A 142,488-nucleotide genomic window follows, 5' to 3' on the forward strand; every position below is an offset into this window, starting at 1 on the left:
AGGCCCTATTTGTATCCTGGGGTTGGGGATGAGGCCCTATTTGTATCCTGAGGTGGGGGATGAGGCCCTATTTGTAACCTGGGGTGGGGGATGAGGCCCTATTTGTATCCTGGGGTGGGGGGGGTGAGGCCCTATTTCGATCCTGGGGTGGAGGGTGAGGCCCTGTTTGTATCCTGGGGTGGGGGGTGAGGCCCTATTTCGATCCTGGGGTGGGGGGTCTCTATACAGCCACAGTACACAGCCATACATGGAGCAACATCAGCAGTACACCACCATACATGGAGCTACAGGAGCAGTACACAGCCATACATGGAGCTACAGGAGCAGTACACCGCCATACATGGAGCTACAGGAGCAGTACACTGCCATCCATAGAGCTACAGGAGCAGTACACCGCCATACATGGAGCTACAGGAGCAGTACACCGCCATACATGGAGCTACAGGAGCAGTACACTGCCATACATGGAGCTACAGGAGCAGTACACTGCCATACATAGAGCTACAGGAGCAGTACACCGCCATACATGGAGCTACAGGAGCAGTACACCGCCATACATGGAGCTACAGGAGCAGTACACTGCCATACATGGAGCTACAAGAGCAGTACAGCCATACATGGAGCTGCAGCCGCAGTACACAGCCATACACGGAGCTACAAGAGCAGTACACAGCCATACATGGGGCTACAGCCGCAGTACACAGCCATACATGGGGCTACAGCCGCAGTACACAGTCATACATGGAGCTACAGCCGCAGTACACAGCCATACATGGAGCTACTGCAGCAGTACACAGCCATACATGGAGCTACAGCAGCAGTACAAAGCCATACATGGAACTACAGGCACAGTACATTGTAATATAATAAGATGTTTTACCAGCGATGAATGGACACAGATAGGGTGCATTCACACTGCCGTTGTGGGGACCTCGATTCTGGCTCTGTATCTAATGTTTGATAGAACGTGATTTACACTTCAGTTAGGAGTAGTCTGGTAGTATTTCTTATTACATGAAGGGTTGGCCCCGGTGGCCCCCCCCCCAAAATTTTCTCTGGTGGGCCCAAGGTACACCAGTCCGACACTGGAGGCATCTATCCTCACGTGCAGAGAAAAACCCTACCCCCAGAGAGGAGGGCGTGAGTAGATTTCATTCCCATGGTTACCAAACACGGCCACGGGCCGCCGAACTATCAGGCGCGCTACTGAGAGCCCGGCGGTGCCGCAGACCACCATGGAAAGCAACGGTAGAGCGGGATTGTCGTACCAAAAGGTAAATAAAGGAGACAGACAGAGCTTACACACTACAAACAAAATAACCCGGTAAGTATAAAGGGCAGCACCTGACGGGATCTGTTCACGGTGCGGACCGGCTGGCTGCTGTGTTCTGCGTTGGTGGTACAGTTGCAACGTCTCAATCCCGGAGGGAGAGACCGTGCGCTGACAACCACTCTCCGCTGCTGCTGGAAACCTCCTCCTCCTATCAAGCTCCACCCCTTCAGCCACTGACGAGCAATTCCCAGCTTGTGAGCTGCCTGTCCTCTTCTGGGTCCGCCCAGGCTCCTTTGCGCCGGCGGACTTCTTCCTGCTGCTATCCGGAGGTGGCTTATACACGCTCCGGCTCTTCCTGCTCCTCTTCACCGAAGTTCCGGCACGGTCAGAAGCTCTTCCGCCGTGTGCGCACCACTCAATGTCCCAGCCGGCTCCTTGCAGTGTGCAGCTACCTGGCGCCGACCATCCAGGACTTCCTCTTTTTCCTCAGGGTCTGTCAGCTCCCCCGGTTCCAGCTCTCTTGCTGCCGCAGGTACCGCCGCTTGTAGGCAGCACCGCAGCCATTCCTCGCCGCCAGCTCCAGACGTCTTCTTCTGCATCAGGTCCCGAATCAGTATAAATGCGGGAAAGCTTGTAACACAGTTTTTACCTCATGAGGTAAATTCCACCCTTTCATTGCCAAACCAAGTAAAATATAATTAACCATTAAAACACACTTTACTGAGGGATTGTGCCACCATGTATCCCCTTCCCTAAACTTGAGGGGCTCCTTGTCAGTGTAAGACTCATTATCAACCCTCAATGCCAGACTTTGATAATTGCCCTTTTCTCTTCTGACTATTATTACCCGATTTAACCTTTGACTTTTGCCTCTTATACAATTAGATAAATGGAGTATTGTGTATTCTTTAGCAATAGATAAATCAGTATATTCTGATGTCTGATATTATAAAGTGGCAGTGCAATCTCAAGCACCTGCGCTACCACCATGTACAATATAGAGGGAGCCATAAATTCCAGGGTTTATGTCTCCACCCTGAATTTCAATTTTCACTTGACTTTTCTGTGGAGGCCATTTTCAAGCCTTTCAACATCGACCCAGGGAAAACCTTCATGAGCAGCTGCGCCTGTTCAGCAGCCGTGTGATTGATACGAGAATCCCCCTTATAGTGAATCAATAAATCAGGTGAAAATTAGATGAAGTGACTGTGAGGGGAAACCAGGAGGAAAAGGAAATGAATAACTAAAGGCAGAGAATAAATCACCTCAGCACAAATGTAAGGGAGTGCTGCAGTCATTTATAAATGTATCCAGAGAGCCTCCTGCTCTTAACCCCTTACAGACCCAAACAAGAACCGCATGTACCAATCCTAAAAAACACATTAATTAGACTCAAAATGTACTTATCTCAGTTCTGGATGAGAACCAAAAGAATAGCATCCAGAGCTTTTCCCAACCACAAATGTTAAAAAGATGCTAAGAGAACATTATGGCAATTTGGGTTACTCAAATAGGCGTGTACAATGTAAGGCCTTAAAAAAAGTATTTTTTTTTAGTATTGTCTTGGTCTCCATTTTTCATCTAGGATACTGGGTTTTTCCACATCCCCCAAAAAAGTGCATGGTTGGCAAAAAAAAGTTAGCAAAATACCTGGCTCCAGGGTCGGACTGGGGGACCAAGAGGACCTGCCGGGGGGCGTCGGGAGGGGCTACAGGCTATATACTAGGGGACATGGGCTGTAGGCTAAATACTGGGGGACAGGGGCTGTAGGTTATATATTAGGGGACATGGGCTGAGACTATATACTGGGGGGCAGGGGTTGTGGGCTATATACTGGGGAGCAGGGGCTTCAGGCCATATACTAGGAGGCCAGGGCTTCAGGCTATATATTGGGGGCAGGGACTGCAGGCTATATACTGGGTGGCAGAAGCTTGAGGCTATATACTGCCCCCCCCCCCCACCCTCTTATTGTGGGGCCCCTGGTATCTCCCTCCCTCATCTCCCTTTCTTTTTCTGACTCACTCTCAACTCCACCTCTAATTGTGGGCCCCCCATTTTGTGACCCCTCTCTTCTCCCTCTTTTTAATGTGGACCCTGTTATCTCCCCATCTTTTTGTTGGCCCCCTTCTATCACCCCATCTTTTTGTGGGCCCCCTTTTATCTACCCATCTTTATGTGGGCCCCGTCATGCCCACCCTCTTAGTGTGGACCCCTCTCCTCTTTTTTACATAGTTATAAAAACAAACACCACATCCCTCACTTTTCCAGGTTCCCCAGCAGCTCCTCATCTTCTCTGCTGCTGTGTACACAAGGCCGGCAGGAGATGACATCATCATATCTCGCCTGCCGACCTGCTGTACACAGCATCAGAGAGGCACAATGTTGATGCGGAGAGCCCCTAGCTCTCTGCATCACATTGCTTTAGATTCCATTGGGCACAGTTGAAGACCCGAACGGAAAAAAGGGGGCAGAGTCGGAGTGGTGAGGGGCTGAGTCGGTGCAACGAGGAGGCGGAGACAGCAGGTTCGGGGCCCCCCGGTGCTTTCCCCGGCACCCTGGTGGGTCAGTCCGACCCTACCTGGCTCCCCAGCAATATCTGAGAAGCAGCACAAGTTTCTATGGTTTGCAGTTGCCAAACTGTGGCCTGCATCCTGCTTCTTGACAGGAACCAATGAGCGCTTTCACAACTCATTGGTGCTGGAGGCCAGGTAATGTTGAGTACTCATCTCACCACTCCTGGGTCCTCTGTTCTGCTCTGTATCCTTATGCTGGTGGTATGCGCTGGGGTCAGAACCAAGAGGAGAGAAGTACCTGGAGAAGAAGAGGATGTTCAGGAGCAGTGAATACTCGTCAGAAGTACTGTCCACACTGCTTCATAGTCCTCTCTGATTGCAGTGCCTCTCTGCTTTGGGTCATGATGCCATCGCATAGAACCAGCTCTGGGAAACAGAGCAGTGCAGGGAAGACAAGAGGACTATATGCTCTGGTGCAGTGGTCAATTAAGTGTCCCATGGGCCCTGGGCTGTTCACATGACTAGGGTCCCCCAGCGTCCAAACCAACCTCGTGGCCCCGAGGCCTAATGCCCAACAATACCACCACAGCCTGTACTGACCTCCTTTTAATGAAATGTCCCGAGCAGTTGCCCCCTTTACAGAAAATGAACACAGCAGAAACCCACCCCTTTACAGAAATGTCGTCAGCAAAGCCCCCCTATAAAGAAATGTCCACAGTAGAGACTTCCTTTAATAAAATGGCCACTTCAGGGCCCCCCTTTAATGAAATGTTCTCTACAGAGTCTCACTATAATAAAATGTCCACAGCAGAGCCCCCCTTAAAATAAATATCGACAGTAGAGCCCTGCTTTAATGAAATGGCCACTTCAGGGCCCCCCTTTAATGAAATGTCTGCAACAAAAGGCCTCCTTTTAATGAAATGTCCACTGCAGAGCACCCCTTTAAATAAATATTGACAGTAGAGCCCTCCTTTAATGAAATGGCCACTTTAGGGCCCCCATTTAATGAAATTTCCACTACAGAGCCCCGCTATAATAAAATGTCCACAACAGAGCCCCCCTTTAATGAAATGGCCACATCAGAGGCCCCTTTAATGGAGTGGACACAGCAGAGCCCCACTTTAATCAAATGGCCACAGCAGAGCCCCTCTTTAATGAAATGGTGAAAACAGAAGACCTCCCTTTAATGAAATGTCCACTGCATAGCTCCCCTTTAAATAAATATCCACAGTAGAGCCCCCTTTAATGAAATGGCCACTGCAGAACCCCCATTTAATGAAATTTCTACTGCAGAACCCTTCTTTAATGAAATGTCAACGGCAGAGCCCCCCCTTTACAGAAATGGCAACAGCAGAGCCCCCTTTAATGAAATAACCATAGCAGACGGTCCCTTTAATAAAATAACCACAGCAGGGCCCCTCCCTTTACAGAAATGTTGACACTGGGCCCCCTTTAATACAATACTTACCTCTAGCTTCTTCTCCCTACTGCTCAGTCTTCTACTCTTCCGGCCAGCCCACAACACTATGTCACATGGCCAAAAGAAGCCGGAGGTGAGTATAGCATTCTTTATTAACCTGGCAATCTTCATATAGGGCACGGGAATAGGCAGGCATGGGCCCCTAGGAAGCAGAAGGCCCCGTCACCCACCCATAATAATAATAATTAATAATAATTATGATCTTTTCTGATATCTTTACATTTTTTATTGTTTGCTCTGGGTTCTCCAGTACTATGATTATTTGCTCTGGGTTTATCCATTATGATTAGAGATGAGCGAGCACTAAAATGCTCGGGTACTCGTTATTCGAGACGAACTTTTCCCGATGCTCGAGTGCTCGTTTCGAGTAACGAGCCCCATTGAAGTCAATGGGAGACTCGAGCATTTTTCAAGGGGACCAAGGCTCTGCACAGGGAAGCTTGGCCAAACACCTGGGAACCTCAGAAAAGGATGGAAACACCACGGAAATGGACAGGAAACAGCAGGGGCAGCATGCATGGATGCCTCTGAGGCTGCATAATCGCACCATTATGACAAAATTATGGGAAACAGCATGGCCATGACAGAGTGACAGAATGAAGCTAGATAGCATGTAAAACATCCAATAATTGACCCTGACACTATAGGGGACGGCATGCAGAGGCAGCGGCAGCAGCGGCAGGCTAGAGAGTGGCATGGCGACATACCCTAAATGGACTCAGGCTTCAAACCAATGGGTGGCAGAGAGGAACCAAAGGAGGTGAGCAAGAAGCGCTCAAATAATATCGGTACATGATAAAAGTTTGCCAGTATATTTTGTGGATTACACAGCAGGGTGGCGACAAAGTTAACATGGAAGCCATGAAATCAACCCAAAATTCTGCCTGACACAGCTCGTTTGATAAGGGGACCATGTATGGAGGCAGTGAACTAGTAGTAGATTAAAGGTGCTGCAGTTCAAACTATGTTAGTTGGATCTTGGAATGGAGCTGGCGCTCCGCTGCCAGGCGAGCTTTCGCCAATCCAAGCCCCTGTCTCTAGGCTACTCCCCAAACAGCACTTCTAAGAACCTTTTGTATAAGATCAAGTGTAGTAGCGTTCTTATAAGTTTGGGATATGGCGGGTGAGGGGAATGCAAACATCTGCGCAAGAAGCGCTGAAATAATATCCGTAAATGAAAAAAGTTTTCCAGTATATTTTGTGGCTTACACAGCACGGTGGCGACAAAGTTAACAAGTTTGATGTGGAATGCCCTGTAATAGCTCTTGGGCGGTGTGCCTTTTATCACCTAGGCTCAGCAGTTTGAGCACCGCCTGCTGTCGCTTAGCGACGGCACTGCTGCTGTGCCTAGAGCTACCGACTGATGGCGCCATGCCCACGGATGGTAATTCGGAGGAGGAGGAGGTGGAGGAGGGGTGGGAGGAGGAGGAGGCATAGTAGGCCTGAAACACCTGGACCGAGGTAGGCCCCGCAATCCTCTGCGTCGGCAGTATATGACCAGCCCCAGGGTCAGACTCGGTCCCAGCCTGCACCAAGTTAAGTGTAGTAGCGTTCTTATAAGTTTGGAATATGGCGGGTGAGGGGAATGTAAACAGATGCGCAAGAAGCGCTGAAATAATATCCGTAAATGGTAAAAGTTTGCCAGTATATTTTGAGGATTACACAGCAGGGTGGCGACAAAGTTAACAAGTTTGTTGTGGAAGCCATGAAAACAACACAAAATTCTGCCTGACACAGCACGTTTGATAAGGCGGCCATGTATGGAGGCAGTGAACTAGTAGTAGATTAAAGGTGCTGCAGTTAAAACTATGTTAGTTGGTTCTTGGCATGGAGCTGGCGCTCCGCTGCCAGGCGAGCTTTCGCCAATCCAAGCCCCTGTCTCTAGGCTACTCCCCAAACAGCACTTCTAAGAACCTTTTGTATAAGATCAAGTGTAGTAGCGTTCTTATAAGTTTAGGATATGGCGGGTGAGGGGAATGTAAACATCTGTGCAAGAAGCGCTGAAATAATATCCGTAAATGGTAAAAGTTTGCCAGTGTATTTTGTGGATAACACAGCAGGGTGGCGACAAAGTTAACAACTTTTATGTGGAATCCATGAAAACAACCCAAATTTCGGCCTGACAAACCTCGTTTGATAAAGGGATGATGTATGGAGGCAGCTATATGGACGACTTTTGGAGGTAGCAATGGAGACAACGTGTGGAGGCTGCTATGGAGACAATTCAATTTGGATAGTGCCTGTATGTGGCAGTCCAAAAAAGTTTTCAAACCAGAGGAGCAGGTAGGTGGCCCTCCATAAAAATGGAATAGATTGAGTGCCTGTATGTGGCAGTCCAAAAAAGTTTTCAAACCAGAGGAGCAGGTAGGTGGCCCTCCAGAAAAATGAAATAGATTGAGTGCCTGTATGTGGCAGTCCAAAAAAGTTTTCAAACCAGAGGAGCAGGTAGGTGGCCCTCCAGAAAAATTGAATAGATTGAGTGCCTGTATGTGGCACTCCCAAAAATTGTTTAAAACAGAGGACCGGGTCAGTGGCCCTCCAGAAAAATTAAATGCATAAAGTACTATAGCTAGAGCCAGTGGGCCCTGTCAAAAAATAGCCAGTTTCCTCTGCTTTACTGTACAAAGAGGAGGAGAAGGAGGAAAATGAGGAGGAGGAGGAGTGGATAAATTATTCAGGTTGAGCTTCCTTCACCTGGTGGAGATTGGAAATTAGGAGAAATCCAGGCTTTATTCATCTTGATAAGCGTCAGCCTGTCAGCGCTGTCAGTCGACAGGCGTGTACGCTTATCGGTGATGATGCCACCAGCTGCACTGAAAACCCGCTCGGACAAGACGCTAGCGGCAGGGCAGGCAAGAACCTCCAAGGCGTACAGCGCCAGTTCGTGCCACATGTCCAGCTTTGAAACCCAGTAGTTGTAGGGAGCTGTGTGATCATTTAGGACGATGGTATGGTCAGCTACGTACTCCCTCACCATCTTTCTGTAAAGATCAGCCCTACTCTGCCGAGACTGGGGACAGGTGACAGTGTCTTGCTGGGGTGACATAAAGCTGGCAAAAGCCTTGTAAAGCGTACCCTTGCCAGTGCTGGACAAGCTGCCTGCTCGCCTACTCTCCCTCGCTACTTGTCCCGCAGAACTACGCACTCTGCCGCTAGCGCTGTCAGAAGGGAAATACTGTTTCAGCTTGTGAACCAGGGCCTGCTGGTATTCATGCATTCTCACACTCCTTTCCTCTCCAGGGATGAGAGTGGAAAGATTTTGCTTGTACCGTGGGTCCAGGAGAGTGAACACCCAGTAATCGGTGCTGGAATAAATTCTTTGAACGCGAGGGTCACGGGATAGGCAGCCTAGCATGAAATCTGCCATATGCGCCAGAGTACCAACGCGTAAGAATTCACTCCCCTCACTGGCCTGACTGTCCATTTCCTCCTCCTCCAACTCCTCCAACTCCTCTTCTTCTGCCCATACACGCTCAACAGTGAAGGACTCAACAATGGTCCCCTCTTGTGTCTCGCCAACATTCTCCTCCTCTTCCTCCTCATCCTCCTCCACCTCCTCCGATATGCGCTGAGAAACAGACCTAAGGGTGCTTTGGCTATCAACAAGGGAATCTTCTTCCCCCGTCTCTTGTGAGGAGCGCAAAGCTTCCGACTTCATGCTGACCAGAGAGTTTTTCAACAGGCCAAGCAGCGGGATGGTGAGGCTGATGATGGCGGCATCACCACTGACCATCTGTGTTGACTCCTCAAAGTTACTCAGCACCTGACAGATATCAGACATCCACGTCCACTCCTCATTGTAGACTTGAGGAAGCTGACTGACCTGACTACCAGTTCTGGTGGAAGTTGACATCTGGCAGTCTACAATCGCTCGGCGCTGCTGGTAAACTCTGGATAACATGGTCAGTGTTGAATTCCACCTCGTGGGCACGTCGCACAACAGTCGGTGAGCGGGCAGTTGGAGGCGGCGCTGCGCTGCCCTGAGAGTGGCAGCATCTGTGCTGGACTTCCTGAAATGCGCACAGATGCGGCGCACCTTCGTGAGCAAATCAGACAGATTGGGGTATGTCTTGAGGAAACGCTGAACTATCAGATTTAACACATGGGCCAGGCATGGCACATGTGTCAGTCTGCCGAGTTGCAGAGCCGCCACCAGGCTACGGCCGTTGTCACACACAACCATGCCTGGCTTCAGGTTCAGCGGTGCCAGCCACAGATCAGTCTGCGCCGTGATGCCCTGTAATAGTTCTTGGGCGGTGTGCCTTTTATCGCCTAGGCTCAGCAGTTTCAGCACCGCCTGCTGTCGCTTAGCGACTGCACTGCTGCTGTGCCTAGAGCTACCGACTGATGGCGCCATGCCCACGGATGGTCGTTCGGAGGAGGAGGTGGAGGAGGGGTGGGAGGAGGAGGAGGCATAGTAGGCCTGAAACACCTGGACCGAGGTAGGCCCCGCAATCCTCGGCGTCGGCAGTATATGACCAGCCGCAGGGTCAGACTCGGTCCCAGCCTCCACCAAGTTAACCCAATGTGCCGTCAGCGATATATAGTGGCCCTGCCCGGCAGCACTCGTCCACGTGTCCGTGGTCAGGTGGACCTTGTCAGAAACGGCGTTGGTCAGGGCACGGATTATGTTGTCTGACACGTGCTGGTGCAGGGCTGGGACGGCACATCGGGAAAAGTAGTGGCGGCTGGGGACCGAATACCGAGGGGCGGCCGCCGCCGTGAGGCTGCGAGAGGCCTCGGTCTCTACTAGCCTATAGGGCAGCATCTCCAGGCTTAGCAATCTGGAGATGTGCACATTAAGGGCTTGGGCGTGCGGGTGGGTTGCACTATATTTGCGTTTCCGCTCCAGCGTCTGGGGTATGGAGAGCTGAACGCTGGTGGATGCTGTGGAGGATCGTGGAGGCGACGATGGGGTTTTTGTGGCAGGGTCCTGGGCAGGGGGCTGACTATCAGCTGACACAGGGGAAGGAGCAGTGGTGTGCACGGCCGGAGGTGAACGCGCTTGTTGCCACTGAGTGGGGTGTTTAGCACTTATATGCCTGCGCATACTGGTGGTAGTTAAGCTAGTAGTGGTGGAACCCCTGCTGATCCTGGTTTGGCAAATGTGGCACACCACAGTCCGTCGGTCATCCGGTGTTTCCTTAAAGAACCTCCAGACTTCTGAAAATCTAGCCCTCGCCGCAGGAGCCCTCGCCACGGGAGCTTCACTAGTTGACACATTTGGCGCTGATGCACCAGCTCTGGCCCTGCCTCTCCGTCTGGCCCCACCACTGCCTCTTCCAACCTGTTCTGGTCGAGGACTCTCCTCCGTCTCAGAAGCACTGTGTTCACCCGGCCTCTCAACCCAGCTTGGGTCTGTCACCTCATCATCCTCCGATCCCTCAGTCTGCTCCCCCCTCGGACTTCCTGCCCTGACAACAACTTCCCCACTGTCTGACAACCGTGTCTCCTCATCGTCGGACACCTCTTTACACACTTCTTCCACTACGTCAAGAAGGTCATCATCACCCACAGACTGCGACTGGTGGAAAACCTGGGCATCGGAAAATTGCTCATCAGCAACCGGACAAGTGGTTTGTGACTGTGGGAAGGGTCCAGAAAACAGTTCCTCAGAGTATGCCGTTTCAAATGGCAAATTTTGCTGGGAGGGGGCAGACTGGGGGGGAGGAGGCTGAGGTGCAGGAGCTGGAGGAGTGCCGATTTCGGTGACATGGGTGGACTGCGTGGAAGACTGACTGGTGGACAAATTGCTCGAAGCATTGTCGGCAATCCACGACATCACCTGTTCGCACTGTTCTGGCCTCAACAGTGCTCTACCACGAGTCCCAGTAACTTGAGACATGAACCTAGGGAGTGTAGCTCTGCGGCGTTCCCCTGCTCCCTCATCAGCAGGTGGTGTCTCACCCCGCCCAGGACCACGGCCTCTGACCCCTGCAGTAGTTGGACGCCCACGTCCCCGCCCTCGTCCTCTACCCCTAGCCCTCGGGTTAAACATTTTGAAAATGAGAGTTATAACTTTAATTTTTTTTTTACCTTTTTTTTTTTTTTTTTTTTTGTGTGTTTTTTAGTTTTTAAAACCAAACAATGCTATCCTATTGCTATGGCTATTTTCTAGCCAAGTATGAAAGCACACTGCTATGCCAGATGAGATGACGCTGAGTTATGAAAAAAATAAACGTAAAATAAAAAAGGAAATGGCAGACTGTGCCTAATTGAAATCCAACCCCGGGCCCTAATAAATTTTCCCACTTCGGTCTTTGCGATGGATATGTGCGTCACTAAGCGCAAAACACAGTGGTCGCAAGTCTCACTCCAAATTGCTCACAATTTGCTAGTAGATGCACTGCAACAACTACAGCCACCAGCAGATCAACCAGAAATCAAATATATATAACGCTACTGTAGGCGTAAGTAAGCCGTTTGGATTCTCCTATGGCTATTTTCTAGCCAAGTATTAAAGCACACTACTATGCCAGATGAGATGACGCTGAGTTATGAAAAAAATAAACGTAAAATAAAAAAGGAAATGGCAGACTGTGCCTAATTGAAATCCAACCCCGGGCCCTAATAAATTTTCCCACTTCGGTCTTTGCGATGGATATGTGCGTCACTAAGCGCAAAACACAGTGGTCGCAAGTCTCACTCCAAATTGCTCACAATTTGCTAGTAGATGCACTGCAACAACTACAGCCACCAGCAGATCAACCAGAAATCAAATATATATAACGCTACTGTAGGCGTAAGTAAGCCGTTTGGATTCTCCTATGGCTATTTTCTAGCCAAGTATTAAAGCACACTACTATGCCAGATGAGATGACGCTGAGTTATGAAAAAAATAAACGTAAAATAAAAAAGGAAATGGCAAACTGTGCCTAATTGAAATCCAACCCCGGGCCCTAATAAATTTTCCCACTTCGGTCTTTGCGATGGATATGTGCGTCACTAAGCGCAAAACACAGTGGTTGCAAGTCTCACTCCAAATTGCTCACAATTTGCTAGTAGATGCACTGCAACAACTACAGCCACCAGCAGATCAACCAGAAATCAAATATATATAACGCTACTGTAGGCGTAAGTAAGCCGTTTGGATTCTCCTATGGCTATTTTCTAGCCAAGTATTAAAGCACACTACTATGCCAGATGAGATGACGCTGAGTTATGAAAAAAATAAACGTAAAATAAAAAAGGAAATGGCAGACTGTGCCTAATTGAAATCCAACCCCGGGCCCTAATAAATTTTCCCACTTCGGTCTTTGCGATGGATATGTGCGTCACTAAGCGCAAAACACAGTGGTCGCAAGTCTCACTCCAAATTGCTCACAATTTGCTAGTAGATGCACTGCAACAACTACAGCCACCAGCAGATCAACCAGAAATCAAATATATATAACGCTACTGTAGGCGTAAGTAAGCCGTTTGGATTCTCCTATGGCTATTTTCTAGCCAAGTATTAAAGCACACTACTATGCCAGATGAGATGACGCTGAGTTATGAAAAAAATAAACGTAAAATAAAAAGAAACTGGCAGACTGTGCCTAATTGAAATCAAACCCCTAATAAATTTTCCCACTTTGGTGTTTGAGGTGGATATGTGTGTCACTAAGAGCTAAACACAACGGTAGGAAGTCTCCCTGCAAATTCCTCACAATATGGTACTACTACCACACTACTAGTGCCAGCAAGCCCAGCCACAAGCAAATAAAAAAAAAAGGATAACGTTATTGTAGCCCTAAGAAGGGCTGTTGTAGAATCACTCCTGCCTAACAGTAAGCTAATAGAACACCCTAACGCTTTCCCTGACCAGCAGCAGCTCTCTCCCTAGCGGCATCCAGACAGAGAATGATCCGAGCAGCGCGGGCAGCGGCTAGTCTATCCCAGGGTCACCTGATCTGGCCAGCCAACCACTGCTATCGACGTGTAAGGGTACCACGTCATGCTGGGTGGAGTGCAGAGTCTCCTGGCTTGTGATTGGCTCTGTTTCTGGCCGCCAAAAAGCAAAACGGCGGGAGCTGCCATTTTCTCGAGCGGGCGAAATACTCGTCCGAGCAACGAGCAGTTACGAATACGCTAATGCTCGAACGAGCATCAAGCTCGGACGAGTATGTTCGCTCATCTCTAATTATGATCATTGTCTGGTCTGGGATCTTGAGTATTATAACTGTCTGCTCTAGGGTCTCGAGTGTTTTATTACCTTCTGTGGGGTCTCTCTATTATCATTATTATTTTCTCTGGTTTTTCTCCATTAAAGGCAGTCCCCCGGTTACGTTAGGTTCTGTTTGCTTGTTCTTAAGTTGAATTTGTATGTAAGTCGGAACTGTATACTTTAGAATTGTAACCCCAGACAGAATTGGATTTTAAAAATGTTGGATTTTCATAAGAACCAAGATGAACAATAAAGCTTAATATCATATACCTTTATTGTCACATAGGGATAAAGTACAGTAAATTACTAACATCCAGAGGTCCGTTTGAAACTAAGGGTCTGTATGTTGGGTGTTCTTGAGTAGGGGTCCACCTGTATATGTATTTGAAATATGTCTGTTGATTGTGGACTTGTGGAATGGAAATTGAAATAATTTTTGAAATAATGAAACAATTTCATTCTGGTTTACATTGTTCTACATTTTCCCCCTGTTGTAGTATGTATGTTTTCTGCTGTGGTGTCCCCATTATTATTATCTGCTCCAGGTGATCTCCATTATTATTATTGTCCGCTCTGGGGTTTCCAGTAATGTATGCTCTTAGAGTCTCCATTAGTTTTATTTCTCTGCCCTGGTGCAGGGCTGGCTCTAGTGGGGCCGTGGGCAAAATTAAAAGTGGGGTCCCAGAAAAAAACTATTTTATGACCAGTCACAGTCAGTAATAGGCTCCCTTAGGTATGGTAAAACAAACTGTAATATGGGAGAATTTTATAGGAGATAAATGATAGGGAGATTGATGGGCAGCACGGTGGCTCCGAGGTTAGCACTACAGGCTTGCAGCGCTGATCAACATCGGCAAAAAGTTTCTATGTTCTCTCTGTGTTTGTGTGGGTTTCCTCTCACACTCCAAAACCATACTGGTAGGTGGATTAGATTGTAAGCCCCATGGGGACAGGGACTGATCTGGCAAACACAGTGCAGCGCTGCGTAATCTGTGTGCCCTATATAAATAAAGGAATTATTAATAATAATTATGAAGAAGATAAATATGAAATATGATAGCGTTTTCTAGATGCAGAACTAAAGTAGATAAATACAGTAGAAGAGAAATAGAAGATTTGAAAAATAGAGAAAAAGCGAGATACCTTATATACTCGAGTATAAGCCTAGTTTTTCAGCACAAAAAATGTGCTGAAAACCCAAACTCTGTACAGATAGGCTCTGGGTCAAATCTACAGCATACAATCAGTTAGCATGTACCTCTCAGATACGACATAGTTTGACTAGCAGTACGTCATCTACTCACTGACTCCTGCTGTGTAGGGCTCTGGTCATTGTATATGACCAACCCATATACACTTACAGGGGGACAGTAGCAATTGGTCCATCTACTCCTATACATGAATATCAGTGAGATGTCCATCTCAATCTATACAGTATTTTCCCTGTGAGGATTGAGGTCAGGTGAATACCTAGTTACCACACTGGAGACCAAGCTACCTAGTAGCAACCCCTTATGCTGGAAATCCAGCGGAGTCTCACACTCTGCCCATACGCTATAACTGTGCCCAGAAGACCTCAGTCTACATGCATGATACCAATGCGATACTTTAATAGGGAGTGAATACCCCTCGTTGACCCATTGAGCCCACTCTACTGTGCTTTTAAAATTCAACTCTCTAAAGCAATTTGTAGCAATGGTTCTACACACATTTTTTCTCCTTTTTAATTTGACATTTAATAAAAGTGACGTTTTACAATAAGACACACATTTCTTTGTCCGGATATGGGTATTTTCTCTGCCAATGGCAGCTTTATGTCCGAAAACCCAAACTCGGCTTATACTCGAGTCAAAAAAATAAATAAATCAAAACTCACCTTTCTGGCGGCACCTGTAGATCTTCTGTGCGATCCATCTGGTATTGTTGTGCTGCACGACGGGAAAGGGGGGGGGGGCTATATACACAGGGGCAGGGGCTGGCAGGCTATATACACTGGGGCAGGGGCTGGCAGGCTATATACACTGGGGCAGGGGCTGGCAGGCTATATACACTGGGGCAGGGGCTGGCAGGCTATATACACTGGGGCAGGGGCTGGCTGGCTATATACACTTGGGCAGGGGCTGGCTGGCTACATACTGGAGAGGCTGTGACCAATGCATTTCCCACCCTCGGCTTATACTCGAGTCAATAGGTTTTCCCAGATTTTTGTGGTAAAATTAGGGGCCTCGGCTTATACTCGGGTCGGCTTATACTCGAGTATATACGGTCAGATTATAGGAGATACATAACTAGACAGATAGCTATATAGACAGCAGATAGATGATAAGCATCTTCACCCAGGAATTCACCCAAGGGGTATTAACCCTTTTACTGCCCGGCATTTCTGTATATTTTGTCGCGTTATTGGCCAGAGCAATTTTTAGAATTTTGACGATTACAAATAAAATTTAAATTACAGCAAAAATAATTAAAATAAACTGCAGCAAATCATATATTTTCTGAAAGCTGACTTGCCACATTTTCAAAATTGCATTAAAGAGTTTATAGACATTTTATTAAAAAAATACTTAAAATTTGACTTTGATGACAAAAAATGTGCTCCAAACAGAAAATATTTACCTTCACATCTCCTAAATGTAATAGATGGACATGTATAGAGTTCACAAATGCCTCATATTGAAATGATCACATACACTCACCGGCCACTTTATTAGGTACACCATGCTAGTAACGGGTTGGACCCCCTTTTGCCTTCAGAACTGCCTCAAATCTTCGTGGCATAGATTCAACAAGGTGCTGGAAGCATTCCTCAGAGATTTTGGTCCATATTGACATGATGGCATCACACAGTTGCCGCAGATTTGTCGGCTGCACATCCATGATGCGAATCTCCCGTTCCACCACATCCCAAAGATGCTCTATTGGATTGAGATCTGGTGACTGTGGAGGCCATTTGAGTACAGTGAACTCATTGTCATGTTCAAGAAACCAGTCTGAGATGATTCCAGCTTTATGACATGGCGCATTATCCTGCTGAAAGTAGCCATCAGATGTTGGGTACATTGTGGTCATAAAGGGATGGACATGGTCAGCAACAATACTCAGGTAGGCTGTGGCGTTGCAACGATGCTCAATTGGTACCAAGGGGCCCAAAGAGTTCCAAGAAAATATTCCCCACACCACCACTACCAGCCTGAACCGTTGATACAAGGCAGGATGGATCCATGCTTTCATGTTGTTGACGCCAAATCTGACCCTACCATCCGAATGTCGTAGCAGAGATCGAGACTCATCAGACCAGGCAACGTTTTTCCAATCTTCTACTGTCCAATTTCGATGAGCTTGTGCAAATTGTAGCCTCATTTTCCTGTTCTTAGCTGAAAGGAGTGGCACCCGGTGTGGTCTTCTGCTGCTGTAGCCCATCTGCCTCAAAGTTCAGAGTGCATTCAGAGATGCTCTTCTGCCTACCTTGGTTGTAACGGGTGGCGATTTGAGTCACTGTTGCCTTTCTATCAGCTCGAACCAGTCTGCCCATTCTCCTCTGACCTCTGGCATCAACAAGACATTTCCGCCCACAGAACTGCCGCTCACTGGATGTTTTTTCTTTTTCGGACCATTCTCTGTAAACCCTAGAGATGGTTGTGTGTGAGTAGATCAGCAGTTTCTGAAATACTCAGACCTGCCCTTCTGGCACCAACAACCATGCCACGTTCAAAGGCACTCAAATCACCTTTCTTCCCCATACTGATGCTCGGTTTGAACTGCAGGAGATTGTCTTGACCATGTCTACATGTCTAAATGCACTGAGTTGCCGCCATGTGATTGGCTGATTAGAAATTAAGTGTTAACGAGCAGTTGGACAGGTGTACCTAATAAAGTGGCCGGTGAGTGTAAGTCATCATAATATCACTAAAACAGAAATAACTAAATATCTACTTTTCAGCTCGAAATTTTAAGACAGTCACAACCTGCAAAATATATCAATAAAACTGATTCAAAAATAAAGGCACCCTTAAATGGTATTGAAAATGCCTTGAGAACATACATTTTTACATTAAAACAAAGTGTAGGTTTAAGCAAAAAAAGGGATTTAAAAATAACACAAAGTCATCACATTACCACCTTCATTGCAGCAAACAGCCATAAAATGCCATAAAATTCTAAATTCTAAATTTCCTCTAAAATATGTACAAATCCAGAATACTTATATAAAGAAAACATACTTTCCTAAAACAGCAAGATGTGAGGAGATCATACACACCCCACATGTGTACTGAGCTTCACACAGATTGTATTCTCACACACACTGGGGCACATTTACTTACCCGGTCCCTGCGCGATCCCCGAGGTGCGTTGTCCAACGAGGATGAAGTCTGCTGCAATTCAACTAGATCATGCGCTCGAGATCCTGTATGTGTCGCTTCCCCGGTCAGGCCACCGGAGTTCACCTTCTTCTTCCCGGTGTATGTAAGTGCTTGGCTTGCAACAAAATTTGAATTTGAAATCCTGTGCTCAGTCCGAATCGGTTGGGTTGTCAGACGGTCACACCCCTGATTTGTGTTGCATGAAAGTCAAATTTATTGCGCCAAATCCGATCGTGTGCGCCAAAAACCCCTGTTAAATGCGTCGCAAAACGGAAATAGTCAGGAAACCCGACAGAAATGTGGTCCGTAGACCCTTAGTAAATCTGCCCCATTGTATAATCCCTTACACAATGGTCACCCAAATAAATAACTATATATCCATAAACCAAGCTAATGAGATAATAAAACTTTTAGATGTGCGCCAATGTATTAGGCGCACAATAACAGAACCCTTTCTGCTTCATAAGAATTTGAGTGAGAACGTCATAACTTAGGTTAATGGAGGATGGTGTGAAATAAAAACTTTATTCCAGAATATGTGTGTGTTTTCGGTGTTACATATAACTTTATGGACATGTTCTGGTTGCGGTGATGTAACCACATTAGGCGAAGAGGATCGAATGTTCATCGTATCAGTCAATTTTTGCAAAACGACCCATCATGAAATAAAAGGCAATAAGAGAAAAAGTGTGTTGTTAGATAGTTTTGGATAGGAGAGGGTTAAAAACATGAATATTAGTTGATATTATTCCTTATCAAGATGTAGTAACATATAAAGTGAATATTTCCATTATCTATGAGGTGCAGCAGTTCCTGTGTGCAGCAAATTCTCCCTGCAGCCTAAGAATCTTAAGGAGGGTATACACTTCAGAGGGCTGTATCTCTGGCTCTGTGACACATAGAACCTCACTTCTTTTTTTCCTATGAAAGATGAGAGTCTCCTATTTTATATGAATCTAAATTCTAGGTGTCAGGAAAACGGAGATATTAACTGTTAAAATGCCGTTGGGAGTAATTTTTATATATAAAAATTGCAACTTATATTCTCACTTTAAACTGAATATCTCTGGATCCCTGGCACCTAGAAACACAATTCTAGATTCATTTGAAAGAAGAGATTCTCCAAAATGACCACTTTGCCTACCCATAGCCTGCTGTGGTGTCTGGTTTGAGCACTGTATTAATTGTCTGGTCTGGTGTCTGTATTAGTTACAGTATGAATTAAGTTTTTAGTTTCTGGGGTGGTATTTACTACCAACTTCTAGAGTGTATGTTACTGGTACGGCCCTTGAAGTTGAGCAGTTAAACAATGTGACATTTTCACCTTTGATTGTTAATCAAATCTGCATCATACCCCAGTCTCTGAGGCAGATGTAAACCTATATTCACTTATTCTATGTCTCTTCCCATACAGAAATGGCTGCTAATGGGAACGTTGAGTCATAAAGTTCGTCATTATCAGAAGATAATTTGAGAAAAAGAAAGAATTCCCAAGATCTTAATACGTAAGACGTCACTTCTTTGCTTTACACACATTAAGTACGGTTGCAGAACCTAGGTTCTGGAAGTGTCCAAGAATATCCCATCTTACATCCATACAATTCCCAGGGTACACTCCTGAGGCGATGGGAGTCAATGAGGTATACAATCTAGAACTTGGCAGCGGTATTTTAAGTAAGGTTACAGTTACTTATAGGTCAGGATTCAGAAATAGAAATCACTAGAAGCCATTTATATCCAGAATTATAAAATATTTATTCATGTTTCCAATTATATACAACCTGGATCTAAAATAAACCGCTATTGCCAGTGATGCGCAATACCAGGGGGATGAAGACTGCGCAGGTGGAATTCATTCCGCTTTTCAGCACAATCCTAAAAGTCATCGCACATCTTTCACTTAAGCTTTATGACGGAGAAAATGTTATTGAAGTGCGCAGGGATCCTTTTAAGCTGAGTAGTAGTTTAAAAAAGAGATATACTTGATGGGGATGAGCCGGTGAAAACAAAATGTTCAGCAAACTTTCTAATAGTTTACTTCTAGATTCCTGCATAACATATAGAGTTTACATTAGTTCATTAGCATAGGAGACATATTTCTGTGATTAAAACCTTTACATTTTAAACCCAACAAACCAATGCCAATTCAACATACTAAAAGACAAGAATGACTTCTCTTTTAAATCTAGTTTCTAAATAATATTAAGGAGGAATAAATAGGGCCACAGAAAAGACAAAAAATAACTAAATAATCACAACCAGAACATAATGGGGGTCATTTACTAAGGGCCCGATTCGCGTTTTCCTGACGTGTTACCCGAATATTTCCGATTTGCGCCGATTTTCCCTGAATTGCCCCGGGATTTTGGCGCACGCGATCGGATTGTACTGATTATTTTGAATCAACTTACATCTTCTTGAGGATCATTTATACACACCACACTGGTTCACCTTGATATTGTCGCGATCGGATTGTGGCGCCTCGGCGCCGGCATTCACGCGATGGAAATCGGGGGGCGTGGCCAAATGAAAACCTGACAGATTCGGAAAAAGCACCGCATTTAAAAAAAAAATGTGTTGTGAAAATTGCACTTACCTTCACTCAGCCTGGCTCTGTGTATTCCAGTGCGTTCCGATGCTCTTCAGCGCAGCAGCGTCACCTGGTGGACGTCGGAGGAACAACCTTAATAAATCCCGGCCGGACCCGAATCCACCGCAGAGAACGCTCTGCTGGATCGCGAATGGGCCGGGTAAGTAAATCTGCCCCAATGTGGCTTAAAGGGTTGTCTCATTATTAACTGTCATATTGTAAGTGTAGGAGAGTAATATTGAGATGTATAGTTATCACTTTAGTCATACTGGTACATAGCAAGGAAAAGATATACAAAACAGTGTATGTTTGCAGCCGCTACTATAAGCCTTGAATGAGCTGCTTTATGATAGCAGAGGTAATCATAAAATAGTACATACCCTTTCCTGGCTCCATGTTACAGTGTCGCAGTAATCTTCAGTCCTTTCTCTCCTTCACTATGGTCACAGATTGGAACGAGGAGCCAGAGCAGATTAATTACACCTTTCTTTCTTAGACCAGACCCCTTCCCCTGTTGAGTCTACAATATCCCTTGGTTAGGCCAGGATGAGCTGCTCATAAGTGTAGTAGTACTGTTGTGTGCATATGCAACACCCTCGCCGATGCAATGGCGAGGGAGGGTTTGCGAATACGTCCCACCTGCATGTAATCACCTTACACTACATGGTCCTGAGAGGACATAGGGGATATTGCAGTGGTGAATCCTGCCTGGCAAGGCAGAGGTTAAGTATTTTGTATGATGCAAGATGCTGTCGTCCAATGATATGTGTTACATCCTGTGCTCTGTAAGCTGAGATGTGATTGGAGGAGCAGCCACCACCTGACCAAAGGGAGGTAGTAAAACCCCCTGGCCAGGACTTGTTCTGGGGGATTCCAGTATGTCATTCTAGAGAGAAGTCTCTCAGATCTTCAGAGAGATTCTAGTGTAGGAGAATCCTAGAGATCAGTGAGTGATAGAGAAATCTCTGTCTAGCCCATACCAGAGCAGGAAGAGCCTAGCCCCTGCCTCTGAAGAGTGGAGCACTAAGACTAGAGTTAGTGTAGTGAGGAAAAGGGGTATCATCTTACCTTTAAAGGTGATACCTGAAGCCCTACAGGACAAGCTGAAGCTTCCTACCAGGACACAGCTGCCTCCCAGCCTGCCCTCTACATCCAGGCTGGTGAACTATCTCCTGAGGCTCCCTCCAACTCACATCTCAGCACTCCATCTACCTGTTAAAGGCACGTTGCTGCGGTTCCTGCCGGTTCAAATAAAGAACTGTAAGTTGTTTTCTTCAACTTCTGTCTCCGTCTGGTCCCTGCTAATACGGCTGCCTTCATCACCGGCACCCTGTCCATCAACCAGAGACTCACACTCGGGACATTAAGGGGTTGCCCCAGGGAGATCCGCTATAGCAGCCTCTCCCTCATCATTTCTTGCCAACACCACCCTGCTGGAGACCTGCCAGGCTGTAGGACAGCCCTCCGGTTCCCCCGTACCAAGCACCGTGACAATAGCGTGCTTAGGCCGCAACCGCCAGCCACTCCGGTACCGCGGGCCCCGGCTGTCTCCAGGCCTCACCTCAAGGGCTAGGCCCCGGTGGGGGATGTTGCAAGTGGCGTCACGAACAGGATATATACTTCTGTGCCTTATCCTGGCACTAAAGACTGTACTTTATTAAGAAACTATTGTACTGCCTAACCCTGCTGCCATTCGGGTATAGGCCCAAGTGACTTTGTGTGTTTCACATTGAACTGTATTACTGCTGCCACGTGCTGTCGAGCACCGCTCCAGCACGCAAGAGGTTAATCCCTGCAAGAACTGTGTCAGCTCTGCTACATCCGGCGCTGCTGCGCCTGAAGCATTTACCTCAGAGGCGTGTGGCGCAGCAAGTATTTCAAGCCCGCCAAATCTTCACTGGCGGGAACTCCAGAGGCGTCATTAGGCTCCGCCCCCTGCGCGAGTGGCGCGAAGCACCGTGGAGGAGGAGCTGGAGCGTGTGCGGCCGGCAACGAAGAGGGTTAATCGGCCATCTTGAATTTCGGCGCAGGCCGCGCCTGAAGCCTGCCAGCAGCGTGCGCTTCATCCGGAGTTCCGGCGCACGTGTCCTGCGACTGGAGAACACCGCTGAGCATCACCGAGCCCTGCTGCCTGCCGGACATCGGGAACGGAGACCTTCGTGCACCGGAGCTGTCCTGTCACCGCGGCTGATCCTGAGTGAGTACCGCTGGGGAAGTTAAAGGGGGGTAGAGATTGTTTCCGACGCTAGGTTATTGGCTCACCTCCCAGGGAATAGTGACTGTGTCTTAAAGTGCCCACGTCCCATTCTAGCCATCGCCCATAGCAACGGACATTGTGTAACCCTACAGGCTTCCCTCAGCTAGGCCAGTCATGTCCGCCCAGGACGAAGATACGGGACTGTCGCAAGTCCCGTCCCCTGGTCCCTCCTCAGGGTACCGGAGCATGTTAAGTCCTCCAGAGAGTCCCTTCAGCCCTGCTACAGCTAGTGTCCCTGGGACTCCCACCATGATGCCTCTGACTATGCCCTACTATCTGGGGGCCCCCTGGTTACCCTACTACGAGGGAGAATCACATACTCTCCCTGAATTCAGGGACAAGTTGTTAGCCTCCTTCGCCTTGCTCCCATTCACGGAGGAACAGAAAGTGGGCATCCTCATCGGGCAGCTGAAAGGACCCGCTCTCCGGGAAGTCAAGTCTTGGCCCCGGGAACAGTGTCAGAACGTGGTCCAGATTCTTGATAGGCTACGTAACACCTTTGACAAGTGTACTGTTTCCGAGTTGAAGCAGAAATTCTTCGGGAAAAGACAGAAGCCCCAAGAGTCCCTCCGAGACTTTGCCCTCTCCCTACAGGAGACATGGAAGGCCATCACCTGCCTTGAGCCCAAAGACGCTGAAACCTCTGACCAAACCTTAAGGGAACAATTTATCAATGGACTTGTTGATAGAAATCAAAGGTGTCAACTAAAGATCATCTCTTCTCAACATGCCCAGGCCTCTTTCCTTGAGTTTAAGGAAATTGCCATTGACATATTAGGAGACCGATCACCTACTGGACCGCAGAAAGAGCCTGAATCCGTAGAAATGGAAGAATCTGCTCTCGCTTGCCATCCCACGCAGTCAGCATCACCTACTCCTGCGACTATGGAAGTTACTGGCATAACAGGACCGGTCCCTAATCTGGCGGACACCCTGCATCAAATCCTTGATCGGTTGACCCAGTTGGAAGTAACTGTCTCTGCTATGAGGAGGAAACCTCCAGAGAACCCGGTACGGTCAGCTACTCCTTGTGAATCTCCGACTAAACAGCGCCCAAAAGAAGCAAAGTCGTTAAGCACCTGGAGTCAGAAGAAACCCCGCCAGCGGTGCAGCTACTGCCATAAATATGGGCATGAAGAGAATGATTGTCGTCAGTTAAACGACAAACCCTTGGAGCTAAGGGACGACCTCCAAGGGAAGAACTTGTAAGTCCCCGAGATGCTAACTGGATGCCCAGGTTCGTGGGGACTCGCCCCATGGTTCATGTAACCATCAATGGAGTTACCCTACCGGCCTTAATTGATACCGGCTCTCAAGTGACCACCCTCCGGAGTGCTGCCGGAGGAGCATCCTTAGTCCAGCCTCCCAAGGCTTACTTGAACATTATTGCTACGAACGGAAAACCCGTTCCCATCCGCGGCTACTGGGAGCCCACACTAACCATTGGAGACACTGAGTTAACCAGACAGGGCGTAGTGGTGACACGAGTCCCCGAAAACGGTAACTTCTCCCTGGTACTGGGTACCAATGTCCTCCGCAACTGCTACCCTGAAGTGCTGAAGGCTCTCCACGACTCCCTGCCAACAGTGCCCAACGGTTCCCGGAAGGTAATTCAGGAGACTATGCAGGTTCTAGCGGCGCAACAGAAGTTTGCTGGCCCTAATGGAGAAATCTGCAGAGCCCGGATCAAGGATCCCCAACCTGTCCGCCTTCAACCTGGGACTGAGACGTTAGTATGGTGTCGAGCCTGCATGGGCGTTCAAGGTCAAGACTACCAGGCGATAGTAGAACCTCTACCAGCTGATGAAGACCTGCCCATTCTAGCCGCCAGTAGCCTAGTCACGGTATCCCGAGGACAAGTACCCATTCGACTACTAGATGTGGGAGACTCCCCAGTGGACCTGAGAAAATATCAAGCCGTAGCCACTCTCTTCAGTGTCCATCCTGAAGACTTGGTGGAAACCTCTCTGTCTGCCTCCCAACAGTTGGAAGTGAAGCAAGGTGCTGAAGATGAGCCTGCCGAGCAATCCTGGTGGCTTGAGCTCAATATTGGAGACGACGATTTTACTCCTGCAGACCAAGTACAAGGTGTCCTGGATGTCGTTATGAAGCACCACCGGGCCTTCAGCAAACACCCACTGGATTTTGGGCAGACTACTCTGATCCAACACACCATCCCTACTGGCTCTCATCCTCCTATCAAGGAACGATACCGGCCCATACCTCCAGCCCGCTACCAAGAGGTGAAGAAGCTGGTACAAGAGATGAAGACAGCCAACGTTATCCGGGAGAGTCACAGCCCATGGGCTGCCCCGCTGGTCCTTGTGAAGAAGAAGGATGGAACCCTTCGATTCTGTGTTGACTATAGGAAGATCAACAATATCACCCACAAGGACGCCTATCCTCTGCCTCGAATCGAGGAATCCCTCGCAGCCCTAGGGTCAGCTGCCTACTTCTCTACCCTGGACCTGACCAGTGGCTACTGGCAAGTGGCCATGGCACCAGAAGACAGAGAGAAGACGGCTTTCACCACCCCAATGGGCTTGTTCGAGTTCAACAACATGCCGTTTGGGCTATGCAACGCCCCAGGCACATTTCAACGGCTGATGGAGAGATGTTTGGGTCATCGCAACTTCGAGACCGTCCTGCTATATTTGGACGACATTATCATCTACTCCAAGACTTATGAAGACCACCTCCACCATCTGGCTGAAGTCTTCCAAATCCTGACCCAACATGGGTTGAAAGTCAAGCCATCCAAGTGCCACCTGCTACAACCTAGCGTCAAGTACCTGGGACATGTGGTGAGCGCTCATGGAATTGAGCCAGATCCAGAGAAGATTGCAGCTGTCTACGACTGGCCTACCCCATCCACCGTACGGGACATCAAAAGCTTCCTGGGATTTGCCAGTTATTACAGGCGTTTCATCCCGAAGTTTGCCCAGCTGGCGGCTCCCCTGCAAGAGCTTCTAAGGGGCCTGCCAAAAGAGAGCCAACGTTCCCGAGTATCCATTGAATGGACAGCCGAACGAGAAGCTGCCTTCCAGATGCTCAAGCAACGGCTGACTGAACCTCCGGTGTTGGGATATCCAGACTATAGTCTGCCTTTCACCCTATACACTGATGCCAGCAAGCAAGGTCTAGGGGCGGTATTATCCCAGCTCCAAAACGGAACTGAAAGGGTCATAGCCTACGCCAGCCGTTCCCTCAGAGAACCGGAGCAAAACGACCAGAACTATAGTTCCTTCAAGTTGGAGTTTCTGGCGTTAGTCTGGGCTGTGACCGAAAAGTTCAAGGACTATCTAGCTGCATCATCTTTCACTGTCTTCACAGACAATAATCCTTTGGCGCATCTGAACACCGCACGTCTTGGAGCACTGGAACAACGGTGGGCCTCCAGACTTGCCAATTTCAGCTTTACCATCAAGTACCGGGCTGGTAAGACCAATGACAACGCCGACGCTCTGTCCCGTCTCCCTGACCAGTGGGAGGGACCCTCCACGGATGCTCAGTGGGAAGATGTTGAGATGCCAGCATTCTATGCCCGGTTTGTGCGTCAAGATGCCCAGAGAGTTTACTCGCTACCGACAGAGGCAGCGCCAGCTACTCCTCAAGAAGAGTCAGAGCCCCCTGCGGAAAAGGACCTCTGGATGAGTCTTCAGGCTGATAGCCGTGCCATAGGAGAAGTAATGGACTATCTCTCTAGTGGGCGAGTGCCTGAAAGAATCCGGCGCAGAAGAGCTGATGGAGAACTGTCTCAATTGTGGCGCCAGAGAAAGACTCTGAGCATGCACCAGGGTCTGCTAAAGAGAAGAACTCTGGACCCTATCACTTATGACCGGCTATACCAGATTGTGATTCCCAGGAGGGACGCCAAGATAGTACTGGAAATGTACCATGACCAGTCCGGACACTTTGGCGCTCAGAAAACTGAAGCCACCCTCTGGAGGCGATTCTTCTGGGTCAACATGAAGTCCGACATTGAAGCCTGGTGTCGAGAATGCCCAGCCTGCGCCATTGCTCGAGGAGAGCGACACAATCAAAGGGCCCCTCTCCGTCCCATTGTGAGCCAACGGCCCTTGGAGATCCTGGCATTGGACCACGTGAAGTTGGAGCCCAGCAGATCCGGTCACAGTTATGCTCTTACGATCATCGACCACTATACCAAATTTGTGGTTGCAGTACCTGTCAGAGATCTATCTGCAAGGACCACCGCAGCGGCCCTGTGGAAGAGCTTCATCCTCCCCTATGGCTGTCCGGACCAGATCCTTACAGACCAAGGAACAGCATTTGAGTCCCAAGTCTTCCAGGAGCTGTGCACTCTATATGGCTGCAAGAAGATGAGGACCACAGCCTATCATCCCCAAGGCAACGGGCTTTGTGAAAAGATGAACCAGACTCTAATCAATATGCTGAGGACTCTGACCCCTGCAAAAAGGGCTGACTGGCCAAAACTGTTGCCCGAATTAGTGTACCTGTACAACAATACCACTCATTGCTCCACAGGATACACCCCGTATTATCTGATGTTCGGGAGACACGGCCATCTCCCTGCTGATATGACCTGGGACATGGAGTCCCCTGATTCCCAGTCTTTACTCCCCCAGACTGACTGGGTTCACGAACATCAGAGGCGCCTGGCGGATGCCAGAGAAGTTGTGGATCTGCGGTTGGAAGAGGCCCGAGAGAAACAAAAACGAGACTTTGATCGTAATGCCTGTGCTGAGCCCTTTTCCCCAGGAGATCGAGTGTGGCTGCGCAACAACCATCCCACCAGTAAGCTAGATGGGCGTTGGGAGCGTGAGCCATACCTAGTTAGGGACAGTCTCTCCCCTGAAGTCTACGAGATTTCAAGAGGAGACCGTCCACTACTCCGGGTACATAGGAACCGGCTGAAGAGATGTCTTCGTCCTTTTGCCCCTATGCCCACACCTCTCACCTCGACCCCCAACTTACAGACCTCCTTGTGTTCACCTACCCCCAGTTTCTTGGAACTTGTGACTGTGCCTCAATTCTGTTTTGTTTCCACTCCAGTCAGAGGTACCTCGGAGAGACCATCATCCCCACCGCAGTCTCCAATACTGCTGCCTGTGGAGGATGATCCGGCTCCAGTGTCTGCAACCCCTGAAGCATCAGAGGCAGCTGAGACTCCGACTCCAGCGCCTGACTCAGAGGAGGACGATGAGGAGGTTGTTATCTTCTCCAGGCCGGAACTTCGGAGGTCTCAAAGGGAGACAAAAGGTAAAGCTCCTGCGTACCTGCAGGAGTACCAGCTGGTGTCACGCAGAAGGAGGAGGCAGGTACGTTTTTCTGACACCGAAGTACTTACCACCGAAGAAGATGCTGAGTAACCCCTGAAGGGCTGTAGCCCACTTCAGGTACTGTACATATTGTGTATTTATCTCCATTTTCCCTAAAGAGCCAGAAACTGTCCTGAGACTCTCATCCCTATTTATTTCAGTCAAGAGACATACCTTGAACTGATTATTGTCCTGTGCTGTGATAGCAATCCTTCCTCTGCCACAGCAGAGAATTTCTTCAAAGGACTCTGTCCCTCTACACAAAGAGGAGACCCTTTGTTTCTTCAGTGCACTTTTCCCCACATCAAGGGCTGTACCCAGAAGATGGACTTTGTCACTAGAGACCTTCTGTGAGACTTTTGCCAGATACTACCAAGGAAAAGTTGCCACTTTATTTATTAGTATTTTGCACTTAATGCCTTCCTTTTTAAGTACGGACATTATGTATGCTTTATGATAGCAGAGGTAATCATAAAATAGTACATACCCTTTCCTGGCTCCATGTTACAGTGTCGCAGTAATCTTCAGTCCTTTCTCTCCTTCACTATGGTCACAGATTGGAACGAGGAGCCAGAGCAGATTAATTACACCTTTCTTTCTTAGACCAGACCCCTTCCCCTGTTGAGTCTACAATATCCCTTGGTTAGGCCAGGATGAGCTGCTCATAAGTGTAGTAGTACTGTTGTGTGCATATGCAACACCCTCGCCGATGCAATGGCGAGGGAGGGTTTGCGAATACGTCCCACCTGCATGTAATCACCTTACACTACATGGTCCTGAGAGGACATAGGGGATATTGCAGTGGTGAATCCTGCCTGGCAAGGCAGAGGTTAAGTATTTTGTATGATGCAAGATGCTGTCGTCCAATGATATGTGTTACATCCTGTGCTCTGTAAGCTGAGATGTGATTGGAGGAGCAGCCACCACCTGACCAAAGGGAGGTAGTAAAACCCCCTGGCCAGGACTTATTCTGGGGGATTCCAGTATGTCATTCTAGAGAGAAGTCTCTCAGATCTTCAGAGAGATTCTAGTGTAGGAGAATCCTAGAGATCAGTGAGTGATAGAGAAATCTCTGTCTAGCCCATACCAGAGCAGGAAGAGCCTAGCCCCTGCCTCTGAAGAGTGGAGCACTAAGACTAGAGTTAGTGTAGTGAGGAAAAGGGGTATCATCTTACCTTTAAAGGTGATACCTGAAGCCCTACAGGACAAGCTGAAGCTTCCTACCAGGACACAGCTGCCTCCCAGCCTGCCCTCTACATCCAGGCTGGTGAACTATCTCCTGAGGCTCCCTCCAACTCACATCTCAGCACTCCATCTACCTGTTAAAGGCACGTTGCTGCGGTTCCTGCCGGTTCAAATAAAGAACTGTAAGTTGTTTTCTTCAACTTCTGTCTCCGTCTGGTCCCTGCTAATACGGCTGCCTTCATCACCGGCACCCTGTCCATCACCCAGAGACTCACACTCGGGACATTAAGGGGTTGCCCCAGGGAGATCCGCTATAGCAGCCTCTCCCTCATCATTTCTTGCCAACACCACCCTGCTGGAGACCTGCCAGGCTGTAGGACAGCCCTCCGGTTCCCCCGTACCAAGCACCGTGACAATAGCGTGCTTAGGCCGCAACCGCCAGCCACTCCGGTACCGCGGGCCCCGGCTGTCTCCAGGCCTCACCTCAAGGGCTAGGCCCCGGTGGGGGATGTTGCACATATATATGCAGTATAGGAGTAGTAGTAGTAGTAGTGCTGAAATTAACAGGGTAGGTGTCAGCACCTTAACCAGCAACCGCGCAACCACATCCAGGCTTGGCGCTAGCTGTCAGACTAGGTAAGTGGTGGCGAACTCACCCTGCGACGTCCCTGCGGGCTAAGGCCCTGCCTAAAGCAGATAAACTGCCCTGGTAAGGGAGAACCCACTATCAGGAACCTAACTGACCGTCACTGAGCGACCCATCAAGATGACAAGGAAAACCTACTTCGTCTGGCAGCTGCTGGAAGGTGAAGCAGACAGGTAACAGGAATACAGGTATAAGAAACCGACACAAGACAGACAGGAAGGTGGGGTCACACTAGGAGATAAACGATACTGAGGGACAAACAACAGATACCGACAGACAAACGGAGTAAACAAACTGGGTCAAAACCTAGATGGCGGCAAAGGTACAGAATCGTATAGCAAACAGAATGGTCAGTAGGCAAAGCAGAAGTCAATACACAAAATAGCAAGAAACGCAATGGCAAGAGCACTAGATACACAAATAAGACTGCAATAACCAGCAGCCAATGAAGGGCTGGGCAGAATATAAGGCAGTAATGGACACTACCCCCAGCACTGACTGCCTCAGCCGTACATCACTCAAACTGCAATGCAGGCAAAACAACTACAGAGACACACCCAGCTTTCCCAGGATCACAAATGGAGCTGTCAATCACAGGCAGCACTGGGTGTGGTTTTCCAGCAAGAGAGTATTGCTAATGTTCAGAGCTGAATTGGTATTGGTACTGTGCCGAAATAAACAGGATAGTAATAGTAATGTACTGTGTGCAAAGATATATATCATAGCTTCTTGTGGCTCCATTGCAGTCTTGTCACTCTGTCTCCTTGTTTTGCCTCTCTCTCAGGCCTCTGCCTGACCTGCACCGGCTGTGTTCAATCTGCGTCATTCCAAAAGCTCCTCCACTCACCAAGTCTTAGGCTTAACTGACATCCTGGGATGCAAAGCACGTGCTATTCACACTATCCCAGACCTGTGCCTACTCATTTGCTTATCCTGCGCCAGATTTATCACTGTGTCTGATGCTGGATGATACATATGGCATTATTTAAGACTGTCAATTCATAATTTGCAAGTCAGGACAACTCTTACGGCAAGGCTAGGAGACTTGGCCAACAAGTTGTCTGGACTCTTATAATTATTGCTTGATTATATCACATGTTTCTATGTTTTAATACATTTATTTGACCTAAATCTACTGGGATAATCTTCTCTATTTTCACTTTAATTCATCCAGTGCTCGAAAGAAGAAAGCAGAACCTTGAACCCTTGTACACAGTGTGCAGGAGAAGACCATTCTGACTTCCAGAATACTTAATTTTAACTTGCTGCTGTGAATATAGGCATTCCAGCTGAAAAAAATTCTTTTGACTGTCAGGAGTTTTTTTGGTACTTTCTCCTAAAGCCTGATGCTCCAATAATTATACCTGCTAAACCTCTTTCTTTTTCTTTTGCTGTTTAATTTTTAGTGTATGCTTTCTCCTTCAAAGCAACAATCCACTTTTCTTATCTATATCGCTACATACAGGAAGATGTATACCTAGTTTATACCAGCATGGTCAACATCACTACATACATTAAGGTGCATAATGGATTCCAGCTGTGTGTATCTTGGCACTTGTACAAAGTAACAAATATCACATTGTAACATTTGTTTAAAGTGAAGCACCTGAGAATGTTGTGGATCTGGATAGTGTCACTCTGATGATAGGCTGACCCTTACTCAACCCATAAAATATGTGTATGCGTTGTGATATACATCCAACAATGATGTAACTATGAAACACATTGGCATAAAGTGCCCCCACGCACCACTGTAACCATTTACTTGACTAGTAACTTGTAAACCTCAAGAATGTAAAGGTAAGGGCTATTAATTTTATGTTGGCTAATTTACCTCCTAATTCAATGTACAACAATAAGAAATGTTTACACACAGACATGAATAGAAGTTGCTTTCTATAGACCCTAAATGGCCTAGAAATCAGCATTTTCATGCATCAAATTTATCATACTATCTTCCTTTTACAACAGTGGCCCAAATATATCAAAAGTGGTGCACACTGCCTTAGTGCAGTTTACCTTGATAATGTGCAGGTTGTGCCAGATAATAGTGGTCCACACCACTCATGTGCATGAGCCCTTTAATGTTTGGTGTATCTTCTCTAGTGTGATCATTGCTGATGTACCTGTATATCCAGGGACGTAACAACCAGAGTAGCAGCCAAAAATGCTGCCACGTGGCTCTAGAGAGGCTAGCACAACCTCCAGAGTACAAAACTTCATTGTTAGGCTTCTTCTCTAAGTAGATGGTGATCAGTACAATCCTCCTGCATTGTAATACTAGAAGACTGAACAGAAGCTGTCCTCCTCTTAGCTGTCCTCTTCTTAGCTGCCCTGAGTGATTACAGGGTGCACAGTCTCCACAGAGCACTTTGAGAAGCTCAGCCCCTGCTTCTTGCAGCTGTTGGGGCAGATAGAAGTTGTGAGTTATTTTGTGTGTCCCCCTACGCCTCTGAATGAAAAGTCCAAAGAAACACATGTTAGGATAGGCAAGAGTGTGTGTGCACATGTAAGTGTGCAATTTAATATGTGTCATTGGCATATGATAAATTCCCCCCACAATGTGAACGAAGCCTTATACTTACCTTGGCCTCTGCACCTGCACTTTCATTCAGTGAAGCTTTATTAAATTACAACACAGTTTCTGATCAGCAACTCAGAAGGTAACCTTCTAACAAATTTAGCAACAATACATCCCTACTGTCCCGGATCCAGTGGGACAGTTCTGGTTTTCAGTCTTGGTTTACAGGAGTTATGTGGCGTTATGATTTTATTGTGGGGCACAATAACAGGGGGGACTGATGGGGTGGGGGGGTCAAAATAAGAGGGTTAACTACGGGGTGGACAAAATAAGAGGGTGAGCTTCTCGGGGGCACTATAACAGGGGAAACTGCTGGGGGCACTATAATAGGGGAAACTGCAATAGGGGCACTATAAGAGGGGGAAATGCCGTGGGGCACTATAAGAGGTGGAGCTGCCAGGGAGAAAAATAAGAGAGGGAGCATCTGGGAGGGGCGAAATAAATAGGGGATCTGCTGGTCATCAGAGTCAGAGGGGGAGCTACTGGGGCTGTATAATAACAGGTGGAGCTACTGGGGGGCTCAATAAGATGGTGAAGATAGGAAGTTGAGCGGCTGCAGCATAAATCTGGCCAGGAACAAGACCTGCTCACTATTCTGCGCACCACACCATGACCAGGGGTAATAATCCTCTATAGGGGCCGTGATCTGGTTGTTAATTGTCATTCAAAAGTCTCTCCTGTCTTTCCTACTTACACCCCAGTGTGTATTTATGCATAATATGTCTTATACTGAAAACTGAGGTCAACTAAGCCGCTTTACTTAATCATGTCAGGTGTAGTCCTATGTCCTGAACAGATGACTGCATTTCCTAACAAAATAATATTTGATTTCTATTTAGAATGTGGTCCTTTAAAGTCACTTGCCACTAGGTGGCAGACTAGGTTAGTAAATGTAGAGAATCTATAGATCCATAACTAATACTATCTATATGAATTAATGTTCCCAACACATAAAATTAAAGTATACAAGAAGCTGGTTTTGCAACAAAATAGAGCAGTGTTTTGTCGCATGTGGTTCAACAGTGGTAGAACTAAAAATACCAGCATGCACTGACAACCACTGTGAAGGTAATGTGAATATAACACTATTGCTGCTAAGCAATGACTAGTTATTTTATCAGCAGTTCTTGGAAATTTAGGGGTACACAATATTTGGTTCTGCATGAGACTAACACAGATCAAGATACAACAACTTACAAAGTCTAACATCTGTTTCTGCTAAAAACTGCAGCCAACCCCCTCTAATAGCTGCCAGGCAATAATTGGTTACTGATGAGATTAACTCAGTGATATACAGTGTCCAACTAAATGCTGAAATACACATATAAACTCAAAGCCAGAATGACTTGTCACTGAGTAGCCGCAAGTTTATTGTGACAAATGATTCAATTTGAAGTTCAGGTAAACTGCAATATATGTCTTCTACCTTGTCACTACTTCTATAATGAAAGCTCAAATAATTCTGTTGCTAAGTACAAAAATATATTTACTATAACATTGGGGGCCATTTACTAAGGGCCCGAATCACTATTTTTCGTCGGGTTTCCTGAATATTACCGATTTGCGCCGTTTTTCCCTGAATTGCCCCGGGTTTTTGGCGCACGCGATCGGATTGTGCCGCATCGGCGCCGGCAGCAGCGACGCCTAGTGGACATCGGGCGCACTACCTTAGTGAATCGCCGGAAGACCCGAATCCTCGGCGGAGAATGCGCCGCTGGATCGCCACAGGATCAGGTAAGTAAATGTGCCCCATTGTCTTCTATGTTCAACCATATTACTATAATATTTATCATATTATAACATTGTCTTCTATTTCCAAGAATAAAACTACTATAATACCGCCACCATGTACACCAATACGGCGCTGAACCAATTAATCTGCTTATAATTGATTTTGACATTGTTTATCATGGCGGCTTAGATTACGGTCTGAACACCTTTTATTGGTAGTCAATGCATAAATTCAGGTGTCACCAACCAGTTCACTTATTTTTCCTTAGGTTGTATGTTCACATCTGCCATTAGGAGCAAATTCAGTTACAAGAATGGACAATAGGATACGCACAATATCCCATTTTACCTAAAAAAGAGTACATGTTTTTTTAGGTAAAATGACAAACCAAATCACCGAAACTTGGTGCACCCCAATTGTGTGGTCAGTAGGATAAAAAAAACAAGTGATTTGTTTTTTTTATTGTGTCTCTAACAGGGTTAAAGTTTAACTTTTGAAGTTAATCAGAAATAGGGATGTAACTACATGTGGCACTATTGAGGACGTAGTATGTGTGTGTGTGTGTGTAAATATATATGAAACCTAATACTCCTCTAGCTAATTGCTTTGCTGGTTTATAGGTTCAAAGTTAATTATGACAAACTATAGAGTGGTGAACTATGTGTGACGTACATTAGATAAATATAACTCAGTTTTTTTCACCTACAGCCATTGTGAAGAGATTGATTGTACGTAATTCTTCATATGAATGACCTGACAGACCAAGGTCACAATCTCTGGTGGCAGCAGCTACATTCTATATCATATATGCTACAGGGTATTTACTGCAGCATTAATGCTCCTTGCATTGCCACGGAGAGAATCCTCTTGCCTGCCATGCTCTAATTACTTCCCAGTAATTAGCTGAGACCCCTGATGTGCAGGAAAACAGCGGCCTGATTAATAAATGCCAGAGCTGGGATTAAGAGGCGGCTGATTGTGGAATAGAGGTGCATAGAGACACAAAGTGTCCCTCCATTCCTACACATCTATATGTATCCTTCACATAGAGAATCAATCTCTTTACAATATGTCAGATCAGGGAATGCCCGGGCATCACTAATGATGATATATGCCAAACAACTGGAGGAACGGAGAAATCAGCAGACTGTACATTGATTTCTGAGTTATGTTAGATACATCAAGGATAGCGGCTGATGGATGTCCTGTTACTGAGAACATACACCAACCAGAGCAAATGGAGACAAGCACAGAAATCATAATCATCATTCAAAGTCATCACAGTTGGCCTAGGTGTTGGCACATCCAATAGTGAATTCAATAAAAAGGGTGTGTAGAGGGAAGACATTAAAGGGGTTGTCCACTTTCAGCAAATATGTGATTTGTTTTGTGTAAGGAAACATTGTTTGCATGAGCCTTTATTATCACAGAGAGTAATCAGAGCCGTGTGATACCAACAGCTTGTGCACCTGCATCATCAAGACCTTGGACAGATTTGTATCCATTGGAAGTAAACATAGTAGCTTTCTATGAAATAAAGAAAAGTTACCATTCTCAAGTCACAGACTCAACAAATGTGTGTGGATTTCATGGTTTACATACCTTTAGTTACATGGATCACATATAACTACAAAACAACAAGGGTTGTATACACAGGACCAGATAAAGGTAGGTGGAGGCCCCTGGGTGCAAAATCTGGGGGGGGGGGGCATATGAGTAAAGTGGTGGGGGCCCTGGGGCGCATGCCACAGGAGCCCTCCCTATAATCTGGCCCTGTGTATACCCACTGAAGCACATGGGTTACATACCTACCAAAGCACTTATTTACACACATACAAAAATACAAGGGGCAGATATACCATGCCTTGTTCACCAGTTTTTACTATAGTCTTTCCTGCAAGCAATGAAGACTGTACATAAAATCTTCACCAGGTGAGATCTATTCTAAACTAGTCAGATCAGTCAGGGATTGCTTCTGGATCTATTAAGTGGCTGGAGCCTCTTAGTAGATCTGATCTGGGCTACAGAATATTAATAGAAAATAAATTACAGGCAGTCCCGGGTTACATACAAGATTGGGTCTGTAGGTTTGTTCTTAAGTTGAATTTGTATGTAAGTTGGAACTGTATATTTTATCATTTTAATCCCAGCCAGAACTTTTTTGGTCTCTGTGACAATTGGATTTTAAAAATGTTGGGTTGCCATAATAATCAGGATTAACAATAAAGCTTCATTAAAGACACCTGTGATAACTGTTACAGCTGATCATTGTAGCCTAGGACTAAAGTACAATAAATTACCAATATCCAGTGGTCCGTTTGTAACTAGGGGTCGTATGTAAGTCGAGTGTTCTTAAGTAGGGGACCGCGTGTAATTGATTTTCCCCTTAGTCCCCATTGAAGACAAATCTCCTTCACCATTTCTCCATTAACTTGCTTGCCTACAATTCAGTTCTTGAAAGGAAGAACCCCTTTAAACTTTTATCCCCTAATAGATACTGGGGAGACCCCCAGCTGTCTATCCAGCGACCCCAGAGCACCTGCACAGAATGTCCTCAGGGATTGTTATGGGGTCTATCAGATACTTGCATGTACAGAACTTTTCACCACCCAGATTTTTTAAATTCTATGCAAAACCACAATTATGATCATGATTAATCCTCATATAACTGAACGACGAGAGTCCAGAAATCATTCATAAAGGTTCTGACCCCAATTATAAGCCTTGTTTCATAAATTCATTAGAAAAGTCGGCCAAAACGCTGTTCATTAATCAGATGCAGTAATGACTTTTATTTATTATTGAAAGGTTTTGTCAATTATTCAGCACTTTCCCGCAGTTTCCTGCATGATCAGAGAATCCTCCATGTGTATGGAGGGTCTTACTGCTAGTATCTGTTTTCAATGTTGCGAAATACAATGGGCCTACAGTCCTTTCATATAATTTTTTATTTTGTTGCTAACAAAATAATGTCCTATGTCCTTAGGATTGGTCATATATATCTGACCATGAAGGATCAGACAGTGATTTCCTAAACCAGTCAGCTATTAAGTGCTACATACAGTGCCAGTTGTGAAATTTTGGCTTACTGCAGCTTTATACACTTGAATAGGGGCAGAACTACAGTTATCTGGCATGGCTTTCAGGTTGAAGGCGCTAAATGCCACTAGTACCAGATGTGGGTTTGCCCTGTGTCATTGCCCTGTCTTCCTCCTCTCTTTTGACATTAACATGGGATGCAGTAGATGTGGCACACAAATGATTTGACATTTCCTAAATAAGGGAGCTGTCAGGACTGGTCTATAACTTTCAATATTTTGTTAAACATGTTAGATGTGGAGTTACCTGCTCTTAGCCTATATGTTTTTGTGACTAAGCTGCTTGATAAATTGGAGGGATGTAGTCAGTGGTGTTACTAGAAGCTGATGGGCCCCAGTGCAAAGTCTGTGCCCGGCCCTCGACTATAATGTATGATTTATAGCAGTGATGGCAAACCTTTTAGACACCGAGTGCCCAAACTACAACCAAAACCGCAGCCTCTGCACCCCTTCAAATTACGCCCCTGGATGTAGTGTCTTGTTATGTCAAGTCAATATTTAGGTGATTTCTCATTTCCATTATATTAAATGGGAGGAGGTGGGTTATCATAATCTTATGATGTACATCAGATTTACATCAGATTTATCATAGTAGGCTATCGGATAAATCTGCCATATGAAGTGTTAAGGTCTGCAGTGGATTTCTTACCAAAATATTTTACAAGTGAGCAGATTTAGGTACAACTAGTTCTAAACTAGAACCATGTGGTTTTTGCAAAAAAATTAGCAATTTTTGAAGTCGCATGTCATGAGTTTGATGTGGATTTCCTTGATAAATTTTAGTGGGAAGAAGTGTAAAGTAGAGCAGGTCAGAAAAAGTCTCAAAAAAGGTGCAAATATGGTGCAAAGCAGCAGATGTGACAATTCTGCAAGAAACAACAGAAAACTGACATAATTGCAATAAGTATCTTCTGGGCAGGGTTGATCCCCCTTAATAATGGGATTAACAGGGGTGTGGGGGTTCTATAGCGATAAACTTTAAATCTGTATGGTAATGTATTCTCTTATAAATTCACTCTAAACAATTATATGCTACTTTTAGAAGAGTCCCCAATTTTGCGGCTGCTGCATCAAACAACTCCTATTGCTGTTCTCAAAGCCTCATCTGAAAAAGATTAAAACTAAGAATAAAAATAGGAAGAGGGGAGGGAGAGATAAGCAGCAAGCATGGATTTAGTCCCATAAATATTAGGAATTACAATGTCAGGGATTATGTTCTCCTCCTTTAGTTAGCTTAGGACAGTTTAATAAGTTTGAAGGTCACAATTTATGGGTAATTCTGCTGTCCAAATAATACAGCTCACAGGCCGCAAATCCCCTTTATTTATGTATCTCATCGCTAATGCCAAGAAAGAGGTTTAGGTGTTATCACTTGCTGTCACAGGGGTTTCACAAAAGTTTGCATTATCTTTGTTTAAGGGAAGCTTTGCTTCACAGTCAGTGGGGAGGCAAGTGCCGCACCCCGGAGTCTTCTCTGCCTGCATTATTAAACATTCCCCTGTCTCTTTGTTTACTCGTTTATTTGCTTCTTAATATCTCCCTGAGTCGTGCTCTGTAGTGTACCTCACAGAGGAGTTTACTGTGAGCCGGCCCCTAATCCCTCCGCTTCTGACATGACAATCTGTTGCAGGAAAAAATGACAGGGAGACACCGAGCGAGGATTACCTCTCAAGACGCGGATGAGAAAAAGCAAATTAATTCTGGAAAGCAAATATTCTGCTTCCACCCAAGTAAATATTCTGCCGGAGAAGATGGATGGAAGCACCAGCTCTCAGTGTTAACTCCTCAACAACCGAAATGTGGAAGAACATTTTAAAGGACTGAGATGATTTGGAGGGGTCCTACCTAGATACCCCCTTCTAATCATATCCAATAGCTACATCATATGGGGGGAGTCAAAGCTCAAGAGCCCTCAACCCTGTAGGAAAATCTGCCTCTTGTAAAAAAACATGTATAAGCCAATACATTGGGACCCACTTTGGTAGTCACAGTATTTGAAACATTTGACATTTTGGCATAAGTACAAGAATCCAGTTAAAATAATAGTTGAATATCTTAAATGTCAGTTCTAGTTGCTTAAAACAAGTCTGGTTTTTAAATCTCGTTTAATACTTCACCCATTAGGCCATTCCCCCAAACCAAGCAATGAGACGTTTCATATACCTACATACAAAATAATGCAAACAAGTTATGCCCATTTTTGAAGTGCATACAGTATAGATCTATGGTTGCTGGAGTTTGTCCAGATTGGTCCTGGTCCAAAAAGGCTTTGGCCCGCATTTATTAAAGTTTCTGTCTGACTTTGTACTGAAAAGACCGTGCAAACTTCTCACACAAGTATTTATAAAGCGTTTGTGCCAGTTTTCTGTCTGAATTGTACTGAAAAGAGCATGCAAACTTCTTGTACATGTATTTCCATGCACATTTGTGTCAGCTGCACTGTGTCCGACAAGACAGAAAAAATGTGCACCTAAAGGGGCGATTTACTGCTTAGTCCTAGTTTGCATCACATTTATTACTGACATGCGTCAGCAGCATGAACTCAGTGCACCAAAAGAAATGGTGCAGACTTTCCAAACAGTGCAAGGGGCGCTAGATTCATGAAGACCATGCGCCAGTTCTTTAATTTGGCTCACTCTGGACACTCCACAGGTAAACTGCACTGGTTTTGAGTATAAGTATGTTTGCCCAAAGTAAGAATGGCTGTGGCTGAATTTTCACATTGACACCACTGCTGAGAAATCTGCAGTCTTACTATTCTGCAATCTCTGGTTTCCCTATTGGGCAGAGAAATAGTTAGACTTTGCTTATAATGGAGAAGGGGTTCAGCTTGCTACCTAAGTAAGGTCTCCTGTTCAATGACTTTTTGGCACTCTCCTGGCATTCAACACATGGGACTTGGTGGTCACACATAACCTTGATTCATCCAGTGATCACTTCATAGGGCTCCACCGTCTGATTGCAGTAGTAAGAATTATCTATATGACAGATCTAGTACTGGGCCCAGAGGCCTGTAAACTGGTCTGTCAGAAGTCATTCTCCCCACAGATACACTTAGGTTTCTATTAATTTATAGCGAGTTAGAAAATCCATATAAGCAGTAATGTTATTTCTATTCTTGGTCATATAATTGAATTAATAATCTCCTGTCATGTAAACATGACAAATTAGTGTAAGGTGACAAATTATGAAGCAAATGGCACTTGATTTGCTGTAATTGACCAATGCAATCAAATGTCACCTACAATCATTTTAATGGTCGGCTATGAAACTACTTCTTGGATGGAGATCATATTATTCCCGATTTGTCCTTGTAATGAAGTGACAGATGATGGGTCCCTATAGCAGTCTATGAATCCAGGCTATTCTATTCTACACAATGCAACTCTTCTGGCTGAACCAAGTGACCTCCATCATGGCAGCTGCTCATATAGAGAATTTCAACAATTCCCAAGGTTACACTTCTATGGATGGGCACAATCTCCCATGACAGAACTGGAAATTACAGAAATCCAAAGAGATCAGTGAGCCGATTCCGTGTCACGTCTGTGATACTCATCTCCTCTTCTCCCTTCAGCTTCTGGCTTTGCAGAAAATTAGCAAAACACCATGTACAACAAATAACATACGTTTCTTTATGTGCTGAGGTGTGCGCTGAGTAATCGGGTCATTCTCTCTTAATTAAAAGGCTGAATGGTACACAACACAGCATTTCATAAGATGAAAGAGACAATGCATACAGTGTACAATATACAGGCAGTCCCCGGGTTACGTACAGGATAGGTTCCGTGTGTTTTGTTCTTAAGTTGAATTTGTATGTAAGTCGGAACTGTATATTTTATAATTGTAACTCCAGGAAAATTCCTTTTGGTCTTTTTTGACAATTGGATTTTAAAAATGTTGGGTTGTCATAAGAACCAGGATTAACAATAAAGCTTCATTACAGACACCTCTGATAACTGTTATAGCTGATTATTATAGACTAGGGCTAAATTACAGTAAATTACAATCATCTAAAGGTCCGTTCGTTTGTAACTAGGGGTCGTCTGTAAGTCAGGTTCTATCTGTTGCTGTCTGTTTTCTGCTTTTTATGTTGGAAAGAAGATGACTTTAGTACAGGTGAACAACATGCATTCCATTATATGGTGAAAGCCATTTTAGGGTTTTTTTATATAAATAAATGCAATCAATTGCTCTCTGTTATCACATATTGGTAGGCTGTACTTTTATGTTGGATTTAATTGCAATTTAAAATGTGTCAAACGCCTTGATGTCATAGATATAAAAGGGACATGACCAGTTTTGGTCTATTCTATAGTTTTGCCTCTTGGGGCAGCATCATTAGCTGGTGGCAGCTATCAGGACCCCTTTACTATTTCCCTTTATTCAATACCAGAAGCTTTATTTAGAGACAGAAGTGAAGATCCTAGGTCATAATGGAAAACCAGTACCAATTCCACCACCAAACGTGTCATTTGTGATACTAGTGTCATATGTGGTATGGGAAGGTTAGGGCCCACTCAGGCACCAGTACTTACATGGGACAACTACCCCTGCACTCCTTAAAGCCTACATGTCAAAACATCCTCATGATGTCTAAGGGTACACAAGATTTTTAAGGTTCTTATATATTCTATTTTGAAACACTGGATGACAATTGTCCTTGTGACCATTACAAATGCTCCTCCGTGTGACAGACCATGTGGTTGTCTCATATGACCTTTCTCAACCTTCCCAGGTAAGGATAAAAGTTCTCTCCTATCTGAGAGTCAGTAGAGTTCTCCCATAGGTCCAAGATAAGAGCCGACGCGGTTCGTTCAAACAATTTGACATGTATTTAAGACATGTATATAAAAACAATAAAAAGGACAAGCTACGTTTCAAACCCTTCCCAGGTACAAATATCACTTAGAAGAGAAAATGGCTCTGTGAAATACAATTACAGGCAAATGCTTAATAAGTCCATCTTTAACTTATTTCTTGATACAGCTGGTGATTACCTCATTTCAAGAGTTTCTGCAGCAGCCTGAGCTGGATGCAACTTGTGCATATTGATGAACATGATGAAAACCAGAGTAAATTCAGGAACCTTTAATAAGAAGTGATTGTGTCTTCAGCCTGGAAGAATTGGCTGCAGTATCTCAGCCTGCTAAGCCCCAAGGCGACTTTCTCTTTCATGTATTGCCATGTATGTAGATGGCAATGTATTATGGTCGGTGTTGAGCACAAGTGCTGAAATAGCTTGAGGAAGCGCAGGAATCGTGTCTGTCCTTCATTGAAAAACTATAGAACTGAACCATCAAGATACATTAAGGCTCCAGCAGACAATCCTGAAGACGAAGGAGACTGAGCTCCAGGATTAATGTATTAACGTAAGCGTGCCCGCGCGTGCAGAGAGTGGAAAATGGGCGATCTGATGTGAGCAGAGATTTTACTGACATTGATATTGTAACTAAAGAGTATGTGTACCTTAAATATCTAATGTGATAGGCATTATTCTTTAAAGAAACCCTTCTTTACTTTCCTCATAATTTTATCAGCCAGAATGTGGTAACCTAACCGATACACAGGTGCAGCTTAGGGTTAGCTGAAAATGATGCAGATCTTTAGCCAGAATACTTGCGGATTGCATTTTAAATATTAAATGTCAGAACTATTTGATATCAGTAAAACAAAGAAAAAGCAGGCACTACCAGCATAATCTGTAATTAAAACATCCACGCATCCCAATGAACTACATGACCCCCGAGGAAGTCACCGGATAGGTGACAATAAGCCTCGGGTCTGCACCACTCCCTATCTATCTGACTTTACCTGCCCCCCCCCCCCCCCCCCACCTGGATATTTGGAAGTCAATTGGGTATTGTGTGATTAAAAGAAACCTGTCACCAGGGACCTCATTTTCACTAAAGACAGGTTGCAGAAGCCCATGACACCTGCAGTGCAAATCTGCTTTTCTGCCTTTTCTAAGCATTTGCATTACAATATAATTGTGTGTTATAACTTACTCTTGCACCCTGACAAAATCCTGGGGGGGTCACAGGGGCTGGACTTTGGTTTGGATGCATTTCAAAAACCAACATGTGCCTTGTCTGTGTTACTCACTCCTCAGATCTTAGCCCCCACATCGGTGCTCCTGTACAGCTCCTCCTCTTGCTCCTTCTCAGAGGACACAGCCTAGTCACCCTGACATCAGTGGGGGAGGGACAAGCTGTACAGGAGCACAAAGATGGAGTCAGCCTGTAAGTCACATGTTGTTTTTTGAAATGCATCCAAACCAAAGCCCAAGCCCTGTGACTACCCCAGCATTTTGTTATAACACACAATTATATTGTAATGCAGATGCTTAGAAAAGGCAGAGAGGCATTTTTGCACTGCAGGTGTCATGGGCTTTTAAATTCTGTCTCTAGTGAAAATGAGGTCCCTGGTGACAGGTTCCCTTTAAGCATGCAGGCACATATGCAATACGTTTTTTTGCATGGGTCATTTTGTTGCACAATTGATTGTGCTGTATGTATTCAGATGTTTACATGGTTATCTATTATTTATTTACTTACCCGTGCATTTTTGTACTGTCAGAGTGAGATAGGGAGTCTAGGGCACACCTTGCTCTTGGCAGCTTTATACATATTAGTGGGTGTATTTTTAAGTGTTTTTATCTCTTTGTTGTCCGGTAGTTATTGTCTTTTTTGATGAATTAATAAATATTGGTGTAATTGTCAAGTCCTGTGTTCGCATCCAACTTTCTTTTCTCTTCTGTATCATGTAGATCTATTTGATATTTGATAAGCTTTGTAGATATGGGGGCTCATTTACTAAGGGTCCGCGTACCACATTTTCGACGGGTTTCCCGATGATTTCCGAGTTGCGCCGCATTTAACTGGGTGTTTGGTGCACGCGATCGGATTTTGACGCATCGGCGCAGGCTTTCAGGCGACACAAATCGGGGGGCAGGGGCGGACGATCCAACGGATTCGGACAACACGCAGGATTTAACATCTTAAATTAGGTGAACTCCAGCGGACCTCAGCGAGGATCTCTCATGCAGGATCTCGGGCACACAATGTTGGTGAATCGCGCCGGACTTCATCTTCGTTGGACCGTCCGGATCAGGGATCGCGACGGGATCAGGTAAGTAAATGTGCCCCATGGTGTTTATATTCCAGGGGATAGAAAACGGCTTTGCGGAGGTTATCAGCACATAACAGAGCCCTTTCATATCCTAGTATGCTACTGCTACATGGAATACTCCATAGTTCCGGGCATTGTACCGTACAATGTTAGACTGTCCTGTAACATACTATGCTGTAATAGACTACTGCAAAACTACTATAAACTACACTACAATGTACTTAGCAATACTGTAATACTGAAGCTTGTTGCCAATATATTGTACTAACGATCTGGAAAAAAATGAGCTGCAGGTAAAGATCCTAAGTATAGACATCCCTACTATATCTTTAACTGCCTAAAGCAAGAAGCCTGATCCATTTTTAAAAACTGAAATTCTCATCTTTTAAACTACACCAGTACTATTGTTCTCTATAGCCCAAGATGTGACTCTTTTCAGCCCAGTTGCAATGATTTTGAAAGATAAAAGGGCAGCATGGTGGCTGAGTGGGTAGTACTTCTGCCTTGCAGCGCTGGAGTCCTGGGTTCATGTAAAAAGCATTTAAAGGAAATCTAACATCAAAATCTAGCTTGATAAAACAAGGGCACTTACTCACAGACGCATAGTACAGTGACTGTGATAATCTTCCTATATTTTTTATCCATGTCCTCCTCCCTTCTAAAATAAACATTTTAAATTATGATAATGAGCACAAGGGGCTCTGGGGTAACCTTGGTCCTGGCATCCATGAGGATGTTAGATTCACAAACATTATGAAGTCAGAAACCCTACACTAACTTCTTTAAAGGGAACCTGTCACCAGGAGACCCATTTTTAGCACTCCCCCAGTCCCCACAGAGCATACTACATACACTGCCAAAGTGTTTTTGTATAAAAAAAATAGGTTTTACAGAAAAAAAGATATGTTATATTGTACCTTTCATTAGCATCTGCTGTGTGACTAGGCAGTTGCCAAATGGGAGGGGCTGGAAAGGAGCAGTCCCCCCCACCCTTGGGAAACATGTGACCTTTTCAAATATATGAATAACTCCCAACACTCGGGATTGGCTGTAGAGGAGCAGGGGGCGTCGCTAAGCCCAGTGATGGGTGTTTTCATATATTTGAAAAGGTTACATGGAGAAGCAATTTCCCAAGGGTGGGGGGGAAACTGCTCCTTTCCAGCCCCTCCTAGTGGGCAACTGCCTAGTCACACAGCAGATGCTAATGAAAGGTACATTATAACATATCTTTTTTTCTGTAAAACCAATTTTTAATACAAAAACACTTTGGCAGTGTATGTACTTTGCTCTGTGGGGACTGGGTGAGTGCTAAAAATGGGTCTCCTGGTGACAGGTTCCCTTTAAAGTTCTAGATGTCTATTTTCATAGTTTTTTTTTTTTTTTCTATTCTTTTATCTATGAAGAACAAGTGCTCAGCACTGGCTTGGGACGCCCTCTTGTGTACTGTCAGCCATTTTAGATACAGCGGCCATCTTGGACCACTGTCCAGTTAATGTCATAATTCAGCCATTTTTGTGTAACCTGCCTGTAAAAGTGTTTCCTTGGCACATTTGAGAGATGATTGACCTTCGGTATGTTCTCCTTCTTATCATGTTTTGGTTCTGGAGCCATTTTCTGTAGATTCCGTAGATAAACATGTCTGAAAAGAAATAGTTTATGGTTCACTAACCTTTTGGGAGAATGTCTTAGAGAATGGCATTACTAATAAACGGGGAGAAGATTTTTACATGTACTAAGAGACTGATGTGTGTATTGGTTTAATAATAATAATAATTCTTTATTTATATAGCGCACACAGATTACGCAGCGCTTCACAAGCATGTCAAATTGGTCCCTGTCCCCATGGGGCTCACAATCTAAACAGCCTAACAGTATGTTTTGGAGTGTGGGAGGAAACCGGAGTACCCGGAGGAAACCCACGCAAAACACGGAGAGAACATACAAACTCTTTGCAGATGTTGACCTGAGTGGGATTCGAACCCAGGACCCCAGTGCTGCAAGGCAGATGTGCTACTCACTCAGCCACCGTGCCGCCCTAGGTTTGTGTTCAAGTCCCGGTACCAGGCAGCCTTAGATAAAAAACTGTACACCTTTTATATATAATATAATTTTACAATACAATGATTGTATAGTAACATGAGATCTTGGGGGGTTGAACATTCTTCTAATATACTTCATTAAAAAATTCATAAATTCCTAAGTTTGTAAAAAACACTCCATCCCATAGAATTCCATATTCCAGCCTGTACATTGGCCATGGAGGCTGTATGATTTTGCATCTAATTCCCCTGTGTTTGGTGAAACAGCTCTGGAAGTGAGGATTAACCCCTTCACTTTCAGCTTCATCTTTGAGGATAATGCTTATAGCATACTACAGCCAGGGAGAGAGCAGGAAGAATCATCACTCACAGCTGTGTAACAAGCAGGAAAGGAGAGAGAGACCTGTTTTCAATCCTGTAGACAGATTTTCCATAGCAATGTAGAAGTAACATTGTAAATAAGGAGCACATTGCAGCCTGTTTCTTTACAAACTAATGATGTATTTATATTAGAAAAATGTTCACAACACCCCCCCCCCTCCACACACACACACACACACACAATACAAAAGATCATCTAAAATGATGATTACTCTCTAAAGGACATCTACCACCAGGATGAAGGATTGTAAACCAAGCAGGCTAACATAATGGTGTGAGGTCCCTCTGACAGTATCAGCTCTTCTTTAAGCTTCTTATGCTCTTGTTTTTTTTAAGAAAAAAAGCTTTAAAAATGCAGTCTCCATTAACACCTGTGGAGCCAGGAGCCCCTCAGGCTCATTTGCATAATTTTATAAGCCTTTTTAGTAAAAATCATGGCATAAGAAGCTAAAAGAAGAACAGATCCTGCCAGAGGGGGGCACACAATTATTTAAGTGTGCTAGGTTTACAATCTTTCACCCTGGTGGTAGATGTCCTTTAAGTAGGAGAAGGGTGAAGTATCACCATCCCATACACATTTCTTAATTTCGGTTTGTGTATATTTACTAAATACTGTCTGATATGGATAAATGCACAATATAACTTATTAAGTCTTGTATGAAAAATCTGCATGTAGTCCCATATGTACTAAATTCCCCACTATCCTTCCATCACAAGTGCACATCCTAGTTTTATGTGCCAATTTGGATAATCCCAAAGTCAGCTTTTAGTTATAGTTTAAAACGCTCTACTTTCCCTGAAGCCTGTGCAAACCCTTCTGTCTGGAGCGAATCCAGGATCTCCCTCCCTCCCCACTGGAATCATCCACGCCATTTAGATCCCAGTCAGGTGCAGGGGCATCCCCCCTCTAAACAGGAGGAGTGGGGAGTGGAGCAGTTCCCTCCACCTATCCAGGATCATGTGGCTCCAGAAAAACGGAACAATCAAATAGCACTGAGTGCCAAATACACAATGGACTCGCTAGATGGGGATGAAAAATCACTGCAGTATGCTGAGGATAGATTGCAGCCAGCCTCTGGCTCTGCTCTTGTCTCCCTGTAGTTCTGCATTCTCCAGCCTCAGCTGGGGTGGATGTGACCTGTAGTGGTGTCTGTGCACATTGCTGTTTGCAGAAGAGTTTGGGTGAAGAATGAAAGATGTTACCTTGTTGGGAGGGTTTCTACCCCACTCTTTCTCTGGAAGTCCCTGCCTGTGAGTCAGCTGTACTTTTACTATCCTAATAGACACCTCAGGACTCCAGCTTAAGTGCCCTTCTGGTTCTAGGAGCAGCCAGGCACAAAGTAGGGAAGAAAAGGTGGGGGTGTCCTATACTGTCCAGGAACTACAAGAAGATGAAGCCAAGCTGGGGTGAGGCTGAGACATGGGAGATATAAGCACTACCAGGGGAGGACCTGCTTCCCCACAAGCTTCTAACTTTTACCATAAAAGACGGGAGACATCTGGAGACCCCAATACCCCAACTACCAAAGAGGTAAGTACACAACATTTCCCTAAGAGTGCAGGCTCGTCAGCAGTGCCCCACACTTTGCTTATCATCCATGCTTTCTATCGTTTACCTTCCCCTTTCCATTGTTTATGTGATTGTTACAATGTTGCTACTTACTGCTACCTTATGACACATGCAATACATAGAAACTTTACAATAATACAAATACACAAAATTCAAACAACTCGATAAACCTAGTGGCTACTGCCAGCCTCATCAACTGACCACCACATGACACCAGCTATGTGCTTCCATGTCCTGATCTGCAAGGCTTTATATATGTAGTCAGGTTAGTTCATGGTTACATGTATTATTTCTATCCTGTTATAATCCAATATAAGCAGTGCATGGCATATGCTGGGGTGCAACTAATACCTGCAATGAAAGAGTTAAGGAATTCTAGCAAGGAAACCAAGCAATGTAAACAGTGCACCTTATGCATCCTCAGCATAACACAAATCTCCAGGGACAAATCCAGTTAAGATTTGGCTGTTTTCCCCGTCTGTAGCCACTGACAGAGAATCTATAGCAATAGTGGAATAGTCTGAAGAGGTTAGGAATATCAAAGAATTTTGCAGTTAAATGTCCTATGCCCTGTGTGATCTCCAGTCACTGCTGGTACTATTCTTCACAGAAGTGAATAGAATCAGTTGTGGCATTGACATAAATTACAATGAGGCATCACATTATAATCAGATTCTTATTCTATGAAGGTTTTTCTGGAGAAAATAGCCTATTGAAGAAACCACATGTATAGTTGCATCAGATCATTAGTTGGTTCCTTTTAAGAGTATAAGGAACAGACATTTAATTGGATCAACATTGGTAAGCGCCACATATTGTGCTCCGTGGTATGAGAATTAGTACAATGTCTTATCTACAATGTGTATTATACTTACTTGGAAAGTGAGTTTAACATTATAGAGATAAACTTATCTAAAATGAATCTGACCAGGACATGAAACATGAAACTTACTACCAACTACTCCTGACATTGAGCTGTAATTCTCATTTTTGGCGAGAACACATTCCATAGCATTGTATACAGATTGTTCTCACTCCTCAGTCCCTGTTTCTAGGGGCTCACAATATAATCTCAGTATGCCAATACCAATGTATTGATATTGATATCACTATTCCACAGCTAATGGATTACTACCCCGTCCCTTGGAGCTCAATGCTATATCTTTATATAATATATACATATTAGGGAATAGGGAGTTAATGGAACATGGGGAAAAAGTAGATTGAACATATTTTTCCCAAAATCCATTAAAATGTAATTGTGGAAAAAGTTTCAGTAATAGTGAAGGCCAAAAATTCTGGTGTCATCTGGTACCACAGTGTGAGATAACAATAGCTTTGCTGTTTATTATTGGATGGGTGTGGGGTTAAGGAATCTCAGTCCCTGAAGAACCTCTATGGATAATAAAACTTCATAAATTGTGCCGTTTACCATAGAACTTTTAGCAGTTGCTAGTTGTGGAAATGGGCAAAAGTGCTGAGTAACACGTATACGTTTTAAAACACTGAAGAAACAGTGTGAGCAATATAAGTGGTCAACCAGAGCTTCATTAGATAAACTTTGATCTGCTGCCACTGACTACTATCTCCACTTTGCGCAGTTTACTTTTCGAGTGTGCAGGGTCTTCAACTATCTGGCGCACCCCGCACTGCTCGGAAAGTGTGCACCTTGTATTTTTAGATGCACCTTTAACACACTGGGGCTCATTTACTGAGGGTCGTGCTGCTCACTTTTGTTGGACTGTTCCCCTTTTTCAGGGATTGCACGGCTTAAACAGGTATTTAACAGGTGTCTGCGCTGGGATTTCGGCGCACACAACTGGTTTTTGGCGTAGCTGCGTTGGCTTTTATGCAACACAAATTGCGATCCGACTAATTCGGACTGAGCATGGGATTTAACTTTCAAATTGTGTCACAAGCTAATACACTTACATGCACCACAGAGAAGATGGTGAACACTGTCATACCTGAGCAGGAAAGCGACACATCTTAGAAAATCATGGTAGAGTGCATCATCGTCGAACAATGCACTTTCGGTGAACTCCAGCGGACAGCAAGTAAATGAGCCCCACAGTGTGCTTCACAATTCTGTTGAGTAGCAGTATTATATGTGTCACAATGTCTGACTAAGCACTAATACGCCCATCAAGGTGTACAATTTTTCTGTCTTGTCTGCACAATGCAGCTGCAACACAAAACTGGCAAAGACACTTCTTAAAAACTTGTGCAAAGGTCCAAAGACATTCATTTCAGTGAAAAGTATAACAGAAAACTGGTACAGCAAGTGTAATAGATCTGGCCCATTATGTCTCCTCTGCAAAACTACTGCATTAAACTTAAATCTGTTATGCTCAAGAAACTTGGCTAAACTTTTCCTCTTCCATTCCTAACAAATTTGTCCCACATCCCCCAACAAATACTCCTCATGATCAACTGGGTTCTACCGTCACATCTTGTAGAATGAGCTGTTCTTCTCCTGGTAAACTAAATGGTTTTGCCCATGAGACACTTGATTTTTCTGCCCTGAAAAACTTGGCTTTTCTTACGATGGTGAACTTGGCTGTTCTGCTGAAAGTATGCTAAATGTGACTATTATAACCCTGGTTTCAACTCAACTATATTTACTCTACTAATAAACTATATTCCTTCACTTCTTGCAATCTTGGCATTGCTGTCTGTCTCTGACATACTCAACTCTTCACTAATCTAACCAACTAAGTTTTCACATTTAACATACTTGAATATCAAGCCTTTGACAATTCCTTTATACAGAAAACTAAACAAAGTATCCAATTCACAATTATGGATTCCTTCAATTGGAACACAGTTAATAACCCCCTATACATCTAGGCCACAACTTCACTGCAGTTCCTTCCCTTAGATGACAGCCCAGATCTCCTTATCCAAATGGTGACCAAGTTGTTCAGCCACTTTTTTTGGAGATAAGGTCTAGGTCTAAGGCTTCATACACACGACTGTGTGCACATTGGGGCTGGAACCCTGACTAAGCACACAGCCGGGTGGAGTAGGGAGTGGGAGTGAACGCTCCTCACCCCTCCCCTCTCAATTCAAAGACTATATTTTACGTTGAAGCTGCCTGGCTCAATTATAGTTCAGATGGAAAAACGATCAATAAAATCAAAGCATTTTTAATGTAAAACTATGGGGCCCTGTGCTAGCCGTGAAAAAAAACATTGTCGTTTGGCGAGAACACAAACAGAAAATCTGGTCATGTGCAAGTAGCCTTATTCATACAGTATGTGCCACTAGGTCCAACTACTACAATTCTTAGGTGACTTAGGTGTTATGTTTGAGTCTGATTAAATGAATATTACTGTATGTATTTGCTGTTCTATTTTACATTACTAATTCTAGTGTTCTCACCTATATATGGCACAGTGGTTTGCACTATCATATGGAGTCAAGTCCTGCCAATAGCATTTCCTAAAAAGATAACCGGAAAAAAAAGCACTGTTTTAATATTATTCTGCAGATATCCTTCTATACAGAAGCTGCGGCATGAAAACACATAAAGGTGTCCTGTAGTTGGTTTTAGAGGCATATATTTCTGCCGCAGTTGGTTTGAGTGACTGCTTAATGAATTTATTGCTTAAACAGTTCCACCACTTCAGTTTTATCTGATTGTCGGACATCCACATTAGTAATTCTATGACAAATTGTAGTGGATTTTGAATTTGCATAGTCATGTGACCATAGCATCACCATGATTTTTGTATTGACTTTCAGTTATTGAAAAAAAGGTTATCAGTTCATCAACTTACAGATTCCACGTAAAAATACACTTTGTTACAATTTGTTTTATACATCACAGCAAAATTCTGCAATTCCAGTCACTTTGTGTTCTGAGCCAGTCATAAGTTACATCCTGTAGATGTTTTATTAAAATGTAAAATACAAAACACAACTTTGATCGTAACAATAAATGCAACATAAATACAAAGGGCAGATTTTTTAAAAATTGTTGTTACAGAATTCTGATGTCATTTTTTCCCCAAAAATATCTAAATTTCCTCATTCATAAATTTTACATAGTTCTTAGACGCTTTTGTATGATAAATGGGGTGTGGTCTCATTAAAGGCAAGGTGTGACTAAGCAAGGAAAAGTGTGTGCACCAAAAATTATGCAAATACACTTTTGGCAATTTTGGAAATTTCTATCATAAACTACAGAAACTAATAGCAGCTGCAAAGAACAATTTGTACTGTGTTATATTTATCACCCAGCATTCGACAAAGTGATACATTTTCTGGAGTATAAAACTGTCTACTCTTCCCATTCTCAAATTTTTTCTCCCACACACAATTGGGGGGAATTATAAAGGCTTGTACCGAATGACAAAGTGGCAACTGTGATTCTCCACCCCTTCCTTATTCCACTTACAAGCCAAGTGCACATGGAGGCAGTGGGCCATGTCAGCACAGTAGAGCAGTGAGTGGGCCATGTAGCATAGTTCTACCTGATTCACTCCCTGCTAATATAGAATTGTCCAGCCGCACCCGGTCAGACAGATACCAGCCTCTTTGTAAATCTGGTGCGACCTGTGGTGTGAGGTTAACACCAATCTGATTGATAAACCCCCCACCCCCCAATATGTTCAAAAGTGGACTAATAAATTCACACCGCCTCATTCACAACTACTAGCCACTTTTTTCAAATAAATAATGCCAAAAATAATGATACTATATACAATACTCCCAGAACACAAGTCACACCACTTATAATATAAACAACCTACTTAAAAAAACATAAACCGTACCCTCAAATTAACATAAACCATGCCCTGCTATTTGTGTCAACAGAACACACACCCACTAATATCATTAATCATACCCCCTCAAATTAACAGAAACCTTGAAAACATATTGTACATAGTAAAAATACAAATAAACATTGAAAAATACCAAAAAAAACACACAATTCCGTAGCTCTTCCTCACAGACACCAGTCAAACATCGTAAATTTGTATTAAAGAGTCCAGACCAGTGTCCGAGTATCAGTTCAATTAAAGGTCCAAAATGCCACTACTGCTTCGTTGGACTGGGAACCCTGCCCGCCTCCTGCCCGCCCAACTAGCACTCCACTCCTGTCCATCCAGCTCCAAAGAAGGCATAGTAAAAGCCTTCATTGACTCCACCTTCAAAATAGTGAGTACAGCTTTGGAGTATAATGCAGGATTTATTTAGGATTTGTTCAAATATAGTAGTATAAAATTACTCAATGTCTTGCCGTGACAATTTCAGAAGTACTGGCTCAATTAATCTTGTATTTTTTCGGTGAGTTTTTCAAGATTTTCGTCTCCACTTGCGATCCCTGGCCTGCTGCTGCTAACACCAAGGGCCTCCCCTTCACCATCTGACTTGAGATCTATTACCACACACCAGGAGTGCCTCATGGGATTCACTTCAGTATACTGCGGCCTCCCCCTCTTTTTGCATCTCCCCGCTGATCCTAACAGGCATGGACAAGACCTGTTCTCCTTGACCGAGGCACTCATGCCATATACCTAGCGCTAGGCCATACTACAGGGGTGTCAAACTCATTTTCACCGGTGGCCACATCAGCCTCGTGGTTGCCTTAAAGGGGCCAAATGTAATTTTATTACTGTAAAATTGTATTTATACAGAATTATTATTACAATCAGCCCTATAAGGGCAACCACAAAGCTGAACGTATTGTAAAATAACAATAACCTGAGGTGTCGTTCACACATGGTGATTGTGTTGCATTTCAAAACACACAGACTTTTCCTGCATTTACTAAATGCGATGCAAACACAATCTTATTTCAATAGAACCTATCTAATAGGTGAAGAGTGTGTTCGTTATGAAGAGCAACCACAATGCAATAGCCAAGTGTGAATGCAGCCTCAGACATTGGCATGGCCATTATGTGTCCCCACAGCAACCAATAGCCAGAGTACCCTCACAGCAGCCAGAAGGCCCCACCAAACAGCCACAGTGCCCCGGCAACAGCAGCCACAGTGCTCAGGCACCACCCTTGCACCTCACATTCCGCCCAGCAGCAGCCACGGTGCCCCACACCTCCCCAGAAGCAGCCAAAGTGACCTGTCACCCCCAGCATACCCCTTCCCCCTAGCAGCAGCCACAGTGCACCACATCAGTGACCCCCCTCACTCAGAAGCTGCAGTGCCCTTCATCTTTGCTCCCCTGCCCCAGCAGCCACACTGCCCCTTATCAGTGTCCTCTCCTCCAGCAGCCCCTTATCAGTGCCCCTTACCCCAGCAGCCACACTGCCCCTTATCAGTGCCCCCTCCCCCAGCAGCCATATTGCCCCTTATAAGTTCTCCCTCTCCCAGCAGCCACACTGCCGCTATGAGTGCCCCCTCCCCCAGCAGCCACAGTGCCCCTTATCAGTGTTCTCTTCCCTCCCCCAGCAGCCACAGTGCACCCTATCAGTGTCCCCTCCCCCAGCAACCCCTTATCAGTGCCCCCTCAACCAGCAGCCACACTGCCCCTTATCAGTGCCCCATCCCCCAGCAGCCACACTGTCCCCTATCAGTGCGCCCCCAGCAGCCACAGTGCCCCTTATCAGTGTCCTCTCCCCTCCCCCAGCAGCCACAGTGCCCCTTATTAGTGTCCTCTCCCCTCCCCCAGCAGCCAGAGTGCCCCTTATCAGTTCCCTCTCCCCTCACCCAGCAGCCATAGTGCCCCTTCTCAGAGCCACACTGCCCCTTATCAGTGTCCCCTCCCTCAGCACCCCCTTATTAGAGCCCCTCCCCCAGCAGCCACACTACCCCTTATCAGTGCACCCTCTCCCAACAGCCACACTGCCCTCTATCAGTGCCCCCGTTCCCCAGCAGCCCCAGCGCCCCTTATCAGTCTACCCTCCCCCAGCAGCCACAGTGCCCCTTATCAGTGCCCTCTCCCCTCCCCCGGCAGCCTCTGTTTCCCTTATCAGTGCCCCCCCTCCCCTAGCAGCCACAGTGCCCCTTATCAGTGTCCTCTCCCTTCTCCCAGCAGTCACAGTGCCTTTTATCAGTGTCCTCTCCCCTCCCCCAGCAGCCACCAGTGCCCTTTATCAGTGTCCTCCCTCCCCCACCAGCCACAGTGCTCCTTTTCAGTCTCCTCTCTCCTCTCCCAGCAGCCACAGTGCCCCTTATCAGTGTCCACACTCCACCCCCAGCAGCCACTGTGCCCTGCTGTGGGAAAAATTCACTCACGTCTTCTTCGTCCTTACTCCTGTGTGCGCCCACTCCGAAGCTGGCTCACTTGCTGTGATGTCATCACAGGTGCTGGCTTCTGAGCCGGTGCGTACAATGGGTGCACACAGGAGCTACGAAGAAGAGGACGTATGTGGCTTCGGGGCAGTGGGGAAAGGTGAGTATCGGGGTTACCCGGCCACTATGCTTCGCTCCCGACGAGCGCAGCATAGGGCAGTGAGACGGGCCGGATAACACAAGGCTGCAGCCTGGATTTGCTCTGTGGGCCTTTTGTTTGACACCCGTGGTTTAAGGTAATGTCCATTGCATTATAGGAACTGTTAGAAAGATGTCTGTCTACAGGCTTGCTGACTGTTGCAATACTGGATAAGTATTGTATGTGACTTCACCAGCAGAACACTGAATGCAGCTAGGGAATATACTACAGGTTTTCACTAAGGATAAGTACAATTTAAGTATTGTACACATTGAGGGGAATGCATTAAAACTGGCATTTTGCATGCTAGACTTTACCCTCCCAGAATCGGACGTCACAAAACTGGCAGAGACTACAGAAAAAGTCTTTGCCCAGTCTAAATAGGTCCAACCTGGAGGAGATTTAGCTATTGTATCCACTATAGTAAACATGGTGAGCCAAGGTGTTCATAGCCCAACCGGCCTCCTGCCTATCCTATTAACAACCCACTTGTGCCCACCAAGCTCCGGAGAAAGGATAGTAAAAGTCCAAATTGACTCCACCATCAGAGTAGTGAGTACAGCTTTGGAGTATAATGCAGGATTTATTCAGGATTTGTTTACGGTAATTAAAGTATTTATAAAATTAAATACTTTTTTAAATACTTCTTGCCCTGACAGTTGCAGGAGCACTGGCTCAATGTATCTTGTATTTTGTCTGTAATTGCAGCTCCACTCTGTCACCTATTAATCGTTCTCTTTATTTTAGTTTTGCAGGTTGTGACCGGATCCCCAGGAGTTATGCAGAATACAGGGAGCTTCTGCGTCCTCTCTCCTACCCTCCTCATTCATTGTCTAACGCTCCCCCTTGCTGGATTCTTCCAGGTAAAATCCCACCAAAACTATTTATTGCTTTCATATAGATGCATAGTTTAATAGTCATAATAAGGAAATACTCGTGATCTTATATCCAATAAATTCACTGGGCAAATCTTTAAAAAAGCTCTAAACCTGAACCAAAAACATATTAAAACACCCTCATATATCAGTGCTGTCCCACATTCAGAAGACAGTGGGGCTTATTTACTAAGGGTCCCGCGGATCGCACTTTCGTTGGATTTTAGAAATTTTCTGGATTTGTTCCACTGTGACCGCTATTTAGAAGGGGTTTGTGTCACACACGATCAAAGGGCGGGCCGTCGGATGAAACGAGGGATTCGGACTGAGCCCTGGATTTAATATTCAAATTGTGTCGCAACCAATGCACTTACATACACCAGGAAGAAGATGATGGACTCCGGCGGACCTGAGCACGGAAGCGACAGATGCAGGAAATCGGGCGCAATATCTTTGGGAATCGCGCCTGAGTGCGTGATCGTCGGACACTCCGTATTTTGGGAACTCCGTCAGCCGGGTAAGTAAATGTGCCCCAGTATTCTAATACAAATGGTAAGTTTGTTGTAGTTTTGTAGTTAGGTTATTTGAATGTTTCATTTGGTATTTGTGAATTATACACAACTCAAAGATATCCTCAATACAATGCTGGTTAAACCATATCAAACACATGTAAATCAAAGAACTATTGTAATGCAGTCAATTTGTATCTTATATCGGTTACACTAATACCAATGTTTGTATTTGTTGTTAAAAACTCAATAAAAATTAGTTGAAATGAAGACTTGTCTCTCTGACACTATGTGACTGACCCTACAATGCTGAGATTTGTATCGCTATATTGATGGAATAGTTACTAGTTTTTTTGTTTTATTTTTATTTCTTTGATGTAATTTTAAATAACAGAGATTTATATATATGTGCATTACCACATTTATGCATTCAGTTATATGCCGCCCCCCTCATGCACAAATTTATATGCAGCACCACCTAATGAATGAAAATATATGCAGCACCTCCTCATGTATTAATCAATATGTATCATTCAATTCTATGTTGGCATCCTAAAATGTATATCCATTACTCCACCATCAATTAAGTTATATCTAATGACTACATTTTTATCTAGCTCCCCCTTGTGAATTAATGTATGCAGCACCCTCTTAATTTAAATGCAGAACTTCCCCAATAATGAGTATATATGCAATACCCCTCATTAATTTGAATATATATGCATTCAGTTATATGCCGCCCCCCTCATGCACAAATTTATATGAAGCACCACCTTATGAATGAAAATGTATGCAGCACCTCCTCATGTATTCATCAATATGTATCATTCATTTCTATTTTGGCATCCTATCAAATACTAATTTTAAGAAGCATCTCCTGATCAATAAAATGTATATTCAGAACTCCACCTTCAATTAAGTTATATCTAATGACTACATTTTTTATCTAGCTCCCCCTTGTGAATTAATGTATGCAGCACCCTCTTAATTTAAATGCAGCACTTCCCCAATAATGAGTATATATGCAATGCCCCTCATTAATTTGAATATATATGCAGCACATTCTCATTAATTAACTTTTATACTCATGAATTAATAAATATTTAACACCCACTCATTTAATAATTGACATGCATTACCAAATGTAGTGCCGCCAGGCTGTAGCCAATTATAAAACAATAAAAGTGGGTCATAGAGGTTCCCCTTCTTGCAGTTGCAGAAGGATGCAGGTGGTACAATGAAGTCATCACATCACCTGTGCAATAAAGAGGGTGCACACAGAGCTATATCTGCTGCACTGCTCCCTGAATCAAAAGCATCTGTGTCTTAAATAAACAGATGCTATTGATTCAAGTATCAGAGGTATGGACCTGCCAATTAACTCTTAGAAGGCCATACCTCTGCTGGGCTATTGATCCTCATATAAAAGCAGAGTAAGCTTGTAGCCTAACTCTACACAAACCTATATATTTAGCGTTAACATCAAAACCCCTCTGCCATTTTTTTCAAACTCCCAAAACTCAAGTGCAAAAGGCCCATCAGAGAAGCCTATTCTGATGAGTAACCAAGATCTTGAATCTCCCTGATGTTTAAGTTCAATGCTGCTCAGCGGTGGTATAACAAAACTTTTGGGGGCCGATATACCTAAACCCTTACCACTTCCCCCATCCCTACATTATACTTGAATCATATATATATATATATATATATATATATATATATATATATATATACTACACACACATATACACTACGGAGGACATTTTTCATTGGATTCCCTGAAGTTAAAAATTACTTTTAAAAATTAAGTTTTTTGCACTCTTTAATATTAAAAAGTCACACAGGGCTATTCCCACAACTTCAATATAAAGGCTTAAACATAGAAGCTGAGATATAGCAAAGCCATGTAAAGCCAAATTTATGACTAGCAACTTTTTTTTTTTTTTTAAAAGGTTGCATAAAAAGGCCCTTAGGCACTCCACCTCCCAGTTGGCATATATGCTGTGAGTTTTCTACATTTTGTAACTTTTTATGTGACTTTTTAAAGAGTTGCATAAAGTCATCATTTAGCTTTATACTGTAATTCACTAGCTGTGTGTCTATGTTGGAACCACTATATTGAAGTGGCGGGAATAGCAAATACACCCACATATCTGTACAATACTGCAAATATGCCTGCATTGAATATACCACTCATGTAAATATATACCAGAAAGGAATATATTGCAAAATCATGTAATGAGACAAACAGGCCATGTGACCAATAGACATACTGGGACCACTAAGAACTGCCAGTTTTGATAATAATGTCAGCCATATACAACTTGATATTGGACCTTTCTTATCATCATTTTAAAATACCCTTTACAATCATCATAGAAAGAGAGTACATATCTTATATCACAAGTGTAAGACACAAGGCCACTGGCCAAATCTGTCCCAAGGCCTTGTGTTATCTGGCTCGTCTTCCTGCCCCTATACTACATTAGTGTGGAGAGCAGCGTAGGCCCACGGTTCTCTGATAGTCATCTTTCAAGCTCCCACAAGGCAGGAGCAGTCCTCCTCTCCTTTGTGTGCCAGCTGCACACAGCTCTGAAGATGGCAGATGCGATGAGTCAAATGGAACAGAGCTACAAACAGACAGTGTGACAGATGGACATATTGGGGCCACTAAGAACCACAAGTCAAGAAAGGTGAATATGTGTTCCACAGACAAAAGGAGGGAGAGTGGAAATTTGAATGGAGGGGGCATACATTGGTGGCAGGAGCTATTATAATGGCCCTCTTTTCTGTGTCCTTTAAAGGAGGCTACAGAAAAAAAACTATTATGACTATTTGATACTGTGGGGAAATGTAACTATTGGCTGCAGGGTCACTGTGACTATTTGCTACTTTGGGGCAGGTAAAACTTAATCATAAGACATATCGCTCTCTATGCCCATATAAGGGTCATGTCCAAGTCTTTGGCAGGAGAGATATCTTCTGGCATTCCCCTTAAATACATACTTCCTAACACTAGAACTTATTCCATCCCCTTATGTGCCCACACACATCTTAATGCCTCCCATGCTGTCACCTCCAAATGTGTAATGCCCTCCTTTGTGCCCCCCTAAACTGTATAATGCCCTTTCCTTTCTATATCCCCATTCAATGTTAACCCTGACCCCAATGTTGCCACTGTTTTTTATAAAACCAGGGCAGGGGTGTCGATGCCCCTGTACCACCATATTTAAAAAATAAAAAACAGGTCGGAGATTGTGTCCGCATCTATTAATAAATTCCCCCCAATATGCTGGGTTCCCTACTTACAAGGATGGTCATCTGAATTTTACACCTCATTATGTCTTCTCTGCTTGCTGCATAAATCCTGGCTGTCTATATTTAACAGGAGACATTAGATCTTTATTGGTATATATGAAATGAGCTTCAATGAAATCTGGCTATTTATACCCCAACCTCCTACTCCATAAATGGTATGATCTTCTAACAAAAATGGGAGAATTGGCCTGGAACCACAGAATGTTTTGTTACACTGAGCTTTAGTGGAGCTGATCGACTCATACGTCACTATAATGGAAAAGAAGAGCAGGGGTTGACCCTCATTTAAAAGGCATCACACATGGTTATAAAACTGCTCCTTTTGTTTAATATACAGTTTTGTTATTTATGTTATCTGTGTTTATCTTAGATACATCTTTCATTTTTGTGGCCCATGTGTGAGTGTGTCATTTGGGAAAAATGGATGTTAAAAATTTTTGCAAAAAAATATTTGTCTGTCTGAGGCCTTAAAGAAAATCTACCATGGGGAATCTACTTTCTGAGCATTTCCCTGTCTGGGCTGTAGGGATCCAGCTTGTGCACAGCTCAAATAATGCCGGAGATATGCTGGATGCTGGTGACAGGTTAGCCTCCACACCCCCCCTGAGCTCTCGCAGGCTACTCCTTGCCCCCAGTAGCCTTGGAACTCAATTAGCATATTGACAAATTAAACTTTAATTCTGCAGCAGCTGCATCCCTGGATTAGTCAAAAACTGAATGCAGCTGCTGCCTTTGCCTTTGACTAAATTAATCGTAAAAAGTAAAAACTAAGAAACTAAGAAATTAATCTAATATAGATTAGGATATTTTCCCTGAAAGTCTTGAGTTTCCTAAATTGTAGCCTAGTTGTTCTCACTTAACCTTTCTGCAAAAGATATTTCAAAAGCGTTCACGGTAAAGATAGGGTCTCCTGCAAGTAGCTTCTGTCCATACTGGCTATCCAACTTAATCTGTCTAATGGGGTAACACAGCTGGGGCCCTTGGTAGTCAACATGAAACCCTTTATAAGTGACAGTTTATTTCCCCAAGGCATATTTACTGGACACAAATACAAAACACAGAAACTGCACATTATTTCATCTTTTCATTTACCTTTGTCATATTTGTCTTATACTGTATAATAATTACAACACATATGGAAAAACTGCTCTGAATCTTGTAGGAGCTAACCATATCCTTGCCCTTACAGTCCATGACAGGTTGCAACACAACTGGCTGGAAAAGCAACCCCCACCTTTGCGCTGTATGTAAAGTTAAAGTATTGTTAAGACCTGTCCCATTTTGCCACACTTAAGCCAAATATGAAATGTATTAGTAGAAGATCATTCTGGCATCACAAACAGTAATGACAACCATAATTCCAACTTGCCTTTAACATTCTTTTGGGAGATTACTGTTCATTACTAAATATACCTGTAAAACAAGGATTAATCTCCCTAGAATTCTCTTCCTGTGTATTATATGTGGACATATAACAAGATATTTCAGGGTCCATACACCAACATTGAAGTAAAGGCAGTATGTGTTGTGAGTCACTTTTAACTAAAGTTTACAGATAAATAATTGTTAACAATTGCTTTTCTTCTAGATTGCTCAGGCTGAACTCCAGAAGACATGTTCAAGATCCACAGAGGAAAATCTTCCCACTGGTTGTCAGCAAGTTTGTCAGTGCAGACCCCCTCCATTACTGCCTCCACCTCCTCCTCCACCACCACCGCCAAGACTCCCTGCCCCCAGTGAGTACCCCATGACCACCAGTGAGTACAAAAAGTGTGTTATGTCATGTATTTTATATGTCTTGGGTAGATGTGCTCTGAAATTGAATACTCCAACCATATTGGTGAATATTGCAATAATGTTGTATACCAGAGAGCTAGGAAGAATGGTTCTTGTATGATGGAGGACATGTCATGTTCCTTCTTGTTAGGTGAGCTGAAGTATGTATAGGGTTGGGGGTAAGGCTAAAAGTTAAAAGAATGCAGTTTTATTTCACAAACAAAAGACAAAGGGGCTTCTTTACTAATGGTCCCAATGATCGCATTTTCGTCAGCTTTTAGAAATTTTCACGATTTGCGCTGGGGATTGTGTCGCACGCGATCGGATTTTGGCGCAATCGCGCCAACATTCATGCGTCGTCGGATGATCCGATTCGGACTGAGAGCGGGATTTAACTTTGAAATTGTGTTGCAAGACATGCACTCTCATACGCCGGGAACAAGAAGGTGAACTCCGGCGGACCTGAGCGGGGAAGCGACAGATACAGGAAATCGGGCGCACAATCTTTGTGAATCACGGCAAATTTAATTCCGGTCGGACAACGCACAGCGGGCATCGCACAGGACCGGGTAAGTAAATGTGCCCTAAAGTGCTGAATACCACATCAAGAAATGTTTGAGAAGACCCATGTTTAAGGCTATGTCAAGCTGCCATCTTGAAAACTTTCATATTGGATCAAAGATAAGTTTTTTCAATGGGAAGGTGGCTTTGCAGCATATCAAAGAAAACCACAATAATATTTGCATACCTCTCTACAACTTTTCTTTGTGATGCACAGTTATTTGACGTATTCTCCATGGTGCTGAACACAGAACTGAAGGTATTGCTATCTTTGTTCTTAACTTTTAACCATAATAGATATTGCAAATCTGTGGCAATGGAGAATTCTGTGATATGCTACATGGTCAGCTCACCATTCAGTTCTTTTATCCAATAAGGTGGCCTAAAAGATAGGCTCTCTCAACCATTACTCTGAAATAAATTAATATCTGAGGACTTTTGACTCACTATGTATTATATCTTAAGGTGTTGAATAGTTTGCCAAAGTGGAGGGGGTGTACGTTTTGGGTGAGCTTAATTGGGTGCTAGTTGTGTAAAGTATTGGATTGTAGATGCACAGAGTCATCCATTAAGATAAGAGCCTTTTTACCCCATTTTAACCCTTGTAAACAGTCAACTTGTAGCCAAAACTAGACTCTATGGAAGACAAATGCAGCAAAGCATAAAAAGTTATTGATGCTATGAAAATAGGGGAAAAAGTAAAGATTTAAAGAGCAAAACAAAGAAACAAATATCTCACATAGAGGGAAGACTATAAACAACAGATAGCAATAACAGCATCCTGCACCTTCACTAGAAGCAATAAAATCCAACTAGAAAAAAAAAATCTTAGAACATTGAAAACCTTAAAAGAAACCTACCACCTTACTAGGTGTATCCGGTGGCAGGTTCCTCTAATGTATAGAAGTATAGCCCTTTTTAGGGCTAATTCTTTCGTGGCCCAGAACTTTAAAAAAATTGAATTCCCCCAATATGCAAATTTCCTAAAGAGGCTAGTGGGGCATGGAGTAGCCGAAGCTGAGGCTACACGGAGCGGCTACTCCACGCCCCAGTAGCCTCTTACGTTCCGCCTACCAATGCATCTTCAGCGCACAACTGCTAGTCCGCGATGCTGGGTTCTGCACATGCTCAGAACGCAGACCTGCGGCTGTGCAGTGTCGGCTCTGAAGCCAAAGCTACTGTGCATGTGCAGAACCCAGCTTCGAGGACGAGTGCGTGCAGCTCCTTGTAGTTGTACGCTGAAGATGCATTGGTAGGCGGAACGCAAGAGGCTACTGGGGCGTGGAGTAACCGCAACGGGTAGCCTCAGCTCCAGCTACTCCACGACCCAGTAGCCTCTTTAGGAAATTTACATATTGGGGGAATTAAAATTTATAGAAGTTCTGGCTCATGAAAGAATTAGCCCAAAAAAGGGCTATACTACTATACACTAGAGGAACCTGCCACCGGATCTACCTTAATAGGTAGATCCGTGATGGTAGGTTTCCTTTCAAGTGTAAATAGAGTTTTAACATAGTTTTATAAATCAATAGTGCAGATGATAATAGTAATCTCTTACGCATTCTTTATTATGCAGAAAAATAGTACGAAGGTACATCAATCCAAGATTCCCCACATAGGGGGAAAAAACAAGATGATAATACCCACAGCGTGGAAATATCAAAAGAAATATCAAAACAAATATCAGTGGAACACATGATCAGATGTGGCACTCTAAGCCTATTTATCCCATACAGGGGTGAAGAGAGAAAAGAGCAAGAATAAGTCCACCATAGAAAATAAGGTCCTACAGGCAATATTAATATTAAAAAGTATTATCGTAGCAATGACCTTATGATGTATAGTCAGAAAAACTGTAATTACCAAACAGACAAATACAAACATAAAACAAGGGGAAGATATGTGTTTCACATTGACAGATCTGGACCACCTCAACAAGTAGAAGGGCAGGGAGAACCACTCCTAACTCCTAAAGTGCTAAAGCATCTGTTGGATGTCTCAATTGCATGTAATCAATCCAAGACTGCTATGTTCTAGTAAAGGCTTCCATTTTGTCGCCTCTTATAGCTGAGATTTTCTCATAGGCCAGCATCCTGGTGACCCTGGTATAAACATGGGTTACTGAGAGGTGTGGGAACTTGTAATCTGCAGTCACATGAATCATATCTGCTATACAAATACATTGGCTAAGTTTGTGAACCTAGTTCTTAAATCCAGGAAATTTAAAGGGGCTGTCCAAAACTTTTCAAAAAAACAAAGGTGGCCGGGAGAATGCTGCTTAAAAAAATAAACAATAAACATCTCTATAAATACTCAATTCCCAACTGTAACTTTAAGAGTGGATATCTCTGGTGTAGTTTCATAAGGAGCCATGGGAAAAAAATTACCAGTTTCACACAAGGAGATACAGAGAAGAGACATGAAGGAGACACAGATGAGATAAAGCACTGCTTATAACCCTGTTTAGAAGATTCATGTAACTTGGCAGATTTTTCACAATATAGCAAATAGCCCCACATCTAGATTGTCCTACACATGCCACTAATTACAAGGTATGTAGACACAATTTCCATTGGAAAAAGGGGGACGAATTTAGGGAATAAGAGTGGCAGACTATAATGTAACTTTTATTATATTTAAATAAAAACAGACACACTAACACACTCCACAACACATTAAGGTATGTAGACACTCCATGTCCTGCATATGAGGAACAGGGTCTGAACTCCTCAGTTTTTGGATGTAAATCATAATATTCAGACTGTAACCAAAAGTAATGACAAACAAATTCTCCTTGTTATACCCTAAAACAAGGTATGGTAAGCAGGGCCAATATACAGAAGGAATATTAGTAGAATGAGTGGCATCATGTGTAGATAATACTAGTAATGTGTAGAGATAGACACATATAAGAATAGCTTGCTCTACAAGACTCACAAGAGAGTCACAAGACTCTCAGATGTCTTCCCATACTTCAGCTTAATGAGGGAAGATTTAGGCATAAACTTAGAGACGTGATATGCCATGGACTACAACCCCCTTCCCGATGTATCCATCCCTTAAATCTTCAGCCACTATCCAACAATCCATTATTTTCTAACTGTTTTGGGATTTTGTATTTGGTCTTGCCATGAAAGCTCATTTGAATCGGATTAAGATCTAGGAAGAGAATTCCTTTAAACCTTCCAGTAAACGGTAGAAAATGGTGAGAACATGAAAGACTCTGCACTAGCTGCAAAGTATATACAGTCAGTTCCTGGGTTACGTACATGATAGGTTCCATAGGTTTGTTCTTAAGTTTAATTTGTATGTAAGTTGAAACTGTTTATTTTATAATTGTAGTTCCAGGCAAAATTATTTTTTTGCCCCAGTGACAATTGAATTTTCACAATTTTTTGCTGTAATGGGCCAAGGATTATCAATAAAGTTTCATTACAGACACTTTACAGCTGATTTTTGCAGTCTGGGACTATAGTAAAGTATCCAGAGAGCTTCACCTGAGGTCATAGTGGGGAGAGAGGTCCATCTTTAACTAGGGGTCAATTGTAAGTCGGGTGTCCTTAAGTAGGGTACCACCTGTATCAGGAGTATGGAGACATGAAAAACATACAGGAGTTTGTTTTTTTATACACATTTTAGATGAACTTGAATATCACTACATTGAATATGACTTAAAAGTTGATTCTCTGAGTGATGCCACAATGCTGAGCCATGAAATAATCATGATCTGAAAAGTGTTAAACTACTTGATACTGGTACTGGTAGTGGATTTGTATGTTAATTTGCTTTAGGAAATTACTTGGCACCAAAAAACATCGAAGTGGAGATTCATTTTGATGCAAATGCAACATCCCCCACCGGGGCCTAGCCTTTTCTCGGGGCCTGGAGTCAGCCGGGGCCCGCAGTACCTGAGTGGCTGGCGGTTGCGGCCTAAGCACGCTAGTGTCACGGTACTTGGTATGGGGAACCAGAGGGCTGTCCTACAGCCTGGCAGGTCTGCAGCAGGGTGGTGTTGGCAAGAAATGATGAGGGAGAGGCTGCTATAGCGGATCTCCCTGGGGCAACCCTTTGGTGTCTAGAGTATGGGTCTCTGTGTGGTGGACAGGGTGCCCGTGATGGTGACAGCCGTAGTAGCAGGGACCAGACGGAGGCAGACGTTGAACAAAAACAACTTACAGTTCTTTATTGGAACCGACAGGAACCGCAGCAACGTACCTTAACAGAATGGTAGATTGCTGAGATGTAGTTGGAGGGAGCCACAGGATGTAGATCATCAGCCTGGATCCAAGGGCAGGCTGGGAGATAGCTGTGTCCTAGAAGGATGCTTCAGCTTGTCCTGGATTGCTTCAGGTATCACCCTTAAAGGTAGGATGATACCCCTTTCCTCACTAACTAGCTCTTAGCTCCACTCTTCAGGCAGGGGCTAGGCTCACCTGCTCTTGGTCTGGTGTGCTAGCTGCACTGACTCCTCTGAGTCTCTAATCTGAGAGAGTGAACTCTCTCCTCACACTGCAATCTCTTTTGAGAGAGAACTTCACTTCTTCTGGAAGTTTCCTGACAGGGTCTTGTTACTTCCCCTGGTCAGGTGGTGGCTGCTCCTCCAATTACATCTCAGCTCACAGAAACAGAGTGTAACACATGTGATTGGCTGACACGTCTGACATCACACAAAACACTTAACTCCTGCCTTACCAGGCAGGATCTACCACTGCAGAGTTCATCTGTGTTATCTAGTGTTATGTAGTGACATGCTGTGAGGCTAATCCGACCCTACACAGGCTGCAAGCTACATGGTAGGACGTATTCGCAACCACTCCTCTGCCTTGCATCGGCGAGGGTGTTGCACAAATATCTCCATCCAATCCATCCAAGAGTCAGATTACCAAAATGACCATATCAGCTTACACTATTCTTTTCAAGCATTGTATATTAGAATTTGATGAGTCATATAATTATGAGCATTTTTATAGGACTTTTCTAAGTCTGCCTGGAAATTTTACAAACCTCATTAATGCAGTGCTGAAACTCTTATGAATTTAGCACTGTGAATTAAGATCAGAGTCATCCGGCCTGTTCACAAAACTGCAAGAAGTCTCTGTGGCTTTTTTTTTTTCATTTCTTCCTGCGGCTCTGGGGTTATCAGCTTTCATTGAAGACCTTGTTGCAGTCGGAAGCAGCTTCATATCTTTATGAGGGATGTAGTGTGATTTACTCTACCAAATGCCTTTAGTTTCCTTTAAATTAATGCTCTTTCTGCAAAAAGTGAAGGGCAATTTATAAAATCTCCCAAAATGCATCCGGCTTAGCCATGGCTCATACATACACATTTGAAAATGTTTGTGGATGAAAGAACATTCAGCAAATCTAACTAACGTTCCCATATGCTTTTCATTTACTCAATTTCTTTTTTATCCATTATCGCATTTGCTGCCCCTCTACGAAAAGATATTTTTGTGTGTTTAGACAGTTTGTGTGCTGATAAATTTTCTGATATTTGGTTTAAATCTATATGTTCACATCTACTACTACGATTGTGCCCATTTTCAACAGAATTTGTCTGAGAGAAAATAGGTATGGGCTTCCAGTCGATTTTAGCTGGAAATCTGTGCTGAAGTCCATTCCCTAATGCAGCCTATACAGTGGGTACAGAAAGAATTCCCACCCCTATAAATTTTTCACTCTGTTTCATTGCAGCCAATTGGAAAGATCAAAAAAGTTCTTTTTTTCACATTAATGTACACTCTGCTATTTTTGCTAACTTGTTAAACAAGAAAAACCGAAATATCGCATGGTCATGGTCACATAAGCATTCACAACCTTTGCTCAGTATTGAGTAGAAGCTCTTTTGAGCTTGTACAGTCATGAGGCTTCTTGGGAATGATGCAACAAGTTTTTCACACCTGGATTTTGGAATCCTCTGCCATTCTTCCTTGTAGATCCTGCTGTTTAGAGAATGTTAGACTCTACAAGTGGTGAAATTCGCCCCTGACATTAACGGCTCAGTGAAGGTTCCAGACATCTATGCTCTCCTCCTGAAGATGACAGATGCCATATGCATCATTCATAACAGTTTTCCGTGAAAATGTTGATGTGTTATGTTTTCGTCTGTTTTATTTGATTACATGCAGTGTAGAATTGATAAGATCTCAAAGAAAGATGAACACTATTCAAGGGCCAAATCTGTTTTCCTAATGACAGAGAAACATGCAATCTGTGCCATTGATTTACTGAAAAGTTCTAGCCCTAAACTCATCACTGTAGCTGTTGCAGGCCTGAAAAAAAGTAGCAGGATGAGGAGCTTAGACCGTTTCTTAAAACCGTTGGATACAGCAACCAAGACATTTATGCTTGTCCTCATCGGCATCATATTAACACATATTAACACTTCATAGTGGAGTCCCTAAAACACCAGAGAGGTATCAATTTATTACACATCTCCCTCTTTGTATTGTGAATATAGCTCAATTGTTTGGCCATGTAGCAAGCAACAGCAATCCATATGGTAAACATACTGCAGAACTTAAAGGGGTTGGCCACTTTACCTTATGTTTTTTTGTAATGTGTGTGTCTGGGGGGCAGGATATTAGGTAACTTACTTATTAGGTCTTTTACATCTATCAGAAGTTCTGCTCTGCTTTCTTGAGATGTAAAGGGAAGTCTTCTGTCTTCAACCTCATCAGCCTGACATTCCTGTCCATAAAATGGCTGCAGATTGAGGGTCATGTGGTCTTATCTGTCCATGAACAGTCACCAGTTAGAGATCATATGACCCTACATCTGCAGCCATTTTATGGACAGGAATGTCTGGCTGATGAGGTAAAAGACATGACACGGCACTTCCGGGAATTCTGGTCGCTCTCGTTCCTTCTTCTGCTACCACCCGATATGACCACCATGACCTAAGGAAAGACTCGGACAACGACTCTCTTGGATTAATCTGGCCACAGCAGCCAATTTATTAAAACATACAACAAAAATTCTATATAACATCAATCCACCCCCCCAACAATAATAATAAGGTACCCCGTTGTAAGGCGAAGGTCCTTGGAGCTAAGATAAAATTGCCCTTCTGCTCTTCCTCTCGCTATTACCCTCAACCGCCACCTCCGGTTCAAGGGCACCAGATCCAGCAGATGGCTTTTCAATAATTTTCCACTCCCCGGGACACCACCCAGCAGGAGTCCATACCGCCATACCCCTAGGCATGGCCCGTCATTCAGGAGAAAACTAGCCGCCATGTTTTCTCCCGCTCCCCCTTTGTAGCTCCACCAACTCCCAGGACTTTCCCCCCTCCCCCTGCCCTAAGCTGCCACGACAAACTACCCTCCTACCCTACTGAACAATCTGTCCACTAGGGCGGGCGGGACTCTTCAGCCGATGGCTTAAAATGGCTGCTCCTCCTTCTCAGGCAGGCCATTTTAAGTTGTCTCCCTAGCAACTCGCGCCACTACCTAAACCCCTCCCCCCTCTTCGTCACGCTCCCTCCCTTCGAACGCGTCATGCCGGCCTTCCCCAACTCCGTGGGTCCGTCCTCTTCTTGACACGGCACTTCCGGGAATTCTGGTCGCTCTCGTTCCTTCTTCTGCTACCACCCGATATGACCACCATGACCTAAAGAAAGACTCGGACAACTCTCTGGGATTAATCTGGCCACAGCAGCCAATTTATTAAAACATACAACAAAAATTCTATATAACATCAATCCACCCCCCCCAACAATAATAATAAGGTACCCCGTTGTAAGGGGAAGGTGCTTGGAGCTAAGATAAAATTGCCCTTCTGCTCTTCCTCCCGCTGTTACCCTCAACCGCCACCTCCGGTTCAAGGGCACCAGATCCAGCAGATGGCTTTTCAATAATTTTCCACTCCCCGGGACACCACCCAGCAGGAGTCCATACCGCCATACCCCTAGGCATGGCCTGTCATTCAGGAGAAAACTAGCCGCCATGTTTTCTCCCGCTCCCCCTTTGTAGCTCCACCAACTCCAAGGACTTTCCCCCCTCCCCCTGCCACCGCAAGCAGGCCTTGACTCTCCTCAAGCCTGCGCGCCCCCCACCACCGCCAAAGCTCGCTCCAAACCCCCTTGAATGCCAAGAGTCCACAAATCCATGCCGACTGCGTTAAGATGGACCCCATCTGCTAACCAGTATTCACCTTCCCCATCCTCCAGCTCCCTGTGTCGAATGGATAGACCTCCATTTCGTACCACAAACCCCCCAACTGCCCGATTAAGCTTCACCCGGGCCCTGTTCAAACGGCTGACCGATCTAGCGTGTCTCCAAACCGGTCTATACACCATATCCGACCACACCACAATCAGATCGGGAAATTCCACCATTAATTTCAATAAATCATGTTGCATATCCCTGATCAACTCTCGCACCGGACGACCCCCCAAATCATTGCCCCCAATATGTAGCACAACTATCTCAGGACACCTATCAAACTCCACAAACCTGCGAAACTCAGTTAGCATCTTTCCCCACTTCATGCCTCTGAAACCCAACCACCGCACCGTTACCTGCGTCCTGTCGAACCCTAATTGCCTCCAACCCTCTTCACCACTTCCGACCCAAGGCCTCTGTCTGCTGCCTCAGTCGCTGCTCCAATCCGAAAAGAGTGTGAAGCAAATGCCTTCCCGTCTAGTCCCAATCTAACCAAACACTTCCAAAAGACAGCCGTGAACTGATAGCGGGATAAAAACGACCCCTCCTTGTGGCACAACAACGGGCCCCCTTGACTACCCCGCACTGCCAAAAACTCACGCAAGCTTTTGGACGGACACATGACAGACCCGCCTACTTCCCGCAATGACACCCTCTTCCCCTTGCCGAACACATCAGTCTTAGAACGACGTATTCCAAACTCCACCCAACCTTCACCATACACAACATCCTCCCTCAAAACCCCCCCACCGATCCACCTACTAGGCGCTACCAACTCACTAACTCTCATGGCCCCATAAAATGCCCATGAGAATGCTAGCTTGAACAACTTAACTTCATATTCCGACTCACAAACTACCCCCAACTCCCCCCCCCAACTTTTCCAGTACATTGAATGACACCAGCATCCTACTGTCGCCTATCTTCCCCAACCCTTTTCTAAACCCCTTCAGGGCTTGCTGAAACGAGAAACTTTTTGTCGCATCCCGAATCCCCCGTAACTTGAAACCAAACGCCAAGGCCGACACTCCCCTGTCCACCTTAGCCCTCGACCAACGTGCATTAGCTGCTCTACCCAACCATATTAACAATGCCCTCTCATATCCCTCTTCCGTGGTTTCCCCACCCAACTCCTCTATCAGCCTGTCCCACTGATCCAGTACTTCCTCGTACGCCGTCCAAGTGCCCTCAGCCAGGGACGCTTTCATCAGCGCCCCCGCCGTTCGAAGGCAATCTCCCACAGATGTGCCGGACAAGGGAACCCCACGTCGTCTGCGCCCGGCGCCAGTTCCCTGAAGCGATCCCCCTGCAATCGAGATAAAGCATCAGCAATGGAGTTGTTTACACCCAGGACATGCACTGCCACCACCCATGCATTTAATCCCAAGCACAACAACACCAGATGCCGCAACAGTCTCACCACCGGAGGGGAGGACGCCGACAATCCATTTATCGCCGCCACCACTGCCTGATTATCGCAATGAAATCTTATCTTCTTGTTACGGAAACACTCCCCCCATATGTGCACCGCTACGACTATCGGGAACAATTCCAGACAGGCCAAGTTCCTGGTCAGCCCTTCCGCAGCCCACGATGCTGGCCACCTTTCCGCACACCACTGTCCTCCACAGTATGCTCCAAAACCAATGGAACCCGAGGCATCCGTGAACAACTCCCAATCAAAATTATTGACTACTTCTTCCATCATCAAAGAACGCCCATTGTACTTTTCCAAAAAGGTATCCCATACCTCAAGATCATCCCGTATTTCCCGCCCCAACCGCACAAAATGATGTGGCAACCTCACCCCTGCCGTTGCCGCTGCAAGCCGCCTGCAAAAAACCCTACCCGTGGGCATGATCCTGCATGCGAAATTCAGCTTGCCCAGCAAGGACTGGACCTCCCTCAAGGTCAATTTCTTCAATTTGGCTGCCCGATTCACCTCTGCCCTCAAAGCCACCAATTTATCCTCGGGCAACCTACACTCCATTTGTTCCGAATCCAGGGTGATGCCCAAAAACACTAGACAAGAAGTCGGACCCTCTGTCTTTTCCTCGGCCAGTGGCACACCAAACTTCTCCATCACCCACTGCACCGAAGTGAGCAACGTCTGACATAACCTGGAACCCCCGGGGCCAATGCATAAAAAATCATCCAGGTAGTGAATTATAGATCCCGCCCCGGCTTCCTCCTTCACCACCCACTCCAAAAAGGAACTAAAGGCCTCAAAGTAAGCGCATGACACTGAACACCCCATAGGGAGGCATCGATCCACATAAAAACCGGAATCCCAAAAACACCCGAGCAACCGCAGACTATCACGATGCACCGGTAATAACCGAAACGCCGATTCTATGTCGGTCTTAGCCAGCAACGCCCCCCGCCCATACTTCTTAACCCACTCTACCGCTTTGTCAAAAGACGTATATTCCACCGAACAAACTTCCGGAGAAATACCGTCATTCACTGACAAACCCCTTGGATAAGAAAGATGGTGAATGAGGCGAAACTTATTCGCCTCCTTCTTGGGAACGACACCCAACGGGGAAACCACCAACCCCTCAATTGGCAATACTGGAAAAGGACCCGCCATGCGCCCCAAACGCACCTCCTTAGACAATTTTTCACTCACCACCTCAGGGTACTGATAGGCCGACTTCAAATTTTTGGTCGTAAATGGCACCACATGATCCGGAGCCGGAATACGGAAACCTTCCCCAAAACCCCCCTGTAACAGTTCGGCCTTTTCCTTGTCTGGATATCTATTTAGGTAAGGTTCCATCCTTTCCAACCTCACCGGAGACTCCCCCTTGTCCAGACCCGCCTCCGCTACGCCCCTTGCCCCTCTTGAAGCATTTTGCTGTCCCATGCGACGATCCCCCACATGTGGAGCAGACGTGACGAAATTTACAACCGGCCCCGTACTTACACAAGCCATCGTTAAACTGCCAACACGTTCCTCCTCTAGTGCTCCCAGTACTCCCAGCCCCTTCCTTTTGTTGACCCGTGCTGCTACTGGTCCCAGGCTCCTCTTTGCTCCCGCGAAAGGACTGCCCATAACGCACCGGCGCCATAACTTGTAGCCATAAACCAATATCTTTTTGGTCCCATTGGATACTCGGCCTCATCGCCTTGCGCTGCCTGAAATCCTCGTCATACCTAAGCCACGTCTGCCCCCCATAGGCCTTGTATGCTTCCCCAATTGAATTCTGATAGCAGAACAACCCAGAGCAGTTCTCTGGGGCCTTCTCCCCCACCACGCTTGCTAAAATTGAAAACGCATGGAACCAATTCTGAAACGTCTGCGGAATCAACCGCCAACGTTTCTTCTCTTCCTCTTCCTTCTTAACCTCTTCCTTCTTGCTTTTTTCCAAACAGAATTTTGACAGAGGCAAAAGGGAGAAGATCTCGATGTACTCGTCTTTCCAGATCTTCTCCTTCACCTCTTTCTTCAGGTGCATCCCCAACTGACCCTCTAAGTAGACATACACTTCCCCTTTTGCCCTGTCATCCAGACGCACCCTTTCATCCTTTTCCTTCTCCGTTTGCACCGACACTGCTACCCCGGACTCACGCCGCCAATTTACCCCACCGCCTTGTCCCGACCACGGCACCCACGCCGACACTGGTGACACCCCCGATACCCCACCCTCGCACCGCGCCAACAACTCCCGCATGCTCCCCATCAGCGAACGCATCTCCTCCAACGTTCCCGCATCACTAACTCCACTCGCAGGCAACCCCATCCCCAGGCTGCACAGGTGCTGTGTGCCCGCCAGCGGCCATGCTGCTGTCCCCATGCTGCGTCCTCCTCTCACTTCCATCCATTGAAGTATAGCTGCTAGCCCCTGGACAGCCACAGCAGGACAGGCATGAACCTCCCGATGTTCCAACCTCTGCAGTTCCAGCCACCGGGGCCCCGGCGCCGACATCCAGGCGACCCCTCAACTCCACCGCTGGCATCACCGACTGCCGCTCCACCCCCCCTTCCCCCGCGCGGGGGGCGCAAGATAATCCTGGATCTTCCCGCCACGCCACATTCCAGAAGGCACCTCCCCCGACTGGGACATCGCCAGAAGGAGGCCCCGCAGCACTCGGTGATGTACTCCTTCGTCGATTTGGCTCACTTGCGTCTGGCCTAGCCTGCTGTATTGGCCGTGGCGCACTGACCGCTGCACCCGCCCGAGTACTTGGATTCCTCCCGGTGCGAGCGCTACGGCTACCGACTCTCCCACTTGCGCTACGCACCGGAGGGTCCCTGGAGGGGCTCCTTACCCTGCGGCGGGTGCGGGGGGTAGGTTCCGGGCTCACTCGAACGGGCGGTCGAGTCCTCCGTGACCGCCATACTCCCCCGTCACCTCCACTGTTCCCCGGCTCCAGGGCTGCCATGACCTGCTCCCGTAACTCCGGTCCGCCCTCCGCTGCCATTGCCCGTAGCTGAGCTAATAGCTCTCCCACATTGGCCATATTGCTGCTCACTCTTCAGCCGATGGCTTAAAATGGCTGCTCCTCATTCTCAGGCAGCCCGTTTTAAGTTGTCTCCCTAGCAACTCACGCCACTACCTAAACCCCTCCCCCCTCTTCGTCACGCTCCCTCCCTTCGACCGCGTCATGCTGGCCTTCCCCAACTCCGTGGGTCTGTCCTCTTCTGGAGGCTTCACTTTACATATCAAGAAATTGGTGCAGATATTACTGAACGGTATTCATCGACAACACTTCTTTTCTGATGCACATATTCATGTGCGCTATTCATTGACAGGAGAAACTTTGTAATCAAGGTTTGAATGATGATTTTTCTGGAGCTGAATACTATACATGGAAAATACCTTCAAGATCTTCCTGAAAAATGCATAAAATGCTAATCCTTTGTGGTCTTTGCATGTATTGCTGTATATTCTTTAAAAATTGGTAAGAATATCCCTGCACTGGTGCAATTCTTTAGAGTGCCGTTACAACAGCAATTATTTGAATTTCCCCCTGCTTCTAATAATAGGAGGCTCTTGGGTACACCTATGCGGACTTACCAGGGTTTCATGCACCATGCAACGCACTCATTAGCGGAATAAAATAATATAGTGGACGCTGCTGCCTTACGGTTATTCTACCTCCACTTAAAAATGAAACAGACACACGAGCAATGGCTCGTATTAAACATGTTGTTCTAGCATGGTGAGTAGATGCATTGGCGTGGGCATTTAAAGTTGGTACCGACCTCCCCTGTATCCATTCCGGAATCTGATAGGCTGAGGACGCTGCTCCGTCATAGAGTGGGAGGAATACCAGTCGGGTGGGCTCGGTATGGGGATGCAATCATCATCCCTCGTCATCATACCGGGTACGCCCATGGCACGCACTCCTCTCCACTCCGATAGGACTCTTCACCCCATAGGAGGGGAAAGGTGTGCTGTTTATGGTTACTATAGACACAACTGAGTTACATTATACGCTAGCGATGTGGCTGCATATTCTCTGTGTGAGGGTATATTGCATTCAGCACATTATTTGCCCACAATATGTGTGTCTATGTACTCCTTCAGACGCAGTCTAATTGGTTTATAGCTGGCAAGATGTTTAGGACATATACATATAGAATAGGCAGAAAAAGACTTTCAAAAAGAGAAAAAAAGAAAAGAAAACCCCCTTTTTTATGCTCCATTGTTTCAAGAGACATCCAATTTACTATCTCATTTAGACCTTTTGGGGCCACTGTATCCAGCAAAAATATTCACTTTGTTTCATGTTGTAGGCCTACTTTGTCCCAGTTTCCCTTTTTTTCAGGTCTGTTTATTACCGTGTGATATGTTTTACTATAATATACCAGGAAACGGTGTGGCATTAGTTGGGACCATGTCAAATGGGATGACACAGCCATACAGCGTTCTCCCTTCTTGTGTTTTTGTTGACTAAATGGTTGATATTGCTGGTTCTTACTGAACATATGTTTTACTTAGAATATTGGACATCCTGCTTTATTTTTTATGGAATTTTGGGATGTACTGTGACTTGAGAAGTAGTTTACCAACAAGCTAAACTCTTTATGTTTTTTTCTGTTTTTAATTAAAAGAGACAGTATTATTGATTCCAACGGAGGGTATAACCCATGGAACTGCAAATTAGGGTTCCCCAATGATTTCCACCAATGGAGAAGTTGTATATCGCTTTTGTTACATTAAGCACTTGAGCGTCCAGGTACGCCCTTACCAAGTATTATTACTATCACTGACAGGGGCCTTCTATGAGGACAAAGGACCATGTCAGGGCCCGCTGGTGGGCCAGTCCGAGCCTGAACAGGGTGTAACACAGAATAAGTACAGAATAAGCATGCCTTATTTTCTCAGTGGTTGGAGAAGTATGCGAGGGACATCCACACACCCCTCCAACCACTTATATTGGAGTGATTATCACAAAGGGGGCATGTATGTAGTATTGACTGTACAACCCACTCCATTCAGCAGAAGCCTGCAGAACATGTGACATCACGGGAAGTACAGATTTCTGCTACCAGCTGGTCACATAACCCACAGCTTCTGTGGACTACAGGAAACTTTACTTTGGTTAATACCATATAGTTGACTATATTAGGGTATTTTAGTTGCCCTGGTAAAGACTCTTGTTAGTGGACAAACCCTTTAAAGGGGTTATCCGGGTTTAATTTTTTTTTTATGGCTGGGCTGGGGAGGGCTATTTAAACATAATAAACATGTACTTACCTCCTCCGGTGCTGCAGATGTCCCGCGCCGCGGCCCGTCTTCTCCGTGCGCCGGTTTCAGTAACAGTGCGCACAGGGAGCTTCCGCCGGCCGGATGCTCCCATGCGCACCATCTCCCAGCGCTTACAACGCTGAGAGATAGGGACGGATGGGAGGAGCCGTCCACAACGCGGACCGGAAGCTCCCTGTGCGCGGGACATCAGCGCGGGACATCAGCGGCGCCGGAGGAGGTAAGTCCATGTTTATTATGTTTAACTATCCCTCCCCAGCCCGGCCATAAAAAAAAAAATTAAACCCGGATAACCCCTTTAAGCCAAACCCCACCTGGTTGTGAATCCACACAACAAAACATCCCCTCTTTTAGTAACTCCCAGCACCATACTGTATATTCCTGAACATAGTGGAAATCTGAGACAAACCACCCACTACCCAAGACAGAAGGACAGCACCAAAATCAGGTCTGTTCTGCTGAAACCAGGACAGTTGGATGGAAGGTATAAGTCATGTAATGTATACATTGTTTTTATGTAGCCATAAATAAAAATAAGTGGTCAGGAATTACCGTACGTTCCGACTATTGTTGTTTCTTTTAGTCTTAATGGGGTTAACTATCATTATATAAAGATTCAGTGATCCTGTGCCCTACAGTATCCAAGGACAAAATGAGGAAGGGTGTAGTGGTGGTAGCAAGCAGCTGAGGTTGATAGCACTCTGTCCTTGCGGCAATGTATTACAGAGGAGTGACTTGCGTTGCATAATCTTTACCAGGACCCTTATATATTTCTTTTCCACTCGTGATTTCTTATGTCATATACTGTGTTGTTATTAATCCTTTCTGATACCAGGGCTGGGGTGCAATATCTACATGCACTCTCTGTAGCAGCATATGTAGTGGTAAATTATCTTATATATGAATCCTGTAGGTATGTGAATAACAAATTAGAATCTTGGATTTTGTGAGCGATTTAATTTTTTTGTGATTGTTATTTTCGGACTGGGATAAATATGTAATATGCTAACAACTCAAATGAGTGAGCGCATTTCTAAGACGCATGGTTGTATGTAGCCGTCTGATGGACTATCGTCTTGTGTATTTAATAAAGTGGAAACAGTTTTAAGCTGCACTATAAATAGCTGCAAGAAACAATGGAGCATTTGGCCCATTTCCTTAATAGAATACACCAAGCGACCCTATAAATACTGTGCTGTGACAACAGTAAACGTGATTATTCCGCCTTTGTTATTAGCGCCATCTTCTGGCCTGTGGAGTCTTTCTGCTCGTTAGTGGGGCCCCATCATTATTAGATTGCTCTACATTTAATTTATATAATAATTGATATTTGTGGAGAAGGAAAGAGCACAGATTATTTGCTTGTGGTTGAAATGAATCTGGGCTAATTAACAACACTGCTTTAAGAAATTCATTTTTCTTGCTCTGAAGGGCGAGTTATATTTAGAGTAATAAAAGAAAAAATACTGGATCTGTTTTATGTTGTTTTTGGATCATGTAGCTAAAATTGATGTACTCAAGATCTTTGGGTGGCAGGTAGATTTGTTGCCCTCCTCTTCCACTTTGCAGCCTAATTCTAAGTTTAGGGTAGAAGGGCAGAGCTGTGACAATGTGTGCCAGTCTTGATCTTCTCCCCACTGGTGCATGTCAATCCCAGGTCCTGTCTGGCATAGAATGCCCTGTGCCCTGCCTCATCATACCTTCTGGGCATGAGGGTGGCATAGTGGGGAAAAAAGTAAAACTTGTGCACAACATATTTTTTGGACATTTTTATTAATCTTCTGCCCCACATACCACTTTGGGTGTGACTGGCCATAGAGCAGGATGGGCGGTAGCTCCTGCTCCTTTGTGTTCACACAAACTATATTACAGGCTACCCACAATTTATGCCCCTCTCAGTGGCCCCCACTTGGTATATGCCCCTGATTTATGCCCTATATCCTTTGTCGTCCCCACTTAAAATACCCCCCCATTTTATGATGACCCCATTTTAGGGCACATTCACATGGCCGTCTGCGGGGACGTACATGCGGCCGCAAATTTGCGGCCGCATGTACGTCCCCATAGACGGTAATAGCGGCGCGGCAGCGGTGCCACACATGTGTGGCACCGATCCGGCCCGCACACCGCAAAAAGATAGAGCATGCTCTATCTTTTGGCGTGTGTGCGGCCGTGCGCCGCTATTCTCTATGGAGGGAGGAGGGGCCGCCTCCTCCTCCTCTCCAGCACACGGCGGTATGCCCGCACGGCGGGCATACCGCTGTGTGAATGTACCCTTATAGTCAGCAATCTCTACGTGGCTCTTTTTCTATTACTCTTACATTATACAATAATTTGAGCACACAGCAGTGGTAGAGGGTTGATGGTGGGGCAAGTAGAGCACCATTGCATTCAACTTGATGAAAATCAATTTTGGGGATGATGGGATGGACCTAAAACTCCAGGACTGTCAACTGACCATCAAGGGTGGTTTGGAGATATGACATCTTCATAGGTTGTTTTGAAAAGCACATGGATTCTTGCAAGTGCCATTTGGATTTATTGGAGAATTAGACATTTCTTCCGCAAATCCTAACTCTGCTATTTCACTCACATACAAAAGTCGTATTAAATCTTGTTTATTTCTTGAAGGTCTAGGGTTTAGAAATTTTGGGTGGAGCCTAATCAAGTCTGTAAATCATAGAAGTAGTGTATGGTACAGCAGATGGAACTTAGTTACCAAGAGAGGAGATTAATAGACATACTGCAGAATAATGTGATGCTATGTACATCCCGCAGTGGAATATGTTACTTGCGCTTCCTTGCACAGTTACTATGGAATTTGCTTCTATAGGAATATTTGATAACAATTGAAACATTTAAGAATTCTGATAGAATAACCTTATGTAGCATTGATAGAGATAAGGAATAACTGCAGAGGCAGATTCTCTCTTGGATAACTGTGTAATCAAGTCAATGAGGATACCATCTCTTACCTACAGGCTACGGCTCTGCTTCATTTCAAAGGAAGATTGCTTCTTTTATCTGCTATCTGAACTCTGAGTCCAGGGGATTAAACATATTGAGTGCTAAATAACAAAATCACCTTCAATATGAGAAACATTTGAAAAGTTTTCTTCACAAAATTACATTCTTATTTATTTTTTTTGTAAGAAATTCCACCAAATAAACATAATACAGAGGACGCAATCAATGTACAGTTTCTGCATTCATTTCTTCCGTAGCCTTCATCTCTGTGCATGTATATACATTACATTGCAGACCAGGAGGAGACTGTCTACGGGACAGGCAGGGGCGGGTTATAGGGAGGGTTTTAGGGGTGCACTCAACGGGGCCCCCATAACTTTACTCATAAGGGTGCCTCCACCAGCAGTGTCCAACAGTTAGCTCACAGCAGTGAGGTAAATGTCTCTGGGAGTGATGTGTAGCAGGGTCCCGTGCTAGGGTATTTTCCCATTGGTGTTTTTTTTCACATCAGTGATCAGTGAATCACTGAACCCATTTTGGCTTATGGACACATACTGATTGTTTTTCTCCTGGCCTCAGTGATTTTTCACTGATGTCTTACTGAACCATTCTTTTCAATGGACCTTTTCACACCTAAGTTCCTTTCATTGATCAGTGATCTGTTTAGAACCTGTTCTTTTTGTGTTTACTGACAACATTAGATGAGTGGAAAAAAACTAAAGTGTGAAAAGAAAGGGTCAGTAAGCCATCATTGAAAAATCACTGAAGCCAGGAAGAGAAAATTGGGAAACCCATCTGTATGTATCCATATGTCAAAATGGGTTCAGTGAAAAATCACTGATGTGAAAAAACACCAATGGGAAACCACCCTTTACTTCCTCACAGATCACTTGGCCCGATCTATGAGCGGAGGGCACAGCACTCTTAGGGAAGCAGTGGCACGTGGGACTGTGCTACTGTGCTAGCTAAGCTAACACCACTGCTACTGTGCAGACTATTATACATTCTCCATGTTCTTAGCCCCATTGCCGTAAAAATGTTGCCTGATCTGGAGTCAGCATGTTAAAGAGAAAAAAATGATGAGTAGATTAATGTGTCATTATGGTTAGACTGAGCCTGGAAAAACATATTTGGCTGTATTACGGCTCCAGCCACTTGCCTTTAATGGAGATAGTGGGGGTGAGGAGTGCTCCCCATTCCTTGCTCCTGCACCCGGCTGTATGCATACGTTCATGTGCATCAGGCCTTATATTGAATCTTTCCTCACACTATATATCAGCTCCTGCTGCTCTTTTTACTGCATATATATTACACTGTCTTTCTTGTGGTGACAGGTTCCCTTTATGCCATTGAAAGGATGACTGTAAGGTAGGTTTTCTTTGCTGAGAGATTGAGGAAATTGAAGGCCTTGGCACACCTTTCCAATTGCTAAAATGAGTGGCTAATAATTAGGTGTGTGCATACAGTAATGTCCCAAGTCCTGCTGCGTGAGGGGTCACGTGATGGTGAAGATGAAACAGGTTAAGTATAATATAAGTGACCCTATTAGGGTCTTATACATAACCTGTTAAAGTGTGCTATAAATGGCCATCCTCTTCAAGGTGTGTAGCCAGAGTTTCAAACTCATCTGTAGCTGTCATTTACTGAATACTTCCATGCAGAAAGTATTTTCTATATTTATTGTCAGATGATATTGACCAAGAAATACAATACTTTTACTTTTATTATCTGCTCTATTCCCAAAAATATTGGACAATAATTTTCACACATTACATTAGCTTGTGAAGGGTGAACATAGTAGTTTTAGTAACTGTTTTATCCAAGGTAAAGGGGTATTCCCATGAATGCCCCCAGACCCGGTATCTTCTGTGTTAAGGGTCTCTGCTCCCTGCAGTGGTCCCCACCCTTGCATTCCAGGACAAGCTCATACACACACAGACACTTCGGGGACGATTTATCAGTGCTTTACGCCTACGCCTAAGCCTCTTGATGTATGCAGCGCAACAAGAGGGGTGATCATACACAGGGGCACTGGCATTTGATAAATCTCCCCCTTCCCGTCACCATGCGAGGAGAATAAAGCTGCAGACAGATAAGATCTTTATCCGGGGGAGAGGGAGGTTCAGCAGATCTGACAGTATGTGTTTTAGGTGAGATATAGCAGATCTGTGTATGTTATTATGCCTTATATAGTACAGTCATGTGTAATATGCATCTCATGGATCTCATTATCTCTCATCTCTGATCTGTCTCATCTCTTTTTCTATGTGTCAGATACTAGTGAATAAAAGTGAAGATAAAGCCGGACCTTGATACTCCAACCACATTATCAGCTCACAGTACTAGATGGATCATAATGTATCATTTAGATAGTCCGCCCTCAAACCCTGGAATCTTACACTGGCCATCACTGAGTGATAGGAGCTAAAACAGCAATAAAACTGAGTGAGGCTGCATGCACACTGCCGTGTGGCCGCCACACCGTAGCACAGTGTAGCATGTGTGCTGCACCGTACCGTTCCCGTAGGGCGCCGTGAGCCCATAGAAGTGTATGGGGGACGTACACTCACCAGCCACTTTATTAGGTACACCATGCTAGTAACGGGTTGGACCCCCTTTTGCCTTCAGAACTGCCTCAATTCTTCGTGGCATAGATTCAACAAGGTGCTGGAAGCATTCCTCAGAGATTTTGGTCCATATTGACATGATGGCATCACACAGTTGCCACAGATTTGTTGGCTGCACATCCATGATGCGAATCTCCCGTTCCACCACATCCCAAAGATGCTCTATTGGATTGAGATCTGGTGACTGTGGAGGCCATTTGAGTACAGTGAACTCATTGTCATGTTCAAGAAACCAGTCTGAGATGATTCCATCTTTATGACATGGCGCATTATCCTGCTGAAAGTAGCCATCAGATGTTGGGTACATTGTGGTCATAAAGGGATGGACATGGTCAGCAACAATACTCAGGTAGTCTGTGGCGTTGCAACGATGCTCAATTGGTACCAAGGGGCCCAAAGAGTGCCAAGAAAATATTCCCCACACCATGACACCACCACCACCAGCCTGAACCGTTGATACAAGGCAGGATGGATCCATGCTTTCATGTTGTTGACGCCAAATTCTGACCCTACCATCCGTAGGTTGCAGCAGAAATCGAGACTCATCAGACCAGGCAATGTTTTTCCAATCTTCTACTGTCCAATTTCGATGAGCTTGTGCAAATTGTAGCCTCAGTTTCCTGCTCTTAGCTGAAACGAGTGGCACCCGGTGTGGTCTTCGGCTGCTGTAGCCCATCTGCCTCAAAGTTCGACGTACTATGCGTTCAGAGATGCTCTTCTGCCTACCTTGGTTGTAACGGGTGGCGATTTGAGTCACTGTTGCCTTTCTATCAGCTCGAACCAGTCTGCCCATTCTCCTCTGACCTCTGGCATCAACAAGGCATTTCTGCCCACAGAACTGCCGCTCACTGGATGTTTTTTCTTTTTCGGACCATTCTCTGTAAACCCTAGAGATGGCTGTGCGTGAAAATCCCAGTAGATCAGCAGTTTCTGAAATACTCAGATCAGCCCTTCTGGCACCAACAACCATGCCACGTTCAAAGGCACTCAAATCACCTTTCTTCCCCATACTGATGCTCGGTTTGAACTGCAGGAGATTGTCTTGACTATGTCTACATGCCTAAATGCACTGAGTTGCCGCCATGTGATTGGCTGATTAGAAATTAAGTGTTAATGAGCAGTTGGACAGGTGTACCTAATAAAGTGGCCGGTGAGTGTATATTAGCCGCATATACGTCGGCCGTATATATGTCCCCCATACATGTGTGTGAATGCAGCCTAAAATTGTAAAGTAAGGGGTTAAATTTTATTTATTACCTTTATTGCATAAACATCACTAGGGGATTAAAATTTGAACATTTTCTTTCATGGGAAAACCCTTTTAAGTGTAGGTCAGACAGATATTGTTGCTGGCAAGTAAACGTGATTAGCTTCTCATTGGGATCAGCAATGTTTAGAGTTAGGCCTCTTCCACACTAGCGTTTTTCATGCGTGAGTTCTTCGCGTGCTTTTGACGCGCAGAACTTGCATTGTACTCTGTCCCATTGTTTCCAATGGGCCTTTCCTCATTTGTGTTTTTTCCCCGCGTTTTTCCCACCCCATTCAAGTCTATGGAGACACATCAAAAACGCATTGCACTCACAAGCATTGCAATTGCAATGCATTTTAAACGGATGGGTTGCTAGGTGACATGAATAAAAGTCATGAATAGAGATGAGCGAGTATTTGCTCTGACGAGTATTTCCCCTGCCCGAGATCGAGCATTTAATTAAAAAAACACAGTGAAGAATAGAATAAAAACAGTGAACACAGTGAACACAGGATCATTTAAGTGAAAAACACAGTGAAGAATAGATTACAGATGTTCGGCACATCTGCTTACTTGTTGGGAGATACGCACGGAACGGTGCAAACAAAATAGCATGTGAAGAACGATATATATGTGTGAAGAACACATTGCAGATGTATGGAAACATCTGCAATGTGTTCTTCACACACATATATATCCTGCAACACATGCAGGATATCGGGTGCACGATCTTGGTGACTTTATCCTCATCGGACAGTCCGGGACGGGGATCGCGACAAGACCGGGTAAGTAAATGTCCCCATTGAGCTATTTTGGAGGGTCAAGTGTAGCGCATGTTGTAGCTAAAAGGTGCACATAGTTGTATATTGTTTTTATTTGTTTTTATGTCAATAGGTCCTTTTAAAGTACTGTTATTATGTTTATATGTGTTAAATGTAAGTAATGTGATTATTAGATCAATTAGATAAATTATTATCTATTACTTTCTCTTTTTTATATGAAATATATGGTAACTTCTACAAAACAATTATAGTAAAACACAAAACAAACAATTACAATAACATTTTATACACTAAAATAACAGAAATTTCTTTAAAAATGTTGTTATGCTTCATTAAAAGAATATTTTAAATGGAAAGAGCCAAGGAATTTGAATTTGAACTTTCTAATACTTTACATAAGGATGCCGCTAACTTACTTTTTTATACTTTTTTCATGTAGTCTTTATTAAAAGTTTATTGCCATTTTGTGTTTATAGTTCCTATGGGAATCTTCCAATGGGAAAGCATGTGTAATGTGATTCTGCAGTTGTGTTATTTTAGATTTTATTCCTGTTTTACCAATGGTTTTAGATTGGTCTCTCCAACTGTTGTATAACTATAATTCTTTACATGGTTTGAGAGCAACAACTTGGGAACTTTTGTCATAATTAAAAAATATATATAGATTTTCCCCTACTGATCAGTGTATTTTGTCTTTTTCAGTTAAAATTCCACAATGCTGCGTGGAAGAGACCTGGTGGCATTTCTTGCTCATCATTTTGGCAGCCGTTGTCCTCTTCATAGTGGTTATTATGTGCTACAAAGCAATAAAAAGGTAAGACACAAATAATCTGATCACATCTGCCTCAAAGAAGGATAGCCTACAATAGTAGATTACAACATGTGGGTTTCCCACTGCTTTAAAGCTGAATTTCCCAGAATGCTAAGCCTATAGCCGGGCAACAGAACTACAGGATAGACAGACAATTGGTTGTGTCTGAAAACATCTAATAGAGACTGAATCATAACTACCATAAAGAAGTGTTATTAAAGATGACCAGAAGTGGGGGCCATGATTTGGCCGCGAATTGGCCCAGTTGAGGTCTATGGAACCTGTTCACAGTGCGGTGAGCAAAAGGTGTCTTACTGCACCGCAACCATGTCGTGGTCGCTTGGAGATGGGAGGGGTGAGCAGCCCTCACTCCCCCTCCATTCTCCACCTGGACCTGTGTTCACAACAGGATCCAGTCAAGACAAGCACACTGCCATATTTTTCACAGATCTGTATCTGTTTTATTGAAGAATCTCCTATTCCAGCCCGTACCTTCCCATAGAAATCTGCAGAGCTGTGAAAAACCAGTGAAAAATATACAAAACTGTATTTGCGGATTGTTTCTTAAGTAACACAGAATCAAGTTACAGAACCAATTACATCATTTGACAGCCTTCCTTATTTTATACGGTCAGTAAATATCTTTGTACATACAGGGGAGAAACCGGAGAAAAACTGGACACGTACGGTGGACAAATAATCCTTTGTTTTCAGCCTGTAGTAAACTATGTGCTTTGTAAATGTAGTCTAAGTCCCCATTCACACGGCGCCTTTTGGCTGCACAGATTGTGGCCAGATCAAGGCCCTAATAGATGTCTATGGCATCCATGCACGTGTGTTGAGCACACTTTGGGGCCCATTTACTAAGGGTCCGCAGCCGCGAATCCGTCGGGTTTTTCCCGAATATTTCCGCTTTACGCTGTATTTCACGGGATTGTGGCGCACGCGATCGATTTTTGGCGCAATCGGGCCGACTATCGCACGACAGAAATTGGAGGGCATGGCCACCGGACAACCCGAAGGATTCGGAAAAACCGCGGAATTTAAAAAGCCATTTGTGTCACAAGATCAAGCACTCACATACACCAGAAAAAAGCAGGTGAACTTCGGCGGACCTCGGCGCAGCAGCGAAACCTGGTGAATATCGGCGCACGGACCTTAGTGAATCCCAGCAGAACCCGAATCAGCGTCAGAGAACCCGCCGTTGGATAGCGACTGGACCGGGTAAGTAAATGTGCCCCTTTGTCTCACTGCACTGTGACCGAGCTAGATGCTTTCAATGGAGAGGGGAGAGGAGTGCTCACTCCCCTTCCTTTCTCCACCCAAGTGAGCCCATGGAAGTGTGAATGGGACGGGCTGCATCAGTTTGTAATGGCATAGGTTAGCAATCTTCTTTTTAATATTTGTGAGATTTTATGTAATCGATTTAATCAAAATTGAAATGGGAGTGGGGGGGGGGGGGTGGAAAACAACTTTGTAGAGGGTCCATGTACTATGTATCAATTTAGTATGCTTCTTATGAGACAATGGGACTTATTTACTAAGGGTCACGGATCGCATTTTCGTCAGTCTGTTTGCCGGTTTCGGGATTTGCGCAGGTATTTAACAGGGGTTTGCGCTGGGAATGTGTCGCACGCGACCAGATTGTCGCGCAGCTGCGCTGCTTTCAAGCGTCAGGAATTGGGGGGCGTGCCGTCGGACGATCCGACTGATCCGGACTGAGCACAGGATTAAGATTCTGTCGCAAGACAATGCACTTACATACACCGGGACGAAAATGGTGAACTTCGGCGGAAACTGATTGAGGAAGCGATACGTGCAGGATATCGGGCACACAATCTCTGTGAATCGCGGCACAGTGCATGATTGTCGGACAATAGGTCTTCCTTTAAGAATAGCAGCCATTGCCTTCAAGTATTTTACAGTGTTCCAGAAAAGAACTGGTGAGGCATTGTCTGTTGCTTTATATATTCTCATTCTAGGCAAGGGACACACATTGAATAATGGCTGTGGGTTAGTCATAGAACACAAGGGCTAACCGGCATTGATGTACAAGCACAGAATTGTGGATATGATTTACTTTTTTAAAAAAATCATTCATTGTTTTTTTTCTCATGTTTGGAAAAAAAAATAGATGATTGGCTAAAATTAACTGCTTCTTCATTGTAATCTGAAAATGGATGTGTTTTTTCACAGACCCATTGGGGGTCATTTACTAAGGGCCCGATTCGCGTTTTCCCGACGTGTTACCCGAATATTTCCGATTTGCGCCGCTTGTACATGAATTGCCCCGGGTTTTTGGCGCACGCGATCGGATTGTGGCGCATCGGGGCCGGCATGCGCGCGACAGAAATCGGGGGGGGCGTGGCCGAACGAAAACCCGACGTATTCGGAAAAACCGCCGCATTTAAAAACCGAAAATGTGTCGCTTGGGGAGCGCTCACCTTCACCTTCTATGGGATGGTGCATTCCGGGGCGTTAAGATTATTTTCGGCGCTGCAGCGCCACCTGGTGGACGGCGGAGGAACTACCATCTTAAATCCCAGCCGGACCCGAATCCTGTGCAGAGAACGCGCCGCTGGATCGCGAATGGGCCGGGTAAGTAAATGTGCCCCATTGACTTCTACAGAAGTCTGTGGTCCGTGTGTGAGACAAAAATAGCACATGCTGTGATTTTTAAAACACAGATAATGGTTCAGTGGGAAAGAAAAAATGAGGAAAAACACATAGGAAATGATGATCAAGCTATGACAGTCATGGATAGCATGCAGACATGAATCACGCATGTGTCCATAATGTCATGTCATATTACAGGAATTCAAAACATGTAGAACCATCCCTGTCATGTCAGTTCCCATGTTAAATATCCTGATGAATTTTTGTAAATTTGTTGAAAAAAAAATCCTTTAACCCGAACCCCCCAAAAGAAATGTGTTCTGAAAAGCAAATAACCCTCATGTATCTGCAATTACCACACAGACTTTTACAAATTAACAAATTGGGAAGGTTATGTGCTCTCAGCGGTGGGGGAGCGTCATGTGGCTGCGCTGATTGTTGCACTGCTGGCTGAATTAATTGCTTTGCTGTAGCCCCTGCTCCACAGCTTTTCCCGTAATTATACAGTAAGGGGTAACTAATGAGGGGACTGCTGATCTCTATTACTCTGACAGAATTTCTGCACCGAATCTGCTGAGGATTGATGATATTAAGTGTTTGGTGTGTAACATTTATAAATCAGAACTAGCAACTAAATACAAAAATCAACACAATATATAACATAACAAGTCTATGAATAAAACACTACTGCAATTCCCAACATGTACTATTATGTTACATATAAAACACTAATTCTTCCATCATGACCTGAAGTATTATACCTCCTAATCTGGTGTAACCACTGGATATGGCTGGTTATTTTTTTATGATCTATACATACTAACAACATCCACGAACTAGAAATTACCATAATACAGTCCTCTTACACTTTAGGCCCCTTCCCCACTTGCGAGTGTGATGCGATGAACTCGCATCACACTCGCAACGCAAGCTGTCGGGAACGCACGGCCCGAACGCTGCACCGCGGGAGTGAACTGACATGCTGAGTTCACTCCCGCGGTGCAGCGTTCAGGCCGTGCGTTCCCGGCAGCTTGCGTTGCGAGTGTGATGCGAGTTCATCGCATCACACTCGCAAGTGGGGAACGGGCCTTACACTTAGAACATTAAACCCAACTTCAGGACATGACCAATTCTGCCATACAAGATGCAAGTGTAAACCAAACATAAGACCCATTTCATACAAAATGGGAAAAAAAAGAATTTCTTCAATGACACTCTAGTTTGATTGATGTGAGTTTAGTTGCCCATTTTCCAATAGAGCATTATATTCATATGCAGAACATCTGACTTACAGATGATCCCTAGTTACAAACGGACCTCTGGATTTTGGTAATTTACTGTACTTTATCCTTTTCTTGTTAATCCTGGTTCTTATGACAGCCCAACATTTTTAAAATCCAATTGTCCCAGAGACCAAAAATATTTTGACTGGGGTTACAATGATAAAGTATACATTTCCAACTTACATACAAATTCAACTTAAGAACAAACTTGCAGAACCTATCTCGTACATAACATGGGGACTGCCTGTACTCAGTAAAAACAGCTTTTATATTGTGTCTAGTGTATATATTGTATGCAGCATTACATGTTCTGACCACTGGACATGAGCAGAATGTTAATCTATTATACTCTATAAAGAGGATTACAACCTCCACATGTCCCAAATCATTTATTAATAATTTACCATAGAAAACAGCAACCCCCAACATGCAGTTTCTATTACAGGACTACTGCCGGTGTACACTGTTCTTGGGAGTTGGTTTTATTAGTGGTGATTGGTCGGCTGTGGGAGGCATCAATGTATCTCACATGTTATTGTAGAGATCTGCTTGCTGTTATCTGCTGGTCAGATCTCATTGATCTGAGCCTGGATTCTGTGTCTCAGCTGCTGTCACTTTCCTGGATTTATCACAGCAACTAAATAAAGAAACCTTGTAATGTTCCCATCTGGAGCGTCACTGTGTATTAATAGCAGGGTCACCCATCTCCTTGCTGCACTGCGTGATGTCTCCTTTCTGTAGTGAGGTTCATGCTGTATACAGTGCAGCAGAAAGAGATGGAAGAAAACTAAGCACAGATCCAAAAAAATCCACATTGTAAGAGTTGTGCCATGTCCTATGATAGCATTGTTCAAGAGTCCTCTGTTCCTATATATGGTCCCAAATACCCAAATATAAGACAATGCACTGACAGTGCAATTCACTAAGCTCTCTGTGGCAGATTCTTACTTCTGAGATTATTATGGAATATGAAGATCATATGCACTATTCTAAACTATTGTAGTAAAGTTTGCAAACCTTAAAAGGGGTTTACCCTAATAGAATAGGGAATGGCAGTAATACTATGAACCATAACATAGATCATTTCAAAGCTATTAGGTAAACTTTTGTTAACATCACACTATTTTTGCCAGATCTTTAAAATTTCTAGACCATTATGTACCAAAGGAGTGGACTGCAGCAGTTTCTGATGCGGTATAATTTAGCCCACTTACAAACAAACTTACATTCATGTCCCCCCTGCCCCTAAACAATATGTATACATATCTGTAAACACACATTAGTATTCTCACATATACACACATTTATGAACTTATATACAAGCACAGAGTTATTTATTCTTACACATGTACATACAGCATACAGGTATTAACTCATACACACACATATATGTGCGCAGATATAAATTTATACACTAACACGTACAGAATACACAAAGCAAATATCTGCTCATACAGCATATACATAAACACACATACAGTATATTCCCAAATACACATATAAAGATAGATACATGTATACATATATATACACTCACTGGCCACTTTATTAGGTACACCTGTCCAACTGCTCGTTAACACTTAATTTCTAATCAGCCAATCATATGGCGGCAACTCAGTGCATTTAGGCATGTAGACATGGTCAAGACAATCTCCTGCAGTTCAAACCGAGCATCAGTATGGGGAAGAAAGGTGATTTGAGTGCCTTTGAACGTGGCATGGTTGTTGGTGCCAGAAGGGCTGGTCTGAGTATTTCAGAAACTGCTGATCTACTGGGATTTTCACGCACAACCATCTCTAGGGTTTTCAGAGAATGGTCCGAAAAAGAAAAAACATCCAGTGAGCGGCAGTTCTGTGGGCGGAAATGCCTTGTTGATGCCAGAGGTCAGGGGAGAATGGGCAGACTGGTTCGAGCTGATAGAAAGGCAACAGTGACTCAAATCGCCACCCGTTACAACCAAGGTAGGCAGAAGAGCATCTCTGAACGCATAGTACGTCGAACTTTGAGGCAGATGGGCTACAGCAGCCGAAGACCACACCGGGTGCCACTCGTTTCAGCTAAGAGCAGGAAACTGAGGCTACAATTTGCACAAGCTCATCGAAATTGGACAGTAGAAGATTGGAAAAAACGTTGCCTGGTCTGATGAGTCTCGATTTCTGCTGCAACATTCGGATGGTAGGGTCAGAATTTGCCGTCAACAACATGAAAGCATGGATCCATCCTGACTTGTATCAACGGTTCAGGCTGGTGGTGGTGGTGTCATGGTGTGGGGAATATTTTCTTGGCACTCTTTGGGCCCTTTGGTACCAATTGAGCATCGTTGCAACCCCACAGCCTACCTGAGTATTGTTGCTGACCATGTCCATCCCTTTATGAGCACAATGTACCCAACATCTGATGGCTGCTTTCACCATGTCATAAAGCTGGAATCATCTCAGACTGGTTTCTTTTACATGACAATGAGTTCACTGTACTCAAATGGCCTCCAGAGTCACCAGATCTCAATCCAATAGAACATCTTTGGGATGTGGTGGAACGGGAGATTCGCATCATGGATGTGCAGCCGACATATCTGCGGCAACTGTGTGATTCCATCATGTCAATATGGACCAAAATCTCTGAGGAATGCTTCCAGCACCTTGTTGAATCTATGCCATGAAGAACTGAGGCAGTTCTGAAGGCAAAAGGGGGTCCAACCCGTTACTAGCATGGTGTACCTAATAAAGTGGCCGGTGAGTGTATAAATAGTGTATATATATAAAAAATGTACTAGCTGTAGATACGGGCGTTGCCCGGGATAGTAAATAACTGCTCTTAGCTATAACAAAATAGAATTGGTTAACAAAAAAATATTATATATCTATCTATGTATCTTTCTCTCCCTGTCTGTCACTTACTCACTCTCCCTGCCTGTTTCTCACTCACTGGCTGTCTCTCTGTGTCTCACTCACACTCCCTGTCTGTCTCCCTATTACTCACTCTTCCTGTTTCTCTGTCACCACACTGTCCCAGTCTGTCTCCCTGTCACTCACTCTCCCTGTCTGTCACTCACACTCCCTGTCAGTCACTCACACTGCCTGTCTGTCCCTCTGTCACTCACACTCCCTGTCTGTCTCTCTGTCACAAAGTAGAAGCTAGTAGCAGCCCAAAGATGAGGTGTGCAAGAGGAGGTGGGATGGGAAGATAGAGAGGGACGGAAGAACGGCCTTAATAAATGCCGCCGTACATTCGGTCCCTCTGCAGTGTGGGCCCTGATGCTGTTGTTACACCCCAACATGGAGATCTGTGTATCCATACATTTGTCTGATTTTAAATAGCAGCACGACTTTGACAAATGCATTAATATTCCAGGATTGTAGATAGACCTGGAGTACTCTGGTACACTGCTGTACAGAGCCCCTACCCTATGAGTGTTATAAGTCACTTTTGGGTGACTGTTTTTAGCTATTTACTACATATGCTAAGAGTCACTGGTATATCAGGCCATTTGAATTTTACGTTGTTACTCAGGACAGAGGGGAGGTACTGTGCCCATGTGAAAATATGTCACACACCAGTGCACCAGACTGCTCCAAATCCAGCTACAATCCTGGAATGGAAATGCATTTCTTAACAGTCATTCTACCATTAATTCACTTGAAGGTATGGTGAAATGGATCTCCAAAGTCAATACAGCACAGATTGTAGAATGTTAAATCTGCATGTAATGATTGTGCTTTAGTTACAAGTCTTGTTTTACCCTGTGCAACATTACTATAAGCCAAATAGGATTCTTCTTCTTGAGGAGTAGACAATTCTGGTGTAGTTGATACCAATACAATATAATACCAATACAATATAAAGATAGTAGCCATGCTCTTTGCTAATTAACTTTTCATATTTTCACCACCACTCCCAGTCCACTTTTTGTCCATCTCTGTTAATAGTAGGCAGCGAGAATCTGTCCAACCCTGAAAGGGTTTATGAATAGTCATATGGGATTGTGTGACAGGCTTCCCGCACTTCATGGCTGAATGCACAGAATCCTCACGTTTATTACAGCGCTGGGAATTCATGTGAGGAGATGGGGAAAACATTGCAGTGACGGCACACTGGGTTTATTGTGATTGATGAGAAGGCAGATGGCAGAAGACCAGAACTTCGCTTCAACATGAATAATAAATCTTGATGAGGGTGGGAGAACCAAGAGTCTCTAAGGAGAGAGGCACTTATGCTCATTGGGATGGTAGATGCAAACCTGGAGCCTTAAAGGGGCATTCCTATGAAGACAAGATTCTTAAATATACTTAGAATAACAAAATAACGCATTCTCTAATTCACTGTTATTAACAAAAATACAGTCCTGGTGTCTACAATTTTGGTTGTCCCTGGACACGACCATAAGTCTTCTCACTATGGTCGGATTCTTATTATGAATAGCATCTCTTGTCTCTGTTGCAGTACTGTCTGCCTCCTGCCTCCCCCCCCATGCTTTACCAGACCAGCTGAGACACAGGCACTTCTTGCCAGCAAGCAGAAGTGTGCAGAGACTTGCTCTACCAGCTACAGACAGATTAGGTCTTTATAGCAGAGTTGACTGTGTGTTTTATTGATTGGGTGAGGGAGCAGAGCTGAGAGTGTTGTTGTGTTTTATATCCATCTCATGGATCTCATCATCTCTCATCTCTACTCTGTCTGATCTCTCTTTTCTATATGTCAAATACTAGTAGAATGTTCAGAAGCTAAATAAAAGTGTAAATAAACCCTGAACCATGATCAACTTAGCACATTGACAGCACACAGCATTCCATTGCATAGAAGTATCATAATTAGAGATGGGTGAATTTGTTGAAATTCGGTTCAACCCAATTCGCCAAATTTTTGAAAAAATTTGATTCGAAATTCTGATTCGAGTCCTTAGCGTGTTGTAGAACATTGTGGCATTCTTCAATATGCATAGGGTGCATGGTTTGGTCTTCAAACAATGCTATGTTTTAGTAGGACACGCACGTGACAGCCGCTGGTCGCTTCACTCTTCAATTCCATGGGCACTTACAGAGGCCAACTTCACCAAATAAGTGAAGTGGGAACGCAGCCTGACAAGGTAACATCTGTGCCAGCTCGAAAGGACTGAGCTGAGGGCCAAGATCCCACTATAACATCAAAGAGTGCACTCTTTTTACACTGACATCAAATGATTCCATAGAGCGTGGATACATGTAAAAAGCCCCCAAAAACTGTGCAGAGAGTGTCGGCAGTAATTTTGCATTGACATCACTGATCATTTTGCCCTTCATTTCATCCGTCAGTGTCCACTTTCAACCGGTCAATAATCCATCATCAGTATTGCTAAAGCCAAAAACAAACAGGAGTGGATCCAAAACAGAGATGACCAGTAAATGGGATATTTGCATGATATCAGGCTTTTCATTACTTCTGAGGGGGAAAACTAAACATAGCGGCAACGTCATAGAGCGGTGGAGGGTGAAAACAGCATTATGGAAATCAAAGGGTGTTCCAGGGAGACAGCAGTCAGTTGGCAGCAGAATACATAGGCCACAGAGTGGCACAATGACAAATTATGGAGGTGGCGGAAACATGGTAGGCCACGGAGTGGCACAATAACAGAGCGTGGAGCTGGCAGCGGCAGCAGCAGCAGGAGGCCACAGAGTGGCACAAAGACAGTGTGGAGGTGGCAGCAACCTGGTAGGCCACAGAGTGGCAGAATGACAGTGTGGAGGTGGCGGCAACATGGTAAGCCACAGAGTGGCAGAATGATAGAGTGTGGAAGTTGAATCAGCAGAAGCAGCAGGAGCCCACATGTGGCAGCAACATGGGCAGCAGGGGCCCAAAGAGTGTCGCAATGATAGAGTGTGGAGGTGGCGGCAACCTGGTAAGCCACAGTGCGGGACAATGATAGAGTGTGGAGGTGCTGGCAACAGCAGCAGCAGGAATCCAGAGAGTAGCACAACATTAGAGTGTGGAGGGGGTGGCAACCTGGTAAGCCACAGAGTGGCACAATGATAGATTGTGGAGGTGGCAGCAGCAGCAGGAGCCCACAGAGTGTCACAATGACAAAGTGTGGTGGTGGCAGCAACCTGTTAGGCCACAGAGTGGCACAATGATACAGTGTGGAGGTGGCGGCAACCTGGTAAGCCACAGAGTGGCACAATGATGAGTGTGGAGATGGTGGCAGCAGCAGCAGGAGCCCACAGAGTGGCACAATGTTAGAGTGTGGAGTTGGAGGCAGCAGCAGCAGGAGCCCATAGAGTGGCCCAATGACATATTATGCAGATGCTGGACAATTCCAGTCCCTGGTAAAGATGGTAGGATGCAGATGGAGCAACTTGCAGCAGATTTTGGGCATCAGGCAGGTGGCAGCATCAGAATAGTGGCTAAGGCAGATAGTTAGAATCCAGATTAATTTCTCAATGTTTGGGGGAGGCGTCATGGCTGATCTAATCTGATGCATGAGGCATTGGTGTGTTGAAATCCTGGCCGATCCAAGCCTGATTCATCTTCAGAAAGGTCAGTCTCTCAACATTACAGGTGGACAAGCGGGTTCTCCTTGAGGTAACGATGGCCCCCGCCGCACTGAACACCCGCTCTGATACCACACCACTGGCTGGGCAGGACAGCTCCTCTACTGCAAACTCCGCAAGTTGTGGCCACGCATCAAGTTTGGCTGCCCAGTAGTCCAGGGGATCCTCTACCTGGGGTGGTAAAGAGCAGTCCAGGTAGGGCACCACCTGCTGGTGCAGGGTCTGTTCCATGTCTGCTGCTGCTGCTGGTGGCGGCTTCCCTCCTCACTAGACGGGTGAAGGAAGTTGCTCATTATGACTCCAGACTTAAGCTGCTGCTGATGGAGCTGCTACTGCTCCTACCCCCCCCCCCCCATCTCCCCTCAGCAGCCGTGGCAGTTGTAAGTGAGCGACCACAGCCCTCGGTCAGACCTGACAGAGGATGGCCAATGGCGCACAAAGGCAGCGGGCAACTGTCCTTTCAGTATTTTTCTATAGTATGCCAGTTGTTACTCCCTCTCAGCAGCTTGAAAAAAGTCACCCATTTTTGACCAGTAGCGAGTGTCCAAGAGGGTGGAGAGCCAAAACTCATCCTAATGCCGGATGTTGACTATTCGGCTGTCACTAGTTAGGCAAAGCAGCATGTTGTGGGCCATCTGTGCAAGTGGCTCTGAGGGACTCCCGGCCTCCATCTCCACTGTATACTGCCACGGTGCTTCTGGTCATCTGCCTCATCTTCTACCTCCTCCTGATGCTCCTGCTCCTCCTCTCTTGTCACCGGAATGGAAAAAACACTGATTTCACTTGTGCTCCAATGTCCTCATCCTCCTCCAGTTCTGCCCCCACTAGACTCATGTGGCCATGAGATGTAGTCTTCACTTCTCCAGTGCCCTGACCAGACAGATTTTGCAGCATGAGTTCCAGTACATGAAGCAGTGGAATGACGTTATGACGGGGCCTCTTCAAAGGACCTGAGCAAACTACAGTTACACAGGGGAGTACTCCAGTCCGCTTGCATCATCAAAAATCATTCATGGCTTTTCTCTGTTCATATAGGCAGTCTAACATATTTAGGCTGGAATTCCAACAGGTGGAAACATTGCATATCACACTATGTTGGGGAAGGCCGTTCTGACACTGGAGGATGGTGTGGTATGATGGAGCAGCACTTAGACTTGTGGAGGCTAGGTGGTGGTGGAGAAGGAGGCGGTGGACACTATGCAGAAGCAGCAGTTTGACAATGTTGAGGAGAAAGCGGCGTCTCTTGTTCAAGTTGTTGGTGTGGCTGGGCAGGAAGCACATTCACCCAGTGGGCCGTAAAGGACATGTACTGGCCCTGAACTTGGTTACAGCTCCACACCTCCGTGCTGCCGTGCACCTTGGAAGAAAAAGATAAGCTCAAGGACTGGCCCACCTTCTGTTCTACCTATTTGTGAAGAGCTAGCACAGCCTTTTTGGAAAAAAATTGCGGCTTGGAACTCTCCACCTCTGTTCAGCTCAAGCCATTAGTTCTCTGAAGGGTGCAGTGTACACGACTTGGAAAGGGAGGGACTGCAGTACCAACAACTTGGACAAGAGCACGTTCAGCTTCTGCACCTTAGGATGGCTGAACGCATAGAGTTGCCTCTTTCAACGACTGCTGGCGCCATGCATAGCGAGGAGCAGGAGCATCTGCACCAGGAGATGATGTCAAAGACAAACAGCTCCCTTCAGCAGAGGTGCTGGAGTCGTGACTGGCTGAAATAGCATGTGTGCCAGTAGTAGCTGCTGCTGTTGCTGCGGCAGCAGGATGGACCTCCACATCTGTTCAATGTTTCTCCCAGGCCATTGGATGGTGACGCTGCATGTGTTGACACAGGGCGTTGTGCCAACGTTAGCTCCCTTGCCACGCTTCACTTTCTGCCTGCAGATTCTACATATACACACACTGGGCTCCTCTGGTGTCTTAACAAAAAAAACTGCCACACCGCCAAGGTGGTGATTTTACTGCCAACACTCTGCACTACTAGCGACACTGCCTTGCTGAGCCCCTGTACCACTACTTACTTGGACCTGCGAAGCAAAGTTTGTACCCCACGGCCATTTGGCTCCTGTCCTCGCACTTCTGCCTCCCTGCTGACTCCCGGCCACAGCAGCGACTTGCTGCCTGCTCCATTGTCATTTTGCGTTTCCCTGTCACTGCTATTCTCCTCAATGGTGTTAGTATGCACAGCCTGCCTACTGCACGAAGCAGCGGATGTCTGCCCCACCTCTTCACTGCCAAGCAGCTGCTGACTGTCCTCAAACACTTCTTCCTCGCTGCATAGTGGCACTGAGCCCACACCCCCTAGTAGCTCTCTGACTGAAGGAATTGAACAGGACAGAGGCTGGTTGAGGACAGGTGATGACCTGGGCCTTGCCAACTAGTTGTTGTATCTGACTCTTGGCTGGGGTTGTCAGGTGTTATATTTGAGGAATTGGGTGACCTAGTCAACCAATCAACAACCTTTGGGTTTTTGAACAACACACTGCCGCTAGATGACAACGGCAGTTTGGCCTCACAGAGTCACCCCTGTTGCGACGTCCCCTTACTGTGCTGCGACCTGTGCCTGCTCCACCTGCCACCTTTCTGTCTGACATGGTGTTAATCAACCAAGTGGATTTGACACGTATTTCTTGCTCTCAACTTTAGTAACAAAAAAGTATTGGAATTTGCGTTATACAGATACTCCACAATGGACACCCTGTAATAGGAGTGAAAATCACTCTATAAGCTACATGGATTTGACACGTATTTCTTGCTCTCAACTTTAGCAACAAAAAGGTATGGGAATTTGCGTTATACAGATACCCCACAATGGACACCCTATTTTGGAGCGAAAAATCACTCTATAAACTATGTGGATTCGACACGTATTCTTTGCTCCCAACTGTAGCAACAAAAAGTATTGGAATTTGCGTTATACAAATACCCCACAACGGACACCCTGTGATTGGACCGAAAATCACTCTATAAACTATGTGGATTTCACATGTATTTCTTGTTCTCAACTTTAGCAACAAAAAAGTATTGGAATTTGCGTTATACAGATACCCCACAACTGACACCCTGTAATTGGAGCGAAAATCACTCTATAAACCGAGTGGATTTGAAACTTATTTCTTGCTTTCAACTTTAGCAACAAAAAAGTATTGGAATTTGCGTTATACAGATACCCCACAATGGACACGCTGTAATTGGAGCGAAAATCACTCTATAAACTACGCCGATTTGACACTTATTTCTTGCTCTCAACTTTAGCAGCAAAAACTATTGTAATCTGCGTTATACAGATGCCCCAAAACGCACACCCTGGGAGAGGAGCAGAAATTGCTACAGCAGCTGTGTGAATATGACACAGATTTCTTCCTATTCGCTACAGTAACGAAAAGGAACTGCTATTTAGGGTATACAGATCCTCGTGAATGGACACCCTGGGAGAGAAACAGAAATCACTACAGCAGGTGTGTGGATATGAAACAGATTTCTTCCTAGTGGCTTCAGTAACAAAAAATAACTGCTATTTGGGGTGTACAGATCCCCCTAAATCCACACCTCGGGATTGGAGCAGAAATTGTACAGCACAGTACAGTAAAAGCAGCTGGACTCTACAGACAGCACATGCAGTGTGAAATGCTGAGATTGCAAATGGCTGACAGTTTTTATAGGACTGTGACATCACATAGGTCAGCCGGTTGCTGATTGGCTTACAGGTCTGCAGGTGTCATCGGGGGTGTTCCTTTCTCCTTCCCAGAGTTCTCTGCCTCATGTAACACATTGTGGCAAATTTACTTACCCGGTCCATTCGCGTTCCTGCGGCGGCTTCTCGGACGAGCGTTCGGGTCTTCCGCCGATTCATGAAGGTCCTGCGCCCGATGTCCACCAGGTGTCGCTGCTGCGCCGAGGTCCGCCGAGTTGTGTCGGAGTTCACTGATCTCTTCCTGGTGCATGTAAGTATGGCCACCAATTTTTTTTTTAAATGCGGCGCTTTTTCCAAATCCGTCGGGTTTTCGTTCGACCACGCCCCCCGATTTCCATCACGTGCATGCCAGCGCCGATGCGCCACAATCCGATCGCGTGCGCCAAAAACCCGGGGCAATTCAGGGAAAATCGGAAATATTCGGGTAACACGTCGGGAAAACGCGAATCGGGCCCTTAGTAAATGACCCCCAGTGTGCTAGAAAAGCGTGGGGGGGAATCTTCGATCCCACAAATCAGTGTAAACTTTGGATTCATAACGAATCGATTTTTCTGTGTAATTTGTAACGAAAATTTGATTAAAAAATACTGGGGTGCATTTATCATTGACTTTGATTTTGAAGTGTCTGTGCCACAAAATTTGTCCTTTTCCGACACTCAGGCCTTTTCTTTTTTTGGGCACAAACTTCAAATCCCAACATTTTGCCTGGGCTTCTAGTGTCCCCAACACTGTTTTTGGTGCACAATTAGAGCTGCAAAAAGCTGATCTATGGAGTTCAATTTCACCTTCATGCATGTGGAGACAGTTGCGCCCATTCATTAACCGCCACAATCTATCATCCCAGTGTGCACCAAAAACATGGACTTTGTACCAAAATTGATTAATGCTTTACATTGAGTCCTGTTGCAGCTGCTGTTCCAGCACTGGTGCTAACACCCTGGATTGGATAAGTTTAGATCCTGGGCGTTTAAATCCGAAGACACCGCAGTCATACACGGATCACAATGTCTAAGGGGCTTTAGAGCACAGGGGCTCTAAAAAAAGTTAGATTACAAAAAGCAAAAGCACACACATTTTGGTTCTACCACCCACACAAGTAAAAATCTACAAGTCTTCACGCCAAACAGTTTTCATTGTGCAAATGCAGTACTTTAAATGAATAAATTATTTGTTATTGCTGTATTTGTAGAGACCCAGAGGAAAAAAGTTTCTATATTAAATGCATGTTAAATGCAACCAAATTTTATTAGTAAAATTACAGATTTGCATAAAATTGCTGATTTTGAAATATACTGTATAGAAAGGGTTAATAAAAGTATGTCAGTGGAATATGTGATGCCCTCAATTGTACTATTAAAAAACTACAAGTTGTGCAATCAAAACCCCATACCGGTATAATGACCATTATGATGAGTGCACCTGAACCTCAATGTTCAGGTTCGCACCAAACATTGTGGCATCGGGTTCACCGATTGCAGGTGTTATCCTTTACATGCAGCCGGCAAAGGAGCCCACTGCATGACGCCACTATTTTGGCAGCAATCATGATGCTCCATGTGACGTTGTTGAGAGCGACAATCACAGCCAATATGGCAGCGCATGTGTCATATTCCATGGTGCCTTGCGCAGAATTTTTCGGGGATTGTTGAAGTTTACATGCATGGGGAAAAACAACATAGAAATGCTTGTACTGTTGTATAACTGCAATTTTCAAAGATATGATTAGTTAGTGGGGTTAGTTTATCTTACAGATTCTTTGTAAAGCAACATAGAGGTAAAGTAATCTAACAGTCATGATGAAAGCAGAGAGGAGACCGTACGGCAGGGAAATGTGTGCCCCTGAAAGTCTGCGCTTCTTTTTCGGACAAATCAGGTACCGGGAGCAAGAAGGGATAAAAAGGGTTTTTGTTGAGTGTCGCTTTAAAGGTACTGGGTAAGTATTACAGACTAGAACAAATTATTAAAATAAATAAGACTGCAAATTTCACACAGCATAACATAACCAACATGTTAAAAATATTATTTCAATACTACAATGTGACATAATTGAGGACAAATACGCACTCCTGTGTCAGTTTATATAGACCTCTCCTGCTTCATTAACTACTGACCTGGTGGTTTATAGTTACCAAGTGTTGTGACTTTGTTGCTATAGGACACAGAGGAATATTTAGAGAACATTTCTGTAAGTTCACTCTCTGCAGAGCAGAGCAGATACAGGTGTAACCATCAATGTAACACGTGGTCCCAGGATAAATTGTCTGTGAACTGTTACTAAACTCTCCATGTGCACTTTACTATTCCAGGCAAGTTCTATCACTTGACTTTTTTATCCTCCTATCAATCCTGTCTCACTACAGGAGCATAGAGCAATGATTAGAGCTGTACTGATCCTGCATGGGTTGAAAATATGTATATATATATATATATATATATATATATATATATATACACTCACCGGCCACTTTATTAGGTACACCTGTCCAACTGCTCGTTAACACTTAATTTCTAATCAGCCAATCACATGGCGGCAACTCAGTGCATTTAGGCATGTAGACATGGTCAAGACAATCTCCTGCAGTTCAAACCGAGTATCAGTATGGGAAAGAAAGGTGATTTGAGTGCCTTTGAACATGGCATGGTTGTTGGTGCCAGAAGGGCTGGTCTGAGTATTTCAGAAACTGCTGATCTACTGGGATTTTCACGCACAACCATCTCTAGGGTTTACAGAGAACTGTCCGAAAAAGAAAAAACATCCAGTGAGCGGCAGTTCTGTGGGCGGAAATGCCTTGTTGATGCCAGAGGTCAGAGGAGAATGGGCAGATTGGTTCGAGCTGATAGAAAAGCAACAGTGACTCAAATCGCCACCCGTTACAACCAAGGTAGGCAGAAGAGCATCTCTTCACAGTATGTTGAACTTTGAGGCAGATGGGCTACAGCAGCAGAAGACCACACTGGGTGCCACTCGTTTCAGCTAAGAACAGGAAACCGAGGCTACAATTTGCACAAGCTCACCAAAATTGGACAGTAGAAGATTGGAAAAACGTTGCCTGGTCAGATGAGTCTCGATTTCTGCTGCGATATTCGGATGGTAGGGTCAGAATTTGGCGTCGACAACATGAAAGCAAGGATCCATCCTGCCTTGTATCAACGGTTCAGGCTGGTGGTGGTGGTGTCATGGTGTGGGGAATATTTTCTTGGCACTCTTTGGGCCCCTTGGTACCAATTGAGCATCGTTGCAACGCCACAGCCTACCTGAGAATTGTTGCTGACCATGTCCATCCCTTTATGACCACAATGTACCCAACATCTGATGGCTTCTTTCAGCAGGATAATGCGCCATGTCATAAAGCTGGAATCATCTCAGACTGGTTTCTTGAACATGACAATGAGTTCACTGTACTCAAATGGCCTCCACAGTCATCAGATCTTAATCCAATAGAGCATCTTTGGGATGTGGTGGAACGGGAGATTCGCATCATGGATGTGCAGCCGACAAATCTGCGGCAACTGTGTGATGCCATCATGTCAATATGGACCAAAATCTCTGAGGAATGCTTCCAGCACCTTGTTGAATCTATTCCACGAAGAATTGAGGCAGTTCTGAAGGCAAAAGGGGGTCCAACCCGTTACTAGCATGGTGTACCTAATAATGTGGCCGGTGAGTGTATATATATATATATATAGTAAATAACAAGGTCACTTATAACTTCTGCACTCAGTGAACAGTGTGCCTGTTTTAATACAGAGATAAATGGCAGATGATGATAAACATAAATTAGGTAGCGGTCCCACCTTCTTGTGACATTTGCGCTATGCGGTCTACACCAGGAATGCCGAGTCACACCTCAGCCTCTAATGTAAAGTCACTTACAATTATATTGTTTGTACTGTATTGCGTCCAGGGCCATAATAGCCTTTAAACACCCCTTGCCTAGAGCGTCCAGTTATTGAGCAGGATATTTTTTCATTTATTTTTTCTATTTCTATACTTGGCCAGAGACTGATCTATTATAAACTAAAGCAGTTTTATACTTTAGCCTTAGTTAACATTGACCAAATATTATTTTAATTGTTAGAAACAAGGGAGTCATCATAATTGTCAAGTATAAGTGGACGCTAAATAGTGATGTGTCCAGGAAAGTGGTGGCTCTATACAGGGGGCTTATTGTATCTAATTCTCCATGTATTGACTTCATGCAGTTTGCACAATTATGCAGCAGACAATATAAATAGACATAACTTATGTATAACCAAAATATAATGCCTTTTGCTGAACAAACAGGACTTTGTCTTATTAAGTTTACGCGAAAAGACAAAATCTCCAAAATTAGTTTATTTTGTTCTATCGATTGCCTATCACATAAAACAGTTCTCTAACTTTTCCAACTGTCCACAGATGAGTCCACAGATTAGTATATTCCTTTTGGGAAACACATAGTGGTTTGACTAATATCTCAGGGCTGTTTCTAAGTATTTTGTTGTACAGGGCGAATCTAAAAAAATGCCTCCCCCCACCTCCAGGGTTATTAAAATAAAAATAATGCACCCCAATTTTTAGCATTAACAGCCACTCACAAATTAAAAATATCAGAGACATGCATTTATGCATGGATTATAGTGTATGCCACTCCATCCCACTAAGTTACCTTAGACATTGCTTCCCCCATATAGTGTTCCCGTTTTAATTAAAATGTACTTTCAAATTATAATATTGTGCCTGTTATGTATTATTATTATAGTGGTTAACATATATATACTTCATCAGAGCAAAGCTACAAGAACCGAGCTTCATAGAGAAACACAGTACCAGGACCAATTCCAGTGCTCCGGTCACTGCCCCAAGTATACAGTTATCCAGAACATTACTCCCCTCCCCCAGCATAAAGGAAGCCAGCACACTGCAGCCCCCACAAGTTGACATGTAACCCCATCATGTATCCAAACCAGAACAGTCCCCTTTAATAACAGTAATAATTCAAAACCAATACATGGTATGGCCAGAAAGAGGGGACAGCTATGGGGACTCCGGTCTCCTGTACATACGCGAACCTCTTTCTGGCCATATTTGAAGATAAATACATTTTCTCTGAGACGAACCCCTTTTTGAGATATATACAGACATACAAACGTTATGTGGACGATGTCTTTATGGTATGGAGAGGAACGGAGCAGCAGTTTAAAGATATGGTCCAATATCTTAACACTCACAATGCCATGAACATAGCATAGGAGGCACTCCTAGAAAAGAATGGAATCCTTGAGACAGAAGTGTTTAGAAAAAGTACAGCTAAGAACGCCCTCCTACATTTCCAGAGTTACCATCCTGGATACGTTAAGAGAGCCGTTCCATACGGCCAGTTTGTACGAGTGTCCCGCATTAACAGTACAGAACAGGGTTTTCTCACACAGTCCCAAGAGCTGAAAACCAGCCTCTTAGCAAGAGACTACCCGGAGATAATCATAGAAGAAGCTTTTGAGAGAGCTAAAAGGAATAGGGAAATAATACGTAGTGGCAACAGAGCCCGCAAAAAACAAAGAGGCAAAATAGATAATGAAAGATTTGTTTTCTCCTTTAATTTCACACCCCAGGCCGAACTGGTTAAATCGGTTATTAGGTCAAACTGGCACATAATAGAAGCAGATAGAGAACTTACTGAAGTAGCAGCCAGGGGCCCCCTAATAACATTCCGAAGGGGGAGAACTATTAAGTCGGAGTTAGTCAGGAGTGCGTTTAACCCCACCACTGATAACTGGCTAGAGACGAGTAGCCCTAAGGGCAACTACCCTTGCGGTAGTTGTAGCTATTGCACACAGTTTATAAAGGCTAAAGAGATAAACTGCGGAGGCCAGATGGTGAAATTGAAACATCTCATAACATGTAAGACTGATTATGTGGTTTATGTGATCTTCTGTGACTGTGGTAATTTTTACATAGGAAAAACCATTAGAAGCCTAAACAGACGGTTCTATGAACACATCAGGTCCTTGAGGACAGGTTTGGGAGCACCCAGACTAATTGAGCACATAAAAACACACCAAAATTCTGATCCTAAGATCCTAAGATTCGCAGGTCTAGAACGAGTACCTGTTTTGAGAGGAGGTGGCGACAGACAGCGCCTCCTATTACAAAAAGAGGGTAAATGGATTCTGCGCACAGGAGCCTTAGGCCCCCTGGGACTCAATGACAAATTAGACATGAGTGTATTTATTTAATATGGTCCAGAATATGTGTTTTTACGCCCACTAAAGGTAACAAAATATATGTACCTACAATCCCTATCCCTAACTAAAAAGAAACTAAGTTAAGAAACATCACCAATTGCAACATTATGTATAATATGTAATTCCACTGCGTATTTGTATACACAGCTATTTTTTTCCCCAATACGAGACATAACTTTAAGATTCTGGGGCAAAAATTAGCACTGGTTCCCATGTCCATCCTGACATGAGGTACTAATGGTAAACAGTTTTTAAATACAGGCCGTTTTTTTCCTGCTACCCACTCAGCCCCTCTCCCCAAATATATTTCAAGCACATGCCGCTCTATACTCCCTTTTTTTACTAATGCCGTTAGATTGTTTCAGCTGTAACCACAGCAACACTTTCTACCCCTCAGTCGTGCGCCTATTCCGGCGCAGCCTGCGACTGGTCCCCGCCTCTCCGGCTGACGTCTCTGGGGGGGCGTGTCATGTGACAGCTGACCCGTGGCGATGACGATGCGCGGCGCCAGATACGGGGCGGCTGTGCGCAGCACGCCCCGTCCATATCAGTGTTGGTTGGATGAGAGCGGATCACAGCGCATCCTAGCTACCGGTAAGTGCATTTGACTTGCGGGGTATATTTAATGAATAAAGGCATTGATCTCTACATTTACTGGGAATAACCAATAGAATCCACTTCCTGTTTCAGGGGGCGTGGTTAGCAGGTTTAAATGCCCGCTATGTTTTACATGTGTGTGAACAGACAAGCCAGATGAAGCGCCGAGCGCGCGAAACAGCTGTCTTATTTGTCATGTTTTGAGTCCCTGCGTCCTCCCCTCCCCTTGACCTGTAACGACACTTCTTGTTTTTTTGTGAGTATGTGCAACATCCCCCACCGGGGCCTAGCCTTTTCTTGGGGCCTGGAGACAGCCTGGGCCCGCAGTACCTGAGTGGCTGGCGGTTGCGGCCTAAGCACGCTTGTGTCACGGTGCTTGATATGGGGAACCGGAGGGCTGTCCTAAAGCCTGGCAGGTCTCCAGCAGGGTGGTGTTGGCAAGAAATGATGAGTGAGAGGCTGCTACAGCGGATCTCCCTGGGGCAACCCTTTGGTGTCTAGAGTATTAGTCTCTGTGTGGTGGACAGGGTGCCCGTGATGGTGACAGCCGGAGTAGCAGGGACCAGACGGAGGCAGAGGTTGAACAGAAACACTTACAGTTCTTTATTGGAACCGACAGGAACATCAGCAACGTGCCTTTAACAAGATGGTGGAGTACTGGAGAGGTATTTGGAGGGAGCCACAGGATGTAGATCACCAGCCTGGATGCAGATGGCAGGCTGGGAGGTAGCTGTGTCCTAGTAGGATGCTTCAGCTTTCTCCTGGGTTGCTTCAGGTATCACCCTTGAAGGTAGGATGATACCCCTTTCCTCACTAACTAGCTATTAGTTCCACTCTTCAGGCAGGGGCTAGGCTCTTCCTGCTCTGGTCTGGTGTGCTAGCTGTACAGACTCCGAAGAGTCTGTACTGGAGAGACTCCAGTCTGCTTCTGAGCTACTGCTCAGCTAACTACTCCTCTAGAACATTCCTGGCCAGGGGTTTTATTATCTCCCCTTGGTCAGGTGGTGGTTGCTCCTCCAATTACCTCTCAGCTTACATTGGATAGAATGCAATACAAGTGATTGGACGACAGATCTTGCATCATACAAAACAATTAACTCCTGCCTTACCAGGCAGGATCTACCACTGCAATGTTCCCCTGTGTCCTATAAGGACTATGTAGTGTGATGTAGTGACATGCTGTGGGGCTGACTAGACCCTACACAGGCTGCAAGCTACATGGTGGGACGTATTCGCAACCACTCCTCCGCCTTGCATCGGCGAGGGTGTTGCATATGCACAAATAAATTTGCATTGGATGGAGACAACGCGGTGAGTGCCATTCCTTTCTTATCTTTCTACATTTTGTATGCCCTCACGCTAGGAATTTAGAGCACCACAGCGCTCCCATCAACTGTTCCACGTTCCAATACCCATTTGTCTTATACTGGGACTCTCTGATAGAGATCGTATTGAAATATATAGACCAGCACCTTAGCCTATCTGACGTACTTCCAGTAGTGCCACCCAGTTTTTCACGTTCTATAAGTACAAGAATTCAAGACCAAGATACAAAATAATATATACGAATATACACTCACCGGCCACTTTATTAGGTACACCTGTCCAACTGCTCGTTAACACTTAATTTCTAATCAGCCAATCACATCGTGGCAACTCAGTGCATTTAGGCATGTAGACATGATCAAGACAATCTCCTGCAGTTCAAACCGAGCATCAGTATGGGGAAGAAAGGTGATTTGAGTGCCTATGAACGTGGCATGGTTGTTGGTGCCAGAAGGGCTGGTCTGAGTATTTCAGAAACTGCTGATCTACTGGGATTTTCACGCACAACCATCTCTAGGGTTTACAGAGAATGGTCCGAAAAAGAAAAAACATCCAGTGAGCGGCAGTTCTGTGGGCGGAAATACCTTGTTGATGCCAGAGGTCAGAGTAGAATGGGCAGACTGGTTCGAGCTGATAGAAAGGCAACAGTGACTCAAAAAACGTTGCCTGGTCTGATGAGTCTCGATTTCTGCTGCAACATTCGGATGGTAGGGTCAGAATTTGGCATCAACAACATGAAAGCAAGGATCCATCCTGCCTTGTATCAACAGTTCAGGCTGGTGGTGGTGGTGTCATGTTGTGTGGAATATTTTCTTGGCACTCTTTGGGCCCCTTGGTACCAATTGAGCATCGTTGCAATGCCACAGCCTACCTGAGTATTGTTGCTGACCATGTCCATTCCTTTATGACCACAATGTACCCAACATCAACAAAAAGCTGGAATCATCTCAGACTGGTTTCTTGAACATGACAATGAGTTCACTGTACTCAAATGGCCACCACAGTCACCAGATCTCAATCCAATAGAGCATCTTTGGGATGTGGTGGAACAGGAGATTCGCATCATGGCTGTGCAGCCGACAAATCTGCGGCAATTGTGTGATGCCATCATGTCAATATGGACCAAAATCTCTGAGGAATGCTTCCAGCACCTTGTTGAATCTATGCCTTGAAGAATTGAGGCAGTTCTGAAGGCAAAAGGGGGTCCAACCCGTTACTCGCATGGTGTACCTAATAAAGTGGCCGGTGAGTGTATATATATTCCAGACAGCCTTATGGGCATGTAGGCCAGAAACCAACTTAACATACACCGCCCACTGTGACTAAACAATAAAGTAAAGCAAGGAACCAGAACATAGGGAGGGAGGGAGAGAAGCAAGTACCCAGAAAGAGGGTGAGTGCCCTCTGCAGAAGACTTTTATTACCTATGCTTGCCACTGGTACCACCCACAAGATAGTGGTACCGCCCACAAGATAGCCCAGCCCCTGGTCACGTATCATATCACAAAGGTGGGGGCTAGAATTAAAACAAGTGCTCTTAGAAGGGACGTCATCTAAATTTTTGCCTACATTTGCCCATCTTTCCACCAGTCTATACAGCCGTGGGCCATCATGTCACCCACTAAGTACTCACCTTTCGGCACTCCCCGTGGCTTCTCTTCTATCTTCTGCAGTAGCCTGACCCAGCTGAGTGCCCTCAGCCCGCATGCACACTATGAAGACACAAGGCGTTATGTCGTGTGCTCGTAGGCATGGAGCTGGGTCATGCTACTGCTGAAGATAGAAGCGGAGCCATGGGGAGCGCGGGAAGGTGAGTACTTTTTTTCCCTTACCCCCTCGGTGCGCCCCGTGGAAGAAATGATGCTTGTATTATAGCACATTATGCTATTAGGCTTCTTGTAAGTCATGCATTGATGCCTTTCAAGATAGCAATGAGGAAAAGTTTCCATTATGAGGAAAAGTTACATATTTCCTTTCCAAAATCCCCATTGAGCATGGCCTTTAAGGAACCTGAAAAGGCAAGAATTCTGAGGCGCTGCTTAGGAATCTGAAATTTTTCCTGCGCATCTAGTCTCCAACACGTTTTTGGCGTAAATTTTAGGGGCACACTTAGAGCTGCAAAAACCTGGTGTACAGAGTTCTATGTCACCCTCATGAATGGGGAGACAGTTCTAAACCTTTCGGGTCGTCATTAACATCTTGCAACACAATTTAACATCCCAGTGAAAATTATAACGTGATTCGTGTGGCAAAAACACGGACCCTGTGCCAAAATGTATAAATGCCCCACCATATGTCTGATCTGCAACACAAAAGCACATACACAACTTCAGACATATTGGGGTACATTTACTACGGGTAAGTAAATCTGCCCCATTGACCCATTTTCATTGACTATACCTCATTCTTTCAATGCTGCTCAATGATAATGAAAGCTGCAAACAGTCCTGGACTGATCCAAAATATCCAATTTTGAAAACCAAAGATAGAGATTAAAACACTTGTAGCGACTGTAACGACTGTAGTTCGCAAGATCCATAATCAGGAAGTCTTTTCCGAGAATAAGCCGCCATTCAGACTTTATCAATTATCCATCCTTTCTCCTCTACAAACCTTTGGCTAGAATCCTTTCGGTTTTTTTTTCAGTTTGAGGAAATTCATACAACCATAGTGTAGCCTCACATTTAAGAAGTTAAAATGTGCATATAAAATCCATCAAACCACACGAACAACAACCATCAGGCCCCAAAAGCAGCCTTTTAGGTGAAATCCAGGGTTGGGCACGGATGGCTGGTGTCCTGGTTTGATGGAATTTATATGTGTATTTAAACTTTTCAAATGTGAGTACACTACAATAAATCTACCTAAGAATTTGATGAAACAGGCTAAGCTATATTTGTATGAATTTCCTCTGCAGAAAAACAAAGGGATTCTAGCCAAAGTTTTGGAAAGGAGAATGGAAAGCGGCTGAAGTCTGAATGGTGGCTTATTCTCAGAAAATACTTTCTTATTGTTTTATGAAGTTTTGTAGCATGCAAAGAAAAAGTGTTTTCATCTCTATCTACCATTTTCACTGACGGTTTCACTCATTTATGTAAATGGTTCTTTGAAAACAAAGGATCGTACCTGGGCTGATTCTCAGACAAGAATTTGAATCCATAAGTGTCTACATACAAGTGCAAGTCACCTAACTCCAGGTAAGCTAAGGTGAAGGCACTGGTCATAGTACTCATAGAACTGTGCTGCAGATTAAGAATTACAGCTCAGCAATGTAGGAAAAAAGTTGTGATGCATAATTTGTCTATGTGTATGTAAACATGGCTGCCTGATGCTGAAGAAGTCATCACATCTGATGGACGGAATGTGCTGACCCAGGGGCCGTTAACACAATATGGTTACACATCTGGTCGGCCGCTTCCTCCTCTTCTGATGTAATTGCCGAGAACGGTATCAACATAGAATTGATTTTTTTCTTTGCTTCCATTATGCTCTGCTAATTGCCGATCTCACCAAGGGGAGATTTTAAGAGCTGTCTGATTATCAAATCCTCCCATTAATAAGCCTGAGCCGGATCTGTCATGTCACAGGTAAAAATGCAAATGTTTGTACGTCTGCTGCTGACAACCATTGTACCGTATCCCAACTTCTTATTATACAGTCTGCAGACAATCCGTGTTATTTCCTTCCATTACAGTCAGGATTTGAAAAGGTCTGCAGTCTCCATTTAAAAATATGTCAGTCTCATCTCTGCCATGATTGATGTTGTATAAATTGCGGCTGCGATTACCTCGTTCGGACAAGCGGGAGGCGATTCCATTCCAGAATAACCACTCATTATCACAGTCAATATTAATAGATGCAGGAAAAATGTTTGCAAAATTTGCTCAAATATCTGGATAGTTGGATAATAAACTGGGGCAGAACTCTGCAAGCAAACTCCGGAGAACCAGCATACAGATGAAACATGAATAAACTTAGCTTATGCAGAGTCCTGATTGGCAAGATATGACAGAAAAAAATCCCCTGCTCCCCTTAACCCTGTGTAATTATGTGTCATTATTATGTGTCAGAATATTGTGTCATTCTGGTATCTGGAAAAAATTGTTACCATCCCCTATAAAGGGAACTTGTCACCACAATTTTTCATATACAGCTAGTGACATAGATATTGTCACAGATCTCTATTAACTGGCACCCTTCTTTTAGCTAAAAATAGTTTCCCTTACATCCACATAAGTCAACTTCATATTATATTCCCTGGCATCAAAGAAGGCTTGTCATCTGGCCCCTCTCACCTACTATTCTCCATGTCCCATTATCACAGGATCTTTAGTCTCCTAACATTAGCAGACTTCATCATGCATAAAGTGGTGATGGGAATTACGGATATTTTTAGTGAGCTGGCTCATTAGGCTCCACTGACTAAGAAGAGACGGCTCTTCCACTTCCACTCTACCACTTTTAATCCGATTCTATTGGGGTAAAAAGGGCGTGGTGAGCCAGTTAGGGGAATGGTCAGACTTCTACTTTTCCCCATCCTCCATGGAATTCGACTCCTCCCCATCCTCTAAACAGGCTGCTGTGATTTCATGTGATTTGGTACATAAACATGAGTGTAAATGACTCACATCAGGTGAGTTGCATATAAGTTTACAAACTGCTTTTTGTAACATTGCAGCATGGAAAGGAACTATTTAACTAAAAAATATCACTGGTTATGGGGATAAAACATTTATTTAATTATTAAAGGTTGGGCTTGATGGACTTGCGTCTTTTTCCAGTCTTATATACTTTGATACTATTTAGGGATAAGGGCAGTGCTTTTAAAACATCGTTTTTAATGAAGTATTTATTTTGCAGGGATTAAAGGTAATCTACCACTTTAGCAAAGTAACAAACATCCACACATACTCACATGTCTTCCTCTTCATCTTGATCCTAGTGCTTGTCTTCGCTAGTCTTGACATGCCTTGATTTCCTAGAAAAGAGAGCCGGGAGTGCAGGGACAAGATGTCCAGCTCACCATTCTGCACATTATGCACGCCCTCACCACCTCCCTCTCCCATCCTAATAGAGGGTGGTGATGTTATGTGAGAGATGTGAATGATTCCTCCCTCTTCAAAGGACGTGCGTAATAAGCCGCCTGGGCATTGGACATCTTGTTCCTGCGTTTCGGGCTGCTTTTTATAAGTCTCTTATCCATGTGATCTCAGCATGTCAATCTTAGCAAAGATTGAGGAGGAGGACATCTGAGTATGTGTAGGTGTTTGTTACTTTGGTAAAGCGGTAGATTTGTTTTAATTTCCTTTAAGGGCTTGTTTGCAGGGCTGTACTCTATAAAATAGGGAAACATTTTAGCAAATCTGCAGTTATGCAGAAATATAAGGTCAGGGCCAGTTAGTAGCCTTTAAGGTGTACATGTTCCAATTCAGGATGTTCCCATTGTTGTATCAAGATTATTGAGAAACCTTACAGCTGGCGCCTCCAACCTGTGTCACTGCAACAGAGGTGCTCAAGTGTTGAGAGCTGTACTGCCATAGCTTAAGAGATCACTACAATATAATAATAGTGTCTGGATCTGGTTCATTTTCAGCCCTTTGATGTCCTAGGAGAAGAAGATCTGCTTTATTGAAAAAGATTATCTCCATTTCCAGGTGACAACCCAGAGCACCACATTGCAAATAACCCTTCTATTATACCATAATGAGTTCTAAAACAAACAGAGGAAAATTCAAAAAAAATATATTACAGAAACAAATTAACTAAAAATCCTCTCTGTTAACTAATGACAATGGACTGACATATTGTAATCTTCAAGTTTTCAATCTAATTGACATTATGTGGTTATACATAAATTAAGCTTTCTTAATTCTGTTCTTTACTTATACTTAACTGACCACAAATTACATCACCATGTTTTCATTTCCAGTTATATACAATGTTGTATTCAGTGTTTTACCAATTTTCTATTATTGTTGAGCAGTATATTGAGGGAGGATTGTATATGTTACACCAGAAACACTCAAAGTGTTTATTACTCCAACAGGATAAGTAATGTATGTAGACAGTGGCCCACAGTTACTAAAGGCCTTGTGCCAGTCTAGTGCCAGACTTTGCACAATCTTTATAGTGAAAACTGCTTGCACAGGAATTTAAGTAGTGGCTGCTCCACATTTGTGTTGCATGCGACCATTTTGTGTCGCATACCAAATTTCTGCACTGAAGAGGGGGTTCCGCCTCCAGATTTAACATGCAAAGTCCAATAGAACTGTGTAGTATGGCCCTTGTTAAAGGTGCACATAAAAAGTGCAGAGGGCACCAGATTCATTAAGAACGGGCACCAGAAATCCGGAATCTGGCACCCTCTGCAGACAAACTGCACATAGTGCAGCAAATGTGCCCCTGTGACTCCACCAGCAGAACAGTGAGTGCAGCTCTGCAGTATAATAAAGTATTTCATTTTGACTACATGCAAACTACTGTGTGCAATATCTGGGCCACAAACAACAGGCCATGTACTATTGTTGGTGTTGGTTGGTGCTCACCTCCATCCTACAGGACATTTTGCTCTGGAATGTGTCTGGACCCCGACAATTGATACTTGAACCAAAGAAATATGATTTACTCCAGCACTGGATATCTTCTGTCTCTAGTCTTAGTCATGACGGCTATGACTAAGAGTGTCCAGAACACTCCAAAGGTGTAGGATTTTTTTCCTGCTGATGAACACGGTGATGCCACATATGTTATTTGCTTCTACCTAGGAATATGACCTGTTCCATATTTCACAGCACGTTTCGGTAGCCGTATCTCAAACCACTGTGACCGTGCATAATAGAAGTCAGTGGAGGTCATGAGCTAGCTGCAATTTGTGCGGCTAGCACATGGACCAAAATGCGGTAGAGTGCGTGAGGCCTTTGGCTCAGTATAAGATAAGTAACATAATGTAAGTAAACAATGACTATACCGTCAGAATAGTCAGTGCAGCTCTGGCGTATAGTCAATATGTAACTTCGAGTCAGCACAGATAAGTCATGTAATGTATCTAGACAGTGAAACCTCCAGCAGAATATTGAGCTCAGCTCTGGGGCATAATAAAGGTTGTAACTCAGAATAAGTACAAGGTAAATAATGGGGCAGATTTATCAAGCAGTCTGAAAGTCAGAATATTTCCAATTGCCCATGGCAACCAATCACAGCTCCCCTTTAAAATATTCATGAGCACTGGTGAAATGAAAGCTGACTTTCAGACTGCTTGATAAATCTGCCCCAATGTGCTGTATGTACACAGTGACTTCACCAAGAGAATAGTGAGTGCAGCTCTGGAGTATAATTAAGGATCAGTACAGGATAAGTAATGTAATGAGTATATATACAATGACTCCACCACTAGAATAGTGAGTGCAGCTCTAGAGTATAACACAGGATGTAACTCAGAATCCGTACAAAATAAGTAATGTAATGTTTTTACAGTTCCAACAGAATAATGAGTGCAGTTCTAGAGCCTAATACGGGATTACACTTTTCTTACTGATCCATTGTTATGTTATTTTAATAACTTTTCTCTCTCTCTCTTTTTTTCACATTTTATTTTTGCTTAAGGAAACCACTCCATAAAGATGAAAATGGTACAACGCGGGCTGCTGAATATGCAATGACCCTTGAAACAGCCTAGAAACATGTACCAAGCATCGTGGCCACCCAATTCCTCCTTATGTGCACCTTTCAGAAGGTGTTGAACTTTTGCTTTGGAGGGGAGTATAAAAGAGAAGTTCTGTATGAAGAGCTAGACACAGATGATCAGTGCTGGTTTGGGTGAAGTGAATATGTGAAGTTTAAAAACTCACCCAAAGCATTGAGAAGAAAAACTCACAATGACACTCTTACTGCATGAGTCTGCTCCCCATACTTACTGCCCATATAGGGCTCTGGAACTGGCAGCGAGGTCCAACGCAAGGCAGAAGTGGACAGCATCACCTGCATGCACAGGATTTTCATACCCTGGAATACAAACCTTATTTTATTTTATTATGGGACAGGCCCAAAATGTAAAAAATATTCTCAAAATTGCATGCACTTAATATTAAGGAAACACAGAAGCAGAGTAACTACTATGCAATAACCCAAAGCTGCAAGGCGAGAACCTACAATAGGGACAGTGCATTATTTAACTATTGGGGAAGATACAAGTTGTCCAATGCTTTGTAGTGAGGAAGTGCTTTCCAAGAGGGAAATGCCTTCCACTGACCAGTGGCATGACCGCTTGGGGTATCGTAGGAGAATTACATACAGTTCATGGACAGCAGGTACATTGTTGCAAATGCTAATATTCTAAGGTTCTTGTCTAGCACTATCTGCCATATTCTTACAAAAAATGCAGAAAAAGATTCTCTGATTAACCATATGAGAATACCCTACATATTACCGATAGACTCAATTCAACTGGCCGTTGCTGGAGTTAGCGTTTCATTGAAGTTATTTTGGTGCTTTGAAATATACAGAGTTTACCTAATTGTCCTTTTAGGTATTTAATTCCATTGCAGAAATGGATGATGCATCTTATATGTAAAGGTTAACACAATAGTGTAATGTGTGCAGCCAATCAGATTTCATTTTGTAAAACTTGTCTACAGGTTACATAAAAATTTGCACACTCATAATATTGTAGTAAATCCGCAGCATTAAGTGCCGTGGGCCATCACTCATCTGTTTTGGGATTGCAGAACATTATTATTATTATTATTAGTAGTAGTAGATCTATTTTGAATCAAATTTTGGTTGATCGCAATTTTGTTGTCCCATCGATGAGTCACAGTGGTGTAAGCACCGCACACCTTCACCTTCCATAGGTGGAAACTTGTGCAGTGTAATTCTCCAGAGGAATTGTGTTGTTAGCCAACAAAGAAATTAGATGACGGTCATGGAAAAGGGTAAGCAAATAATAAAACCTTTACTCTGGATGTCAATAACCAGCACCACAAAGGGATCCAAGTTCCTCTGTAAATGCTACTGCACAGATCAATGATCAATTAGCTCCATCTTTACCATCATAAAACTTTGCTCAATGTTCCTAGGCCTACATGTCCCTATGTCTACCACCATTACAAACATTGCCCCCATATACTACAATCTATTCTCTGTGAACCATCAGTACACAAAGTTTAACTCCCCCCAAAAATCAATATAACTCTATTGAGACCAGATACTTGTAACAACTCTCACAGAATTATATTATTGTGAATATTATTCATTGTGGAATTAGGTGGACTACAATTAAAACCTCACAAACCCCTTTTATACAGATATTATATATACTGTTTGAGCTTTCATATTCCTTTCCATTTAGCCTCGCTATAGCCAGCCCCTGCCCCGCAGCCTGAAGTGATGTCCCCTTAATAAATGTGACTTATTATCCTGTGTCATGAATGACTATTCATTTTCATGTATTCCGCAATCTTCACAGCTTAGCGCAGCACGTGATACAGTGAAAAGACTGTTTTAATATGCGTGGATCCTGGTAGGGTTATTCACTATACTCAGTCATAATAAAATATATTGAACTTATACACGGACTTTGTAATCATTTTTAACTGGAAGGGAAACTTTTTACATGTATTTCTTTTTATCTATTATATTTACTGGAAGAGTCATGCAGTGGAGCAGCACATTTCCATATACTGCGTCATTATTTCTTCTACCTTCATCCCTCTTTTCAGGAGCATCCTGGACATATTAATAATGGTTATAGTATATTTTTAGAGCGCCATCATATACCACAGTGCATTACAGTGCTGGGGTACATATACTAATATTACAGAGTAATAAATAGTCATCAGATATAGCAATAAGAGGGAGGGCCCTGCAATAAGAGCTTACAATCTATTAGGAACAAAGGGTAACCCAGGAGGTAAGTGCTTGCACAATGTTCCAGTCTTTAAATAAATAAATGGCATGAATCCAGGGAATCCAGGGCGCATAGGTATGCAGAGTAACCTGTATAATGATATCAAGTCTTAAGGTATGTTATAAAGGAGATGAGAAACATTGGCGGTTAGTGAAATGTGATAGACCTGCCTAAGGTCTATTGGGGTAGGTTTGCACTTTGGAATTGTGGTATTTATCTGATGCAGGGCATTGTAGAGCATTGGTGCAGCTCAAGCGAAGTCCCGGAGACACGAGTGGGTAGTTTGGATTGTAGAAGAGAATAATCTAAAATTGTTGACAGACCGAAGAGTATGGGTAGTGCAGTAGACTGAGAGGAGAGGTAGGGAAGTCCAGTACTTTGTAGAGCCTAGTGGATAAAGGTGGTTACCTAAAAATGTGGCACTCCATAAGAAGAAAAAATGGGCATCAAAAATGACACTACACATTCAGTGGAGTAGGTGGACTTGCTTTCTGTTAGGCCCTACAGCACTACTGATTTCTATAAAGTTTGTCGAAAGGTGAAGTATGTTTTAAGTCTTCATTATTCCAGCAGGTTGATTAGAACTGCATGTTTACCAGGAGCTTTACTTTTGTACTTAATATATAAAATTCACTTATTTATGTTAATGGAACACAAGTGAAGCAAAAACACTTCTCCAACTCTCTACGTCTTCTGCTGAAAATCGCACAGCAGCAAAAAGTATCAACTGATGCAATATTTCTGGCAGGCAGGGGGGGTGTCAGGGAGGCAGGTCGCAAGTGCTTCTGGGGGCCTGTAATAGTCAGAGCCCCTGAAGCACAGAGGGACTCTGGTGACACCTCTCGAAACACTTGTAATCCATTAACATATTTTTTGCTTATTTTATAAGTAAACTACAGGAGCAGATATTCTTATAAAAATATAGTTCTAATCATGCTACTGGGATCTATCAGTTCATGGATAATAAAAAGAAATCCAGTAGTAGATTTTTTTTAAAGGCCTGCATATCAACACATCCAAATCACCAGTAGTCACTTTACTGAGGCATAGTAGATATTTCTTTGTAAACTCATTAAAGAGGACCTAACACCCAGATATTCGGCTCTAAAGTAAGCAGCTCCTAGTGCTAAAACAAACTCGGCAGTGTTAAATGATATTAAAATGATAGCGTTATCAGAAACCTCATGTTCTCTCTCCAGAAAACTATGGATTTATTGGACGCAGCAGAACCCCAGTATTTCACTGCCAATACTATGGGGAACAATTCCAACAGCTTCAGATTGCTGCACCAACCTCTATTATGCCAATGCTCAGGGCAGCGCTCAGCACACCAGGCTGAACCAAACAACACACCAAAACCCAGACTACCCGATGCATCAGAAAACAACTGTATGTCAGGGCTAGTGATTGTGGCTTTACAACCCTTCCTCCCGTTATAAGACAAAAACAAATCACATGGACATAATCTCGACAAGCAAGTAAATACCAGCAAGCCCAACAGAGAGTGTACCTCAAGCAGCTTCACCATCGAACCTGCCAAAAAAGCTGCTAAAGCCAAGTGCAACTTTGTAAACAGGCAATAAAAGCAGACTTCCCAACACTAAATCAACTGCCTTGCCAAAGGAAACGTAAGAAACTGATACCAAATCCTTATGTATGCCATCATTTATGTATGCCACCATTTAAAAATTCTTCACATTTATTTCATAATTCAATTAAAAAGGTAAAACTTTCTTTCTTTTCATATATCGTCCATAACTTATGGTGAGTAAATTGTAAGTTAGCGTCTAGCAGTTCATGGGGTTCCATGAAACGAACAGGTGTGAACCGTGGAGGTTGGGTGGGAACTCCTCCTTCTTCAGACATGAGAAGTAGATGTTAAAGGGGTTATCCGGGTTTAAAAAATTTCGTATGGCCGGGCTGGGGAGGGCTAGTTAAACATAATAAACATGTACTTACCTCCTCCGGTGCTGCCGATTTCCCGCGCCGCGGTCTCTTCGATCCGAGCCCTTGTTTACAGGGGCACGGAAGCCGCGCACAGGGAGCTTCCGGTCCGCGATGTGGACGGCTCCTCCCATCCGTCCCTATCTCTCAGCGTTGTAAGCGCTGGGAGATGGTGCGCATGGGAGCTTCCGGCCGTCCGGAAGCTCACTGTGCGCACTTGTAATGAAACCGGCGCACAGAGAAGACCGGCCGCGGCGCGGGACATCGGCAGCACCGGAGGAGGTAAGTACATGTTTATTGTGTTTAAATAGCCCTCTCCAGCCCGGCCATAAGAAATTGTTTAAACCCGGATAACCCCTTTAAGGTACGTTAAGGAACTGCCAATGCTATCCATCCAACATACAGTGTATTCTATTACAAAAACACTCTAGGATGGAGGTTGTGCAATTCCGTAATCCAATATACCTCCCTACGGAGGAGTTTACGTTCTATGTTAACTCTATCTGTGCCTTCTATCTGTTCAAGGATAAGCCAACAAAGATCATAGATCCTGTGTGACTTCTCTTTTAAATTTTTCACTACTCCTGTTTCATGTCTAGCACTATTTGTCTTTTTCAGTTTGCTGTCACTGTCTGAACAAAGTAAATGTTTAATAGATGATCTGTGTTCGTTTAATCGGGTTTTGATACTCCTCGATGTCTGTCCAACATATGCCATGCCGCACGGACATTTCAGCATATATATGACATTTTAACTTTGGCATGTGAAAAAACCTTTTATATCTATTAGTGTTCCTTTACCCGGATGATTAAATGTATCCCCCTTAATGATAGCTGTACAATGTTGCCATTTTAAACATGGGAAGGTGCTTCTTTTCTGAGTACGTAAAAACTTTGGGGCAGATTTATCAAGCTGTCTGAAAGTCAGAATATTCCTAGTTACCCATGGCAACCAATCACAGCTCAGCTTTCATTTGACCAATGCTCATGAATATTTAAAATGGGAACTGTGATTGGTTGCCATGGGCAACTAGAAATAATCTGACTTTCAGACAGCTTGATACATCTGCCCGTTTGTGTACTAGCTTTCTTGTTTAAAATGTCAGATTTGATCAATTCATCTGCTTGTTATGGAGTAATGATGAAGAAACACTAATTAAGTTAATTTCTTACTTAAATACATGCCACCGTCTTATTCAGTTCACAGTAGAATATAACCATGATGTCATACATTATCAAGATGTTGAAATTTGTAACCATCCTATACTCTAAACCATCAGATAGGAACAATTTACTGTGTCAAGATTTCACCATGCTCCAAAAACCTTCCAAGGTATCCCTAAGGGTCAGTTTAGTAGGCCAAGAAGGATATGTAGTAATGTCACAGAATATCATGTTCAGATGCATAGGTTGGTGGATAACTTTTCAGAAAGAGGTTACAATAGGAAAGAAATTATGAATAATGGAAATATTGGGTAAATCTAGAGAGGATGTAGACCAAAAAAACCCAAAAAGAAAAATACTTTCCCCCAGCCCCACCTTAATTCGCCTTATTGAGTTAGGTTGTTTATGAACACAACATGTGTCCAAGCTTCAAAGGGCCTCTGCAGTCACATCGTCTACATGCACCCCCCCCCCCCCCCAAGTCTCAAATAGTCAAAGGGCTATAAAAACTCTTAAACCAATAGGTTGAATAGGGACAGTTATGGAGTTATGGTCCATCTCACCAGAAGAACAAATACATTTTTGGATTGGTTATTTTCAGGAGATCACAATAGTCCAGGTTTGGTATCAATGCGATCCAGGGATTCCCCTGGATCCAATGATACCAGAACCATGACCTTACGACTTCCCCTTGAGAAGCTATGGGTTCTCCAGGGCTCTGGTTGTAGTACCAGGTAGGAGGGACCCATGACTCCTCCTGCTGGGTGGGCAGACGTGTGTCCGCACCTGACCTAAACAGGCACCTCTAAGGCCACATTGTCTTTGTATGGGAACCATTTTAACATCAAGAGCAGAGAAGGATCTTAAGGTGTGGACTAAAAGGTTCCATTAGGCCCAGCACACACAAGGTAAGAAACTTACTGAACTGCTGTTACTTATAGTGCTACATTGTATTTTGTACTCTGTGTAACTGTATAAATCTCTATACTGTCTTGTCTAGTGTGCCTTTAAGGCAATTAAATATAAAATCTAATATGTGTTGCTAGTTTATCTCGACCCACGAATCCCCACGTCCGAGTCTCGCATATATACATGCTACCAGGTTGGTTCCTCACCCTATCTAATCCCGTTATGGACCGAACTTATATTAAAGGAGAACTGGTGGCAGCTCCTTGAGTTCAGGGTTGTGATTTATTGTTGTGCCATATCTTGAAGTTGTGTGGACAACTTTTAATCACTTCCTGCACCTCTCAGAACCAAACGAAGTGACCTTACGTACCCTTCAGGGGTCGCGAACGTTGCGGTTTCCTTCATACTGAGCATGCCATTTTCATTTCTAAATATGAAAGCTATTGTCTAAAATTGGTCAGTGCTACAGCACGACCCAAACTATGGTAAATTATTTAAAGATAAACCCCAATTCATATTAAAAAAAAAGGTAAATCTATTGCTGATGAATTGATTTTTGAAGGTTTTTCACATGCCAGAGTAAAAATGTCATATATATCCTGAAATGTCCGTATGGCATAGGATATGTTGGACAGACATCGAAGAGTATCAAAATCCAATTGAACGAACACAGATCATCAATTAAACAATTACTTTGTTCAGACAGTGACAGCAAACTGAAAAAAGACAAATAGTGCTAGACATGAAATAGGAGTAGTGAAACATTTAAAAGATAAGTCACACAGGATCTATGATCTTCGCTGGCTTATCCTAGAACAGATAGAAGGCACAGATACACTCACCGGCCACTTTATTAGGTACACCTGTCCAACTGCTCGTTAACACTTAATTTCTAATCAGCCAATCACATGGCGGCAACTCAGTGCATTTAGGCATATAGACATGGTCAAGACAATCTCCTGCAGTTCAAACCGAGCATCAGTATGGGGAAGAAAGGTGATTTGAATGCCTTTTAATGTGGCATGGTTGTTGGTGCCAGAAGGGCTGGTCTGAGTATTTCAGAAACTGCTGATCTACTGGGATTTTCACGCACAACCATCTCTAGGGTTTACAGAGAATGGTCCGAAAAAGAAAAAACATCCAGTGAGCAGCAGGTCTGTGGGCGGAAATGCCTTGTTGATGCCAGAGGTCAGAGGAGAATGGGCAGACTGGTTCGAGCTGAAAGAAAGGCAACAGTGACTCAAATCGCCACCCGTTACAACCAAGGTAGGCAGAAGAGCATCTCTGAACGCACAGTATGTCGAACTTTGAGGCAGATGGGCTACAGCAGCAGAAGACCACACCGGGTGCCACTCCTTTCAGCTAAGAACAGGAAACTGAGGCTACAATTTGCACAAGCTCATCGAAATTGGACAGTAGAAGATTGGAAAAATGTTACCTGGTCTGATGAGTCCCGATTTCTGCTGCGACATTCGGATGGTAGGGTCAGAATTTGGCGTCAACAACATGAAAGCATGGATCCATCCTGCCTTGTATCAACGGTTCAGGCTGGTGGTGGTGGTGTCATGGTGTGGGGAATATTTTCTTGGCACTCTTTGGGCCCCTTGGTACCAATTGAGCATCGTTGCAACTCCACAGCCTACCTGAGTATTGTTGCTGACCATGTCCATCCCTTTATGACCACAATGTACCCAACATCTGATGGCTACTTTCAGCAGGATAATGCGCCATGTCATAAAGCTGGAATCATCTCAGACTGGTTTCTTGAACATGACAATGAGTTCACTGTACTCAAATGGCCTCCACAGTCAACAGATCTCAATCCAATAGAGCATCTTTGGGATGTGGTGGAACGAGAGATTCGCATCATGGATGTGCAGCCGACAAATCTGCGGCAACTGTGTGATGCCATCATGTCAATATGGACCAAAATCTCTGAGGAATGCTTCCAGCACCTTGTTGAATCTATGCCACGAAGAATTGAGGCAGTTCTGAAGGCAAAAGGGGGTCCAACCCGTTACTAGCATGGTGTACCTAATAAAGTGGCCAGTGAGTGTAGAGTTAACATAGAACGCAAACTCCTCCATAGGGAGGTATATTGGGTTACGGAATTGCACACCTTCCATCCCCATGGTTTAAATGAACAATGTAATTTTAGAGTGTTTTTGTAATAGAATACATTGTATGTTGTATGGATAGTATGGGCAGTTCAGCTAGTTATAGGAATGTATATTATAGTTTCGTAGTATAGATTCAGAAGTAGAAATGATTAGAGTCAAATAATAAGATCATTTAGAGAAATGATTATATACGTATCTTAACCTCTACTGAGCATACCTGAAGAAGGAGGAGTTTCCTGCGAAATGTTGCCGGTCACACCTGTTCGTTCCGTGGAGTCCCATCAACTGCTAGACACTAACTTATAATTTACTCACCATAAGTTATGGACAACATAACAATATATGAAAAGAAATTTTTGTACGGTATATTGGCTTGCAGGAGATCTTTTTTGTGCAGTTGCGGTGAAGACTACAAGAGTCTAATGCATAGCCTGAGTGAGTTTAGCGTCCATAATGGCTTCGTTTTGATGTTTTAATTATTTACCGATGAACTGCTGTGGTAAGACAGATGATGTATCTGAATTTGCCTGCCTCCTTCCAGGGGACCACACCAAGAAGGTGACCCCCCAAATTAGGAAATGGAAGTTGCAAAGGGGCCCAGCTCGACCTCCTTGGCCACCTTACTCCTAGTAAACTCAGAGAAATCAAGAAAAGATTTCAAATTACAAGAAAATTTTGGTGAACTACTTCATTACAGACAACTTACAGTTGATCATTAGTCTGGGACTAAAGTAAAGCATCCAGAGAGCTTCACCAGAGGTTATAAGGGGCAGAGGGGTCTGTAAGTTGGGTGTCCTTAAGTAGGGGACCACCTGTACTGATCTAGCCAGGGTAGCATCTCCAGCACGTGAACTGGGGTCCTCTGACTGACCACCACCTAGAGGGGGAGGCGACTGGAAAGGGCTTATGAACCGTCATCAAGTGCAACCAGACATGGGTTGCTTTGGTATCCCAGATAATCTCAGGTCTCTGCGCCATCCATCTCCTAAACTCCTTGTCGTACCGTCACCATGTGGAACCCCCATGAGAGTGAAATGCATTGAAAATTGTATCTAAGTAAACAAACAGCGCTTTCTTAGGCGATTTCTGCATTAGGACCCAGTCCAGCACTGAAAACGTCTGGACCCAGTTCTGAAGGAAGGTTAAAGCCAAGAAACCCCGGAACAGGAGCGGAAGGGGTGGCAGGGATTTCATGCACGGTCGCTGGCGCTGAAAGATCTGTCTAAAGGATTGTCGGACCCCTTCAATCATTGCACCGGGAGCTGGAGGGGTTGAAGTCTCAGAGGCCTATGCATCAGCTAGCAGGGATGATAGCGAAGCGGACCTCTCTTCCCGGATATGTCAATGGATCATGTAATCGGAAACCATGGTGAACACAGCACACTCTAGCTGGAAGATTCCAAGGAAAGAGGGTAAGCTTTCCCCACCAGCCAACTTTTATGCCTTTTATGCCAACATGTTAGCCATCGTCGCGTAGCCCACATTCCAACAAACCTCACTTTATTTAAAGTGGCCATGCTGCACCTGAACCCTTTACACCAAACAACCCTGCAAGCAGCTATTAGTCCTACTGCTAGATGCCTACGAGCAATCAAGTTTGCACTGTTTTTGATAAATGTGGGCCAAAGCAAGAAAAAGATGGCTTCAGCCTGCTCATTAGATGAAAGAAGTTTCTCAATCATTGTGTTTTCCTAGGGGAGGTCTGGCTGATTGAAGATCATGCTTTTTCTTTGCCTTTTTTTCCATGTGCAAATGGAGTTTTTAACACGGACTACATAAACGTTAGTTTTTAAGTTTTTCTTTGGATCCCATGCTGGAGTAACTACCAGTTACATTTCTACTGCAATGTAATCAATAATGGGGCATTGTGATCTTCTCCTTCAATATATTTAAATGCCTCTATGAGATAAAATGGGGGTAAGAAAGCGGAAAAGTTGCTGCTGAAAAGTAGCCAAGATCAGCATATAATACATCAAAATTAATCTAGACTGACAACAAAAAAGCTTGAAAACTGTATTAAAGGAAACCTACCACTTGTAGTGGCAGGTTTCTGATGGAAATACCGGGCACCAGCTCAGGCTTATTTTCGTTAGTGTTTTAAACCACAGTATCGCGGTTTAAAACACTTTTTAAACTTTATAGCCGGCGCAGGGAGGTACGCGCTCGGCGCTTACCATGCGCGCGGCTCTCATTCACTTCCTATGTAGCCGCACGCACGGTAAGCGCCGAGCGCGTACCTGCCTGCGCCGGCTATAAAGTTTAAAAAGTGTTTTAAACCGTGATACCGCGGTTTAAAACACTAACGAAAATAAGCTCCGGCACCAGCTCACCCTGAGCTGGTGCCCGGTATTTCCATCTGAAACCTGCCACTACAAGTGGTAGGTTTCCTTTAAATAAACATATGAACACTAGTGAGTACAGTAATTACCCACAATGCACCACCACAATGAAACTTTCACTCTCCCCTATTTGTCATATAGGAAAGGAGTCTGCCAACTTCATATTTTGGAACTCTTCCTTAACAATAGTTTGGAAAGAGCAACTGTGAGCTTTCATCATACATGGAAACAGTACACAGAATGTAATGAAGTCCATCACAGTCACGTGACCACCACGTAGAAATGTTCAATTTTTAATATGACATGTTTTGTAATAAATAATTGATTGGAAATTCGTGATTTGTGCCCTGAAGGGGAGAACATCTTCGAAGTGACCTCCAGAACGTCCCCTGATCTGTGTTCTCAAATGCAACCTGGGTTTAGCCGCATAGAAGCACTGCTGTGGGGATAGGAGCGGCTTATCTTCCCCGGACCCTTCTTTATCTGTAATCTGAGGATAATTCAATTAGACATTTCAAGCAATTTAAAGATTCGTGGATTGTCCGATGTCTCAGTTTGATCAGCTCAATGCCAAACAAGAGCTGACAGCTTCAACAGGCCCAGTGAGAGTTGTAATGTGAAAAAAGCCGCCTTATCCATCAATGCCCCTCGGTTAAATAAATACACATTTGTGTTTACTGTTTGCATCAGAGTCAGAGTTTCCGTTTTCATCATGTCTTTCATTTTCCTTCATATAATTTAAGAAAACCCCTGCAGATCACAAGAACTGGGATCCTGCGAAGCACATTTGAATGGAGCGGGTATGTTGTCTCTTCACTGAACTGTATACAAATGTAAGACCACGTCCTGTACTAAACCCTCTCAGGTGCTACATCGAATCATAAGCAGAATGTAATAAACAAAAAGAAACTTACATTTGTGCACAGCAAAAAATAGTACAAGAAGAAATATTTTATATTTGATACTTTTCTGGTTAAGGCTTCATTGTAAAATGATAAAAAGAGTAAAAGGGTTGTGAGGAAATCAACGTGAGGAGCAAGACATAAAATTTAGGGGCAAGCTATGTTCATTGGTAAATAGAACAGCAATGGACATGCGCCAACACTGCTATATTTACAGAAGGTTATCATATTAAGACACTTTAAAGACGGCCCCCCACCACCTCCACAGTCTCCATCTGCTGGCATCGTTTAACAGGTTCACCTTTCACCATTCTGTGGCATTCATTTTGTCTCCAAATATGCTAATTATGTTCTCAAATGAGGTTCTCAAATGTCAGATGGGTAGTGATTGGATGTCTACTCCAGACTCTGGACCAATGACAGGCCAAATTAACCTATTGGGCGCCACAACTGCGTGCACTGGTAGCTCAGGAATGGTGTGGACTATAGAAAAAATTCCAACTGCAAGAGAATCAGTGGAAATGTACCTAAATAAGGCAAAGAGTTGGAGTTGGTGAATGTAGAAAAAGGTCCTCTTTAAGCTAAAGACACCTATCTCTTTTATAGGATTCCTTTCTCTTATCACTTACGAGGTCAATGATTCATACTGCTACATACTGAATCCACACCATTCTTTATTTTTTCCATTTCAAGATATATTAAATTGCACCATTAGGAAACACGATTTCTCTCCCAAAGCAACCCCTTATTGCGAACAGAAACCCCAACCATTTGACGGATTCCTTGGCTGTGTCTTTGGGACCATTGGGAGGGTATCTACTATTTCTGACACATCCTCTGTCTTTTTCCTCGCGAAGTGCTGCTTATATTTATTTATGGTTGTTATAAAATTGTGCACGTATATTTCTTCCTGACTGTGGTTTCACCTCTTACTTTATTTGGACCATATTAATCTTGGCCTAGGCTACTTCACAAACATGTAGACTGTGTAAATCTGTTGGCTATAGTGGATGAACCACTTCTACATTTGAGTTCTCAGCTCCACCAAGTTTGATGAGGCATAAACATATGTTCTTTCTGGCACAAATAGAAAATACTCCAAAATTCCTAAATACTCTGTCAGAACTCAGAAAATTGTGGCACAAGCACGATATTAAATCTCCCCCATTGTATTGCTAAAATGTCCACTCTCGTTTCATCTTCATGGCAATGGCAGCATTTTTATGTCTCGGTACATTTTCCCATTCCTTCAACTATACAAATTTTGGCAGTGCCGTATGCTGAAAACTGGCACCATATCACAATGTTTTCACCTCCAAACTTCACAGCATATTTTTTTTGGATGATATGCATGTTTTGGCCATCCGAAGGCAGCCTTCACACGCAGTGTTTCCATTGCACTTAGAAACCCAATGCAAAGGCCTTTTGAGCAGATTTGCCTAATTACATTACAATAACATTGTACTTATGTAAACAAGTTTCATTTGGTGTAAACGAGTTGTGTTGACATCACATTTATGTAAACACATTGGCAGCTGAAACTAAGTTTTAGAAAGTGTCAGGATTGCTTTATAATCAATGATTGGTTTCAGATTGTGGGGCATATTTACTTACCCGGTCCTACAGAGTTCACAGATGCTGCTGCCACTGCTGTGTGGTGGCCAGGGGAATGGTTTAGGGGGGAAATTTTGTCTTTATGAAAAGTTGGGAGGGGACTTGCACATTCTGTTTTACACTACCTCTCAGCAGGAAACACAATCACAGAGAACGCCCAAGAACCTGAGCCACTGATTGAAACCAATGAGATGGTTTGCTTGTTCTTCTGTCTCTGACACATCTGTATGATATATGTTGCTTTAATGCTCTCTGGTTCAAAGGTGACATCCTCAGAGCAAGTTTGATTCAATTTATTTATTACACAATCTCACTACAACACTGAAGGCGACAAAAGCTACAGCATAACCAAATCAATATTTCAGACACACATTTAAAAGACTTCCCCCATGGATTTAAACAGCACCTTTGTTTTATTACAGCACAACTAACACATTTATCATCTGACAGGTATTTTATTGCAGATTTTTGTAATATCCTTAGAGCTCCTTTGGTGTATTTTTCAGATCAGATTTATTATAGTGGCTTAGACATCTTGATAAATGCATCTTTTTGTTACATGAGGTATTAGTGGGTCTGCAACATTTTGTCCAAAAAGTCACACAAAAAAGTAACAACCGGTTCCTTTGTTTTTCCTATGACACGAGTGGAATGGAGTAAAGTGCACCAGATTTGCAACTTTATCTGTCTACCACATTTGAATTCACATGTAGTAAGTTGAATAAAGTGGGATGGGTTGGCAAAAAAGTTACTAATTTGGTGCAAAACGGTAAATGTAATGATGAAACATTTTGAAGACAAAAACTGTTGCAATAGCAATGATACATGCAGGTTTGAAACTGACTCCCGTAGGGCCCCCAACAGCTTGCACTATGGCAGGAGCCCCCAAACCTATAGTAGTTCTATTACTGAAGGAACAACAGTAAATAACTTTAAGACACAAATGCCACTAACAGTGAGTGTGATGTGACTTTCCCTGCCCTTGTCGGTATCTGACCATGCAAGGCATGGAGAATTCATTACACTGCCACACTTTCGTCTACATTCGTCCAAACTTGCCATTTAGAGAGAAGATGGCGTGGGGGCATGGTCATAGGTAAGTACATCATATTTAATTGACTTTTTAATAACCACAGAATAATAATAATTCCTTTATTTATATAGCGCACACAGATTACACAGCGCTGCACAGAGCCTGCCAAACCCCCATGGGGCTCAAAATCTAATCAACTTACCAGTAGGTTTTGGAGTGTGAGAGGAAACTCACGCAAACACGAAGAGAACATACAAACTCTTTGCAGATGTTGACCTAGATGGGACTCAAACCCAGGACCCCAGCGCTGCAAGGCTGCAGTGCTAACCACCGAGCCACCATGTCGCCCCAAAAAAGAAAGGTGGAAGGTAATGGTGGGCAGGTAAAGATTTTACCAACACTGAACAAAACACTGAACAAAAAAAATCCCTATGTTTGAGAAAGGTGAAACATAGGGAATATGGTTCATCATAGATTTACTTATGCTTAACATGGTTTTTGTAATGACCTTTAACATGCAGATATGAAACATACATACAGGGGTGTATTAGGACTGCCATGGGCTCTGGGCTACATGAATATTAAGCACCTACAAGTCTGGGATTCACTTCCTACGTATGGAACTAGAATCAAGCTTCTTGGGAAATGGGGGATGCGTCCCTTCTGCCGGCTTTCAATCTATAGTTTCACAATTTCTGGGAGACCTACATGTGTATTGAGCACAGGAACAGATTTACAAGGATTTAATGGGTGGAAGTCCTTCTGAGTATAAAAATTGGTGGGTGGGTTTGAACCCTGGGCTACCACCCAATCCACCTAGATTATAATCTACTAATGCCTTAAACCATCCAGCAGACAAGAAGTGCAAAGAGATGCTGTCAGAGAAGTTCTAGATCTTGGTATTGATCTACAATCTCTTAAATGATGTAATGTCAGTCACTGAACCTCAGAGCTGTCTCTGAATTATAGCATTGACAAGCGGAAACTCAGGAGGTCACCAAGTAACACTAAACTCTAAGTCTTAACAATTTATAGAGTTGTCCATCACTAGAGAGCAGCAGTGACATCACTGAGAATCCAGCCTATCCATTCACTAGAGAGCAGCAACATCATCACTGAGAATACAGCCTATCCATCACTAGAGAGCAGCAACATCATCACTGAGAATACAGCCTATCCATCACTAGAGAGCATCAGTGACATCACTGAGAATACAGCCTATCCATTCACTAGAGAGCAGCAGTGCCATCACTGAGAATACAGCCTATCCATTCACTAGAGAGCAGCAACATCATCACTGAGAATACAGCCTATCCATCACTAGAGAGCAGCAACATCATCACTGAGAATACAGCCTATCCATTCACTAGAGAACAGCAGTGACATCACTGAGAATACAGCCTATCCATTCACTAGAGAGCAGCAGTGACATCACTGAGAATACAACCTGTCCATCACTAGAGAGCAGCAGTGACATCACTGAGAATACAGCCTGTCCATCACTAGAGAGCAGCAGTGACATCACTGAGAATATAGCCTATCCATTCACTAGAGAGCAGCAGTGACATCACTGAGAATACAGCCTATCCATTCACTAGAGAGCCACAGTGACATCACTGAGAATACAGCCTATCTATTCACTAGAGAGCAGCAACATCATCACTGAGAATACAGCCTATCCATCACTAGAGAGTAGCCGTGACATCACTGAGAATACACCCTATCCATTCACTAGAGAGCAGCAGTGACATCACTGAGAATACACCCTACCCATTCACTAGAGAGCAGCAGTGACATCACTGAGAATACAGCCTATCCATTCACTAGAGAGCAACATTGACATCAATGAGAATACAGCCTATCCATCACTAGAGAACAGCAGTGACATCACTGAGAATACAGCCTATCAATCACTAGAGAGCAGCAGTGACATCACTCAGAATACAGTCTATCAATCACTAGAGAGCAGCAGTGACATTACTGAGAATACAGCCTATCCATCACTAGAGAGCAGCAGTGACATCACTGAGAATACAGCCTATCCATCACTAGAGAGCAGCAAAGACATCACTGAGAATACAGCCTATCCATCACTAGAGAGCAGCAGTGACATCACTGAGAATACAGCCTATCCATTCACTAGAGGGCAACAGTGCCATCTCTAAGAATACAGCCTATACATCCACTAGAGAGCAGCAGTGACATAACTGAGAATACAGCCTATCCATCACCAGAGAGTAGCAGTGACATCACTGAAAATACAACCTATCCATTCACTAGAGGGCAACAGTGCCATTACTGAGAATACAGCCTATCCCTCCACTAGAAAGCAGCAGTGATATCACTGAGATTACAGCCTATCCATCACTAGAGAGCAGCAGTGACATCACTGAGATTACAGCCTATCCATCACTAGAGAGCAGCAGTGACATCACTGAGAATACAGCCTACCCATCCACTAGAGAGCAGCAGTGACATCACTGAGAATACAGCCTATCCATCACTAGAGAGCGGCAGTGCCATCACTGAGAATACAGCCTATCCATTCACTAGAGAGCAGCAGTGACATCACTGAGATTACAGCCTATCCATCACTAGAGAGCAGCAGTGACATCACTGAGAATACAGCCTATCCATCACTAGAGAGCAGCAGTGACATCACTGAGAATACAGCCTATCCATCACTAGAGAGCAGCAGTGACATCACATACAGCCTATCCATCACTAGAGAGCAGCAGTGACATCACTGAGATTACAGCCTATCCATCACTAGAGAGCAGCAGTGACATCACTGAGAATACATCCTATCCATCACTAGAGAGCAGCAGTGACATCACTGAGAATACATCCTATTCATCACTAGAGAGCTGCACTCCCATCACTGAGAATACGGCCTATCCATCACTAGAGAGCAGCAGTCCCATCACTGAGAATACAGCCTATCCATCACTAGAGAGTAGCAGTGACATCATTGAGAATGACTGTGAGTTAAGATCAGCACTATATTTGCCCCTTGACAGGTAGCATGTCTCCATTTATTCTCTGGATACTATTATCCCTCAATTTCTGCTGACTAGTACATCTCTGTTGTTGCTGTCTGGATTGTTATTATGCCGTGTTATTAATAAGATCCCGTGATAATAATAATAAATCCCAGGACATTAAGAATTTAACACGTTAATATTACATTCGAAATCATCAATGGTAGTAACACAAGTAATCATTTAATGACATAGAGCTTTTGTGTAAGGATTGCTGTGTTGCCTGCAATATCTTCAGTATGTCAAAGTAATTGAATTGTGATCCTGATACTGCAACCACAACTCTTAGCTGGTTGTAAAATTGACTACATTTGCTTACATGCAGTGTTATATAACAACACAACAATAGCTGGATAATATGGCTGCCATGTTCAAAGTTGCTGCGTAACCCTAGCTTATAGAGTTTTCAAGCTAAGAAGCTTTGTAATGCAACACCCCTGCCAACACATAGGCAAGGTGGTAGTTGTGAATAGCACCCTCTCCCTGTTTGGAGCTGTTAGGAAGACTGATCACCTCCCTAGGAGGTCTCTAGATACTCGAGAACTTTGTAGTTTCAGCTGTAGCCATTGGCTGGTAAGGCAAGAGTAAACAATTCCAAATGTTATTGTCCAATGATGTTTTTGTAAAGCAAGTTGGAAGCTGATTGGAGAGTGCTACCACCTGACCAAGGGAGTATATAAACCCCTGGTTGGCAGGAGCACAGGGTTCAGTCACAGTCTTCTGAGAGCATCAGACCTCATGGTCTGTCTGAGCAGTGAGCATAGCAGGGAGCAGCACATGACAGTGCTGCACCAGCCAGTGTACTAATTCCCGGAACCACAGGTCAGTGCCTAGCACCCAGAGCAAGTCAGGAGACTTAAGCCCAGCTCTTAAGTCACCACCACCCGGACTCAGCTCCATTTCTACCAGCCCAGCCTGAATCTGAGTGTAACCTTCCTGTACACCAGCTCTCCATGACTCTTCCAGCTTGCTGAATCTGCTGTTATATTTTGGCCATTGCCTGCTAATAAATAAAGAACTGTAAGTTGATTTGCACAGTTGCCTAATCTCTGGCTGCTTACTACCACAGGCTTCCCCATGCATCCCCCCGGGATGAAACCACTGCATCAGCCTCTTCCTCCATATTTCTTGCACACACCACCTGCTGGAGAAAAGTCAGGCTGTAGGTCAGCCTTCTGGTCCCCATACCAAGCACCGTGACCATAGTGTGCCCAAGGCTGCAATAGCCAACCACTCCAGTATTCTGGGCCCTGGCTGCCTCCAGGCCAAGGCTAGGCCCGATGGGGGATGTTGCAGTAACCTATTCTTGGGATAGGTTATACATATCAGATTCTTGGATCGAACACCCAACAACTCCATATATCAGCTTCTTCCTCTAATAAACAGAGAATGAAACCAAAAGCACATAGTTCTGCCTACTGAAAGTCATAGTGCAAATATATTGCATTTGGCTGGTCCAAAAAAAGAATACAGAGCTAATACTTCACGCAACTGTACAATGGGCCATTACTGAGATTTATGCTGGTGCTTACATTGGTATTCCCAAAAGTCTATTGACGAAAGTTTTTGGTTCTTCCATAGAGATGAATAGGGAAAACTTTGCTAGACAGGATCAACGGACCCTCGCTTTCAAGATAGGTTCAGGTCCCAGTGCAGCTTTCAGAGCAACAAAGGGAAGTAGTAGAGGTGCACAACTTTTTTTGGTCCAAGGGCCGCATTGTCATACCACTACCCTTCAGGGGGTCGCACTATTAACCAAAACGCCAGATGCGCCAAAACTCACAGTGCAGTGTGTGAAGTACACTGGTCTCGGACGCCATGCTGCGAACTGTCAGCCATTTCAAAGACTCAGCATTCATGTCAAATAACTTATCTAGTGAAAACTAAAGTTTAAGTTGGGTTTCTATTCAAGCAAAGAAAGGCAGAAAACACAAAGACTTAGCACTCGCTAGCACCACCTAGGGGACGGTAATCAAGGGAGCACCTGGGCATTTTGTTTGTGTGAATACAGCCAATGGTTCTACATTCCTTTGTGTGCTTGCATCCAATAGAGTTGCATTTCCTGGGTCAAACCACCCAATTATACTGCCTCCTATGTACAAGAATATAACTACTATAATACTGCCCCCTATGTACAAGAATATAACTACTATAATACTGCCTCCTATGTACAAGAATATAACTACTATAATACTGCCCCCTATGTACACGAATATAACTGCTATAATACTGCCGCCTATGTACACAAATATAACTACTATAATTCTACCCCTATCTACGAGAATATAACTACTATAATACTTCCCCCTATGTACAAGAATATAACTACTATAATTCTGCCCCTATGTACCAGAATATAACTACTAAAATACTGCCCCCTATGTACAAGAATATAACTACTATAATTCTGCCCCTATGTACAAGAATATAACAACAATAATACTGCCTCTATGTACAAGAACATAACTGCTATAATATTAGCCATATGCACCAGAATATAACTACTTTAAAACTGCTCTCCCCCCTCCAAAGTATATAGTAGCCCCATACATGCTCCAGCAGTATATAGTAGCCCACATACGTGCCCCAGATGTATATAGTAGCCCCCACATGTGCCTCAGCAGTATATGGTAACCTCCACACATGCTCCAGCAGTATATAGTAGCCCCCTCACGTTCCCTAGCAGTATATAAAATCCCTCACACATGCCCCATCAGTAAATAGGTAGCCCCTATACATTCCCCAGAAGTATATAGGTAGCCCTCACACGTGCCCAAGAAGTATACATACAGCACAACCAAATAAAATTTGTAAAAAATGAATACTCACCTGCCTGCGTTTTCTTCTGCTGCCTCATCTGCGCTCCAGTCACTAAAGTCATTGCTTAGGCGACGGCACCTGGGTCATAGTGATGAGTCCTCTCTTGCGTCCAGTGATCAATGATTTGTACGTCTAAAGACGCACACTGCTGATCATTATGGAGGGTCGGGGCTGCAACCTCAGGCTTGGCTAAAGTATACAAACCTGTGAACTAAATTGTAATATTAGCTTTCATCTCCTGAGTATAGCAGTAACTGGGAACTGTCAGTTCCTACTATCATTGCTCACTCTTAGGTGTCACACAATTTTCTGCTGTGACAGGTCTGGAATCCGGTGATACGTACAAATGTCACATTCAATGTCTATTCACTCTGATTAGGAGAGGACATTGGAGTAACACTGCGCCCGCCACTAGCCCAGGTTTATTTGATTTGATCACCACCCAGCACATATTCTAAGCTCCAGGCTACGAGCTTTGTGTCGTGCGCTGTTGGCATCGTCCTAATAATCTTTCCTGTCACAGGATACTTTCCAGCTGTCTTATCCAATGTATCTAATCAACGTGCTGGGGCGAGCTTGACTGTTACATGTGTGCGGCTGATTGGAGTGAGGTAGGACGCACACTTGACGTAACCTTCAGATTATTCTCAGAGCGCTCAAGTGGCACTCATTCTGATCAACACTTTAAGAAGTCTACAGGTAGCAGCCACCGAACCAAGCCAAACAATATGCTGGTTACTTAGTTGCATGTAAACTTCACTGTATAGTTACAGCTTTGTGAGGCCTTGCCAGAATTTCAAGGTCCGTCCTTACAAATCCTCACCTGTGGGAAGCATTAGGTTTGGATGGGTTTTCCGCCCCTTGCTATAAACAAGAATATTTATATTCTCTCATAGAAAGTAGAAAAAAGAAGTTAATAAAATACAAATATATAGATAAAAAATACATTTTTGTATACTGTATCTAGCAGGCCAAATAGTGCAGCTATAAAGGATCACAGCATAGTGTGCATGTAATAAGTGTATGGTGGAAAAAAAATTAAAAACAGAATTTATTGATAACATTTTGTTTACGAGTTTATGCAATGCCACCTCTCTGAGCTTCACCCAAATTATGTACAGTGCCCCCAAATTAAAATATAGTGCCTCCCCCTGAATAAATACATGAATGCATCACAAGAATTATTCATTACAAAAATACAGAACAATCCAGAAATACAGCACCAAATGCCATCTCCATACCAAAATGCACACCAAAACTGAATTTAGTACAGAAATACAGCAGCAGAACCAAGCTCTATACCAAAATACAGCACCACCATCAAATTCTGTACAAATATGCAGCACCAGAACCAAGCTCTGTGCAGAAATACAGCAGCAGAACCAAGGACTACATAGAAACATGCATAGGACCTGTGATGATGTCACCCTGGTCACATGACATTAGAACTGCATACTGAGATAGGATGGAGAGAAGCTGCTGAATTCAGACCGAGGAGGCCGCGCCCACCTTGACTCACTGTAGCCATGCTTAGATACCTGGTAAAATTATAAAGTTGAAAATATGGGAATCTCAGGGGAATAATTTTTAGCTACAAGCAGTGTGTCAGATAGTTACTAGGGCTCTATGGGAACCTGTCACTACCTGTATTTGTGAAAAATGTGGTGACATCTACAATCAGTTTTACCATCAGTTTAGAACACTGTTCCTCAGGATTTCTTTTATTATAACATTATGCGCTGCAATTGCGGCAATATAGAGTTTAAAAAATTATTCTAATCAGCCTGGGGAGCCTAAGTCACTGGAGCGCCTTGGAGCACCTTGCAGTTTAATTTATTCCCTCCTCACGTTATGCTAATCTGCTAGCCAAAGATTTGCCATCCATAAACTGCCTCCAATTAAGACATTTGTGCCAGTTTTCTGTATGACTTTGTACTAGAAAGAAACTGCCAACTGCTTGCACATGTATTTATAAAGTGTATGCACCAGTTTTGTGTTGCAGCTATACTGTGTCCGACAAGACAGAAAAAAATGTGCACTGAAAGGGGCGATTTAGTGCCCGTTTGCCATAATTCTGTCTGACGTGCGCCACAATTCTGCAACATGAACAGGCATGAATCTGGCGCACCATGCACTTTTCACAGGCAAATTGTTCATGCTGCAGAATTGTGCCGCAGACAGAATTGTGGTGCACGTCAGACAGAATTGTGGCGCATGTTCCGACTAAGCACATACACTCCCCTTTAGGTGCACATTGGGGGTCATTTACTTACCAGGTCCTGTCGCGATCCAGCGGCGCGTTCTCCGACGAGGATTCGGGTCTTCAGGCGATTCGCTAAGCTTGTGCACCCGATGTCCACCAGGTGTCGCTGCTGCGCCGAGGTCCACCGAGGTCGGCTGGAGTTCACCAACCTATTCCCGATGCATGTGAGTGATTGATTTTGCGACACAATTCGCCCCCCGATTTCTGACGCATGAAAGCCGGCTCCGAAATCCGATCGTGTGTGCCAAAATCCTGGCGAAATTCGGTGCAAAATGTAAAAAGTCAGGAAACCCAATGAAAGTGCGGCCGCGGAGCCCTTAGAATATGAGCCCCATTTTCTCTGTCTTGTCGGACATAGGGCCACATTTATCAGTACAAAGTGCACTATGTGCAGTTTGCCTATGTAGTGCGCAGGATGCTTTGGATGGGACTTCACTCATCATATTATGCTACAGACCTTTGTTCAGATATAAGCACTATGAAGAATAATCTAAACGGGTGTCTGTATATCTGTAGGTGTGTGTCCAATGACATACTGGAGGGACTGGTTACTGGTCTTATTAAATTTGAATTTAATGAGGAATTCTGGGACTTAGTATCTAATTTGCACTTGTTGGAGACCTTCACTCATGGCCATGGCAGGTGACATGAAGCAGGCGCTGGTGTTAATGTGAACTAAGCAGACAGCGGTGTCTCCCTTCTTATTGTCCTCCATCCCTCTGACCTTGCTGATCTGTCTCATTCAATGTTCCTTAAAACACATCATTTAAAGAGGAAAACCTAATTATCAGCAGAGACAATGGATTAACAAGCCAAGACCATGTCACAGTGGGGGCTGCGTCTCTCCAGATAATCGCTGTGTGCAGGACTCTGGCCACAAAAATTCAATTCTCTATAATATAATTTCCATTAAAATATCAGCAAAGGCTACAAGATTACATTGCGGCCCCTGACAGCGACATTTATCTAACACGAAAATCCTGTCACATGATACAGTTTTTACTGGAGTTAGAGCATTCCTTTGGGATGTCTTCTGCTGTAACTGGCCACCACCATATGATGCTGTTCTCTGTCCTATCACAATGTAACAGCTCAAGGTCAATGTCTGACAACTAATTACAAAGGTTTAAAGGGACCCTGTGACCAACTTTGTGGCCTCTATGCCAGCACCATGTCCCTATGCTACAGTAGTTTAGGGACAAAATTAGTTACGTATATAAAAAGTTTTATAGCTTTTAATTTGGTAGATACGAATAGCTCATGGTACATGCACATTATGCTGCTAAAACCAATAGCATTACACCTGAAGCTACCTGCACACAAATATACTCAGAAATGGACCAAAGTGAATTGGACGCTAGCCCTTGCATCATAGTGAAATATGATGCAAGGAGTCCCTGTCTGCTGAACAGCAGCATTGATACTGTAAGGCTACCAGCACACATTGGTGTCTGCCTGGGATGCAGGAAGGGTCGGCTCCAGGTATCAGTAGGCCCCAGGGCGACAGAGTCTCAGTGGGCCCCTTTGCAGTGAACTCACATGGAGGCATTAAAAATTCAGAAACTAAAACAGTCTCTTTTTCCCTAAAATGTTCCCTAGTTTATCATACCAAACAGCCCCCTTGTGGTTATTTTATATATGCCACCCCCCTCACACTCTATGGATTCATTAGATACAGACTCCCTCACCCGTATGGATTCCTTATGTACAGCCTTATGTGGGCCCCCCAAGCAGCTATGGGCCCCGGCACTTGCCCAGGTATGCCCAGGTATAGGACCTGCTCTATCATTGTGTCTATCATTGTGTCTGCTGTTCACTCCTGGAAATGTGGCACATCACAGACCTTAGACAAGTGGTGGCAAACTAGTGCCCAAACTACAATTTAAAAATCCACTTATTTATCACAAAGTGCCAACATTGAAATTTAAGCAGTAACTTATTGCTCACTGCTTTGTTACAGCTTTCCTGAAGACACCATTACAGTAGAAAGTAGGGGAAATTCAGATTATTATTGTAGCTTTCCACCAGAGTTGCCTGAACAGGAAGAATCGTGGAGCCCAGAGCAGTAGCTGTAATGATCCAGTTTTGTTCACACCTTCTTGCTCCTCCTGTAGTCCCAGGCAACCATAGATATGTCACTTTAAAATAACCCTGATCATGGCACATCCTGTGTGTCCCCTGACTACAGGAGGAGACCTTGAGTCTTGTCTGGTGAACTATATGCTGGGTTGACATCCAGGGCGCCCACAGAGAGGGGCCTGAGTGCCATTTGTATTTACGTATTCGTGTATAGGGGACCTAAGACTGTAAGCTGCGGAAAAGATCTGCATCAGTTTTAGAATATAAATGTAATTGGGGGTGATATACTGTATCATTGGATTTTTGTCTAATTTTGCCATTGGTGCAATCATGGTGCAAATTTTGTTTTGGGACTTTCCATTTCACCAAATGAACAAAGGACAATGCAAAATAACTTTGACATAGATCCTGCTTGCACCAAATGCATTAAGTTTTCACAATAGGACTGAATTTGTGAATTGCAACTTTTTAATTAGGCACAAGTTTTGTTGCAAACTGACAGCAGTCCCTAGTCTGGTCTTTTGATGCTGTTGGCAATTTTTTATGGGACTGTAAGAAACAACCCACATAGATTAAACAACGTGAAGAAAAAATAGAGGACGGTGCCCCGGGTGATACCTTCCAGCAAAGAATAGAAGTAAATCCGCCCCTATATGGGGTGCTCACCTATCGACATCTTGCCTTATGGCAAAATACACTGAAGCGGGTCCTGGAGGTGGACGGTCTTCCTCTTATGCGGAAAAGTTGGATCCTGGTATAGTTAGTTATACATTGGGATCAATGTATAATTAAGTAGAAAGTTATTTGCAAAAATTGTGGCGCTATTTACCAGGGATAATTGCCAATTCTCTAATAAAGATAGAGGTAATAGTAAACAGTAAAGTATAATAATTTATGGTTTATTTATAGATTAAAATAAATAAATAGACAGGGTTCTTACTAGTACATAGGTAAAGTCCTTACTGACGCGTTTTGAGCAAAGCCCTTTCTCAAAGTGTAGAACAGAAATGAAACATTCATGGGAAAACCCCTTTAAGCCACTACCAACAGATTTATCAATGAAACTCCTTTAAGCCACTACCATCAGATCTTCAATGAATCTGATGGGCAGCAGAGCTCCAAAGACAGACATAGAACTGCCGACCTACTGACAAATTATTCCCATTGTGTGTATAATAAAAATTTCCACTATAATTTCAGTATTCATTCTTTCTAGATCTCTGAATGCTGTTATTAAATAGGAACGTCATTATTAACTTCCAGTGGATAATAGTTCATTCATGCAATGTTACACCGATGCACGGCTAGCTAAGGTCAAAGTGCAATGTTCTGTCTGGATCCTGTAACAAGCCAAGCAGCTGTGTGTCCATCACTTCACTAGGACTGTCTTTTATCCACATGAAGCAACCTTCTGTAAGACAGGGAAAAATGTTTCTTTTGCCAACTTTGTACAAAATTGTATTGCTTGTTCTTATACAAATTAGAGATTTTAAGCAAATTTTGTTCCAGTATTCCATGTTTCTGTGCTCATCTTTTCAGACCTTACTGTTTCCCCCTGTGCAGTGACACGATACTTCCAACTTGGAAAAAAGAAAAATTGTAAAAGAAAATTTGCAAGATTTGTCTATATCACCTTGTACTGCATTTATTAAGATGCTTGTGACCTGTATTAAAGAAGGGCATGACCTAAGCTGCACCAAAAGTGTGCCAAAAATAAACCAAAATCTGGCTTATTTTTATGGCATAAACTAAGATAAGTAAAGCAAAGTGCACAGTTGGATAGAAAGATTTATATACTCCAAATTGAATAAATATCTGATGCAGTTTAAGGCTACTTGCTAATGACGGGTGCATATTGTGGAAACAGGCATGTTTGTTGGTTCAGTCTCTGTGCGCTGACAGAAATAGCCAAGTGCCATAACAATCTTCATCAGCGCCATAGAGATGAGTAGAGGAGCCAGCACATGCGCCACCGGATACACTCTTTATCTTGAGCTACGATAAGGGTACAATGGACCCCCATTTTCGTGATCCATGGCGGTCCATCA

General features: G+C 44.0%; 1 protein-coding gene across 4 annotated transcripts; it reads left to right on the forward strand.

The window, feature by feature from the left end:
• The first annotated feature begins 47,568 nt into the window (after positions 1–47,568).
• On the forward strand, positions 47,569–117,873 carry PRIMA1 (proline rich membrane anchor 1). 4 transcript variants are annotated; one of them, XM_072116297.1, is made up of 6 exons: positions 47,569–48,247; positions 56,432–56,547; positions 61,975–62,143; positions 85,935–86,046; positions 113,903–113,963; positions 115,912–117,873. In XM_072116297.1, the coding sequence occupies exons 2-5, from the start codon at positions 56,464–56,466 to the stop codon at positions 113,916–113,918; spliced, it is 381 nt and encodes a 126-aa protein (XP_071972398.1). In that variant the 5' UTR covers positions 47,569–48,247; positions 56,432–56,463; the 3' UTR covers positions 113,919–113,963; positions 115,912–117,873. The 4 variants fall into 4 exon arrangements, with proteins under 4 accessions (XP_071972398.1, XP_071972396.1, XP_071972399.1 ...); XM_072116298.1 differs by having other exon boundaries at positions 47,575–48,247; positions 61,975–62,122; XM_072116295.1 differs by lacking the exon at positions 113,903–113,963 and having other exon boundaries at positions 47,574–48,247.
• The last annotated feature ends 24,615 nt before the right edge of the window (positions 117,874–142,488 follow it).

The sequence above is a fragment of the Engystomops pustulosus genome, chromosome 7 (assembly GCF_040894005.1).
Source record: "Engystomops pustulosus chromosome 7, aEngPut4.maternal, whole genome shotgun sequence".
NCBI lineage: Eukaryota > Metazoa > Chordata > Amphibia > Anura > Leptodactylidae > Engystomops > Engystomops pustulosus.

Bases quoted from the DNA above. Each gene is read 5' to 3' on its own strand.
- PRIMA1 (XM_072116295.1), top strand. From the start codon at position 56,464: ATGCAGAATACAGGGAGCTTCTGCGTCCTCTCTCCTACCCTCCTCATT. The intron at 56,548-61,974 runs GTAAAATCCCAC...CTTTTCTTCTAG, and splicing joins CCCTTGCTGGATTCTTCCAG to ATTGCTCAGGCTGAACTCCA. The intron at 86,047-115,911 runs GTAAGACACAAA...TTTTTGCTTAAG, and splicing joins TGCTACAAAGCAATAAAAAG to GAAACCACTCCATAAAGATG.